Source organism: Bombyx mori, chromosome 9, assembly GCF_030269925.1.
Source record: "Bombyx mori chromosome 9, ASM3026992v2".
Taxonomy (NCBI): Eukaryota; Metazoa; Arthropoda; class Insecta; order Lepidoptera; family Bombycidae; genus Bombyx; species Bombyx mori.
In genome coordinates this window covers 6932321-7075702 of record NC_085115.1, presented here as the reverse complement: position 1 = coordinate 7075702, position 143382 = coordinate 6932321, and the positions used below count along the sequence as shown (strand labels likewise).

Genomic DNA, 143382 nt, shown 5'->3' with positions numbered 1-143382 from the left:
GCATCTTACGGTATTGCCAGCGTAAAATGGTGGGGATTTACTGAGACTTCAAGAAGAAGAAGAATCTAAAAAGTACGGCGATTTTGTTCCTTATTGTCACATTTGTGCACTTTTACAGATACTAACCGGGCGATAAGTGGCTCATTTAATACGCGTTTAAACCTGGAGAAATAGTAAATTAACAAAAAATAACAATTCATTCAACATACAACTTCACTCCAGACGTGCCCGCCAATACCAAGCAACAAAAACATAGAAAATCAATTTTTGTTTAATAGATATTTATCTATATATATGAAAATGAATTGCTGTTCGTTAGTCTTGCTAAAACTCGAGAACGGCTGGACCGATTTGACTAATTTTGGTCTTGAATTATTTGTGAAAGCCCAGAGAAGGTTTAAAAAGTAAATAAATATGAAAATGCTCGGAATTTAATAAAAATAACAATTTTGTTTTTCCTTTGATGTGTCCTCCGTCGGACGGACTCCATTTGTTTATTTTAAGTTTATTTTATACAAAGGTTTAGATCTTTATTTATCGATTGAGGCACTACGAAGTCTGCGGGGTCAACTAGTTTTTTAATAAAAATTGTTTCCGACATGAACATCACAACGTAAAGCATGTTTAAGTTAACGGTCTCAGTTCAATTGACTAGTACGACGGCTGTCCCACCATTCAATCCATGACTGCTTCGAAGCGGAAATAGGTAGCGTGGTGATAAATACCGGTCCAGGCCTACGATCCCAGTAATAATCTATAGGTTCCAGAAACACTCAAAAAGCAAGAACAAGGCAGCCAGACATCAAATATTCAGTTTCTTTCACAAAAATGCTGACCTAAACCGAAAATCGAATGCCAACAACGCTGTACAATATTCAGAGGTCGCTAATCACTCGATCTAAGAGATAATCAAATAACACCATTGTTTGTAAATCGAATGCGCGTATTTGTATATTAATAGTCACGTTTTATTTATTTCCCAAGTCACAGCTTGTTGACTCTGTAAAAGGCCTCGCGGGAAATATACTTTCTTGCTCTGAATTTTCTCTCTTGACCGGCCACGCCGTTTCGCACCTTTTATTATATTTCATAGATAATATTTTTATGGCCTACATTTGAAAGTGCTTTTCTCAGCTTTCCGAAAAGCCATAATCATGTATAATTAACTAACGTGCCTACCTTGTACGAGTATATTTTTTTAACCATATTTCTATATTTAATAAGTCGCGATTTCAGTATGATATATATTTGCAATACAAAGCCGCCGTCGTCCTAAAGATGTCTTATCGAATCCTCTCGACCTACTCTCGGTGCTTTTAAGCTCCTTAAGCAGCGGTCACTATTCTCTTCGAATACGACAAAGATTTAGACATGCAGCCTAGACCATAGATAGACACAACCCGCTGAGTTTCTCGACGGATCATCTCAGTGGATCGCGATTACGATCCAGCGCTACATTCAGAAATACTGCTCTTGCTATAACTAGTGTTAGCAGTTCCCTCAAGTTGAGTCCATGAACTCATCTACCCGTTCGAAGGTAGCTGGAATAGCCCCGTAGGCTACCAGAAACTAGGAAAAGAACAAAATCACTTTCACGGAAATAAAAAGTAAAACACTATCGCAATAAAATTTATAGGCATACGAGGGCGGCACTGAAAATTTCGGGAATTAACGAAGTGACACAACATTTCTATTTAAAAATGTATTTATTGCTTTTCGAAGTATTCTCCGCGAAATTTGACACATTTTTCCATACGATGGAACCAATCATTGAAGCAACCATTCCATTCGGAAGTTGGGGTCTCCAAAATGGCCGTTTTGTAGGCGTCCACAGCTTCTTCAGGTGATGAAAATCTCTGTCCACGCAATTTATTCTTTATTTTAGGGAAAGTGTAGAGATCATTAGGGCTTAGGTCGGGGCTGTACGGCGGATGGTCTAATAATTCTATGTTTTCTTGCTCTAAAAACTCTTTTGTTCTGTGCGCGGTGTGAGAACTCGCATTGTCGTGATGGAGGATGATGCGGCGGTTGCAGTTCTCTTTACGGAGTTCAGAAACGACCTGTGGCAAACAAATGCTAGCATACCATTCTGCATTAACCTTTCTTTGTCCCTCAAGAGGAATAGTCGTAACATGACCGGTTTTGGAGACAAACGTGGCCACCATTTTTTTTGCAACACTCCGTGAAAGAACAATTTTTGTTGGCTTTAACTCATTTTCGAACACCCAAACTCGTGACTGGTTTTTTGTTTCGGGTTCGTACGCGTATATCCAGGATTCGTCACCTGATACAATGTTGTATACAGCATTTGAGAATCCTGCGTGGAATCTTTCGAGAGTTCTGACGCACCAAGTAACGCGAGCCGCTTTTTGCTCTTCACAGAGCGAATGCGGTATCCATCGGGAAAACAACTTTTTTACACCTAATTGTTCATGCAAGATTATTTGTATTTGACTCATGCAATGACTAAAGTTGCCTGAATTTCGCGGTATGTCACATGTCGATCTTCCTCAATCAGCTTACGCACAGCATCAACGTTTTCTTGGGTGACTGCAGTTTTTGGACGACCTTGACGGGGATCATCACTGAGCTTGACACGTCCACGTTGAAACTCAGCAAACCAGCGATAAATTGTGGTTTTGGATGGGGCTTCATCACCAAATGCAGAAATCATCCGGTCAACACACTGTTTTTGTGTTAAACCACTTCGAAAGTCATAATAAATCATCGCTCTTGAATTTTCTCGAGTCAATTCCATTTTCTCAACGACTAAACAAGTTTGACAAAACCTCGTGACAAGACCGAGAATCTTTTTTTAAATAAATAAATGGTATTCGATTTTTAAAACAAAGGAGTTTTCATTTAAAAAGATTTTAATATGACAGGAACAGTGGAAATATTCCATTCCCGATACTTTTAGTGCAGCCTAGTATCGTAAGTCTTTTCCGAGTAGCAAATTGTTGAATTATTAAAAAATTATTTAGCCAATTTGTTAAAATCGCCAATAAAATATACTCTCAGAATGTCCTTATCTGTAGAAATTAGTATTTTGATTGTTAAATTGACGATGGTAGATGTACTGAACTGGTTTATTTGCAAAATATCTGATGGCATTATCATATTTGTACTTACAATTAATGCCTCGCTCAAAATTTGTTACAACAAAGGGACTTGCGGTGCTCGCATCTAGCAGGCCGACGGTTACATTGTCTTTCTAGGATTTTTTTGGAAATATTCTCGTATTCTACTAAATCGAGGAGGAAATCTCTATGTAAAACCCCTTCTTGGCTTTTGCGGTGGCTCTTTAACATTATCGACCATTACGTTTCCATAATATTAATCATCGTCAGCAGCACACACACACGGGTTCGTCCTCAGATATTGCAATGTTTTTGAAAGAAAGAAAGAAAGAAATCATTTATTCGCTAATCATAGTGAAAATGAGTAAATACATAAGTTAAAAGCAGCGTGTATGTTTTGTCATTATTTGACATGCTAATTTTAGTGCAGTGCAAGATATTATATTTTAATTTACCTTTCATTTATTTCGTTTGCGACCCATTTTCCCAGACCCTTTGAAAATACGTTCTAATGTAGAGATAATAAACGGTCTCCTATGAATTGGATAGTCATACCATACCTGCACACGTTTCAGCTATTTCTTGGCGACCTTCCAGTTGCAGGGCCCTCGTAATCGATGAAAGTTCATCGATTTGACAACTATAAATGCTTACATTACATAATTACAAAATTAGTAAAACTTTTGTAGAAAAACTGGATTTTGCAACTGGTACGCGTCCAGTGGTAGTTTATAGAGAACTTCTTCGTCACCACTGCACTCCTGGCAGAGTGGTCGTGGTCGTCATGGCCTCGGTAATGAGTTTTATCCGGTGCCACTCCTCCCTTTCGGCCATGCGTCAGGTATAGTAACCGGCAAACTTCGTGAGCAAATGACCTTGACTGCGCAGAACCGAATTTTAGATCACTTTGGTGGTGAGGGTGAGGCGCGACGGCAGGGGAAATCGTATCGAGCGCGTTATTGGTAGAATCTGGTAGATCAGTCGAACCTTTCGTCCCGCACCGCGCCTTCGTTCCGCTTGCTCCCAAAAGTACGCTTGCGTACAGTGAAAAGTCTATTAATATTAATCGTTGAAGTTATTTGTTATAATTATTATTGTTTGTTGATTTTGTTGTTATTGCTATTTGTTGAGTGTTTCTTGATTTTTTATAAAAAATATACTATGCCACGTCAAACTGGTGTAGTATTAAAAAGACAAGCTAGAAAAATGGTGTACGACGTATATTGCTTTCTTAAAAAGCAGGGAAATAATGATATGGAAACGGTAAAAGAGACTTCAGAGGCAACAAAAACATCAGTCAGTACTGTTAGGCGTATTATTAATGAAGCGAAGGGCTCTAACTTGCTCGCCGTGTTTCGTACTCCAGGTAAAAAAAGATCAGGGAAGAACAAAGTTACTGGAATTGATAGTTTCGACCAATCTGCAATAAAAAGATGTATTCATAATTATCACATAACAAACAGCGAACTTCCTACCGTCGAAAGACTTCGTAAAAAATTGAAAGAAGATATAAATTTTAATGGCTCGGAACGAAGTTTACGACGAATTATGAAAGAGTTAGGCTTCAGATGGAAAAGAACAGAAAATAATCGGAAGCTATTAATTGAAAAAAGTAATATTCGACTACTAAGGATCGAATATCTCCAAAAAATAATTAAATATAGGCAAGAAGGAAGACCGATAGTGTACACCGATGAGTCCTATGTCGACTTATCACATGCAAGTGGTATGTCGTGGTCAGATGGATCAACTGGGGGTTATTTCGAAAGGACAGCGTGCAGTAATAGTGCATGCTGGCTCCGAAGATGGATTTGTTCCCAATGCCCTTCTTTTGTTTAAAGCTGGCACAAAATCTGGTGACTACCACGATAACATGAACTATTTGAACTACGAAAAATGGCTGCGTTGTCAGTTGCTACCAAATCTGCCACCAAATTCCGTTGTAGTAGTCGACAATGCGTCATATCACAATAAACAGTCTGACCCCGCCCCAACTGCCAATGCCAAAAAAGTCTAAATGAAGAAATGGTTACAAGAAAAAGAAATTCCATACGATGAAAACATGTTGAAACCCCAGCTTTTTAGCTTGATTAAAGCACATAAGGGACAACACAAAACATACAGCATTGATAAAATTTTATCAAACCACAACCATTCAGTGCTTCGCTTACCTCCATACCATCCAGACCTCAACCCAATTGAAATGGCTTGGGCAGCTATTAAAGGGTATGTCAGTAGCAAAAATGTCAACTGGAACACTGGCAAAGTAATAGAGCTAGTGAAGGAAAAGGTCGCGGCGATGGGTGCTCCGGAATGGGGTAGATTATGTCAAAAGTTAAAAGAGATTGAGGCGGAGTATGTAAAAAGTGATCATGTGGTAGATTTAGTCACTGATGAGTTTGTAATTTTTGCTGACGATGATTGCGACACGGATGAAGAAAGTAGTGATGATGATGATGGTCATGATTATGATAGCGAAAAAACAATTACAAATACCAGCTCAGCTTCAGCTGATCCAAGACCTGGCACCAGCTCTAGTTTTGACCTAATGGAAGGAATATCTATTTTACCCCTAGATTAAATTACTACAATTATTAACCTGTATTTTTTGTTCATGTACTAATAAATATATAAATAAATACATATGTTGTTTTTAATAACTTAATAACATTTTTGTACGTAATTGTACGATGCGCGAACTTACCCCCACTACGTCAACTAATGCTCAAGAAGTTTGCCGAGTATTATACTTACGTGTAAAGGGCATCTGGCAACCTTGACTTGGTCTGGACTTGGTCTGACACTGGTTATGAACACATTACATAACTTAAATTTATTTATTTATTGCGTAGATGTATGATGAGGTCACGAAATCACAACGTGAATTCCGCCCCTACCTTGAGACGAAGACTTAATCGAAATCTGAACCATCAATCAGGTCACGGACGATATCTGCACATTTGTAACTGTGTGTATTATTTCCCCGTTCAATAGTTCACTACTACGTGTACTACCAAACAATAAAACACTTAGATAAAATGGCTTAAGCATCGGTATCGTGTGCCAAAAACATATGTGTATGTGACCGAGAACGGGAATTGGGATGCAACGTTTTCCGGAGAGCGCGACACAGTATATACACAAAAACTTTCCTGCCAAACTTCCCGTGCACTTGTTTATGGCCCTGGCAGCGGGACATATCATCCACATAAAATAATAAAAATTGTGGCCCAAGTTATTTCCAAATATGAAATGTTGAAATATAAATTGGGATAAAAAATAACATTTACATATTTCTCGTCATCGCAATTAAGAATTGACTACATGGAACATCAGTGAATTATTTTACATGATAAATTCGATCGGGCGGATAAACATATGCAACCCCGGGCAGCTTTAGTTACTGCTGCATGCCCTTAAGTCATGTATAGTAAACAGTATCTTCTGCTTACTTTCTCCCTAATACGTACTTAACAAATGTTCACGATTCACTTCAACGGTGAAGGAATAACATCGTGTTATAAAAATCAAACCCGCAAAATTATAATTTGCGTAATTATTGATGGTAGGACGTAGTGTGAGTCCGCACAGGTAGGTACCACCCTGCCTATTTCTACCTTGAAGAAGTAATGCGTTTCAGTTTGAAGGGTGGGGCATCCATTGTACTGTAAAAATTGAGACCTTAGAACTTATGTCTCAAAGTAGGTGGTGGCATTTACTTTGTAGATGTGTATGGGCTCCGGGAACCACCTAACATCAGGTAGGCCGTGAGCTCGTCCAGCCATATAAGCAATAAAAAAAAACAATATATTGTTTTAAGCGCTAACGGATGGGTACCAGTGTTCCGCTTTGCTGCCGTAAAGCATCTTTCGTTCTAAAATGTTTCAGCAAAATATGTATGTTTCATTCTAAAGGATGAAAAGTGGCAACTGCTTCTGTAATGCAATAAAAATTAAAGTCTTTATTAAATATGTAAACAAAATTGACATTATTTGTAGAGTAGGTGAAATTTGTACCAATAATAAATTACTTATTATAAAAACCAAAAAAATATTGTATTATCAAGTGGTATCCAAGCAGAACATACCAACTTAAACACAGTAATTTGATGTTTAGTATCATGTTTCGGTACAAAAACGTGCTTATTTGGGCATGAATAATAAAATAACGAGCTGAGCATTCAATACTTAACCCGTAATAACATCTAACAACGAACATAATGCAAAACCTTCGATATTGTTCACTTACCGACATTAAAGCTTATTATGTTATGTTTTTATAGCCAGTTATACATATGGTAGGACATTGGTTACTTCCAGCAAAACCACCAGTAAGTATGCAAAATTACTGCGGATACAAATTGAATTTATTACACATTGTTTTGTACCCGTTCAAATTTTGGTTTTTATTGCATAGATGGGTGAACAAACTCAAGACCCATCAGGTGTTAATTGGTTGCAGAAGCCCTTAGAGTTAACAATATGAATGTCGCCACACATGAGGTTTTTTGTTTTTGAATGACGGATTACTGGTGGCCCGAAGGCCTTTCCAGTTTGAGGACCAGAAAAGATGAGACATGAGAATAAAGTTTCAATTCTGTATACACCCTTACGGACCTTACCTACAATTCACCCTACGGTAAATATCTTACAGTAAATACGTTTTTTTTTTTTAAGTTTAATTTTTATTACACTACTAGCGACCCGCCCTCGCTTCGCTTCGGAAATATTAAAACACACATGAAACAAACAAAAAAAAAAATTAAAAAAGTAGCCTATGTTCATCAGGGACAATGTCGGCTTCTAATGGAAAAAGAATTTTTCAAATCGGTCCAGTAGTTTCGGAGCCTATTTGAAACAAACAAACAAACAAATCTTTCCTCTTTATAATATTAGTATAGATACGACCTTAATCGTGGGAGTCGTTCGTGAATACCATAGTTAAAACCGTGTAGTACATATTTCCTTAGAAAAATTGATAAGTCTGCAGAATCTGAAAACCGACACAGTCGCATCGCTTGATAGGGACACTAGGCGTCTAGCCTTCAGGCCATGACGACTTCATATACACATACACACAAAATACATTTCTGAAAAGGTGTATATGAGTTTTCTTTCAACAATCGAAAGTCAGAGAAAATTTGGATTTAGAAGGTGGAAAAGTAGCTAACAACACAGAATATATATACGTGAAGTAGTAACTAGTGAAAAAAATACATACTTATTTTGTATTGTAGTTGTAAACATTCAGATAGAGGTAACTATTATTATTTTTTATTTATTCTCTTACCGTAATATAGTATAATAAAAAACAATATATGCATTTTTCGTAAGCGTATTTGAAAACTTTTAAGTACTTTTAAGTAGTACATAAACACTATTATTAAAATCACATTGAAGCCTTTACTTTTGTACATTACATAGTGTGTTCGAACCGTGAAAACTAACGGGGCTTATACATAATATTATGTTTGAGAATCCCACACAGGGTGCACTTTTCAAAGAAGTTCACACGGCCCGGTGGAGCGTCGGAAACGGTACATTTACGCGTTTTTGCACTAAATTTGACAAACCGGAGCAAATCGCTATTCAGAAAGGGAACATGGATATAAAGTGTGTTTTCACCATCTTAAATATATTGCATTTGCGCTGTATTTACTAATAAAGCTGTATGAATGATTTTTATATAGCGATAAGAGTAACATTTTATTTAGAGAAAAACATTACGATTATTAGAATCAATCGGAAAATAGTTCCGTTTTTGCGTTTTCGTTCCCATTTGACTTTGAAATTCGAAACGTTAACAAGATTCCCAAGGGGTTTCTTTTGTTACTTCTCTGAAGTAACATGATTCAAAAGAAACCGTTATGTTACTTCAGAGAAGTAACACTTACTTCTCTGAAGTAACATAACGGTTTCTTTTGAATCGAACCCGTCGCTTGCGACGAAAAGCTCGACGAGGAAATTAACCCACAGACACAGCCCACTGAGTTTCTCGCCGGATCTTCTCAGTGGGTCGCGTTTCCGATCCGGTGGTAGACTCTGCGAAGCGCGGCTCTTGATAGGGTTCTTGTTAGCAACGTCGTCAGGTTAGGTAAGAAACATATTTTTCTCACGGCGAGAACCTCACATATAGCTCTGTATTTATCTATTTTTGCCGGAAATCAATCATGCTCTTCAGTTTGAAAATTAGGATAGCAATTAGTACAATTGACATTCGAAAACACGTTTTTCGTTTACTTTTAAGCTATTGCATAGATTTTATCGCGGGCCTTGAGCGCGGCTTGAGAGCGGAATCATGAAATTCCGTAACGAAAAAAACCTTCCACCCCTCACTACTAGGGATGTAAACCGGTTCGGAGAACACCGGAGAAAACCCGGTTTTTATGCATACCGATAAACACCGGTTTTTATTTAAGAATACCGGTTTTTTACGCTTTACATTCACAGTTCACACCAGTGCTACCAGATCAAATATACAAGCTACAAATATAAGAAAACCGTGTTTCAGAATCAAATTACCGTGCATTACATTTAAAAACTACAGTGCAATAACCACTATATAGTTGGTAGACTTTTAGCGTACGAAATGAGGACCGTGACCCAAATATTCACATATCGGCATCCAACACTCAGAAATGGCTTTCGCCAACCAGAGCACATGTTGTCTGCAAAAGAGATGCATCGTGAACTGGGGAATCTTCTTAAAGAATTTTCAATTCTCGCTTTATCATCGGAACAGCCAGAAAAAAACCACAAACAATTTTAAAAAGCCTGGTATTCTGGATTTTTTGCATTCGCGAAAACGGGATATTCCGAACGCCACGGCGGCCGCAGTGAATATATATAGAGACTGAAGCCACCACAGTAAACCACACCGAAATTGCTGGCACGTGCTAACATCCAGAAGGAGCAGGCTTCTGGATGACGCAGTGGACCAACTATTCCTCTTGCATCAAAATTTTGCTTTATATTATATATAAAAAGCTTTTTATTATTGGATAATAATATATAAAATATGATCATTAAAAGCCTATATAAAATATGCTCACCCAATTAATTGTATGAAGATAACTCTTCGTTTGCACGTAAATTTGTTTTATTTAGTGATTATTTAGCCTTTATAGAAAAAACCTAAATATACCTTAAAAAAACCGGTTTTTTAGAAAAAAACCGGTAATAAACCAGAGCCAGAAATTGTAATCGGTTCACATCGCTACTCAGTACTACTCACTACGCCTACTATGTAGCTCGCGTTCAATACATTCACACGTTGCGCTTGTGTAGTGTTTAAAGTAAGAAGTCTAAACACCGATTTATGTAACGGCCGTCTGGTGTAGTGGTAAGTCACTACAGTCACTACACAAGGGGGTCGCGGGTTCGAATTCCGCCAAGGGAAGATATTTGTATGATAAATATAAATGTATTTTCCGGGGTTATGGATGTATATTAAATATATGTATGTGTGTAATAAAAATCTTACATTTATTTCCGTTATCTGGTACTAGTAACACAAGTTCTTTACGAACTTATCACCGGACCAGTTAACGTGGCGTGATTGTTAATAAATATTTATTTATTATTATTATTATGTACTATCAAAATATGTGATATAATTTCGTGGGTAACACAACGATAGCGCGATTCTACTTTTGCGTCAAGCTCCATCTATCAGCGACAAACGGAATTGTAAAATAGAAAATTATATCACATTACAATGAGTTGGGCGTGCCATTTTCTATCGCTTAGTCTTAGGGATTGGAGTGGCATTAAAAATAAACTAGCTAAACCGTTGATTCTGGGCGAATGAGAGTTAGAACTAGCATCCAAAGGCGTGTCTCTATCCCATGTAGCGCCCTCTAGTGAGTGCGCGGTCAAAATGGAATACTCACAATGTAGCAGATTCATTGAAAGTTAGCCCACTGAGCTTCTCGCCGGATCTTATTTTATTGTTGTTTTAATATTAAATTATTATTGTCGATTTGTAATTGCATAAGTTGATAAAAAATGCTATGCAACTGCTTTACCGCGGCAGCAGCGTTGCCAACTCTACCAACTTTTCGGTAGATCTACCAACTTTTAGTGTCGTAATCAAACCTACCACTTTATCTACCAACTTTTGAAGTTTTCAAAAAGTTCAAATCAAACCTCCATGGAAATAATATTGAACTCTATATCTAACGCGATTCAATTAACAAATAACTGATTGTAATTTTTAAAACGTTTCAATTGAACACTATAAAAATGAGTGAAAGTGAAAGTGAAAACGAAGAAAATTCACCTCCTCGAAAATTAAAAAGATGCATTACAATCAAAAATATTCTCAACTATGGGAAAAAGAAGAATATTAGCGGCCCCGTAATTCTGTTTTATCATTAGATTTCTAATAAAAATAGTTCAAAATTCAAATATGTCTTATCCAATCGAAAAGTAAATTAAGGATGCCAGATTCTTATTGGAGGGTCTCTAAAAGACTTGAAAAGTATAACTACCTAACTAACTTTTCATAGTAGGGTTTGTTGGAAACTACCAACTTGTAGAACCCTGTCTCCCACCTTGACGAATTTCGAGTTGGCAACGCTGCGCGGCAGTCTCCGAGTGCCACACGTCTTTTTTTATTGCTTCGATGGGTCAAGAAGCTTCCTGTCTGAGGCTAAGCGGTTACCGGACCCAAAAACACTACAAAATAAATAAAACTGCCTCACTTGAGACATAGGACTAAATCCCAATTCCAACGCCCGTCTTGGATAAAGATAATATAAATTTAATAAAGGTCTAAAAAGATAAGGATAATAATAATGTCGGGGTCAATCGTTAAAGATTAAAAAATTAAAAGTGAAATTGTAAGCTTAGCTGACAGTTATTCAAAAAGTAAGTGAGAAAATGGGACATTGAATTAACGCTTTCTTTCTTTCTTTCTTTACTTGGCAACAAATTTAGCCGAAAGTTAACTGTAGAACTGATCATAGAAGCAAATAACTACATATCGAGAATACAATGGATTACATTGTTAAAAATCGTCCTGCAAAGGTGTACCATATTTTGTAATCGTTTAGTGTTATTTTACATTAGCATTGGAATTTTTTTTTTTTTTTACCTATGCTGATAGCCTTGAGAGGCTATTTCAGCTTCGCCCTAACGTTTGTAGGTGAGCTCGCGGGGCTCAACCGGAGAGTTGCTAAAACTGACCCTAGCAAGAGCAGTGCTTCGCAGAATCTACCACCGGATCGGAAACGCGACCCACTGAGAAGATCCGGCGAGAAACTCAGTGGGTTGTGTCTATGGGTTAGTTCGCTCGTCGAGCCCTTCGTCGCAAGCGACGGGTTCGACGAGGACGGTGACCGGAATTGGAATTCATATTTGGTATTTTTTCTCTCTTCAGTCCATACAATTTGTCAAAAAACTTAACACAGTTAGGTACTTTCGTATAATTCGGTATGATGTACTACACACTTAGTATAGGTACCTAATGGTCGATTTTAGGACGAGATGAATAATGCTTAAACAGTTTTTGAGATCAATATTGATCAAACCAGCGATCCGTATCATTAGCAGTCTCTTCAAACACGTCAATGTTGGATCTAATAACTATCAATCATAAATTCTTTCCTTCCCTATGGTATAAACCTACTGCGAATATTCTGTGAAGACAACAACGATTTTGTTGGAAATAATTTCTAATACTACGACTATTCCATCCAACACTTTTAGAATTATGTCTGGTGTAAAAAAATATAAGTTAATAATAATATTAAACTAAATTAAATAAAAACACGTGCACCACAAGAATGCAAGAAAAATTATATTACGAGGGCTGCACTCAAAGTATCGGGAATGGAATATTTCCACTGTTCCTGTCATATTAAAATCTTTTTAATTGAAAACTCCTTGGTTTTAAAAATCAAATACCATTTATTTATTTAAAAAAAGATTCTCGGTCTTGTCACGAGGTTTTGTCAAACTTGTTGAGTAGTTGAGAAAATGGAATTGACTCGAGAAAATTCAAGAGCGATGATTTATTATGACTTTCGAAGTGGTTTAACACAAAAACAGTGTGTTGACCGGATGATTTCTGCATTTGGTGATGAAGCCCCATCTAAAACCACAATTTATCGCTGGTTTGCTGAGTTTCAACGTGGACGTGTCAAGCTCAGTGACGATCCCCGTCAAGGTCGTCCAAAAACTGCAGTCGCCCAAGAAAACGTTGATGCTGTGCGTAAGCTGATTGAGGAAGATCGACATGTGACATACCGCGAAATTCAGGCAACTTTAGACATTGGCATGAGTCAAATACAAATAATCTTGCATGAACAATTGGGTGTAAAAAAGTTGTTTTCCCGATGGATACCGCATTCGCTCTGTGAAGAGCAAAAAGCGGCTCGTGTTACTTGGTGCGTCAAAACCCTCGAAAGATTCCACGCAGGATCCTCAAATGCTGTATACAACATTGTATCAGGTGACGAATCCTGGATATACGCGTACGAACCCGAAACAAAAAACCAGTCACGAGTTTGGGTGTTCGAAAATGAGTTAAAGCCAACAAAAATTGTTCGTTCACGGAGTGTTGAAAAAAAAATGGTGGCCACGTTTGTCTCCAAAACCGGCCATGTTACTACTATTCCTCTTGAGGGACAAAGAACGGTTAATGCAGAATGGTATGCTAGCATTTGTTTGCCACAGGTCGTTTCTGAACTCCGTAAAGAGAACTGCAACCGCCGCATCATCCTCCATCACGACAATGCGAGTTCTCACACCGCGCACAGAACAAAAGAGTTTTTAGAGCAAGAAAACATAGAATTATTAGACCATCCGCCGTACAGCCCCGACCTAAGCCCTAATGATTTCTATACTTTCCCTAGAATAAATTGCGTGGACAGAGATTTTCATCACCTGAAGAAGCTGTGGACGCCAACAAAACGGCCATTTTGGAGACCCCAACTTCCGAATGGAATGGTTGCTTCAATGATTGGCTCCATCGTATGGAAAAATGTGTCAAATTTCGCGGAGAATACTTCAAAAAGCAATAAATACATTTTTAAATAGTAATGTTGTGTCACTTCGTTAATTCCCGAAATTTTCAGTGCCGCCTAGGTATTAATTATTACTCCATAACAAATAAAATTTTCCTCGCCATAATATACGTATTTTTTAAAAGTCCTTTATTGGCGCGGTGTAGGTAACCCAGATTAGAGACACGATACTATGCTTAATGCCGGCCATGTACCGTACAATGTACGAATATTTGCGCGCATGTGAAGGGCGGTCAAACATTCGCAAACTTAGCAGCTGTGCAAATGGGTTCGGTACTCAATTTGCGAACCCGTTTGCGCTTCCTCCTACACTTGTTTACGAATGTCTCATGAATTTCTCCTCCTTTTTAATTCGTTAATAGAACATTGAAGAGAAAAAGAGTTTTGAATTCTTTCCCAGACATCATTTACAGCCATGCTGTTTTTATGGGATTTCTTTTGATAAAGATATTCTACACAGTAGACGTCAAGATCTATGAAAATAGCGAAACGTCCATTGCCTTCGCAATCCTGGGCGCAACTGGTCACACGAATGTGTGGGAGACTACGCGGAGGACCGCGGTTCGCGCGCTTTGATGTCTGTTAAAAAACCGACTCAGCTTGGAAAACCACGAATGCAGCGAAAACTTTGCATAATCATTCATTTGCAAATGTCGTCCTACACTTGCGGGTTTGCGTAGGTATTCGTGCGAATGTGAGTGACCGATATAACAGCTGAAACTCCGTGTGTGTAGTCTGAATTAGTAGCGATGTGATTTTGTACAATTGTACACCTGCTTTTGCAGTAGGAATATCCTTTGTTTACACAAACAAAATTATATCTCATATTTTTTCTATTGAATCAATGAGTTACGTAGCCCAAGTTAAGTATTTTAAATATATTTTAACAATTGTGACTGTTCTGTATTACTTCACAATTCTTACGTGAAATGTCTGTCCTCACAAATAAGAATAATAAAACTATTTTGTTATATGTTGAATTGAAATAATACAGATTGAAGATTCTATTGGATATTTTCAGATTAGATAGTTTATTAACAAGTTCTCGAGTACCTATTAATAATTATCTATCGTCTATCCATATAATGAAAGAGTAAAATATTATTTCTACATAAAAATAAACTGGAGCGTAAAAAAAGAATTACGGTATTTTTTGTTTGATATTTGGATTAGTTTGTTTGTGTATTATCAGTTTGTAGTGTACTCTTTGGATTTTTACCGTTCCAGTTTAAAAAATGGGACAACCATTATACAACATTATTAAGACTTCGACCACATGTGCAAAATAATTTGCGTATTTACTAGTGGTAGGGCGTGTCATATCGGGTTTGGTAACCACAGGTAGGCGTGAGCCACCACCCATCTAAGCAATAAAAGTGATTATTTTGTATGATTTTTGTACATATTAGATATCTAAATCAGTAATCATTAGTTCTTTTTCTATCTGGTCGTTCCCTCAATGCTGAGGATCGTGACTGTATGTCAATCTTCTCCACTCGGTCCGGTTCTGCGCCATATGTACCGCTCCCCATATCTGGCCTCCAGTCACCTCCTTGAGTTGGTCAACCCATCTAGCTGGCGCTATTCCTCTAGCGCGCTTCTCCTCCATTTGTCCGAGAATTGTGAGTTTCTCCAGGCTGTGCAATAAGGATCGCATTATGTGCCCAAAGAAACTCCTTTCCTGGCACATAGTCAGCAGGCGCTTGGTGACCTTCAGCTCTTCGAGGATGGAGACATTGGTTCTCACAGCTGTCCAAGGAATGCGTAGCAGCTTTCTCCAGCAATACATTTCAAACGCCTCAATCTTTTTGCGTTACAACAACAGATAGACACTGCATTTTACAAAGTTGCCATAGCTTTAGTCTCATAACAACATTTTTATGAACGTATACCATTCCGAGTCACTCGACGTGTGACCTCATTATCCCAAAGATATAAACACGACAATGTAAGACATTTAAGTATGCTAATTTAATATTTACGCAGAATTTCGCGTTGTTTAACTGTAACATAACTTTTGATGTTTAAATGCCTATATTTTAACTAACTACATTTACTTTCTTATACCTACCATTTTCAAATATATAAAAAAAAATACTATGTCCTTATTCATCTTACAGCACATATGATGTAAAGTTCATCGAGCTGATTGCAAATTACATAACCAAAAACCTAGATGTATTTTTGTCATAAGTGCCCATCATTCGTATTGCATCACTAAGGAGAAATCTCATACAAACAACAGGCCTATGCTCATTAATAACTTATTAATAACATTAATAACTTCACTATACAGTTAATAAAAAAATGTGCTGTATTGTCTCCAAAATCATTATAAAAGGGGCCTTCACTCAACTGAAGAAATAAAAAAGGTACACAAAAAGTGTTTTCATAAAAAAAAATAACCAATTACTTTAAATAAATTACTTATTAGAAACACTAGAGAGAACTTCATTTAATCATAAAAATTAAATACATTCACAGAGCCATATAATCTCCGCAAAAGTATGTATATTCCTGCTCTCTTCCCAACACTTCAGATCTTAGCGCTTCTGTCACTCCCTGTGTACTAATACATAAATTGCAAGACAAGCCAGCACAGCAAACTGAAAAATAATGAAATTGGAAGTCAAAATATTTTATATGAATTTTTATTGCCATTGAAGAAAGTGCCTGTCTGATGGTGAGTATTGGTCTCTTATCAAATTAAGCAATGCCAGGGTCACACCACAACTTAGCATGGAGGACTGCTCAAGCTACATTAGTAGAGAAGTATGAGAAGACATGGTACTTGGGAAACAGTGGAGGCAGTTGGTCCCAGCAATAGACTGCAATTTGGCTGGGCCATAACATAGTCTCTAAGTGGTTCCAGGTGATAGGGTGGATTCTGCTCCTCTACCATAACCTTATGTGGCATAATTTATAGGGATTTAAAGCATAACAGTCATGATGTACTCATATTTAAGAAATGTGATTGTGTGGATTTTCAAGTCTCGCTCTCAATTTTTCTAAAGAAATATCTACTAGTGGGAGTTAATTAATGACTTTCGTAATATACAGGTGATAATGTGTTATAAAAATCAAACATGCAAAATTTAAATGCAATTATTGGTATTGGTGTTATCATACATGCTGTTAATAGAACAATTCAAATTTAAACATGTTGATAATTAAACTATATTGTCCAACAATAGCTCTGTTATACAACTGAAGTCAATTTATGATTGGTGTTTGTGAAAAGTGCAGGAAAACATTTGCAGCTAAAAATTTGTTTCCATAACATCTTTAGAAACATACATTTATAGCATTGCTATTATTTGATTGACCTGTCAAGTAAATTTAATGATGATTAACAATGATTATTTTTGTTTACTAAAGATCAAAGTTTGCCTGGATCAGTGTTTATTTAATTAATGTTTCTTTGATTGATGATATTTCCACATACCTTAAACTTAGGATATTCATTCATATATATGGTGACCATTCCAACATATGGCAAAAATCCTCTTGCACGGCCAACCACATCTTTTTTAGTGAGCCACAGTTGGCCCTGGGCATACAAGCCTCTGTCATCAACGCTATTATTGTCACCTTTGGTTAAGAACTTTACTGTGCCATTGTTCCTGATGATTAAAATAAATTGTTACATATTTTTCAAGATTAAAATTTAAAAAAAAGTTACATTATCTAGTAATACTTGTTTGTGCCAAATTAAAAAACATAAACAAATAAGTATATGGCAAAGATATGGACTTGAATGTTGTAATCAGTTGTTATCACTGTCAACTTATTACAACTTATTTTTTATAGCAATTAGTTTTAGATTTGGATTCCCGTTTGTCCAATACTGTTTAGGCTTTGTTCTGTTAATGTGGGCAATGTGCAGATTGCAGTGCCTAAGAGCTATGGTAAACATTTACTACAAATTTACAATGTGAGCACATCAACAACCTTTTAAAGGTTGTTTCGGATAAATACTTAGTATTTCATTGGATAATTAATCATTCTTACTTTTCATGTAGTTTCAATACTCTGTGAACAATCGGGATATCCCGGCCCTCTACTTTGAAGACAACAATTTCTCCAACGCGGACAGGCTCCTCAGGGTAATTGGTTAAAAACAGCAAGTCTCCTCTGTGAAAAGCTGGCTCCATACTGCCTGACAGTACTACTACTATTGGGCTTTCACTTCCTGTTACTACCATCAAACCTTTCCATATCATCAAGGCAGAAGACACTATCATACCAAAGCTTAACACTTGGTACATGAACTGAAAATTATGAAAAAAACTCATGAACTGGTTGAATGTTAACGACATCCAAGTATGCGAAACCAATTTTTGTTACCTGCCGCTTGTTCATTCGCCGCACATCATCAAATAGACTTTCCAACATTGTTAATTTAATCAGTTATTTTTAAAGGAAATAATGCAGTGCAGTGTTTGGTTATTGAAGTTTTCCCTGTTGCCGACAGTTGCCGTCACCACAATCACCACGTCAGTCAGGCAAGGCAGGACAAATAGGGTTGGCAGCAGGTAGTGAGTAGTGACTAGCATCTACATACGTCGTTGCTTTGTTTTATCCAAAATATGAATAAGTAACATTACGATGCAAGTGATAAATGTCAATTATATAAACATTGGTTTTTAATCATATAACCAACATTTATTCACTATAATTTGTACTTAATCCAATGTACCCAACGTGTGTAAGGACGCAGATTTTAAATAGATAATTAACGAATCGATTATCTTGGCCAATAAGATCGATTCTCAATCGATATTTTAAGAATCAATCCTATAAAATTAATCTCAGACAGCAAAAAATCGAGATTAGACTATTTCTGTTTGGGATAGAATGCAAAAATAAATAAGTCACAATTCTTTGGGTTCAATTAATTTATCATAAAAATAATAATCTATGATTAGTTGAACACACTTGTTTTCCGCACCGTTCACCTAATTATTCACAAACTCAGTGAATTTAATTCCCATTGCATAATCTCAACAGATAAAAGAACCAAAGAGTTTCTATTTGTAGCTGAGAACATAAATTAAACACTTTTGAGAACAATCCGTGGTTGCTTAATGTTCCATTGACTGAAATTGTACCACTTGGATTCTGAGTATCTATCTAATTATTTATTGTTTTGTTAATTAATGACTATTATTGTTAGTTACACTCTGTATTCTTTTTCATAATGATATGCATATCAGCGTGATAAACTAATAGTTCTAGCGTTCAACAATAAATAACATTGTTTATTGTATTATTTTCACTTTAGCAAATTATTTATTGTTTAATTAAATATTGTTTAAATTTAGTAATATTTAAAAATTGGATATTTAAGCTAATTGCTGTTTATAGGAGGACACTATTTCAATTTGTCCCCTATAAAAGACGGTACTCCATAGTTGAAAGATTTAAATTCTTCAATTATTGTTTTCTACATAAATAATCTGTAATAAGAAAAATAGTAGGGAGCGGAATTCCATTTATTCAGATAAAATTAATGAAACGAAATTAGATGAAATGAAGTCTGAGTAAAGTGGTGGTTATTTGTTGGGACTTCAGTGGACTTTTAGAGAGAACCCGAGTAGCAACGTCCATCGACCGCAAGTGTAGGACGACATTTGCGAATGATTATGCAAAGTTTTCGCTGCATTCGTGGTTTTCCAAGCTGTGTCGGTTTTTTAATAGACATCAAAGCGCGCGAACCTGGAACCTTCGCGTAGTCTCCCACACATTCGCTTGCCCAGTTGCGCCGACGATTGCGAAGGTAACGGACGTATCGCCATTTTCATAGTTCATGACGTCTACTGTGTAGCGTATCTTCATCAAAAGAAATCCCATAAAAACAGCTTGGCTGTTAATGATGTCTGGGAAAGAATTCAAAACTCTTTTTCTTTTCAATGTTCTATTGACGAATTAAAAAGGAGGAGAAATTCGTGAGACATTCGTAAACAAGTGTAGGAGGAAGCGCAAACGGGGTCGCAAATTGAATATGCGAACCCATTTGCACAGCCGCTAGGTTTGCGAATGAATGTTTGACGGCCCTTCACATGCGCGCAGACATTCGTACAATGTACGAATATTTGCGCGCAGACATTCGTACAATGTACGAATATTTGCGCGCATGTCAGTGGCCGGCATTACACCCGTTATTGCACCTTTAAACTTGAAGAAATATCATTTAAAAAAATTGAACAATTAATAAAACTTCGCTTCTTGCGTTCACGCCAAAAAAAGGAGTGAAATTATGTGAAAATTGTGAAAACATTTATTTTGTCAATTCAGTTTCTTCTAGTCTAAAAATAGTGGCTTTTGGCTTTAGAGAGGCTTGATGAGAATAATTAGACAAAGGGGAATGCCCATTTCAGGCCCAAAGCGGACAATAGATTAGAGAAAAAATACTTAGTGCATTAATTTTGTCATAAATGAATATGCATTTACTTTCTTCCAAATAAGCGCCACTACAGTTTACAATAAGTAGTTTAAAAAAAGTAACTCTATTGAAAAAACAAGGTTTTTTATTTTTGCAGGAAAAATATTGCCAGCATCAAAACTTTTTACTTATTAAGTAAACATTTTAAGTATATAAATAAAACATATAAATAAATCATTTTAAGTATGTATTATCATTAATCAATCGTTTTTAATGGATTATAAGCACATAAAATAACATCAAAGACATACCCATTGGACTTTAACTTGTAACTATACTCGAGACCTTAAAACTTATATCTCAAGTTGGGTGGCGCATTTACGTTGTAGATGTCTGTGGGCTCCAGTAACCACTTAACACCAGGTGGGCTGTGAGCTCGTCCACCCATCTAAGCAATAAAAAAAACTACTAGTATTGTTATTTAAATATGTACAACTAAAACATAAAAAATAATGTGTACTCGTAAAAAAAAGATTAAGAAATAAATCTATTATCGGCTATTTAAAAAAAAAATCGATATATCAATTCATGTAATTATTTTTCTTTATACTGACAACACTGAATTTAATCTGACTGACTGACACTGACACTTCGTCTGCTGCTTGTGCTTGCGTTCAAAATGGATGTTTTGATTTTTCGTCGATTTATTTTACTTTTATCAATAACATTTCATACTAAGACTGAAAAACATTGTGTGAATTGTGGTTTTAACCTGACCGAGATTTAAAACCGTGTAGATGCTCTCCTGTGCTATTTTTAGATGATTTACTAATTGTGTATGAAGATGAAGAAAATATAGATATTTAAAAGAAGTATGTGTGTTTTTTTATACCCTAATAACTACAATTGGATAAAAATACCGTAGGAACATCTTAAACATAAAGAAAAGAAAAGTTCTTGAAGTATCTCACAATCCGACACTTATATAGAAAATTAGGCTCAAAACTAATTTTTATTTTTATTATATTATTTATAATAGTGGCGTCAATTTCATTAAAATTTTTAGATATCTAATACATTTAATATATTTACTTTATTTTATCTAATATATTTAATTTTGATGTCCATCTTGGGCCCAGCACACTATGGAGAGTGGGCATTCCCCTTTAATTTTCTTTCAAAATTTTTATTGAGAGGGTTCAATAACTCACAATTATTATGTACGATGTTACTTCATTTTTCTGATCCTACACTTGCTGTATTCTTATCTTACATTTAATTTCATTTAAATTAATTTCCATATTTTTGTTTCGGCTACGCCCTGACTACAAATAAGTCACTGAAGAGCTACGTTCCCTTTATGTATCCAATGTCCGAAACAAATAAAACAAAATAGGTAGGTAGGCATTGGCGGAGTAGTGAGTATTAAATTTTTACGCATTAAATTTGATGGATATTTGTTTATTAGTTTAATTTAATTTTTATTTAGTCATATCAACATCAAGAGTTTCGAATTTTAATTTTATGGTTATGGTGTTAGGAGTAGTCACATCTGCTACTAATATATCAGCACCATTAAACAAACCCAAATCTGTTAATTTCTTCTTTAAATTATCTTTTGTCCTTTCTTCAATGCTCTTAATAGATGACATGTATAATGTTTTATTGCATCCATTAATTACAGTGGTTATGCCTGAAAAATAAATTTTATTTTATTCATAAAATTGAATGAAATGTGAGCATCAAAAATTAGTGTTTACCTGGACTCTTCATCAAATAAGCTTGATCTTCGCAAAGTTTTGTATAAATATATTGTAATGTAGCATCAGGATCGATTTTCATAACCCTAGTAGAATTGCAACAAGCAACGCAATCAGGCCTTTTCTCTGCACTAAATGTATATGTATACACACCATCAGCCATATTCAGTACCATGTAGTTGTTCATATTCACACAACAAGATGAAGCTAGTTTAAATACCTGTGCCAATATTATTCACAGTATATAACAGATGAATCAACATTTTAAGGAATAGATAATAAACTAATACAGACTATTAAGTCTATCGAGATTTTAAATAAATTGGGCTTTCACCTCTGTAGCACAAGCAGCAGCTATAGCAGCATTAGTACTGGCAACAGCAGGTATAATGTTCTTTAAAACTCCTTGGGTCAACCTGTATGTAACATTAGCAATCCCATGCTTCATTGCCCTTTCTTGGGCCTTTTCATACACCCACACGACATGCTGTGGATCATCACCATCTAAAGTTGTTGAACTACCCCATGGATTCTCCTTTGCCCATTGAATTACTTTAACATATTCGATACAATGTTCTGGTAATCTGGAAATAATATATGAGTCATGAGAATATTGAACACTTTGTCATTTGTAAATTAACAATTGAATAGATATATAGTTATACTAATTACCTTGGAGTGTTAGCAATGGTGCACAAAGGGAAAGTTTTTTGTGGGGGATATAGATCTAAAGTACACTCAATACATGCACTCATGCCAGGTAATATAACTCTAGCATTGCCTTTAAATCCCTCAGTACCTCCATCCACCATTGGAATTACACTACTCTGGTCCAAACTTCCTGTCAAATTACAAATTAACAAAATTTAAAATGCAATAGGTAGATACTATTGAAAGTTAAAACAATAAAGATGGATATGTTGTTAACATTGTTTTTTTTTAGAATATTTTCAAAATATGAGCAATGAAAAATTCGTAATCATAATAAATTATTTATATAAATATTTAACAATTTTTGATTCAAGTTTAATTTTATTTATTCTGTCTGAAATTATCTCTTTAGGCACAAAGTATTTATATTAGTTTCTTACAAAATATTTTAACAAATTATATTTTTATAATAAAAGTGTAGAAAACTAGAACATGTTAATGCCTTGTGGCAGGAATAGGTAAATACCTTTTCCTAGGCTCAAGATACACACTCTGCCAGTAAATAAAACACTAGCTACTACCAAGAACTTTAAGAAAATAAACTATTACTGTCATCATTGTACTGCAACAAGGATACCAGCATTCCATTAAGCCATCTCCGAGCAATAATTGAGTCAAGCCCACAAACAACAATGTGAAATTGTCTATAAAAATCTTCATCAAGGTCCTGAATGGCACAGTGGTGAGCTACAGCTTCACACCCAGGAACTCTGTAATGAAAAGAAATACCAAAGTTCAAAACAACAAAATTTATTCAACAAAAATTACAACAACTGTCATTTTAAGTAAAATAAGAGTAACACTACATGACGATCACGACCACTCTGTCAAGAGTGACATGACTGAGAAGAAGAAGAAGAAGAAGTGTATGATGATTACAATTTAAGAAAAAAATATATTGGCAAATATATTTAATTTCATTTTAAATGATATCAAATACCAGATAAATTGTCTCAATAATGGAAAAAAAACCAGCTGAAGCACAGTGCCCACAGTGTGGTGTGGCTGGGGGTGTCTGTCTTAGCTTAAAAATGCATGTTCAAAAATGCCAAATAGGAATTGAAACCACAAACTTGGTTTGCTTAGGAGATAAATATTGTATAATGTTTGTGCCATCATCAATGCTTTACTGGAGATGTTAATAAAAATATATAACACAGATCCTACTAATATTACAAACGGAAAGTTTGTAAGAATGTATGTTTGTTACTCTTCCACCGAAAAACTACTTGATGGATTTTGATGAAACTTTACAATAATATAGTTGACATTGACTATAATAATTTATAAAGATATAGTGTGAATTACAAAAATATAATGATAAGTGTCAAGTAAGTAGGAAAGAAATCTGCCAACTTATTTTGATAATCAATAATAAATTACAGTTCTAGTATAGACTAGCGACCCGCCCTGGCCTTGCTTCGGGAAGCAACAACAATCAACATCAATCAATCAACAATTTAAATGTAACACTATCAAGAGCAATATAATAAAATTTACGTGTTTCAGAATATTAAAATCAAAGGTAAGATTTATGACATGGGAATAAAAGTACTAACACTGTTTTCACTACTTTGGATGCACTTCAGTCTAGTTTATGTAACCACTTATTTCGGAAAATGTTGAAAATCTACTTCCTGTCAGGGAATCCTTACTTTTGAATTCATACATCCATCGCCTCCTACATCGTGTATAGACTTCCCCCATTATTCATCCTTTTTATCAAGATTTCACAAAATGATGAACGTTCATATAGAAAACGTAACAATTATCATAATGGGATAATAGATAATTACTTCAGGGACCCCTACTATTTGCAAGTGTGTAACTTTATGTATTTATTTAATAATGTAAATAATAATTACTGTACATTGATAACATTCAATTAAACACTAACTCTACTCATCACAATTACATTTTTACCTTTTATTGACAAATTCCACAGCACATTTAGCTTTAGGTAGGCCAATATCATTTCTTCTGAACAAAAATTGCCGGTTTAAATTTGATAGTTCTATTGTATCCATATCTACAATATGTAACTTTTTGAAGCCCATTAAGGCTAAATCTTTCAATAATTCACAACCAAGACCACCTGCCCCAACAATGAGAACTTTACAACAGTTCATGATGAAATTTAGAATTTCTGCTGAAGCTTCAAAATCTGGATGGCAGAAAGGACCAGATCTTTCCAGCAGCTTCCTTATATGTTGCCATCTCCTATTTTGATAATCAGCCGTTTGAGATTCTGAAGTCATTATGACTGAAAAATAAATACATTACACTATTTAAATACATACACATTGAAAGAACTGAGATATTATTCTTTTAAACCACACTTGTGTGTACTTCAGTAATATGCAGCTAATCAAAACGAATATTCAATAATTAGCAATAAGAGATGTATTTATTACTTTCATTTTATTATTTTTATATAGATTTGTAATTAATGATTTAGTATTCTTTCAAAATACTATAATTATGTACGTACCTATTTCTATTTCCAATAAGTTTTAGTGCAATAAATAAATATAATTATGGCAATAAGTATGATACCTACCTAGAAGAGGTATGTATGTAGTAGGTAGGTAGGTGTACTTTTTCTGTTAATTTTTTTAACTTTGCGGTTAAATATTTATAAATCCTAATCGCCTTATTTTCATAGACCAAAGAGTATACCATGTAGTACAATAAGTAATAGTAGTAATAGTATTTCGCCAGTTAATACATATCTGTGCTACATGTGTTGAAGGTTTAAAGTTCATTGAAAACACTAATAATTTAATTGATTTGGCCAATTGGGCCGGTAAATAGATTTTAATCCATGAAGCTTCTCGTCAAATATCGAAACATAAAAAAAAACGATTAAAATTTTAAAACGTAATAAAGAAAAAGTTACTGCGGAAGTATTCCTTCATTTATAAATCGCAACTTAAGGCGAAAGGCATCGTGCCTATAATTTAGTCGATGAACATATGTCACATCGACTATTGCGAGTCACTGAAAATAACTATCGCGAGTAAATCACAGTGTAATGAATGAATCATGAATCAGAATTAAGTATTACTACTGACTTTTTAAATACCCAAATGTTGACATCCAAACTCAAAGGAGTTTTTAAATAGATTAATATTCTTTACCTCCAAGATAAATCACTGAACTATAATAACGTGATCAAATTTGGATTTATGCAGATATAATATTTAGATGGCCGGTGACAAGCGCTTTTTTTCTCATACTAAATAGAGAAGGGTATAGGGACCTCGAAGCTCACGCGTACTGTCTACTTATGGTAGCACTGTTTTTGTGGTAAAAGATCAGTCCACTCCAACAAATTCAAATGGTTAGGTAATATGTTGGTATTCAATAGAGGTATTAAACTTTACTTTTATTAATAAAGTAAAAGAAAATGCAAATATACTAGATTCCAGAATTAGGGCTTAAAATACTTTTAAACATAATTTAATACACATACACACGGGATTCACGATTTTATGCATTTAAAATAATGGGTTTTAATTAGTATGTAGTTAACTTCCTTGTTATATCGGATATACCTATACACATCCAAATAAACTATTACCAATCTTCGAAAGCCATAAATTAGTTATTTCAAGCGGTATACGCTCAATTCTGAATACCAATAAATTGCATACTCTGTCTGCAAAGAGCAACTAGAGACATTAATATCAGCTAATCAAAGAAAATAGACACAAAACCAATCAACAAAAATATTTAAAAAAAAAGCATGTTGATCAATTTTATTCTCTCATGAAAACTCCAAACTAGTTAGGTAATTACCTATGTAAAAATAAATCTACGTTCAAAAATTTACATTCTATAGTCGAATCATTCAAACCTGATTACGTTCTATTGGTGCCATTCATTTGTTGAAAATGGAGGCGTGATGGATGTGAATTTGTCGCAGGTCTTCAATTTTCAAGTTAGCGGTAGTGAGGTTTTTAGGGTAAGTTGAAACCTTTCAGCACTGGTTTCGGTATCTGCAGTATTTAGAATATTTATTGGAATAAGATTTGTGACCACAAACCGCGAAATATCCTCTAAAATTGAGGGAGAGACTGCGAACATTTTGAAGTCGAGTGTTGCTTGCAATATAACCATGCGGATATAAAGATGAAGGAAAAATATCTGTTGTCAAACATATCATTTTAAATTCAGTGAGTTCAGTGCATAATTGAAATAAATATCACATTGGTGATTTCCGTAAAACTGATCAGTATCACACGAAATATACTGTTGGTACCTACAGTATTTTATAACAGTTCATATTTATGTTGCTATCAAATCAAACTTACCTTTGTAAATGTCTTGTGATAAAGTCATTAAATTGTAATTGTTAGGTGTAACATGGCTGGTAACAAAGTGAATACAAAATCAAAGGGAAAAGAAGATAAAAGCAAATCAAACAATAGAGGCAATGGACAAACCAATGAAGAAAATGAACTCCCAGACTATGCCTTACTCAGAAAACCTATCTTGACCAGTATCACTAGTTTTGGTCAAGCAAGAAAAATATTTGACTTAGCTACTGAAGAGGTAAGAAAACCACTTACTGACTTATTTATGAAAAAGGTATAACAAATGTTAAAAACATTAATAACATCATTCTCTCATTCATCTCATCTCTTAATTAACCCAATTGCTTAGTAAATGCTGAAAGATAACATTGAAAAAGGTAAAATTGATCATTTTCTTTCAAAAATATATTCTCAAAATTACATATCTATATTCTATTATTTAAACAGAGTTTGGTGTTCTAATTACCCAATGGTTAAGTTGATTAGAGTTCAATTCTATTAAATGTACTAAGTTGTATCTGAATAAGTATTATGTAATGCAATGCTTTAAATAAAAAAATAATTTGTCAGTTGTATTATTTCAAGTTTCTCACTTTATGAACTCTATAGACTATACAGATAAATCTTTAATGGCTTATAAAATTTTCAGCTTAAAAATTTACTATCTAATGAGTGTGATATTTTGTATGAATGCAAAGTTTGCCGAAATATATTCAGAAGCCTAGCAAACTTTGTATCTCACAAACGTGTTTACTGTAAAGAAAAGTTCAGTACCACAATTCATGGACACTTTGTTAAGGCTACCTCAGCAGTGAGTATGTTTATTACTTAATATAGTATTTTAATCTCATATTGAATATAAAGTTTGTGTGGTTAAAAATTTATAAAAATATGGTTGAACAGAAGTAGTAATTGTTAATATATACTTTTAAGTCAGAGGCCTAAAGTTTATCTGATCATAAGTGGTCATTGTAGCTCAGCACATTGACAATGTCAAGAACACAGGTTAACAGCTGCACACTATCCATATACATTCAGATTATGTGTATTATTATTTTAGCTCAAAGAATTGATGAAAATAAAACATTTAGAGGAAGAATATCAAGAGTCCTTGAAAGAATCTGTAACAGAAGATGCTGAACAAAGTGATAGCGATGAAAGGATTCCACTTTCAAAAGATTTAACTGAAATTGTTGAAAAAATTGCACACAAGAACAAGTGCAAAAATAAATCGGAAGAAACTCAGGTTGTCTTACAAAAAATACCAAATAGCTCAGTTGCTGTTTTCCAAACAGTTGAAGAAGATGAGAGCAGTCAAAATGATAATATTCAAAAGCAGGTGTGTTGATAGAGATTTAATTTCTGTGACCTGCTTCTCTTAGTTTATTGTTATAATTGAGTAATTATGCTTTTTTACTTTAATATGTATTTTACAATTATTCCATTACAGCCCAGGCCATTTTATAAGAAATCTGAATCATTGAATTTATTCAAAATGAAAATTGAGCAGATACTGAAGTTCATTCACAACATGGACATCACCGCTCATCTTGACTAAAGTTCAAAGTTGCTTTTGTAAAAAATTATTGCTATTGTACTATTAAACAGGAACCTAATGATTCACAGTAGAAATAACTTTTTTATTGCCCTTGTAGGCAGACGAGCATACGGCCCACCTGATGGTGAGTGGTTACCGTTGCCCATGGACTTCAGCAATGCCAGGGGCAGAGCCAAGTCACTGCCTACCGCTTAATACTCTCCACAAGCCTCGTTTGAAGAAGGACATGTCATAGCGCTCGGGAAACACCGTGGAGGGGAGCTCATTCCATAGCCGGATGGTACGTGGCAAAAAAGGCCTCTGGAAACGCACTGTGGATGACCGCAGTGGCTCCAGGTAGTATGGATGAACTCTACTCCGGTGGCGGGCGGTGCGATGGTAAAAACGAGATGCCGGTATCATCTCAAACAATTCCTCAGAGCACTTCCCATGGAACATGCGGTACAAAATACAGAGGGAACCGAAGTCCCTCTGCAGACCCATAGGGCTTTGGCTTTAGTAGTAGCTTGTGCAGTCTCACTCCGTCAGCAACTAAGATAGAATAAAGAGGCACATGTTGAGGGAGTTAAGTACGAATATAACATTAAAACAATATCACCATGGACAGATTTGAATGGACATACCAGAACAGACAATATTCACTGGCCCAAAAAGTATTGTTTGTTTTAGATCTTTATTTATGTAAATAAACTCAATATAACCTGGTTAGGTTGTTACAGGGGCCCACAGATATCACAAGGTAAAAGCCACCATCCTTGGAGCTATGCAGTGGAAGTGATAATTGGATGATAATATAATAGTTGCTATACCCTTTAAGCCAAATAGACTTCTGCAGTGTAGCAGAAATGTAGTGGATATTGGCTCCCAATACCTCACTCCCAATAATTATTAATTTTGCAAGTTTCATTTTAATTACACATTATAATTTTTTCATCTAGGGAATTATTTATAAACATGAACTGGATAATGTGTGTTTTTACTTAGAAAACTTAGAATTTAACTCCTTAATTCAATTACTCAATATGTGTTTACCAGATCAGTTAGACCAAAGACGTTTGTTTCACTGAATCAATTCTTTTTTCGCTCAGGTTAAAGAAATTGAGAAAATAACATCGAGAGACGTAGCTGTACTTCAAAGTGATGGTAACTTTACAATACAAAGGTCCATGCCTCATAACACAGAGAATGTCATACAGATCAGTGATGATGAAAATGATGACACTGGAGTGCTTAAATGTAAAACATGTAAGTACCTTATATATTGAAATTAAATTATTTTTCCATCCTAATATTATTTACTGGTAGTGGGACCGCATGGAACCTTGCACAGGTAGGTATCACCACCCATTTCTAACTATAAAATTGTGACTTAGTCTTCATGTCCCATGGTGGGCAACTTACGTGCTCCAGTAAGCACAAAACAGCACATGGACCATGAACTAGTACATCCATCTAGGCGATAAAACCATATCGGTATGTAATATAATGAAGTATGAATTACCACAATTATTTCTTATTCTTGTTGCTGTTTTAGGGTACTTTTCCTTCTCAATATTTTTTTCTGATTTAAAAATGATGAATTATTCAATATAGTACCTATGAAAGAAGGTAATGTATTAGCTAGTAATTTAAAGAGTGGCCTGATTAAAAAAAAACACTGCCGCAAACCCAACAAATGGCAAACCCTTTTCATTGTGGACTTAGAATGCACAATACATATTCTTTAAGTTGTTGCAGAAGTAATGTTCAAGTACAAACAAATGTACAAAAGAGGAATTATTGATGTAAACATGGCAGCAAACATTTTAAAGGCCCATTTATGCAAATCTGAAATTATTGCCAGTTAGAAGTGCAATATATTTTACTGGTGGTAGGACCTCTTGTGAGTCCGCGCGGGTAGGTACCACCGCCCTGCCTATTTCTGCCGTGAAGTAGTAATGCGTTTCGGTCTGAAGGGTAGAGCAGCTGTTGTAACTATACTGAGATCTTAGAACTTATATCTCAAGGTGGGTGGCGCATTTACATTGTAGATGTCTATGGCCTCCAGTAACCACTTAACACCAGGTGGGCTGTGAACTCGTCCACCCATATAAGCTATAAAAAAAAAACATCATTTATGTTTGAAAAAAACTTTGTCTGTTATTCCAGGTGATCTACAATTTTCTACACTAAAAACACTTAAGTTTCACATGAAGTACAAACATTTAGAAAGTAGACTTGTATACCCATGTCCTGATTGTTTGGAAATCTTTTCTACTTCATGGAGTGTTTATAGACATCTGTTCAAAGTACACAGGTAGTTAGTTCAATTACTCCTAGTTAATTAATACTCCTAGTAAAGTACAGGACTTCGAAAATATAAGCAAAATATTTAATGAATTATCAGTATATTTTACATTAATTTTGGAGATTACTCTTCATGAATGTAATATGTAAATTTTATGAATACATGAGTGAAGTTATTTTTATTAAATTGATTTAACTAGTCATGATACACGCGAGGAACAAGCTACTAAGCTTATTTGGTTTTTTGTGCAGAAAAACTGCTGCTCAAATAAGAAGATTACGAGAGTCGATACAGTCCAAAGCTTTTAGAATGAATAATCCTCCTGCATCCTATGAGAGACGCAAGAATAACGCAAAAGCTGCTGCTGCTAATAAAATTAGTGAGGAGGAAAGAATAGACCAAGAGAATCAGGTTTGGCCTTGCCACTAACTTTATAATATTATCAGATTGTATTATCTTTGTTTTGTCGTCTTTCATTGTGTAAGTTTTCCAATTTAATACATCATATGTACTAAAAGGTAACTACCCACACCCTCTAATTACCGAATCGATTGTATACTGCATTCATGGATGAATCAAACGATTTGGCGATTCTACGAACCAAGGTAATCACCGGTTTGCTAATGGATCATTCACAACATTTAACGGCCGTCTGGTGTAGTGGTAAGTGACATGGTCACTACACAAGGGGGTCGCGGGTTCGAATCCCGCCAAGGGAAGATATTTGTATGATAAATATAAATGACTTTTCCAGGGTTATGGATGTTTATTAAATATATGTATGTGTATAATAAAAATCTTACATTTATATCCGTTATCTGGTACCTGTAACACAAGTTCTTTACGAACTTAGCACGAGACCAGTTAACGTGGCGTCATTGTTAGTAAATATTTATTTATAAAAAATAAAAAAAAAAAAAAAAAACAACCGCTACGTACAACTTATGACCAAGCTAATTTTGATTTCGAGCAGTAGGGCGTGAGGAGCGGGCACGCATCAATGCAACACTCTCAACCGATCATTCGGCATTCGACACTTTATATTTGTTTTTATTTTGTATGCACCAATGATCGCATTCGCAAATTTCGCCTAATGTTGTACAGCTACCACAGTCCACGAAAACCAGATAGACCTTACTTAAACCCTATGCACTGTTAACAAAACTTATGTATGCCATCCATAATCGTGATATGATGATAAACACTCCAATCCATTATTATTAAATCAGTCATGATCAGACGAATTAATTAGTAGATTATTTATGTACTCCATAATAACATTGTTTGATCGACTTAACATTATGAGCAGGCGTGGATGGACAACATGGAGGGCGACGGAGAGGTGCCGCGGTGTGGGGGCTGCGGGCGCGCGTTCGAACGTCGCGCCGCGCTCGCCGCGCACACGCACACTTGTCTCACTCGCACGCGCGCGCTCGCCGCCATCCGTCGCACCGACCGCGCAGACTCTAAACGCATCGAGATACAGATCCGCAAGGACTACAATAAGGGAGAGCCTTCGATCTTCCAACTGCCTCTCAAACCGGTCGACGCCGACGGTCAGTTTGCATTTTTATCTGTGGAATTAATAAATTAAACCTTAGAAAATAGATAGTCAATCACTTTCGATTTTCAGAAAACAAAGTCGTTGTCCGAGACGAAGCAAAAGAAGAAATAAACGGTTCCAAAAGTCCGCAAATCGAAGAACAAGAAAAGGAAGAAGAAGAAGAGGAGAAGGAAGCCGATGAATCTATGGAGGTCAGCGAAGAAGAACGCGAGCCCTCAGAGTCTCCGGAGAAAACAGAGGAGCGACCGCGGAATGTCACTCCGGAACCAATAATTCGGCTGCCTTTCGCCCAACATTTGGAAAAAAGTAATCTCATGGCACTAAAACAAAAGATAAAACCGCATATCGAAATGGACAGCTTACTTTGTAAAAAGTGCGAGACGAAATTCAATAATGCACATGAGCTTTTCGACCATGCCGCATCACATCATAATTGGATGAGATACGCTTGTAAATTATGTAACTTTAAACACTACTGCTTTGAAAACTTACCGGAACACGTAAAAGTGGTCCACAAGTTGAAAGGAGATAAAGATTTCGTTTATAGTACTGTAAAGGCTATAAACGGACCTGAAGCCTTGGAAATGTGTAGAATCGAGGAAGATTCAAATATTTCAAATGACACCAGCCCTGATTCTAGACGACCCAGTAGATGTTCCAGTGATTCGAGTCGATTATCTGATGACAGCTCTTCAAGTAGTACTCGTGTTGAAATAGGAACCAGGAAACGTAAATTACATCACAGTAAAATACAAAGGAGACGTGAACCTACAATAATTGGTAAGAGAGTACTAAGAATTCTTATTGAAACATCCATCCATCCAATTATCCATATTTTTAATAATTTTAACATGTTACAGATAATGACGAAACAAAAGAGAAAGAATCAAACACTGGAGAAAATGTTTCTCCTAGTAAAATAATTGAAGAAAATTCATCAGATATTGACGATGCTAGTGAAAACTTATCTAAAAAACAGAAGATTGTAACAACAACCGTAGCTTCACGAAGACCAGTCCGTAGAAGAACCAAACGCAAAAACGAAGATTTTGAATATGACTTATCAAATTTATTGAAAATGGAAGCACAAGGTTATCGAGATTCCCAGTCTGTAGTTACAACTAAGGCGAACCAAACGAAGAAAAAGATTCAAGAACCAGCTGTGAACTACGATAGTTTCAACAAAGAATGCTCCGGTGCATTTCTGTTGTTGTGTAAAAAATCTGTAGAAAAATCTGCAGCACACATGAAAATAACAAATTTTCCCGTTGTTGTGAATGTTCAAAAAGAAAGACGTCTATCAAACATTTTCGTGCGACCTTTATTACCGAAAAGCGTGCCTAAAAATGATAAAACATCACCCAAAAAAGACAAAGAGACTGATTCTAGTCCCACAATTGAATCTGTTTTCTACAAATCAAAAGACGATGGTGCTAAAGCTACTGAAAAAGGAAATTTAAACCAGAAAGAGTCTGTAGAAATCACAAGTTCAAATAAAGATCAACAAAATGTAACATCAGAATTATCCAAAAACAGTGTAAATGTACCTCCTCTTTTGCCGGTAAAATTTAGAAGACAGAGTTTAGAAGTAATAAATAACCCTTTAATTAATAAAAATATAAAAGATTTTACAAAAGCCGGAATGAAAACTAAAATACTAGTGATCAAACCAATTAAAAACCAAGACAGTGCAAAAGGAATTAACACACCTTTAAAGTTCCAAACAATTAAACTAAAGGATGCAAATAAACAGATCCCTGGTGAAGAAAAAATGTCTGATCAAGTAGTAGTAGTAAAAGTTCCTAAGGTTCCCGAGTGTGCCTTACCTAGACCAACGGCAGAATTAGCATCAGTTAATGAAATTGCGCCGGTTATTCCTAATTCAACTACTAATTCGGACAAGAGTGATGATAACAAAAATATTTCTCCTAATAATTTCGATAAAGATACAGTTTTGAAGATAGGTGAAAGCAACAATAAAATTAGTTCAATAGCAGAAACAAAGTGTGCTAAACAAAGTGATGATTGCAATATAGATAGTAGTAATACTAATAATACAATTAGTAAACAGAATGATCTTGTTAAAGTTGTGAGTGAGTCTTCTAAATTATAATAAATTGCTTTTGCACAAATTAGTGTTGATTTAGGTTCATTTCTTTCAGAAGTGATAAATGGCTCATTTTTGTTATATGTCATCCTCTTGTAAATATAAATAAATATGTACATGATTATGATTTATTTTATTGACATAGAAAGTCGGCTCCTCTGATCACAACACAATTTTTATGACTTGTCTTGTAAACGTATATGCTGCTAAAACACACAGGTAAAGGTTGCATTGCGGTCAAGACAAACCGAAATATTGTTCGTGACATTGTATTAAATGTTACGTACATAATGTATCATAACTAGTGGTAGTCTTTTAAGCCCACACAGGTAGGTACCACAACCTTGCCTATTTCGGCACTGAGACATTTTTTTTATTTTTTTTATTGACCCTGTAGGCAGGCGAGCTCACGGCCCACCTGATGGTGAGTGGTTACCGTCGGTCATGGACGTCAGCAACGCCAGGCGCAAAGCCAAACCGTTGCCTACCACTTAATACTCTCCACAAGCCTCGTTTGAAGAAGGGCATGTCATAGCGCTCGGGAAACACCGTGGAGGGGAGCTCATTTCAAAGCCGGATGGTACGTGGCAAAAAAGACCTCTGGAAACACAGTGTCGATGGGCGTAGCGTTTCTAGATAATATGGATGAACTTTGATTCGATGGCGGGAGGTGCGATGATAAAAAGGAGATGAGGGGATCATCTCAAACAATTCGTCAGAGCACTCCTCATGGAACATACGGTATAAAATACAGAAGGAACCGAAGTCCCTCTGTAGACCCAGAGGTTCCAAACGATCCGTGAGAATGGGATTATCGACAATTCGAACGGCCCTCTTCTGTATGGAGTCAAATGGAAGAAGCTGGTATCTGGCAGCCCCGGCCCAGTGATGGGAGCAGTACTCCATGCGAGGCCGGACTTGTGCTTTATAAAGCAAAAGTCTTTGTCCAGGCGTGAAGCACCGCTTCGCTCTGTTGAGGACTCCCAGCATTTTGGACTATAATTTGGCTTTGCCTTCCAAATGACTCCGAAATTGGACACCGCTCAAAATGTCGACCCCAAGTATTCCGATACTCTCAGAAGGTTGCAAGAATACTCCTTGGAATTGCGGCGCCATGACAAAGGAGTCCTTCTTCGCAGTGAAGGCGTAAACTTGTGTCTTTAACGGGTTGAACTGAACCAAGTTCAGTTCACCCCCATTCGGAAACTCGCCCCAGAGAGTTCTCTACTTCAGACACAAGTTTTGATAGTCTTTCTTGCACCACGCTCCGAGAGAAACTCTGGTGGCCGATATATCGCGCATCCCTCGTGCTGTCATCCTCATAGCAATGCATGCCATCAATATACAGCATGTCGTTGATATACAGGATGAACAGCATGGGGGAGAGTACCGAACCTTGTGGAACGCCAGCGTTAATGGTCATGGTATCAGAGCAGTCACCGTCTACAACGACGATGATGCTCCGCCCATCCAAAAAGATAGCGATCCACTTGCAGAGACCCTCGGGGTTTCCGTAAGATGGTAGCTTCAACAGAAGTGCCCTATGCCAGACCCTGTCGAAGGCCTTCGCGATATCAAGGCCTCGCCCTTGCTCTCCAAGGCTTCAGCCCACCTGTGAGTAAGGTATACAAGAAGATCGCCAGCTGAGCGACCGTGACGTGATTTATTATTCGCTCCATCACCTTGGAAAGCAAGGAAGATATCGCGATAGGCCTATAGATCGATGGGTCCGACCGGTCACCCTTCTTGGGGATAGGGTGGACGTGGGCGGTCTTCCGTGAAGACGGAACCCTGTTAGTGCAATAAGAGAGGCGATACAAACGCGTTAGCGGAGGCGTCAGCTCAGGGGCACATGTTTTCAGAACCACTACGGGGATTCCGTCTGTCCCACTCGACTTATGGACGTCCAGGAGTCGGAACACCCGCCTGACTACACTCTGTGCGATGCTTCGCAGCTATCACACCGTGGGATGTTCGGTGGTGTGGCATCCCCATCATCCACAGTCGAGTTCGAGGCGAAGAGTTTGACCAGAAGGTCAGCCTTCTCTTTCGCACTATGGGCCAGACTGTCATCGGACTTGCGCAGTGGTGGGAGACTAGACCTGCAAAAATTTCCTTCTGCAGCTTTGGTGAGCGACCAAAAAGCACGGCTCCCAGAAGGATATCTCTCTAGTCGCTCGCCAATTCTAGCAACGTGCTCCGACTTCGCCTTGGCAATAACAATAACCTTCTTGTGGGACCTGGAAGCGGCGTTATATTTCCGCCTTTCCTCTGAGACTATAGGGTCCTGATTAATCCGTTTCAGTTTGAAGGACGAGGGTATTATATTACACAATTGAGACCTAGACCTCATGACTCCCAATTATCTGGGTGCGTTATTCGCCTTGTGATGTCTGAACGAATTAAAACGTGGAGGGCTCGTTCACCCGTTTTTGCAATATTTATAAATCAATAAAAAACTTAACAGACTACTCCATTATTTGTAAGCAGAGTAAACTCCAATCGTCGGTGGTACTTATCTACTGGCAGTTGTTGGCACACATACCATTCCTATTATCTTAAGGCCTTTTTTTAGCAATGTTATTTTATTTTCATTCTGCAAAGCAACAATCTTTGTCCAACCGCGAAATACGGCTTTTAACATCTTTATCGGGTATGCTCATTTCTTTTTGCTTTCTAAGATATTTAGCATTCGTAAGAAGCGTTTCATATTCTACTAAACAGCTTGACCTGTGACTCACCTGGTGTTAAATGGTTACCGAAAGTCATTGACGTACCATAATGTAAATGCTGCAATCAAGCTTGAGACATAAGATCAAAGTCCCTATTGCATTATATAATGGCTATCTCACCCTTTAATGCATGACTACTTCGTAGGACAAATAAACAGGATAGTGACGCCTACCCATGCAAACTCATAAAACGCTTGCACTTCAATTAATCGCATTTCTCATCGTCATTCTAGCGACTGTGATCATCCAGGTTTGAGCCTCCAAAGCTTACCTACTCGTTAGAGTACGCTGGCATAGCCTATCAAGCCTATCAAGCTTATGGGGGAAAAAAAGTTTGACCATCTATGCTGTTTCCTTTATAATGTCCATGCGCCCTAGCACCAGTAATTAACTTTTTCTAATATTCTTCATACCCTTATTTGGTATAACCGTATATACCATTAACAATCAATCTTGCATAGATAAAATTTCTAAAATAACATGGTAATTGTTTTCTTAGCTATGAGGAATAGTTTTTGCAATAATCTGCACCCCTATTCAGCTAATACGTAATATATTTTGCAATAGGAAGATGTAACCAAGTACCACCATTAACTGCTTAGAACTGAAGCTCAACAGAAACTCAAATCATCAATCACCCATCTCAAGTGACAGTGATTAATTATTAAATAATAAATAAAAAATGCAGGTTGAAACAAAAAATGACTTTGTAATAATTAAATTTATTTGAAATACAAGTATTTTCTCATCAATTCACATGAAATGACTTTTTAAGCATTCTTAGCAAGAGTATCAGCTTTGGCCACAACCTCCTCAATAGGTCCAACCATGTAGAATGCTACTTCTGGCAAATGATCATAGTCCCCTGCTAGAATTTTGGAGAATCCTTTGATAGTTTCCTCAAGTGGTACTAGTTTACCCGCATGTCCAGTGAACACCTCAGCTACTTGGAAAGGTTGTGAGAGGAACCTCTGAATTTTACGTGCACGTGCCACTGTCAACTTGTCTTCTTCAGACAACTCGTCCATACCCAAAATAGCAATAATGTCCTGCAGGGATTTGTAGTCCTGAAGAATTTTCTGAACTCCACGTGCAACATTGTAGTGCTCAGCTCCAATAATATTGGGGTCCATGATACGGGAAGTTGAGTCAAGAGGATCCACAGCTGGGTAGATACCCAATTCAGCAATGGCTCTGGAGAGTACAGTGGTAGCATCCAAGTGAGCAAAAGTGGTAGCTGGAGCAGGATCTGTCAAGTCATCAGCTGGTACATAAATAGCCTGTACAGATGTGATGGAACCTTTCTTGGTGGTGGTAATTCTTTCCTGCATAGTACCCATGTCAGTAGCCAGAGTAGGCTGATATCCTACAGCAGATGGGATACGACCAAGCAGAGCAGACACTTCTGATCCAGCCTGAGTGAAACGGAAAATGTTGTCAATGAAGAGCAGTACATCCTGTCCTTCTTGATCACGGAAATATTCAGCAACAGTGAGACCAGTAAGGGCAACACGAGCACGGGCACCAGGAGGTTCGTTCATTTGACCATATACTAGAGCTACCTTGGATGTTTTGTCTTTTAGAGAAATCACACCAGATTCAATCATCTCGTGGTATAAATCATTTCCTTCACGAGTACGCTCTCCTACTCCAGCAAACACAGAGTAACCACCATGGGCTTTGGCAACATTGTTGATCAGTTCCATAATCAATACAGTTTTGCCCACACCAGCTCCGCCAAACAACCCAATCTTTCCTCCTTTGGCATAAGGAGCGAGCAGATCGACGACTTTTATACCAGTTACGAGAATCTCCTGCTGCACAGACATGTCGACAAACTCTGGAGCTTCAGCATGAATAGCAGCAGTCTTGTCGGTGGGGATGGGACCACGCTCGTCAATCGGTTCGCCGATTACATTGATGATGCGACCGAGGGTTTCAGCTCCCACCGGGATACGAATTGGTGAGCCAGAGTCTAGTACGGGTTGCCCACGGACTAAGCCTTCAGTACCGTCCATGGCAATGGTCCGAACTGTGTTCTCACCCAAATGTTGGGCTACCTCAAGTACGAGGCGGGGAGATCGATTTTGCACCTCAAGGGCATTTAGAATCGGAGGCAGGTTATCTTCGAATTGCACATCTACCACAGCACCGATAACGGCAACAACCTTACCTTGGCCTTTTCCTGCAGATTTAGCAGCATAGTCCCTCTTGTTAACGGCATTGACTGCAACGATTTTTCCACATTCTGAAAGGGATTTCTCAGCAACTGATTTAACGGCTAAAATGCCGCTTCCAACTCGACTTATTGCCCCCAACATTTTCAGAAATCAGCTGCTCAGTCTGGAAAATGGGCTAGCCGCAAAATAAATTATGTAACCTAAAAGTCATAGAGTATAGACTTTTTCGTCTTAATCATACACATGCAAAGGCACAGGAAATTATTCAACTAATTTCCCGTACACTATAAAAGTCAAGTTACAAATTACCGTACATTTTTGTCAAATTACAAATCTATAAAAATTGCTCAAAGCGTAAAGCCAAAGAACTTCAATTTCGGATTGAGTCCACCTTTTTTTTTCAGATTGCTAATCACCGTCGTCCTTAAAAAAATCTTCAATTCATATTTTAAACATATTTTGTTTTATTGTTATTGGAATGTAGCAGAATTAAGTGCATTTATCTGAAATTGTAGTCATTTATGATGAAATGGTTTAAAATGAGCGAAATGGTGAAGCTCCGGAAGATTTTGGCAGAATTCTAGACACATTGACTGCCTGTACTATACATATACACACAGCGACTTAGTTTTATTTTCTGACACTGGTGCACTTTCACTGACTTAAAAAGTTTAATGCGTTTCTATTATTAAATAGATATTGAAACCTAAATAATTTAACAAAATAAATCAACCTACGTCGGGCTTCCGTTAAAACATTCTGATTTAGTTTCACTGAAGCTCTGCAGCTTTTAAATGGATTACCACGCTGCCATTCAAAAATTATGCGGGAATGCCGGTATTTTATTAAAGTAGATACAATTTTAACTTGATTATTTTTATTTAATCGTACCATATATGCTTTTTTTTAGATATAATCAATTTTAAGTATTTAAGTTTAATCTTTACTATGATGATGATGATAATGATGATGATTAATAATGAAAAATCAAACAGTTCACTTTCAAGGTCCCAAGCCAAAGTAATTGAAACAGAATGCACTTTCTTTTTAATATGTACTATTTTTTTTGCCTAACCTAATCTGGTTTTACCTTGCATGGTGGACGAGCTCACGGGGCTCAGCCTAAAATAATTTGCTGACATCTACTCTGGAAAGAGAGTACTTAGCAGGATCTACCGCAAGATCGGAATCGCGACCCACTCAATTTTTTTTTGCTAGAAACGCAATGGGCCCAGTTTATACAAGTTCATTTTTTCCTTCCCTACAATTTTTTGTATATTGAACCATAAAATGAAAATAAAAATTTGGCTTAAAAGATGATAAACACACTGTGTTTAACACAGGCTATAAATTAAAAAATGAAACATAGAGATGTCATTTTGTACTATATAAAGTACTCTACACTCTACAGACAGAATTAAAAATAAAAAGAGAATTACAGAAAAAAGCGCGGGAAACTTTGAAGTAGGCGGTGATGTTTTTGGCGTCTTTTGTTTAAAATTCATTTTATTGTGTAAATAATAGGATTATTCTAGTGGTAGTATTATTAATTTAGTTTATTTATTAATATTTTGTGTTATTTGTATATATTTGGAGCCAGTAGGTAAGTTTTATGATTTTTTTTTCTTAGTCCCTGATGAATGTCATTGAAGATCCTGGGGGGACAACCCCACAGGTGTCTCATGTTGTCACGATTAATAATGATTGCTCGGAAATGGAATCTGAAAGCTCTTTATTAGACACAGATGCTTCAGAAACTAAAAGTAATACAAGTACTAAACGAAAAAGAGCCTTATCTCGTAAAATTTGTAGGCATTGTAATAAAAAGAGGAGACGTCATAAATTGCCTTCCGATGTTGTTTGCGAAAGTGACTGCCACTGTGAAAATGTTATGAAGAAAGAGTCGTCAACAGTTTTTAAGACACCTCAATTAGCACCCATCCCAACGCCACAGCCCAAGCAGATTGATGTTACTGATACCAGTCTAACTGAACCTCGCACACCAGTCGGTAGGAAATTATATGAATCATGTGATTCAGCTCCTTACACCATTCACATCCAAAAGGTACAATCATGTCCAAATGACAATGTTTCTATCAATCCAATTTCTTTTGGCCGTTTCTTAAAAAATAAATCCATTAAAAACATAGTTAATGGAAGCCTGAAAAAAATAGGTAGAAATAGATTAGTTTTAGCTTTCACTAACTATGCAGACGCAAACTCTTTCTTAGAGAATCAAGCAATAAAACAAATTAATTGTAAAGCCTTTATTCCTACCTCATCTGTAACACGTATGGGTGTAGTCAGAGGAGTACCAACAGAATGGTCCGAAGACGAAATCATAAAAAATATCACTGTGCCTTTTGGATGTGGAAATATATTAAAAGTACGCCGAATTAATAGGAAAAATGTGGTAGAAGGGAAGACAAATTATGTTCCAGTAGAGACAGTGGTTCTCACTTTTGATGGCCAGGTTTTACCCAAGAGAATATTCCTTTGTTATAACTCCCTTCCAGTTGATTTATACATATTCCCAACAGTTCAATGCTTCAACTGCTGCCGCTACGGTCATATTAAAGTCCAATGCAGATCTACTCCACGTTGCTTTAAGTGTGGTAACAATCATTCGGGTGATAGTTGCAACATTGATGAAGATGATGTAGTATGCTGTCTATGCTCAGGCTCACATTATGCAACCAACAGAAAATGTCCCGAATTTAGTAGACAAAAGTCTATAAAAGAATTGATGGCAAATAATTGCATTTCATATGCTGAAGCTTCCAAGCTACACCCACCTGTGACAAAATCCTATTCGGATGTTTTAACATCCATTGCAACCCCTTCATCCCCTTTAAAAAATACTTTTGATATATCTAAAGGTAATAGTAATAAAACAAGCACTTCTTATAAAAAAACAGTATTTATTCAGTCAAATAGTGTTCCTAAACAGTATAGTAAGGGCTATGACAAACAAGCTCATGCCGCACTAACCAAAGACTACGACATTCCTTTGCCCACAATTGGCTCACTCAATGAAAATAATATGCCTTTATCAAATATGTCAACTAGGGATCTTATCATTGTTTTAATTAAATCATTAACTCAATCCAAAAATATGGTTGAACCGTCCAACGCTGCTATGCTAAATGTAAGTAACCTTTTTAATAATAATATCAATAATGGATCCATCAACAACACTTCAGTGGAATTGCCGCAGTATTAACTCTAAAAAAAGTGATATTTATCACCTTATAAATTTGTATAAACCAGTTATCATTGCAATACAGGAAACTTGGCTAAAACCAGGTTATAACTTCAAAGTTTCCCAATATTTATGTGTAAGAGAGGATAGAACAGATGGCTATGCTGGTGTAGCTTTACTTGTTCATAATACAATACCTTTTGACCACATTCCTATTGCAAACCATAGCATTGATTTCTCTATAATAGCAGTAAGTATTAATAAAATATGTTTTGTTTCGGTGTATATTCCACATCCTACATCATCAATCTTTGACGAAATTGAAGTAATTATATCACAGCTCCCAAAACCAGTTTTAATATTAGGGGATTTTAATGCACAGCACCAAGCTTGGGGTAGCACCAATTCCAGTTACTATGGTGCAAGAATATTGGATATACTGGATTCTAATAACTTTTGCATCCTAAATACAGGAGTCGCAACACGGCGCACTCAGCCCCATGAAGGTATCAGTGCTCCAGATCTATCGTTAACCACCCCTGGCTTAGCTTCCTTACTGACTTGGAAAACACTTTCCTCTACATACGACAGTGATCACTACCCCATATTAATAACTTTGCCCAAAAAATTAGTTAGAACAAAATTTAGACGCCCACCAAGACTAAAATACAAAATATGCAATGATATTGACAGTGACAGATGGACAACGTTTCGTGAGCATGTTGCAAAGAAAGTGTCCTCGCTCCCTCATATTAAAAAAAATAATCATTCCGTTTGTGCTGATGCTTTGGCCTTGGCTATGATAGAGGCTGCAAACCAAACATTTCTCATTAAAAAATCAATTAATAATATACCTTCTCCTCCGTGGTGGGATAGTGAATGCTCAGCGGCAGTGAAAGAGAGGAAAAAAGCTGAAATAAAATATAATGAATGCAGCACTACAGAAAATTTTGATAGTCTAATCATGATAATTAATAATACCCGTAAATTATTTAAAAAAAAGAAATGGGATAGCTGGCGAGCTTTTTGCTCATCTTTAGCCCCTGATGTTCCTCCATCGACTATTTGGCAAAATATCCGTAGATTTAGGTCAGCATTTAAGGAAACCTTGCCACAGTTTCTTGATGAGTCTGTGGCAGATAAATTCTTAGACAAGTTAGCCCCTCCTTTTACTCCACAAATGCCCATTTTATCACCTCACCTTTCTTTTCTTTCACCATTAAGTAATTTTGCTGATCTCGCTTCTCCTTTTAGTGTTATAGAATTAAAGGGTGTGTTATCTTATGTAAAAGATTCTGCACCAGGTATTGATGGTATTCCATATTCTTTCATTGCACATTTGGGCGACTCAAGTTTGAATTATCTGCTACATCTTATCAATTCCACCATAACTTCCGGAGAAATCCCGGCTTCATGGAAAATTCACGAAATTATCCCTATTTTAAAACCAAACAGAGCTCCATCAGATCCTAACTCCTATAGACCTATAGCCCTTGCCTCAGTTCTCTGTAAACTAGCGGAACATTTAGTCAAAAATAGATTAGAATGGTATCTCGAAAGTCAAGGTCTATTGTCATCAAGTCAGTATGGATTTAGGAAAGGAAAAAGTACCATGGATAGCTTAGGTATTTTTTCTACAGATGTAAGATTAGCTTACTCAAATAATGAATCTGTTCTTGCAGTCTTTCTAGATATCTCTGCCGCATACGATAACGTTGACCTTCACATCTTAAATACAAAACTATGTAAATTAAAAGTGCCTCCAATTTTCTGTAATTTTATTCATAAACTTTTCTCTGAAAGACAAATACAAATAAATATTGATGAGTCTAATGTTATAACAAGGCTTACATGGAAAGGTTTGCCCCAAGGTTCGGTGCTGAGTCCACTTCTTTATAATGTATATACCTTTGACCTAGAATCTCATATTTCTAGTAAAGCCAATATTCTGCAGTATGCAGATGATTTAGTCTTATATGTTTCTGGTCGCTTTGTAAATAAATTGAGTTATTCTCTAAATTGTGCTCTGGAATTTTTGAAACTATGGCTGGATAACAACTCCCTAAGTCTTTGTGTAAACAAAAGTTGCTCAGTATTGTTCTCAAGGATGCGTTTACCGCCACCATTTACACTTTTGTACAATGAACAAATAATACCCGTAAAAAATTAAGTAAAATTTTTGGGTATCATATTAGATTCTAAACTGTCAGGATTATCTCACTGTTATTATGTCTCCACTAGATGTGAACGATTATTAAACATATTACGATGCCTCTCAGGTGTTTGGTGGGGATCCCATCCCTTCACATTAAAACTCTTATATAATGCAATTATAAGAAGCATATTAGATTACGGGACATGTTTTTTAGAACCATGTAGCGTTGTAGGCTTAAGTAAGCTAGACGCCATTCAATCTAAAGCGTTGCGTATTGTGACCGGAGCTATGAAGTCCAGCCCTGTTAATGCTTTGCAAGTAGAATGTTTAGACCCCCCATTAAAATTACGCAGACAGTTTTTATGTGACAAATTTTTATTTCGAGCTCTCCAATTTTCTAACCATCCTCTCTATCACAAACTAAAAAAATTGTCAGAAAAAGTTAAATGCTCTTCCTATTGGTCCCATAAATCTCCACCGTGCTTAGTTATTAGTTTCCATAAATTTATTTCATTACAAGCTCCCACTCATCGCTCACAGTTTCTACCTATATTTTCCGTCAGCTACGAAGCTCTTGTCAATCTTCCTAAAATAAATTTTAATTTTGAAATCCTGAAGAACCACAAAAACGCTAACACTGATATCAAATTTGTAATGGATAGAGATTGGGCAGACTGGCACTATATATACTGCGATGCGTCTAAACACGCACTCTCTGGCACAGTTGGAGTAGCTGTATATCATCAGCAGTATAATATTCACCAAAAAATAAAACTACCCCCCGAAACAACAGTGTTTTCTGGAGAATGTTTCGGTATTCTAAAATCTTTAGAATATATTCTACTTGCAAAACTTAACAAATCCATCATCTTCACAGACTCGAAAAGTGCTCTACAAGCTTTGCAGAAATTTCCTTTCAAATCTTGTTTAACCTGTGTTTATTTATTGGACTGTCGACAGCTACTTCTAAATTGTAAGCTCAAAGGTTATGATGTTCTTTTTGTGTGGATACCTGGCCATCACAAAATACTTGGGAATGAAATAGCTGATAAATTTGCGAGAGATGCGATAAATAGTGGTGATATGTCACCTTACAAAAATGTTGTGTCTGACCTTCTTTCCACTTCTAAAGACCATTTACTGAGGTCTTGGGAAAGTATTTGGAATAGCTCTAGCTGCCATAAAGGCCGTTATTATAAAAATATACAGCAACGAATTCCTCTAAAAATGTGGTTCTGTAAAATTAGTCTATGTAAGCTTGCAACCTCCTGTATTATAAGAATGCGATTGGGACATGTTTGTACAGCTTCTCACCTTGCTAAACTCGGTGTCATTAACAACAGTTTGTGTGCTTGTGGCGTTGGTGAGGAGGACTTGAATCACATTTTCTTTGGATGCCTCCTACGTGACTGTTCCTCATTCATAAATTCCCTGATAAACCTCCGGGTTCCTCTTCCCACATCAATCCCTACATTATTAAGTACTATAAATTCTGATTTGTATAACTTGATATCAAATTTTTTATTTAGTAATAATATTAAAATCTAAACAGTTTTAAAATATAATTAATATTCTTTTTATTTATACCCAATCACTATATATTATAAATTCTTAGGCATTATTATATATTATTATCCTATTACATACATATCCTTTCCAAATTTCGAACCTTCCAATTGATTCCTAAATAAAACTGGTTTCCCTACCTTTTCCACACTAGTAGTGGCAAATGCACAAACCGTGCGAGTCAAAATATAAAAAAAAAAAAAAAAAAAAGAGAATTACACATAACCCATATGTAATTATTCAGTATTATCACTATTATATATGTGTATAATCTAGAGTTAAGCCATCGAATACATAATACACTTAAATAGAATAGCTTGGGTACCAATCCTATTTAACGAAATTCAGTGAAATGAAACTTTTACGTTAAATAAGGTTAACTTCTTAAAGAGCAAGTTTATTAATCAATGGAAATTATCTCAAAGAAACAAAAATGCTGAACAGCCGAGTAATAGCCCAAGTATGTAACAAAAAATTTGTTCTAAAAATTATATTTTTATTTCGTAGTGATACTTAATAATGTTATAGGTATTGTTACAACAACGACACAAAATTCGAAATATTTGTAACCCTGGAATCATCAAGTGCAATAAGATTTATCGAGAACACAGCACAGTTGCTGCTGAAGATAGCTATGTAAAGAAGTTTATGAAAGCCGTCGGATGGATGGATCAGGACAGAACTGTAAGTGCTGTTTTAAACTAAAAAAACGAAGCTCCTAAGAGAATTCTCAACATCATTTGGAAGATACAAAAACTCTGTAGAGTCTGACCCTTTTAGAATAAGTGACATTCTTCTGTTTAGCGTTGGCTCCTGCATTGTGTATTTATTGACTTTTCACAGACATTTTTGTTTATTTGAAACATCTTTATGTTTGAAACTAGTATGCATTTTCGGTATGACATGGATTATAAAATATATTAGTTTTTTAGTATTTCTTAAAAATATGATTCATTAAGTCAACAATGAGCTCCTTTATTTATTTTTGAACATAATTTCTTTAAAGACATTATTAATTTTGTTTTAAATGTTTATTTCATTTTAGTTTACAATTGCTGTCCTTTAGATCCTAAAGGTGTTATTTTAAATTAAATGAAAGAAAATAGCTAGATATTTGTAACCTATGCATTGTTGTGCACTGATTGCTTAATTTTCTACATTGCTTCTATTTAATTTCCTCTTGAAAGTTATTTAAAAATATTAATAATTTGAAATTGACCAATTTTCTTCAGAAACTTCGATATTTATTTAAAATATTATTAAACAAATGTTTTCCATTCTGCTTTTATCTTAATCTGTACACTCATAAATATTTTTTTTCAGCGTTTAAAACTTACAGGTTATTTTCTATATGAAAGTATTCATGCTAATATTGTTTATGAAGAATGGTTTGAAAAGCTTGAACTTCCTGATACCCTTGCCTCCTGGTTTAGCATAACAGAACTACATGTGTGGTTGTTGATGGTCAGATACATGGCTGAGGACATAGCTCATACAGCCAAAGAGAAGAAAACATATGTTAAAGGAGATGGTCATTTTGTCAGGAATTGCATAGTAGAAGCACTGTGGGCTGATGTTTCTAGTAGGATTAAGCTATTAGAGGTGAAAATTTAATAAAAAAAGTATATAATATAAAAAAAAGGATTAAGTTTGTTTTGGCCTATGGAATAAGGATGCTTGGTGTACTCCTATTAGGGAATGACAGTATGCTGGTGACTAAATCCCATTGGCAGGTACCAATTTTTCTAGTGGAATATGTACTTGGCTCATGTTCTTGAATGACTTTCACAATGTAGGAATAACATTATGTAATTCAAAAATCTCACCCTCAAAAATTATAAACTGAAAAAATTATGACAATATTTGAAACCTCAAGTCACATATAATAGATAATTTTTATTTTCAAGCTGTTCTTCTACCTCTACCTTGCATGCCTTGCTATTTTCTTGAACAAACAAATTGTTTACATACTGAATTGAAAATAAAAACTAAAAAAAAGATTACAAAACAAAAAACTTTAATTATTAAATATTTCAGGGTGCAAATCCATCAATTGCAAAGAAACAAGTATCAGAGCTCTCTGAACAATTTCAAGCTGCCCTTGTAGCCTACGATGAAGGTCTTAGTGATGATAAAATTTTAGCAGCAGCAATATGGAGAAGATTTTATTCATTATCAGAAAATACAGATGTTGAAAATGTAGAGAAAATTGTCAGTTTTATCAGGCGTCAGGTTAGTCTTTTTTTAATAGTAAGTTCATATTGTACCGGATTACCAGTAATTAGGTATATATATTGTTAGGCGTAGGTTGTTTAATGAAAGATCTCATGGCCTACCTGGTGTAAAATAGTTAGTGGAGCCGTCAACAACATAAATAGCGCCACACAACTTGAGACATAAGCTCCAATACTACAACTAAGCTACAAGTTTCAGTACTACAGTCCAACAGCTACCCCACCCAACAAACTGGAACTGAAATTGCTAAATGCTGACACTTTAATAATCATAACTTTCAATGCATTTACTATATATACATATATAATATTTGAAGAGTCATAACAAGCACTCAGAATGTGAATTTTAGTCACATATTTTACACTTGAACACAGTTGGCATATCAACAAGGCTCTGTCTCCTATTGTTTAGTTGAAGATTGCCTTATTCTCGATACCCAAGAAGCTTGACCAATCTGTTTATTAATTATCAGACGTAAACAAATACTTATTCCGACCTAATATCTAAGGGGATGCAGCATTCATGTTGTGTCTATAGATTTCAGTATTAGCTTAATATCAGTGGAATGTGAGTTCTGATGATCTAAGCTAAAAAAAATAACATATATGTATTTCATTACATCTTAATGCAGTTACATTAATAATACAGTTTTAAAGCACTTATAAACACACAATAAACAAAGATGTCCTCTGATGTGCAAATTAGCCCGTAGACGCAACACACTGAATTTCTTGCCGGTTCTTCTCAACGGGTCGCGGTTCCGATCCGGTAGTAGATTCATTCGCGAAGCAGCTAGTCTTGAGTTGTTAGGTCTCTTTTGGAGACGCTCGGGTAGCTGTTAGCAAATCCTACCCTTTCTAGAAATAGGCAGGGTGGTGGTACCATCCCGTGCGGACTCACCTACCTACCTACCTACCACCAGTAATTACGCAAATTATAATTTTACGGATTTGAATTTTACTACACGATGTCATTCCTTCACTCTGGAAGTCAATCGTGAACATTTGTTAGGTACGTATTTCATTAGAAAAATTGGCACTTGCCAGCGGGATTCGAACACCGGTGCATCGCTAGGTACGAATGCACCGGACGTGTTATCCTTTAGGCCACGACTTAAATGGTGTCGGGAAATGAAGATACAACTATCTTATGGGTACTTATACTTAGCAGTCATTTGTTTTTGTTTGTTTCAGATATTAATATTAGATAAAATATCCAGTGAAGAACTAAAATGGAAACCTGAAATACCTTGGTTGAAAATTACTGATTAGTATTTGAAATAAAACAAGTTAAATTATTTTTGAAAATGTTGTTGCGAATAGAATAATATATAAGAACTGTTCAAAATGTTTCATTCATAATTCCAATACATAACTTTAAATTGATGTAGTTAAAGACATAATACTTCTGAAAATTTTATTATTTGCTAATTGGGTAAGTCAATTACAGTGTTGGGTAAGTTAAATACAATGTCAAAATTTTAAAACTAATTGTCATTGATTAAATGTCAAAATTCTTTTTTAAGAATTCTTCCTTCTTTTCTTAAGATACAGAATACAGTTGCCGAAGCTCTTCACATCTTTGCCTTTCCCATAAAACAGTTACAACAATTTTGCAAAGGTTGTCCAGCTTGCAGTTAATATTACAATTTGGCCAACGTGTGTCGCTTAATTTTGAATAAAAAGCTGCGTATTTTTCCAAATATTCTTTGTTTGTAGTTACCATTTTGTAAACTAAATCGTTCATTGACACTGCCGACAAATCTGTGAGACCGAACGTATTCTTCATATCGTATAGTTGGAACCAATGCGGCCTTCGGTTTGGAGTTAAATTAGCTTCCGTTAGATTGTAAGCATAGTTCACGATATTCAGAGGTTCCTAAAAATAAAATAAACAATATTTAGATTATTTTTTCTGATACCGAAATCTGTAGACACTAAGCGTAAACGCTTTTATTATGATTCAGTCAATACTACACCGTCTATTTCATTGTGCTCACGTTAAACTTATTTACTGGTGGTAGGACCTCTTGTGAGTCCGCACGGGTAGGTACCACCACCCTACCTATTTTTCTGTGAAGCAGTAATGCGTTTCGGTTTGAAGGGTGAGGCACCCGTTGTAACTACATATACTGAGACCTTAGAAGTTATATCTCAGGGTGGGTGGCGCATTTACGTTGTAGATGTCTATGGGCTCCAGTAATCACTTAACACCAGGTGGGCTGTGAGCTCGTCCACTCAACTAAGCAATAAAAAATATATATTTTATCATTCATTCATCATCAAAAAAATCATTTTTTTTAAATATAATTCTGGGACAGTTGGGCTAGCAAGGGCTCAGCAAGAGGGGTGGGATTTGCTAACAGCTACCCAAACGCCTCCAAAGGAAACCAACAACTCAAGAGCAGCTGCTTCGTGAATAAATCTACTACCAGATCTGAATCGCGACCCGCTGAGAACATCCAGCGAGAAACTCAGCGGTTAGGTTGAACGTCGAACCCTTTGTCGAGTTCAACGAACACGGTTACCAGGGTGCCTAAACCTGTTACTAGTGTTAAAGCTGAAGGCGTCTAATGTAAGAGTTATTCGATCTGGTGGATCCGTAGGGAAGTTTCTAGGGCGCCAATAGTGACTGGCTCTTGCGTGATCAGGATTCGGGGAGTAGTCAGTGGCAGGAACGATAAGGCGATTATCATGACGCATTGCCTTATCGAAGTAACGTTCCGACGCTGACTTCAAGCGTTTTCGTTCCGATTCGAGACCCGGGTCGTCGTGTAGGTCGACGTTTCTCACGAACCACGGAGCTCCGACGGCTAACTTGCAAAAACGGAGTTGGAGGGTGTCTATGTGTGTGCGGGCCGCGTGAGCGAACACCACACTCGCGTAAGTTATGACGGCCCATAAGCATGTTTTGTAAAGTGTAACCTTGTTCCTTAGTGACATTTTACTCCGCTTACAGACCATGGGGTAGAGTCGGAATAAACGCGGCACAGTCGCGGACTGATTTTATATATGCGAGCGGAATTTTATGGAGATCCAAAAATGTATTGAGTTCAGAAAGATCGTTAGAATACTTACGAATGTCCGAGTGTTTATAGTAGCAATCTTATAATTTAGATTGTAGAACGTGTAGCTGGTGGCACTACCTCCTCCCCACGCAACGTTAATTGGTGTACCTTGCTGATTGTAGAATACTTTGAACTCATCAGAATGAGTGTGCCCATTGAATTCAGCGGCTATTGTGTTGGTGAATCTAAAAATAGAATCATACTTTTGAATATGAAATGATTTATGAGCCTATAGATTCATATTGATTTTAATTTTAGTATTTTATTTATTTATTTAAAATTAGACAAAAGATAGCCAGCGTCGCTTTTTCCGCGCAAGGTTTTTTTTAATGTGTACCTCATGCGAGCGCTCGAGATATTGACCATTTTTTGTGAAATCAGACGCATAGACGATCACATGGCCCATATTATGGTGTTGAGTATTTAAGAGCCCAATCAAATAACGTATGCACATATTTTATAAAATTGGTAACCACTTCTACTGTCTATGAATACTATTTAAATTGTTGTTCAGGTTGTCAATTGTCATTGGCAGGTTGCGCCTAATGTTATTAATAGGTACTACAATTATTCACCTGTTAACTATTTTGTTATATTCTCTAGTCCAAGTGTATGTGAGGTCGTGAACTCCAGGAGGTATGTGTGCCAGTATGTGAACTTTCTCTCCGGCTATTTCTGCTTTGTATAATTCTTCAACTAACCAATCTAAATGTTTCTTTGCGTCCAAGGGGTCATAAACTAGCCACCTATAAGACGAAAACAGTATAAGATGTTGTTTGAAATGTCAAGTACTTTCTAAGATCATTCGCCGCTAAAACCGTGGATCGGAAAATGTAATGTGCCGCGCTTTACGGTCCGATTAAGCGACGACTAATGCAAAGCGGGCAAAGAGGGGATGAAAAGGGCCAAAAATTATTTTTTTTATTGCTTAGATGGGTGGACGGGCTCACAGCACAACCGGTGCTAAGTGGTTACTGAAGCCCATAGACATCCACAAGAGGTCCTACCATCAGTAAAATTCCTTGAATACGTCTTAGTTGACCAATGTTGATGATAATTCGGATCCACTACTGAAGTAGAGATGGGCGCGCTTATCCACAACGCTTATCCTTCTTATGAAATGTGTGACTGTGGTCACTTGATAACGATCTCTTGACAATATTATTCCCACGTACCATCAAACTTTGGAATGAATTGTTTCCTTCCGCTCTTTCAACAAGCGTTATAACAATTGAACTCCTCATCTCTTATCTTTTCACGAGCCCCGTGACAAGTGCTTCACATACCATGAGACATTAGATATGTCTATTTTAGAAACCCTACCTAACGTGAAAAATGCTTAAAAACTCACAATTTATCCACCATAATCAGGTCGCAATCAATAAGTTGCATTGGAATATTGGTTTTCTTCTTTGCATGGAAACGCATGCCTGCGTGGCGGTAACAATAGATAGGACTGCGTGAAGCCTTGGTGTATAATTATTATGTACATACATTAATAAGTGTTGATAACTATGAATATGAAATCGTCACACAAATCCGCATTCGTCATTTAAACTAATTAAATAAGCAAACCAATTATTATCCACTTATATCACAATCTAATTCAAATTTTGTTAATCAATGCGTGATTACTGATAAGAATCCGTTCCCAGTTACAAATGAATTCATTCTTGTTTAATTGGTACCTAATGACCGCTGTGTCCTCGAATACCTAGATAATTTTTTGATAAGAATAAGCTAACTATTGCTAGATTTCACCAACATCGAATTAATTAAAGAGCACCTAGGACGAATATTAACGATTATAAACGTGTTTTACAATTTATCTATATTTTTTATTGCATAGGTGGATGAAAGAGCTTAAGGCTCGTCGTGAATGTCGGTAGCCAATTTGACATGAGGACGAAGTCTCGTATTTTAAAACCGCTGTCCCACCTTTCAAACCGGAACTCATTAATACTGAACCCCAGAAATTAGCAGATGCTGGTGCATTGTTTTGTTGGTGCCGACTCACATTACGCCCTTACGGGGCGGAGTTCGCTCTTTGTTTTCTAGAATCGTAGACATAAAACTACTTATACTACAGACTACTTCATCCGTAAACACAAATCGTAAAGTATACGAACATCGTCTATAAATGAAAATAATAAACGCGATATAGGTTAACGATAAATAATTTAACAGATCCAAAAATTTAGTTTTTTAAAAAAATGTTGAATTTTATCCTGCCAATATATGCCGGTGAGTTCAGTACAAAAATAAATCGGGCCAGTAATTTTGCGGATGTATACTGGGGAATTAGAAGCAGTAGCAAAAGACAGCTGGCCGTTTAAAATAATACCGGATCTCTAGCTTTTCATTAAAATAAATACTTATACCTACTAAAATTATTACCATTTTTAAATTAAATTCAATTTACTTACCAGTTATATCTATAAGCGACATTATTGTTGAGTACGATAACCCTCAGACCGGGTCTCACCAACTGAGAGAATTCTCCGCGTTCAAGTAATGTCCTTTTAGAGTCTTCAGTCAAATAGAATCCCCATTTATCAACTAACCCTTCATAAAGCCAAGTAGTATTCAAATGATCTCCAATTACCCTTGAGGGAGCAAACCTATAAATTAGACAAAATTAATGAAGTAATCAATAAATAATTTTGTAAATTTAAAACAAAAAGTGATTTTAAAATTCAGATTCTTAATTAATATAATGAGGTCTTTGCTCATGTACCTACTCGTAGATGAATAAATTGATAATCATGATGTGAGGATGAAAATAGTTGTATTGCAATGAATGGAGAGCGTAAAGCTTTAGTAATATAAAAAATGAAATTACGTTATTTTAACTCACTGATTGGTAGGTTGAGATTCGTGGTTTCCTAGTACAGGTATAACCTGTACGTCATCTCCAAAGGTTTTCCTAATTTTTTCGATTAAATATCGGTTCATGTCATTAATTAGTTCATAAGACGTTTCCCAAACACCGTGATCAATAGTGTCACCGATGTAGTACAAAACATCTATGTTCTACATGTGAAAGATATTAAACAATTTAATATACAAAATCAAACCATAAGACTTATTGAAATCATTTCATAACTAACCTTATGTGTCTCTGCTATTCTATCAATAACATCATCGAAAGCCCAAATAGGGGAGTCACAGTTCCTGTAATCACCCCAATAACCAGCCGGTGCTGTGTGCCGATTCCAAAATCTGGTTTGTGACTTCTTCCTCAACTCTCTGATCTTTGGTGCAACGTTCAAATTCAATTTTATTTCTCCAGTAACATTAGTTAAGCTCTCTGCGACAACAGACTCGTCGATGTGCGATTTGTAAATGTAATTACTTGCAGGTCTTTGTCCTATTCTACAGCATACCGGTTCATCGCAATCAGCCACTCCGAAAGCTTCATAAAGAGGATCGAGATGAGCGTCGGTGATTATCGCAATCGTCAATGGTTTAGTTTCGAAAACTGGCACCTTAAATTTGATTAAGAGACCCTTTAATTTTTTTTATTTTTATTGCCTAGATGTGTGGACGAGCTCACAGCTCACCTGGTGTTAAGTGGTTACTGGAACCCATAGACATCTACAACGTTAATGCGCCACACACCTTGAGATATAAGTTCTAAGGTCTCAGTATAGTTACAACGGCTGCCCCACCCTTCAAACCGAAACGCATTATTGCTTCACGGCAGAAATAGGCGAGGCAGTGGTACCTACCCGTGCGGACTCACAAGAGGTCCTACCACCAGTAAAAAATAAAATTGTACATTTGGGACCGATTTAATGCTAAGCAACAATAAACTTACGGCTTCCACAGCAGGAGGCGCGGGGAGGGTTACCTCCCACTCAAATCGTTGATCGTCAAAGGGACAGTTATTCGGGTTTCCAACGTTTTGTAGCACTAAACCACAAAATGCTTCTGCTGTAGCTTGTGGTTCATTTTTGACAATGTAACGAATTATTGGCTGAAAGGTATTTAGCACTGAATGAAAACTCAAGAACATGTGAGAAGTGTAATTTGACAATCTATAAATCAATGCTGGAATTGTGTATAATTATTTAATAACTTTTGCATTTTTCGTCATTTAAAGTATTATTAATTATAAGTTATAATTTCCTTGGTCAACAATAATTATAGTTCTCTGTAAAAACTATACTCAACACAAAAAAACTTGCGATGACAATAGACAGCAGCTAAGTTGTCCCTCGGTGTTGTTGATGTCCATGAGCGACGGTGACCACTCCCTATCACCTGGGCCGTATGCTTATCTATCTACAATGGTAATAGCATTTCTACTACTACTACTAGGTACTACTACTAGTATAATGTATTTCTGCAAGCATTGTGTGAGACATTTTTACTAGAGCAACATCATCTTTTAGAGCTTAATTATAAGTTATAGTTTCAAACTTGCGATGACAATAGACGGCGGCTAACTTGTCCCTTGGTGTTGCTGATGTCTATGAGCAACGGTGACCACCCCCTATCATCGGTAATAAATAAAGATAAATAAAATGTTTTGTAAGTTTGTTAACTTATTTTTAACATACTATGTTAAGTGAAACAGCTCCTTTGCAAACGCCATAACCAGCAATTCCTAATGTTATACAAAGTGTAGATATAACATTCGACAATTCTTCTTCAGTTTGCCCAGCTTTGAGTCCCTGTATAGCAGTTCTGAAAGCACTCCGACAGATGACGCAGTCTAGGGTCTGTGAAAAATGATTTTATTGCTTTAAAATGTACTTACACCAAGTGACGACACTCACAACGGCTGTGTCCCGTTAACTGCTTAATACGCGTGGGTAAGGTAGTTGCGTGCTAGCATGACCCGCGTCCCTGTCTGAATCTTCGATTGCAATTGAAACCCAATAACCAAGAGAGGCGTTATTCACTATGAACTCCGATAACTTTTTGATATCAAAACCATGATGTTTATTATTTAAAAAAAGCTAAAGGTATTTATACCGTGATCAGTATCGTCTACTAATAAGGCATAATATTATGTAATTTTCTGGTCAGATTATTATCATGTAAAATCGACTAGCCTAATATAGATTATAATTCACATTATATAAATACACATAAAATGTCTGAATTAACGTCCGTTTTATCTTTCAAAAATATTATCAATGAATTTAATCAATTATTAAAGTTAAATTATCAGTGACAAGAGATCATAACTTTCCAAATTTTGGGTATTCCTATAGAAACAAAAAGCGCTGTATTCTTACGCATGCCGGGCAATGCAATGTTCGATGATGCTGGTATAACCCCTAGAGGTTACCAGCATAGGTAGGGGAAAAAATGGGCAATGCATACCGCACATTCCAACTCACGAAAAATTAAAAAAAAATGTGTAGAAAACTGTCGGATAAATATTAAATTTTAAAATTTTTATTCATCAAGAAACACACCTTAAATTTTAAAAACAAAAAATATTTTAATACACCTTTGCCTTGTAATATTAGGCACAATATCAAACCCTTATCTTTGCCACGAGCTTAATAGGGATCATGTTATCTTAATTCCGTGACTTTCACGAATTATATGAAAGACTTTTCGCGGATTTTCCAAAAAATCCTATGGCACAAAGTGTAGGCATTCCCAAACATAAAGAGAACTAAAGTAGCCAAGTCGATTTAACCGTATTAAGTGAAGATACGTGTGGTAACTGTGTTGTCGGTTTTTCCCTTTTCCTATTCGCTGGTAACCTAAGGGGCTATTCTAGCTACGCCCGGACCGGCAGCCGGTAGCTATCATAGAACACAAAATATTTGACAGATGCCTGAATCTCGCTAACATTTTAAATTTTAGCTTGCATATACGTATAAAAGCTCCGAACAATAAATCAGACTGTCAGTCGCCCGAACAATTACATCCGCTCGGCAGAACATCTTCCCTTTGTCGTTAACCCCTAAACTGGTGATCCCGACATAATTCAATAAATTCGTCGGGCACTGAAGGTCTACTTAAATCGTGCAGGTGTCTCAACAATGACAAGCTTGGAGAAGCTCCTCATACGTCAACAGTTGTTTAACTTTTTTTTCGTGGGATGCGAAAAGACCTTTTTTTCTCCATACCGAGCTCGGTGGAAGATCTTTCCTTTGTCTTTAGCGCCGAAAACCGATTATATTACTTAATTAACATCTTTCTTGTCGTCACTGACATTACGATTCAGGCAGGCTAAGCCCCTACGGATTAAGATTATTCCTACGGAATAAATTCATTAAATGTAAATATTTTCCACTCAAAGATAATATATTTTTTCGCACGATCAAATCATTACAAACTATTTTTTTCTATAGGCACTAAAGCAAAACTACAGCCTGACTTTCACACATCCTCTGATACGATCATTATTTCCGCCAAAGGAGTAAAGCCGTGGGCTGGAGGACTACGCCCGGCACCGACCCCTATATGAAGCAGCCTTCCCTGATGAGCATTCAGGGCAAACGGAGGGGTTGAGACTGCGTGCTACTAACACTCTAGCGCGCCGCTTTAATATCTATGAAGACCGACCGATTGGCGGTGTATCGCCTCCCGGTAGGCTTATTTTGGTTCAGTAGGGTATATCGGAGTATATGGAGTTTTTTAAATATTTGTTTCCTAAAATTAGAAACCCGTTGTTTTCGTCGTAAAAAATATTATGTTAGGTATACGAAAAATGAGAACTATACTACATACTTATAATAATATGCACTTACCGTTCTAGTTGGACTGGCGTATTGAATAGAATTTTCAGAAACGTATTCAGGTCTATGCAAGATTTCAATAATATCTTCTAGTAGGCTTTTGTCTTCTTCACTCAGATCATTAACCAGTATTTTCTTTAGAACATCTTCTACTGTTTCTATAATAAAAATGTCGTTTTGATTTTTATTGCATTAATGTTTTGGTTACTACTAAATCCCATCAAGCCCCACCACAACAATATTTATTAAAACTTAACTAACTTTATTAAATAGTAAAATTTATTTGTATATAGCACACCATATGACTTCGGTTAATGCCATGTTCATGAGATGCTCAAATGAAAAATATAAAAACTTTTGTCAATCACGTGCATTGTTCGAATTACATACGAATTGAGTTATAGCTATTTAATATAATATTAAGAGAGAAAACAACATTACTTTTGTTTGAAATACACATAAATTTACGTAGGTAAAGACTTGTTTTAAAAATTGCCAAATGACTTGTATATTGCTTAAGTAATTTTCGACACTAGACCAGTTACGTAGCTGTCTTTCTACGGTTCTAGAAAAAAAAAAATTGGTTACCTACCTAATGAAATAAGCCGGTTTGCAAAACTAGAGCTCACCAATACTAAAACTACCACAAGGAATTTCATTTTGGCCGGTCTTTCACCCGCCAATGAACGATAACGACGGCGCTCCAACCTTATATAGTCTTGACACGCTGTACTAAGTATTTTATCCAAGTTAATGAAATGTTTACCGGTACTCGTATTAGACCTTGTTACAGCCGTGATGCGGGTAAGTAGTCTATTAGATAAATCGTATTTTTTATCATATCTCGAGTATATTATTATCTCCTTTGAACCTTGCTCGAGAGTCGGACAATAATATTTCGACACAATGATATGGGACTGCATTGTCACACCTCTGAAAATCATTAACACGTAGGAAACATCGAAATATTACACCAAATAAATTAAAATCACCATGGGATTAATTGAAAAGCGTATTATCCCTCATAAATCATGTATAACCAGATAAAATATGTGTTTCTGGAAACTTTTAAATTATTTAAATACTAATAATGCAAGTAAAAAAAAAATCCCCCTTGATAAGTTGATTGTGATTACTGTGATTTGCATGTAAGTAATTCAAATTTATAACCATTTTAATTTTCTGCACCAATGTTATTCAATGTGGGTGGTGTAAGTGTATGACTGGTAATCGTTCTTAAATCTTTAACCGACAGAGCCCACTGAATTTCTCGACGGTACTTTGATAAGGCTGTAGGAGCAGCCGTAGTTAAACTGCTTCAACTAGCTAGATTGTCCTGGCACTGACTCGAAAATTAGGTAGCACAGAGAGAATGAATATTGTTATGTCGTTTACGTATACTGTTAATGTATACTGTTATTACTGTATCTAAGATTGGATTTAGGTATAATATAGGTTAATAAAGCAAAACAATCTTAGCCGATGTCAAATGAAGAGAAAAAAAAGATTAGTATGTACCTAAATATGCATTAAGATTGTTAATAAAGGCTTCTTTATCTTTATCTTTAATTAGCACAAGTAAATCAATATAAAGCCAAGTGAACAATAGCGAACATTGTGCTTAGTGCGAGTTTTTTAACGTTCTCGATAGCGTAAAAGTTATCTCGTATGGAGTTGGAACGTTTGTCTATGTTTGCCGCTAGAGGCGCTGTTCTAACTGCATACAACTTTGAGTTACCTTTTACGCTATCGAGAACGTTAAAAACTCGCACTAAGCACACGGCAAGGCAAGGCTATGCGTCGTGATTATCGCCTTATCATTGTCGCCGGTGACTGGCTCCTGCGTGGGCAGGACTCGGAACGTTACTTCGATAAGGCAATGCGTCATGATAATCGCCTTATCGTTGCTGCCACTGACTACTCCCCGAACCCTGATCACGCAGGAGTCAGCCACTAACACTAGGAGCATGCTTAGGGCCCCGGTAACCGTACTCGTCGAATTCGGCAACTCAATGCCTCAACTCAACCGATGCATCAGCCCTCTGAGTTTCACGCCGGGTCTTATCAGCAGGTCGCGATTCCAATCCGGTAGTAGATTGATTTGCGAAGTAGTTGCTCTTCAGCTGTTATCAAATCAAATCAAATCAAAGTCTCTTTTGGAGGCGCTCGGGCAGCTGTTAGCAAATTCCATCCCTTCTTGGCTGAACTTTTGCTCGCCCCTTTCCTGGTGAAACCGGAAAGGCCTTCGGGCCACAAATAATCATTCCTTAAAAAAAAGTTTGTCATCGGATCCTCAGTGGGAAAAAAAATGGTAATCATATTATTTAACAACAAGCGAAATATCAGCTCATTTGCCTTTATTTTTTTTATTTTAACTACAAGCAGTCGACTGCTGCCACATCTGTGCTAGCGCTGTGACCCCAGAGTATATCTTGGCCTCCAACAGTAACCACTAAGCCACTCCGATCCCGTTCCGTGTCAGTCCAGCGGTACTTGGGTCTTCCTACGAGACGACGTCCCTCCTGTACACCGGCTTCACAGCCGAAACTCGCTCCGTTCGTAGGTACTACAAGGCCGAAACTCGACGTAGTGGCCAGTCATATTTCCATGCATTATCCATAATATGCATCTCTACTTTGTTTTTCGTGGATACTGCAGTGAGTTGACACCGTCATTGATACCAGTTTTAATATTTACCATCAAACTTTTCACTACATAAAGAAAACTTCTTGTCAGTAAACTAAAGTTACTCGCGTCCAAACAAGAAAGGCGAGTTTTTTGCATGGATGGGCAAACGAGCTCACTGTCGTCGACATTACAAACTTATTGCCGGCACCCTTCTTGGTATCATACTCAGACTCAGTTGCTGCCCATTCTCCGTTGAATTGTTTAGTAGCCTTTTATGACACTAGCGGAAAGAGATGAGGTGGTGCAATTGTATGCCGCCATCAGAGTGGCAGAATGTGCTTATCGGAACACACGCTGCCTATACATGCTTTTCCACTAAGTTTAATAGACGAAACTAGGCAGCAGTTGTTCCTTGCCAAAACATGTCTTTCGTTCTTCTGATGTTCATCTTAAGGCCCACCCGTTTAGCTTAAGCTTTGACCTCTTTTTTTTTCTACCGAACCTACTTCCTTTTTCTCTATCTTGTCCCGGGTAGCCTAAAGAGCTATTCCAGCTACTCACGGTCTGGTAAATGAGTTCACGACCTCAACCTGAGAGTTTGCACACTCTTTAGCAAGAGCAGTTCTTCCCAGAATCTAACCCCAGCGCGGAACACGACTCGCAAAAGATCCAGCGAGAAACTCAGTGAGTTGTGCTATGGGTTAGTTCACACGTCGAACTCTTCGTCATAATAGACGAGTTCGATGAAGACGGTGACATAGCCTTAGACTTTAGCCTGGTGTTGTGTAGAGATTATTATGGTCCAGCAAGGATGATATAGTATTAAGACTTTACTACTATTATACTACAGGGTCCGGGTTCGATGTCAAACATTTTTATATACGGGACCTTAGTATACTTGTCACGTCTGTTTTCAGCGGCAGCAAGAAACAATCCTTATACTTCGGTCTGTATATCAATATAGCTAAAAACTGACAAATATTCACTTACGATTTGAGCAATTTAAAATATTTACCTGCCTATATTTAAATTTGTTTTCATATCACTATTTCGATATTTTTTCTGATAAAACAGTATATAAATGTAGATTTTTCAGGCACGAATATTACATTTTCACAAACATGATAAGCTGATACAAGTTAAACTCAATTAAGGACAAAGAAACAATTTCTTTATTATTTTTTTATAAATATAATTCCATAGAAAAAATTAGATTTTTAACAACAGAAAACAATAAAAGTCAGCATTCGTCAAACGTCGCTCATTTCCACATCTTCAATAGTTAAATCGTCGAGCATTTCGGCCAGTGTAATACGAGGAAGTGACGGATCGATCTCGTCTGTATCCACAGCAATTCTGCTAGTATCTTTAAAAATATTAACATTCTGTCTGAATGCAGGATCCTCTTCGAGATCATCAAGGAAGTCATTGTAGTCACTGAAAATGAAAGATGCACCATATAAATTTACAATACTGCTATACGTGAACTACAGTTTTTTTTTAAATATTATCTTGTAGGCAGACGACCATACGGTCCACTTGATGATGAGTGGTTACCGTCGCCCGTAGACTTCAGCAATGCCAGGGGCAGAGCCAAACCGCTGCCTACCGTTAATTACTCTCCACAAGCCTCGTTTGAAGAACATGTCATAGCGCTCAGGAAACACCGTGGAGGGAAGCTCATTCCAAAGCCGAATGGTACGTGGCAAAAAGGATCTCTGGATGACCGCAGTGTGGATGACCACAATGGCTCCAGGTAGTATGGATGAACTCTACTCCGGGCGGTGCGATGGTAAAAACGAGATGATGGTAAAAACGAGATGATGGAATCATCTCAAACAATTCTTCATATATGGGTGAATGAAATTACGGCCCTAAGTTGTTATCGAAACTCACAGATACAATAACGTGAATGTAACCAGAAATCTTGAGACATCAGGTTTAAGTCTCCATAGTAGTGTAACGTTTGTCCTACCCCTCATGCCAAAACCTGTTACTGCTTCGGGGCAGGGACGAGCAGTGTGGTTGTTCCTATCCACAACCATGTGGGCTCTCGAGACGCCATACAATGAGTAAAGTATTATCTAGAAAAGTTCTGTATCGCACTGATGATAATTTCACGATCATTTTGCGTACGTAAAAGCTTGTTCCAAACAACAAAATCTGGAGTCGGTCTACCGAGTCGTAAAATCTGCTCGGCGGAAGGTGGCCCCTTTTGGTGCTCTACAGGGCAATGGCAAACGCCCACATTACAAATTACTGAAGTAAACTTCCAGTTTTGGACATTTTAATCAAACCTACCACTACGTGCCGACGACGCATCTGATTATTAAACAAGATACTTACTCATTAGTGGAGCTGAGGCCTTCGTGAAACTCTTCGGCCATGTGTTTGAGTTTCCAAGCACGTGCTCTCCTCCGAGCCGACTTTTCACCATAGAACTTTTTCACCAAAAACACGTCGGGAATGTTACTTCGATCCAGTTTATCGAAATTTGTATCATTAACGTTTGATTCACTTAAATTATATCTAGAAAATGAAAACAAATATTTGCTGTGAATTATTAAGAATCTTTTGTTTTATAAGACTATTTTAAGAAACTACAAATAATAAATTATGACTTAAATCTGTGGCATTATTATAACAGCTGAATTCATGCCCCTCTCACTGCTTTATGCAAAGTTATACATCAAATTTCTAGTTTTCAACTAGCATCAACAGGTCGGCACAAGTTAACAGTCGTAGAAGTATATTATTATGCTGGAACCCCTAAACACCGTAAGTGGATACCGCTAATCACCTTGACACATGAGCTGTTTTGCCTTTGAGCCCGCAACACATGGCGTATTATAAATTAGCTGGTGACATATATTTTGCTATTAAAGAAAAAAAAATAGTTATATAATCACCCTAGAACGGTGTCGCCCGGTTTCAGGATGTGTCCTAGATGCGTCCTAGTGTGTACGGGACTAATGTCCATGCCTAATTCGCTGGCTTTAACGATCCAGACGTCAGCAATCACGTGTTTGTTAGACACCATACCCTGTCCCGGGAAAGATTTCTTTTCCTAAAACAAATTATTTTATTTTAAAAATCAGTAAATAGAATAGTAATATATTATAATTTATTACAATAACATTTGGGTTATATTATTTTTTTTGCACTTTTGTTTCTTTTGTGTAGACACTTTTTCTTTCGATTTCTTTTTTTATTATTACTACCTATTCACTGGTAGCTTAAGCTATTCCAGCTACGCCCGGACGGGTAGGTGAGGTCACAGGCTCAACCTGAGAGAATTTGATAACACTAGCACCACTACCACTTCTACCACCGAATCAGAATCACAAACTGCTGAGAAGATGCAGTGAGAAACTCAGTGTGCAAAGGACAAGGGCCACTCTTATCTCACCATTAAAATACCCTTAAATTTTATAATAAATATGTAAAAATGAAATGTTTAAGTTGGTAAATTATAGTTATACTATGAATTAGCTTACATGTTCTTTCAGTATATCAATATCCATAACAATATATTCCACCAACTGTTTAGGATTACATATGGGTGAAAAAGGATTTCTCCAGTAAACAGTGGATGATACATCGCAAACTGAAAACAAAAGAGTAATTTCAGAGTGTTATATATATTTCTTCACTTTAAAATTAACAGTAATTACTAGATTTTATTACTGTTAATTTGTACCTATTGTCGTCCTATTGTAATAGGGCCTAGCAAATGTGTGGTCTGTTATAAAGTATGTGTTGTGTTCACATTGTTTTTTAAAATATTTTATTTAGTTACAGCTCAACAATGCTATTGTTTTTTTGAAATCACTTTATGGTAAATTTTGTGACTTTTTAGAAATAAAACAGCATTTTTCTTCAATTTTACTCTTTAAATGTTTGGTTAACAGTACCCTTACGTGATCCTTATTGATCCGGTTCCGGTTGTCTTGTACGCTAGACGTTTGCTAAACACTCCCGATAAAGAAGTGAAAATCAGTGAGAAATAATAAGCCCACCTTTAAATAGTGCAACACCAAATATTTATGGAACGTGTGTTCATCGTTATGAATCATAGTGAACTTAAAAACACATTTAAAAAGTGATAAATCCTGTACTCAAAATCTAGTTAACATTGTTCGAGATCTGTCAAAGCGATAAATTGTGCTGCTACCCGCAACAGCGATACCAATTTAAGAAAAAGAAAAAAAAAAAAAAAAAAAAAAACAACATTACGTTCAGAAACTAGTTTCAAATTCCGCTCAACTTTACGTTTCGTTTCACATAAAAATGTCGTTGTCACCTGAGATGTCACTGCTTTTATCTAAAATGACGGAACAATTGAACTTGCAAACTGCTACAATTACGGAAAATATAACTGCAGCCATATTACACCAAGTCGACGAAAAAATAAAACCGATCATAGAGGAGAACGAAAAACTGAAGCAGGAAGTTGAGACATTAAACAAAAAGATTCTTACCCTCGCGTCTATTACCAGGAAAAACAATATATTAATTCATGGCTTACCTGAAGAAAATGATGAAAAATTCGAAGATCTAAGTAACCTTGTAAAATCAACATTGTGCGGAATCGAAGTGGAAATTAAAACAGAAGATATTAACATACTTCAGAGACTAGGGAAAAAAGGATCCAGAGATGGCAAAACTAGACCAATTTTGCTTGCTACCACGAGCCTACAGAAGAAAATCCAGATTTTGAAAAATAAAAAGAAATTGAAAGCTGACATATACATCACGCACGATCTACCAAAGGAAGTACTTCTAGCCAAGAAAGGAAATAAAAACAAAAATTCCGGCGACAGCAAAAAAGACACAGAAAAAAGGAAAAGATCTGAAACTCCAAGCCCTGGCAACCCAATTGCAACAAATACGAAGATGCACAAGATAGATGCTTTTCAATACTTACGACAGAGATCACACTCCTTTTCAGAAAAAAAACACAAACAAAAACTAATACTCCATCAAGAACCGGAGGATTACAACCGACAACAACAAACAATCCAAGTCAACATTTATTTGAACTACAACTAAATACGTCACAGCTAAAACAACAAAATCAAATACTCCCAAGACGGCTGGTCACCGAGGGAGGATTAGACCATCACCCTCTAACAATAAAACAAAAATTAGATACTGCAACCCCAAATATTAGATCTACCCCAAGCCGATTGGTGGGGGATAGGAACCACAACCCCCCAATAACACAAGAAATCAATTGCGAACACAGCTACACGAAATCAAAAATTTATATTGCAGCCCTCAATGTACTTACACTGAAAAACGATGAAAGCCTTACAGAACTAGTATATGCGTTGAAACAGATTAAATGGGACATTGTCGGCCTGAGTGAGGTAAGGCGAATGGGAGAAAGAATTATTTCCCATCCAGACTTCCTTCTATACCATATAGGAACGACCCCAGGTCAGTATGGAGTTGGTTTTATTATAAAAAAATACCTCACAAACTATGTTGAGAGCTTTATAGGAGTATCAGAACGCATAGCACTGATGAATCTTAAGCTACCTGGGTACAAAGATCCATGGACCATCATACAAGTATACTCACCCACGGAACAATCCGATACAGTATCAATAGAGTCATTCTACCTAGACCTAAATAAAACAATCCAAGACTATGCTTACAAAAACCTTGTTGTGATAGGAGACTTCAATGGCCAAATTGGAGAACGACAACCAGAAGAAGACACAGTCTTGGGACCATTTGTGTATGGAAAAAAGGCCAGAAGCAGAAACGGAGAAAGACTTGTAAACTTTGCACAGGAGAATGGCTTGAGAATCTTAAACACAGTGTTCAAGAAGAAAGAAAGTAAGATGTGGACCTGGTCATCACCAGACGGGAAAACAAAAAACCAAATAGATTTTATAATGTCTAATAAAAGTAGATACTTCTCTAACATGAAAGTTATAAGCAATTTCAACTTCAATACAAACCATCGAATTATTCGAGCAGAACTAACGACAACCCCGCCAAAAAACTCAAGACCAAGAAACAATATGATGAACACAAAACCTACCAAATACCAAATATCCCAAATAGCCAACTCTGTAATGACAAAACTTATAGATTACAAAAAAGAGACAACAAACATGGAGGTGCAAGAAAAATACGACTGGTTAGAAGGAGCAATCAAAGCAGCTATTCAACAAGGGACTAATAACAAAGACCTATCTAACAAGTGGATGACTACCAAAACAATCAACCTTCTCAAACAAAGAGCTAACTTAATTAAAGAAAAAAATAGTAATGATAATCGAAAGCAAATAGCAAAACTCAGCAAAGAAATTAAAGAAAGTATTAGAAAAGATAGAACTCAAAAAAGAATGGAAACAATAGAGAGACACATTTTACAAACAGGAGGTATAAAAAAGGCACATAAGGAATTATCAAACAAAAAGGACTGGATCGTACAGATGAAAGATAGTAATAGCTTGAAGGAAAATCGAAGGCAAGGAATATTAGGAATTGCTAGATCTTACTACAAGAAATTATATGAAAACAACATAGAGGAAAAAGAAATAGAGTTGTTGGAATTCTCATCCGTGCCCAGCATCATACAGGATGAAATAGAATTCGCTATAGAAACTCAAAGAGACAATAAAGCTCCAGGACCCGACAGAATAAGTAACGAAGTACTAAAACAAGCGAAACAAACAATAACACCTATTCTCAAAGAAATCTTCAACGATATCATCAACACAGAAACGATTCCCCAGCAATGGACTAAATCCAATATAATCCTTCTGTACAAAAAAGGTGATCAGTACGATATTGGAAACTACCGACCCATAAGTTTAATGTCCAACCTGTACAAAATATTTGCAAAGATCTTGCTCAAGCGAATGGAGGGCAAACTCGACGAGCAACAGCCAATAGAACAAGCAGGTTTTAGAAGAAACTACTCAGTACTTGATCATATCCATGCTGTTAGGCAAATCATTGAAAAATATACAGAATATCAACTCATATACTATCTAGCATTTGTCGATTACACCAAAGCATTTGACTCATTAATACATGCAAACATCTGGGAGGCGTTAAGAGAACAAGGAATAGAACAAAAATATATAAGATTGATTAGAAATGTTTACAAAAACAGCTCGGCGTGCATTCAGCTAGAAAAGAAAGGAGATTCGTTTAAGATACAAAAAGGAGTAAGACAAGGAGATCCTCTCTCTCCAAAACTTTTCTCCTCTGTTTTGGAAATGATCTTCAGGAGCCTTGATTGGGAGAATCTGGGTTTAAATATAGACGGCCGCACACTAACACACTTAAGATTTGCCGATGACATTGTGTTATTCGCAAAAACACCGGGAGACCTAAATAGAATGTTAAACGAACTAGCCTCGGAGAGTGAAAAAGTAGGACTAAAATTAAATCCCGAAAAAACAAAAGTAATGACCAACGGAACCAAAAGCAGCATAAATGTAGGCAAGTCAGAAATTACCTATGTCGAAGAATATATATACCTCGGACAGCTGATATCACCTAAAGATAATATAAACAAAGAGATCAAAAGAAGAATTGCAAACAGTTGGAAGAGGTATTGGGATCTGAGAGAAATAATGAAAGATAAAAACCTTCATATAGGAACAAAAGGCAAACTATTCAATGTTTGCATTCTACCAATTTTAATGTATGGAAGCCAAACATGGGCCTTAACAAAAAACATAACCAATAGAATTGCTATTTGCCAACGAGCAATGGAAAGAAGCATGATAGGAGTAAAAAGGAAGGATAAAATAAGAAACACTAACATTAGGAAAAATACTAAGACACAAGACGTAACTCTAAAAATAAAAAGACTAAAATGGAAGTGGGCGGGACACATGGTCAGAGGAAAAGAAAAATGGAGCAAAATAACTACACATTGGTACCCAAGGGAAGGCAAGAGGAAAAGAGGCAGGCAACAAAAAAGATGGGACGATGATATCAGGCAGGTTGCGGGCATAACATGGAGTAGAGTAGCCAGAGAGAGATCAGAATGGAGTAGGTTAGAGGAGGCCTTTGCCAACTGGCAAACGGACTTACAGAGAGTAAACAAGCACCAAATACACCAATTTTAATTTTCTAAAATACATATATATATACATATATCAGTATAAGTGCAGTAATATAAGAAACTTAATTTTATATCTGTTTTCCGAATAAAGGGCTCTATTATTACCCTTACGTATTGTTACTCTCATTGTATTTTATAACAAGTGTGTGACTCTATAGACCGGAACCCTACACACCTTCGTGGTAAAAATAGGCAGAGTGGTGACACCTAGGGTTGTGCGCTCCCCCTCGACCGGGTATCCGTTAATGGATTACACAGCGTTAAGAAAAAAGGGTTCTGCGCTCAGAGAGCTTTCCACCAGTAATTACGCAAATTAAATTTTTTGCGGGTACGATTTTATTACGCGGTGTTATGTCTACACTGCTGGTGTCAGCTATGTATTTGTGTTAAAAATATTATAGGACTACAGGAATTGGGCATCAGTATTGTCACATCGATATGAGTAGATTGGACGTCTGACTCTTTAGGCCACAACTTACCTTGTCCATTATTAGCGTCAATCAAATGAATTGTGCTAGTTACTCTGTGCACTAAACAAATTGGTGAAATGGATCCCAATTGTTGGGTAAGTTTCTTTGGAAGACACACAACACTGTCCTTAGATAGAGGTACAATTTCCACACTGAATGTAAATTTGTAGTTGTATATATTGCTATGTATGTCATGCGAAATTAGTTTCTTGGAATGTTGACATTTTATAGGCAGAACAGATTGAATAAAATCAACCATTTTGCGCGCATGATTCTCTGTTGAATAGAAGAAATCTAGTCCATCTGAAATTATTTAAAAATATGATAATTGACAATAAACATAATTAGATTTGCCGAGAAAACAGTGGTATCGGTTCTTTCATATCAATAATATCATTTATAGATTAAAATTATATATCAGTATTCACACTAGTGTTAGAGTTTGGTCTTTATTTTACCGCCATTAGAGTCTGAAGTGATCGCCCTCACCTATGATGAACAGCTATGACAATGACAATATCAAATCACTGGCTACCAGTGATGCTTTGTTTTATGAAATAATCTATTTCCCATGTTTTATAAGGAAAATCAGCTACAGTATTGATTCTACAAATCTGAAGAGTTCTAAAAATACCATAACAATATGCCAATCTATACTAATATTATAAAGCTGAAGAGTTTGTTTGTTTGAACGCACAAAACTCAGGAACTACTGGTCCGATTTGAAAAATTCTTTCAGTGTTAGATAAGTCATTCATTAAGGAAGGCTATAGGCTATTTAACGTCACGGTAAGGCCAATACAAGTGAAGCACCAATAAATAACATCCTATAATTCAAAAATATTTTCAATTTCTACGTAAATGAAGAGGCAGGTAAAATGTAGCATTATGCCAAAGTAATTATTCCACGCGGACTGAGTCGCGGGCAAAAGCTAATTAACAGATAAATCTTGTGCATTCTATTGTGATAAAAGGCAAGTTTTAGAAAACTTTACATACCATGCTTGGGCTTGATCCCTAGAGTATTTTCATGAGCCTTATGCTTCAATATCAATTGTTCAAGATAGTAAAATGTTTTCCTGTTATTAGCTCTTTGTCGTACTTGCACTAAAGCACGCCAGTAATCTTGAGCTTCTGAACGATGGCAAGCATCGCACATTTGATGTTGAATTGTAAATTCAACTATAAATGTCTGCTGGAGCACTGCTCCTCCGATAACTTCGCCTTGTACAGTTAGTTTTACCTAAAATTCAAAAGAGTTTAATAGCAACATCAAAATAGAAATAATTTAAAAAAAACCTTCAAAATATCTGATAACAATTACTGCATTTATAGTTTTAGCAAAAAAAGTTATATTTAATATTTTTGTTTGGTCACTGTTACATAATATCAATGTAAGCTGGTGACACAGCATTCATAAGTATATTAGTTGTATTCTTTTTAAGTCTTAGAATGAGAACCATTCTCAATACCAAATAAATGTTGCCCTGGACCATACACTAATGGCTAAGTATTATTGTTTGTATAAAGAAATGTATTTAATTTGGGAATGTTAATGGTAATCTATTTGGATACTTATTTATTTATATTCAATATTGCAAAATGTATGCGAAAATTTTTAATTATTGAACCAGTAATTTCAGACAACGTAGATTGAATGAGCAATATTGTCCTTATATTTAATAATTACATTTGTGAATATATTTGAGACTGACTGAAACATATTGATAATATCTGTTTAATATATTTTCCTTTTATTTTAACTTTTATTTTCTTATGAATTTTAATACTCATTTTGAACTCTTTATTCTCAATCAATACAATTAATGTTAATCATTACTTGAAACCTTTCTCACTTTAATTCTAAAACTGGATAGGAAGTATTCTCACTATTATTGGATACTTCTAGATATATGCAAACAACATATTTGACAGTTCAAGACAGTTAAATCATCAAAATACCTTTATTCTCTTCGAATGTGGCTCAGTCCAAGCAAAACCAGCATCAATTAACTTAACTCTGCTCAATCCTTTTAATCTCTTGAGACAGAGAGCTAAGAGTTCACGTGACTCTAATGCACACACAACCCACTCAGAGGGTGGTTGCAAATATCTAAAAAAAAATTTTGATGATATAACTTGAAAATTACATATATTTTCAATGATGATATGCAAAATTGTGAAGAGTTTCACGTTTATAAATAATCAACAAGTGTTTACTGACTTCATTAATATTTATTTTATAAAACATCAAAAGAAGAAAGAGAAAGTCTCTCGCTATTGCAATGGATTTGCTACTGGAGCTAAACCCAAACGAGGATTAACGTCAGGCAGACGGCCAGTGCAAATCTCTGGTGAAATTGATGCCCTATGCAGCATGATAAGAAGACATAGTGGGCTGCCGCATTGCACATGCCATTATAAGGGGTCATATAATGTGAAATAAGTGCAAGAAGCAAATTATTCACCATCTCCTTATAGATATAGAGAATCTGCCAGAAGATCTAAATTATAGTACTTAATAGTAAGTACAGCTGATTCTCAGAAAATATAACGACAGAACAAATTGTAAGACTGTTTACTGTCACAGTTTCAAATTCAGTGTAATTATCCACGTTTTTAACTTCTTTCTGTCTTAATCAGATAATATTACCTTTCACAACCCCTACAGAAGAATAATGTCGCTTGTTTGGGTATTCCATCTGTGATGTCTACATGAGCCCTTAAACAAGCTACACACATATTTGAGGGGTTTGCTTCTATAGGTACAGCACACTGACAGCACAATCTGTAATAGACATTTTATTTTCTAAGTGCTCTTGAAACTATTCGAAGTGTAATAGTGTTTAATAATCCTATATTTACATAAATCACTAAAACTCCTATTCATACATACATTCGTGTATTGTTGCTTAAAGAAGCGTTTTCTGGAGCAAAGTATTCCATCTTCATTTAGACTCAACACACGCGACACAAAATTTAGTTTCTAGTCACTGTTTAAAGAAAAATGCTTTTCACAGTAGACCAATAACAGCAGGTTTGTACGAACATAACCTCTTCATTTTTTCTTTTTTTTTAGGGATTTTATGACCTGATAACTAAGACTTTTAAGTCATGTTTTATTTTAATTTATATTCATATTTTTATGCAAAATGATATGGAGTGAAATGAAATGAAGATGATTAATTTAAGACATTAATCAACTGGAATGAAATGAAATTAAATGAGATGAGATGATATGGGATGAAATATAATCTTAGTAAAATGATGGTCAATATTTACTGGTGGTAGGAGCTCTTGGCCGTTTTCCAATTACAGCACAAGAGCGCATTATGCGGCATATTGCTCAACTAATCTTCAGCATAATTCGGCATTATGCGTCACTGAGTCGCATTATGCTCTGTAATTAACCATTACTTAATGGTAGTTTTCCAATCATAATGCGACTCAGTGACGCACAGTGCCGAATTATGCTGAAGCTTGGTTGAGCATTATGCCGCATAATGCGCTCTTGTGCTGTAATTGGAAAACGGCCCTAGTGAGTCCGCGCGGGTGGGTACCATCACTTGAAAGCTATAATGGTAAATATTAGAACAGACTGATCAATGACACGTTTGACATGCTCATGATGGTGCAATTCCAAGAATATTAGGATCTTAGGGTTAGAATATTAGGATCATTTTATGCATTTTGAAGCCTTAAAGCCAAGTTAGATTTTCTAGACCGTAATAGGCATCACATCACCTACTTGGTATTGGGTTCCACCCTTTTTATACGATTTGTAGAATTGTTGTTACTATAAATTTTGCCAAACTTTCAGACATATTAAATACCTTCTATGCCTTGGCTACATTTTTGCCTAGTCTTGTAAATAGTACGTTAGCTCCTCAGTCTTAATAAAATTCTAGTTAACGCAATTAATGGTTATAGTCCAAATAGCATCCATATATTTTATTGTAGCTTTAGGTGCATAATATTTTGAATCCAGAAAATTCTAGTTAACGCTATTAATGGTTATAGTCCAAATAGCACCCATATTTATTGTAGCTTCAGGTGCATAATATTTTGAATCCAGAAAATTCTAGTTAACGCTATTAATGGTTATAGTCCAAATAGCACCCATATTTATTGTAGCTTCAGGTGCATAATATTTTGAATCCAGACCAGTTCGATTTTTTTCTATGTATTTCGAAGCGAAATAAATAATTTTCAGATTCAATTTCATATCGAATGTGTCGAATCAAAGTGACTCAAACTGCTTTCGCGACTTTATCAGATCTAGACAAATTTTTACGTCTTCTTAGCTTTCATGGACCCATCAAAAAGTTTCAAGACTTAAAAATGTTTAAACCAAAATTCAAAATCACTTTTAATTCCTTTCGTAACTTTTAAAATTCTTATAAAACATGCATTGCAAACCCATAGATACTTTAAATACACGTTCATTATGTGCCTGTGCCTACTCTTGGTTTCCCTTTCCCCCCTCGTACCTCATACCGCTCGCATCCGCCCATCGGCACTGGACGGATCGTTACGTAAAGAATTTGTGATTTTCGTAACCAGTTCGATCCTACTTTGCTGCCTTTCTACTAAATTTTCAAAAATATTATCGAAATGTTTCCTACTGTCTGCAGAGTAGGCCGTTTGGCTACGAAGACAGTAGTAAACAATGCTACTGAAAAAGCATCACTGGTGACTGGAGCCGCTGTGAACAAACGTGACTATGCAGCCAAGGCTTCCGGCAAAGGGCAAGGTAAGGTAGTTGCCGTTATTGGTGCCGTAGTGGATGTTCAGTTTGAAGACAACTTGCCGCCGATCCTAAATGCCCTTGAGGTGCAAAATCGATCTCCCCGCTTGGTCTTGGAGGTGGCGCAGCACTTGGGAGAGAACACTGTACGTACCATTGCCATGGACGGTACTGAAGGCTTAGTCCGTGGGCAACCCGTACTCGACTCTGGCTCACCCATTCGTATCCCGGTGGGAGCTGAAACCCTCGGACGCATCATCAATGTAATCGGCGAACCGATTGACGAGCGCGGTCCCATCCCAACCGACAAGACTGCTGCTATCCATGCCGAAGCTCCAGAGTTTGTCGACATGTCTGTGCAGCAGGAGATTCTCGTAACTGGTATAAAAGTCGTCGATCTGCTCGCTCCTTATGCCAAAGGTGGAAAGATTGGGTTGTTTGGCGGAGCTGGTGTGGGCAAAACTGTATTGATTATGGAACTGATCAACAATGTTGCCAAAGCCCATGGTGGTTACTCTGTGTTTGCTGGAGTAGGAGAGCGTACTCGTGAAGGCAATGACTTATACCACGAGATGATTGAATCTGGTGTGATTTCTCTAAAAGACAAAACATCCAAGGTAGCTCTAGTATATGGTCAGATGAACGAACCTCCTGGTGCCCGTGCTCGTGTGGCCCTTACTGGTCTCACCGTTGCTGAATATTTCCGTGATCAAGAAGGACAGGATGTACTGCTCTTCATTGACAACATTTTCCGTTTCACTCAGGCTGGATCAGAAGTGTCTGCTCTGCTTGGTCGTATCCCATCTGCTGTAGGATATCAGCCTACTCTGGCTACTGACATGGGTACTATGCAGGAAAGAATTACCACCACCAAGAAAGGTTCCATCACATCTGTGCAGGCTATTTATGTACCAGCTGATGACTTGACTGATCCTGCTCCAGCCACCACTTTTGCTCACTTGGATGCTACCACTGTACTTTCTAGAGCCATTGCTGAATTGGGTATCTACCCAGCTGTGGATCCTCTTGACTCAACATCCCGTATCATGGACCCCAATATTATTGGAGCTGAGCACTACAATGTTGCACGTGGAGTTCAGAAAATTCTTCAGGACTACAAATCCCTGCAGGACATTATTGCTATTTTGGGTATGGACGAGTTATCTGAAGAAGACAAGTTGACAGTGGCACGTGCACGTAAAATTCAGAGGTTCCTCTCACAACCTTTCCAAGTAGCTGAGGTGTTCACTGGACATGCGGGTAAACTAGTACCACTTGAGGAAACCATCAAAGGATTCTCCAAAATTCTAGCAGGGGACTATGATCACCTACCTGAAGTTGCATTTTACATGGTTGGACCCATTGAAGAAGTTGTAGCTAAAGCAGAAACACTTGCCAAAAATGCATAAACAGGACAGTACTGTGTCATAATATTAAAATCGTGTAGAGTAATTTATTGAAAATTTGATGTATCACTAGTAATTATAATAATCAATACAAATTACACATCTGCTTCTGAAAATATATACATCAATAAATGTGTAAAAATAAAAGTGGTTTTTCTTTTTGTAATAGATTTTATTACTTTTTGTTTTATGAATATAAATTCTACTAATTTGACATATGTCTAAATTGTTTATTAATTTAATAGGTATGTATAGGTACATATAACCTACACACTAAATGGTAAAGACAAAACAGGTCAGCATACCTAAAGTAGATTATTGTACGTTAACAAAATAAAAATTATTAGTTTTTGACTAACTTTATTGTTTTCAATAAAAAAAATCCTTTATACCATCATTGAAAAAATATCAATAACCATAAAGGAAATGAATCTGATTCTTTCGGATCGGCGGTTATGGTCGAATTTCGACCACTGCCTCTTGGTACTGGTAATTTTATTAGAGTTGTGAAAATATATTTTTTATCCTTAAACCTAAATAGGTCATCAAAAATCTCTTCAATTTCGCTTTTCAAGCCTCCTACAGGATTCTTTTGATCTGTTCTGTTCTCAGAACGTGATCCGACCAACGATCGAAACGATTATGGTTTAAAATTTTATTTAAACTAAATAGTATACATTCTCCTGTCCTAAGTTTAGTAATAATAGACAGTAATATTGTTTTACATACCCTAAGGCTGTCCTTTACAAAGACCTACTACTAATTCTGACCCACTATACAATTATATTCCTTTATCAACAAAAAGTACCTATTTATTGTTTCCTGTATTATTTTCTTCGGTTTTAGCGAGTCGTAGGCAGAATTATACTATTACTATTACATACTGTTCTTGCGCTTAATTCCCAGAAAGGAGAACTTTCAAGTATTCGAAGCGTCGAAAATAGTAAAATGAAAAGAATTAGATTAAACTGCCTAAGAAGTTAATTACGCTATTAATATTTACCCCTCTGTAGATGGGCTGCGGATTGCCAGAAATGTAAGAACATGTCAAATCATAGCAGTCGTTTTAAGTTTACTTAGACCTAAACTTCAATATTTTTTACTGATGGTAGGGTCTCTGTGAATCCGCACCGGCAGGATTTTTTTATTTTATTGCTTAGGTGGGTGGACGAGCTCACGGCCCACCTGATGTTAAGTGGCTACCGGAGCCCATCGACACCTATCTATAATGTAAATGCTGCCACCCACCTTGAGATATGAGTTCCAAGGCCACAGTATAGTGAGGTACAACAGCTGCCCCCCCCTTTAAACCGAAACGTATTAATAATTTTGCGGGTTTGATTTTTATTACACGATGTCATTCCTTCACCGTGGAAGTCAATCGTGAACATTTGTTAAGTACTTATTTCATTAGAAAAATTGGTACCCGCCTGCGGGATTCGAACACCGGTGCATCGCAAGACACGAATGCACCGAACGTCTTATCCTTTAGGCCACGACAACTGTACCACTACCCGGCCTATTTCTGCCGCGAAGCAGTAATCGTTTCGATTTGAAGGGTGGGGCAGCTGTTGTTACTATAATGAGACCTTAGAACAAATATCTCAAGGAAGGTGGCGGCATTTACGTTATAGATGTCTTCGGTAACTTCACACCAGGTGGGCTGAGTTCGTCCACTCATCTATAGGTAACTCAAAAAAAAAACAACAGTTCAGTGATTTGCGATTCTATACCCCACCACTCCTTGGAAACATTTAATGTTCATTTTAGACAAATCTAGCTTAGGAAACTATCTCACTTACTTTACATTTTGTACTTTGTGAATCATGAATAGATCAAGTTAAATAGTAATCATGGTATGTAATTGTAATAATAAAAAAGGAATATGTAGGTAATGAAATTAAAAAAAGTCAGTTTTTAAAATTTATTTTTATCGCTTTCCACCAACTCTAGGTGCTGCTTTTTGACTGACTTTAGCAGCCTTTGCTTTAGGTTGTGATTTAGCCTTCGTAGGAGGAGCTGTAGTCTTCTTGGCAGCTTTAGTTGATTTCTTTTGTTCCTTTGCCGCCCTTGAAAATAATTTAAAATTGAATTCCCTGGTTATTTTTATTTATATCTTATCTCATCTAATTAAATAAACAATGATTATGAAATGGTGCTATCAGAATTAAAAACTGCATTTTTGCTGCCACTACTGCTTTTCAGCTAGAAAGGTAAGACTACTGTTTTACAATACTGAGACTTTAATGTACTCTAGTGAAAGTAAAACATTAATAACTATTTATTTTCAATTTTAATACTGACACCTAGCATTTAATTTCCTATATACACAAGACCTTTCATATTGTCATAGGAATACATTTTTGGATATGTGCTGACCTAAAATAGAACCGCCCCATGGCTTCTCATATGTTCCGTAAAAAGTCACTAAGGGATTAGCCAGAGAATCAGCAGAAAGAAGCATCCTTAGAGTATTTATTATATAACACCAGCATACTGCAATTGTTAATCAGCATTTGTCAGTAATGAGGTGTATTGTAAGCCTGTAAGTAGGTACACTTATTTCTGCCACCACACAGCAGTCATGCATTTCAGTTTGAATAATAAGATAGGCATTATACTATACAATTATTATTATTGACAGTTCAAATTCATATTTGAAGTTAGATTGCGGCATTCTTACTGTTATGTTTAAGCTCCTAGGAACCACTTCACACTAGGTGGCCAGTGAACTTATTTACCCATATGTATAATGAAAAAATAATGAAGTAAAACAAATAAATGGAGTGTTATTTCTTCAGAAATTTTCAGGCAAATTAACATTTTACTAAAATTACTCAGATATATGTACTTTTTCCTTAAGGTATCAATTTGTAGACTAACTTTTAGATCATAGTCATCATAATTTAAATTTCTACAGTACTTGTCTTTGTTACATGGATATCTGCCTATAAGGTGATTGCTTAAAATGAAGTTGACAGTAAGTTCACCTATCCATGTGCACCAACAATTAATAGTGCTGCTGTAAACATTTTCTGTTCCAAAACAACAATATGTGACAAAATAGTTTACATTGTTAAAAAAAATTTCAACATTCATATTTTTTTATTTCTTCTGTTTATTATTAAGATGAAATAAACGTTTTCTGACCTCCTGGTGTTTCACTTTTTTTTTTACATATTTTAACCAACTGCCTCAGCATATTTAGGCATTAGTTTTGGCTTTGATTGGAGGGTGGAGACCATTTTCAGAGAGCAAATAAATGGTGAAGTTATTTGGTCACTGGTTAAAAATGGTAATCAGATAGATTTAATAGGCTTATTGTAGATTCATCTTATTATAATAGTAGTTCTTATAATTAAATTGAGTATATTAATATTCTAAACCTACTTAATGGCCTGTTCTCTCTGCGCTTTACGTACTTCAGGCTTCATATTACGCTTAGCCATAATGTCACTAAGTGAAGCACCAACAATCGCACGTTGGAACTTTTGGGTCCTTCTAGTACGTTTCTTTGCTTGTTCTTCCTCTTGGCCCTTTTTGAACTTGCGCCTAAAAATTTCAATAATGAATGTTAATAGAAAGCTGTTTCAGTTTATCCATAATTAAAGTGGTATATTTAATCTTATATCAGTCGTATACCATTTATGCTACATGATACCACTGCGCTCATACGTTAGGGTATTTCCATATTTTTTTTGATGCAATGTTTTGTAATGACATATTTTTCAAACAAGATTTGAATTGATACCTAATAATTAAGCAGAAACTCATCTGTGCCACTAGCACTGTATGTCTACAAGTCAAACCACTAACCATCAAGTGGAAAGTAAGCTCTTCAGCCTACTGCATATCATTAGTATGTTAAATTGGTTCCTACATTACTGTTTACCCCCAGTAAGATGCCACCTCAAATTGATTGTAAAAGTAATTGTTAGAAAAATATTAACAATCACAAAGAAAACCCACAGTATCACTCACCAATCTCACTCCAAAGTATCATTCCTTGTACTATGGGTACATATACAGCAATAAACACCCCGATAAAGGGCAAACAAAAGGTTTCATCACATGAATAATTGCCTGATGTGCACGAAATCGAACCCACAGACCCCTGGACCCAGCAGAAAAACGTTAGATAAATGCATTACAAATTGTTGTTTAAACGGAACCTTTACCTGTACAGGACAGTCCATGTTACTTTACGAGGATTCCTCCTCATCAAATGGGCGGCTTCACATTTTGAATTCAGGAATGTGAAGGTCTGAAACCATAATGTTAATATAGCTTTTTTTATAGTACCCTTAACAAACTTGATGAAATGCATATATGAGGATGAGAACAGAGTCAAATTTAAAACTGCATTTAACTCGATAGAGAATCAGAATAGCAAAATAACTAATGTTTGGTTAATTGTTTATATTGTATTTTAAAGTAGTTAATTATACATTAATATTTTTAATGGATTGTTATTACATTTATTTAGTTCTATGTACTGGTAATTGTATTTAAGAATAAGAAACGATTGTATAAGCTTGTTTTCGCATTGAAAACATAACCTGTCCTCGGTTTTGTAGTCTTCAATATCTACAAGACATTTATGATACATGGCCCCAAGCAATATAATCCTAGTCTAGATCTAATAAATAATTCCAATAAAATCGAAACAAAACTCACTTTTCCATCCACTTTAACCATGGTCTTGCCATGGCCTGGATATATTTTGTATCCACTATAGGCGCAAAGTCCGATCCTGAAAATTGATCACAATAAACAAAATTAAACCACATCACTCAACAAATATGTCATTTGGTAGAAAAAAATTCATAGGATTAACCAGATATTTTAAAATTATTCAATTGAACGTACTTCATTTTGACCTGACAAAACGAAAAGATTTAAGTATCATAGACAATAAGCGATCAAAAGACTTCGTCTGTGTTGCCAAGTGTTAGACGGTTAAATTTGAGAGCATAGATTATACATTTAATTTGAGAGGACTGGGTTTTGTAGGTGAAAAAACACTCCCCTTCATGGTTAATATAATTATAGTGCAAATACTTTGTAAACTATTATACCATTACAATATTTTATTTTTATAAAACTCTGAGATGTTGCTCAGTCCGTGTCTAGATGAGAAGTCATTGTCTTCACTGACAAGAAGACAATTATCTATTTTAAACATTTAATTAGGCATTCCAATAATCGAAATCTGTAACCTTACATGTGTTAAGTGTTGCCTGCCATTGCTTACATATTCAAACTCCAACACCAAGACTTGTTATTACGTTGTAGACGTCTATGGGCTCCAGTAACCACTTAACACCAGATGGGCAATGAGCTCGTCCACCCATCTCAGCAATAAATAAAAAAGAAAAATGCAATGGCTGACCCTAGGTCAAACGCCGCAACAGTGTCCTAAAGCAAAGCTTACCAATAAAAAGGTAATGGTATTTGTTTGGTGGTCCCAGCATAGTGTTATTGACTATAGCTTTCTCTGATCTGGTTAAGCCTGATCGGCAGATGTCTACTGTGCCGACCTCCGAACAATGATAGCAAAACTTGCAGTGAAGCAGCCCCGACTCATGATCGATCTTCACTATTATTGCACCATAATAACGCGAGACCTCATACAGCACGAGGAATCGTTTTAACTCTACAGGAACTGCAATTAGAAACCATTCCGTATTCGCCAGACCTTGCTCTAACGGACTACCATTTTTTTCGTGATTTTTAAATACATACATAATACGTACTTACGTACATGGGAACATAAATGCTATAATAAACCTAATAAACTATTCGCGGCATTTAATCTATACATATAAATAAAAATGGAGAGTCTGTTTGTAATATTGAAATAGCCTCTTTTTACTACATGCATATGAATATATATATATAAGGTACATTCACCAAAAGATTGTATTTTCCAATTTTTGTCTGTCAGTCTGTTCGTTCCGGCTAATCTCTGGAACGGCTGGACCGATTTTGACGGGACTTTCACTGATAGGTAGCTGATGATTTAAGGAGTAACTTAGGCTACTTTTTTTAGACTAGCTCCGCCCCGCGGCGTCACCCGCAGACCGTAGTTATTGTCGTACTGCGCGCAACATGGCGGGACTCGCCTATCAATAATAAAATTTAATGTTTCCGAAGCGAAGCGAGGGCGGGTCGCTAGTTGTATATATATGTATTTAAACCTTTTATGAGTATTCATGAAGACTAATAGATAAATTAAAAGCGTGGATATTGTACAACATAAAGTTGCGCAAGCCTATTGGTTTTCTTTTAAAAAACTAGTGCGCATGAGTTTTCGAAAAATACCAGTTGACAACGCAAGTTAAAATCGATAGGGATGTAGCGACTATAGTCTTGTCCGTTTTGAAAAATGTAATAGATTAACATAGACATAACATAACTCTAGAAAATAACCTAAAAATCAAAAGTAAAATTTGGATGTGCAATAATATAATGAACTGTGGTTACTAAAAATTGTTGGGAAATAAATATTGATTAACAGAATCAAAATACATATTCGAATTCACATTAAAATACTTTGATTTCTATTTATATTTTCAACAATAAAATATCTAGATGATTTGTCCGGATTTTTTAGAATTTCAGGTTGGATAAAATTATAAAATTGTAAATCGTACTTCAAAATTTCTTGATAATACAAAGATGTCCATTACTTTGCAGGACATCCTGAAGAAGATGAGGATACTTGATGATAAAATAGTATATGCCTTAAATACGTCAATTCCGACAGAGTCATTTAAAGCTAAAATTGATGCTACTGCAGCTTGTCATGATCTTTACTCTCAGATACGAACAGGGCATTCTGAAAGGGAAAATGTAATAAAAAATTGTATACTGGCAACTGCAGAATCAGTAAAAAAGCTAAAAGCAGTCAAAGAAGAAAAACCTAATGATTTAGAAGTTTTGAGAAACTTGAAAGCGGAGCAAAAAAAGGTGACTTAACATTTTTTTATTAATTTAATTAGTTACCATTATAGAGAGAAGAAAAGAAGTGACTTCAGGTTTAGCCGACTTGCTAATTTTGATAAGATCATAAATTAATCAGTGTTGCTTCAGAAATATATTGAAAATGAATAATATGTGTTATTAGCCCTGGTCATTTGAAAAACAAACAGATTATTATTATTTAATTAATTTAACTTGAACCAATAGTTATACTTAATCAGTAATATGGTGCTTCAAAAAAAACTGCTACATACTCTTCTTGGAATCAAATATTATTTTTTTGTGAATTATTATCTTATATTTTTAAATATCTAAATATATTTCGTCTTATTAATAACAAGAATGATAATGTTAGATATAAAAAGGAATAATTAAATGATAATTGTAGTAGTTTAATAAAATTTTAGTTTTTAAAAGTTAATCATTAAACTTAAGCTTTAGTGTTAAGAGCAGACTGCATAAGTTGTATGTAAAGGTTATATGGTTATGGATTAGCAATGTTTATTTCAATTCAACAGTAGTATTTTTTCAGTTGAGACTTCTTCAAACTGAACTTAGTGTAGAAGAAGTTATTCAAGAAAAGACAACAAAACTCTTTACAGAAAAATGTAGAAGCTACTATAAGCCCTGATATTTATGAAGACTGAAACTTGTTTTACCTTTTCCTGAATTATTATTGTATACATTGAATCAATAGTTCTTAGATGTAAATGTTTGTTTTATTCAATCAATCAAGATAATTCCAAATCATACTTTATTAGAACATTGCATACATATATAATACATTTAACATTAAAAAACCAAAAATGATACTATAGTAAGATTTATTTCCAATTATATTTTCATAATTTTACTAAACCTTATTTTAGAAATTAGATTGAAAAGCAAATTAAATAATTTTTATCTAAAGAATTTTAGTATTAAATTCTTTATTAATTTACTTTGCACTACTTTTTTCTTTATGTTCTTCTTGATATTTTTTATGCCAGTCAAGATTCATCTGATGAACAGATTCCCCTCTCTTAGCAGCAGCTTTCCCAGACAATATTGCTCCAAAACTTGCCAAAGCAGTAAGAAGCATAAGCACATTTGAAATTTTGATTCTAGCTTCACTCTTAGATCTTTCAATAATTTCAGCTCTGAAACAATGTTAGTTTATATAATAAAGTTTATATAATAAAAAGTATAATATATCTTTGTAATGTAATCAATATTTATTGAAGTAAGTATCAAATGGTGTGATCTTACAGCAAGCATTCCATAATAAGATGTCAATGAATTAAAGTGAGCATTCATTTTGCCATTTTTCTTCAAGCCATTTTTGAAACAACATAAAGGCTTCATTACTTCATGTCCTATGAAAAAATGAGACCACGTCCACTGCCGCATTTCTTCGAATGAAATCTTTTTAATTTACAAAAAACAATGAATGATTAAGAAATTATTAGAATGCAAACTATAAACTACATAAAATTAATAGAAAATTTTTGTTTCTCTAAAAATATAAAAAAATACGAGTTAGTGTTCTCACCGAAGAAACTTTGTACTTCGTGCCCGCCTGCGAATGAACTGCTCGAATATAGATTGCTCACTACGTGTGAATGCTAGCGGTGAAGACGAAATTAGAGAAAATGTAAAAATATTGATACCCACGATACAAATGGAGGGACTTCAGATTTGTTCTTGTATTTTTTTGTCCACACAAGAATCGTTTTCTGAAATTCTGTCGGTCGAAATCTATGAGACATAGATGATGATGATGGACCTGTTGAACTGGGTCCTGTCGGTGAAGATGAACACATCTTCCTAATATGAAACGGGCGACATCGCGCAAAAAACATTTTGTACATTATTCAGAGTTTATATAAGCTTTAACCACAGATTAATTCGAGAATCGTGATATTACGTACGCCTTTTCTCTTGTAATAGGATACCACATAAGTTTTCCTTGTTTTTGTACAGTTTTCAATTCATAGATTTTTTTATTTACGTAATTTTCCTTAAGAGGCTGTGAAGATCTTAGCCATACAGCCAAGTTAGGCTTGTTCTAGATATCATTTAATAATCTTATTTTATACCTTTATACCGGTCACTCATATTCGCACGAATACGCAAACCCGCAAGTGTAGGACGACATTTGCAAATGATTATGCAAAGTTTTCGCTGCATTCGTGGTTTTCCAAGCTGTGTCGGTTTTTTAACAGACATCAAAGCGCGCGAACCGCGATCCTTCGCGTAGTCTCCCACACATTCGTGTGACCAGTTGCGGCCAGGATTGCGAAGGCAACGGACGTTTCGCTATTTTCATAGATCGTGAAGTCTACTGTGTAGCGTATCTTCATCAAAAGAAATCCCATAAAAACAGCACGGCTGTTAATTATGTCTGGGAAAGAATTCAAAACTCTTTTTCTCTTCAATGTTCTATTGACGAATTAAAAAGGAGGAGAAATTCGTGAGACATTCGTAAACAAGTGTAGGAGAAAGTGCAAACGGGTTGGGCAAATTGAGTACCAAACCCATTTGCACAGCCGCTAAGTTTGCGAATGAATGTTTGACGGCTGGCATTAGAAGGCAGATGAGCATACAGACCATATGGCGGCGAGTCTTAGGAAAACTGCCAAATCACTACCTACCTTTGGTAAAACGTATAATGATGATATGAAACCATCATAAAATGATCGAAGCACTTCTCACGTAATACGCAAAGCACTCCCTATGGTGTATACGGAGGAATCACCATAGAACATATGACGCAAAACCGGGTCTTAAGTGTTACTGGAGAACATAGACACCATAACGTGAATGTCTTCTTCCAGCTTGAGACATGAGGTCGAAGTGTCAATTGAATTTTATTAAGTGATTGTCTCACCCCACAAATTGGAACGATGGTTGCTTTGCGGTAGAAATGAGCAGGATGAGGGTATTTACCCGAGTGTTGGAAGGTCGTGATGCTGTCCACGTATAGTTGTCTATGATGCAGTATATTTGAATTTGTAATATGTTTCTTATACTTTTGATATGCGGTGTCATTCTTAATCATATTTTCTCTTATACAAGTCAACACAATGTTTTCAAGTATTTCATTTACGTTTTAATTTATTGCTATAGTCGCTAGTCCACCCTATCACCGAGCAGGCATATAGACGTAATATCGTCAGTAAAATTAAATATGCAAATTATAAGTTATGTGCTTTTGTATAGTTTTATTACCCGTTGAAATCCTTTCAGCGTGGAAGTATTTTGTGAACCGGTGTTAAGCGTAAGTCTTTGTTCAGTATCAATAACATAGACAGTATCTGTAATAATATTGTTACCCAAACTGCAACCACAATACCGTCGCGCGGTCAGCATCCTTTTTGCTTTGCTCCGTGTATTTAATTAGTTTTTTAGTGATTAATTACGATATTTTCGATTAGAACTTGTACAAAACCTGTGGCTTACTACCATAAACGCAGTGCAGTGTTCCAAATACTCTGGATTAAGTGTTTTCAAGCAGTAATTTCATTTAAAAATTTCAACATCGTACAATACAATACTGATACATCAAAACAAGCGCATAAACGCTGCTTTTTGTATGGTGCTTCCGACCTTTTAGACGAAACGGCGAAGGAAAAAGTTTACCAGTGATTGTGAGCTGTAGCTGCACTGGATTTGTGAGTCAACTGAGTTCTCAATTGAATGGACATTGAGCTTGTTTACTTGAGCAGCTGTTTGCAATGAATAAGTCAAAATGCGCAGGTTGTCCTAATATTTTGAAAGGAGTGTCGTTTATGCATTGTTCTCGCTGTGAGGACAAATACCACTATACCTGCATTAATTTTAGTAGGCAAGATTACACCGCCTTATCTAAAGAGTTGAGGGAAACGTGGGTGTGTCCATCATGTAAGTGCAAGGAGCCGAAGTCCGGTGATAATACAAACACACCGGTCCGCTGCACCGGAACCTCGACCCAAAGGCAGGACTCGGGAGTGGAGCATCAACCACAGCGCGACGCCCCGGGATTCGAGTTCGAGAACGTTACCTTACGCACGCGACCGCACAGCGGCTGCACCTGTGTCTCTGCTGAAAGTATTCGCGAAATAATAAGACAGGAACTCGATAGAAAGCTCAACTCTCGGTTGGATGCAATTCAGGCGAAACTTATAGGCTTCGAGGAATCTCTTGTCGCGAATCACACACAGAACGATTTACTCAGGAAAGAAAACGAGTCACACAGGGCTTTAATTACAGTGCTTCAAAAAGACAACGAGAAACTCCGAACTACGTCCCAAGATCTGTCTCTTCGCCTGCACGTGCTGGAAAATCTTTCGCGCTCTAACAATTTGGAAGTGCAGTGTGTACCGGAACACAAGGGTGAAAATTTACAGAACACCATTCAACAGTTGGGTAGAATTATCAGCTGCCCAGTGACCGATCCTGATATTCAGTACTGCTCTAGAATTGCCAAACTTAACAACAAAAGTCCTCGACCTAGGTCGATCATAGTGAAATTTGGTAGCAGGCGTCTGCGTGACAATTTTTTGGCGTCGGTAATCAAGTACAACCGTAACAGCCCTAAAGATAAGCTCAACACTAGCCATCTTGGTATCGGAGGCAATAAGAAGGATCCCATCTACGTAACTGAGCACCTCACGCCAGAAACTAAACGGCTTCATGCCGCGGCCCGGCGCGTGGCGCACCAACTGAATTATAAATTCGTCTGGGTCCGGGACGGGAAGGTCTTCCTTAGAAAGAGTGAAACTACGGGGTACGTGCATGCTCGCAGTGAGGAAACTTTGAAGTCGCTAACTTAATCATCAATCGCTTGGCTTCCAGCTCAGCTTTGTTTAATAGTTTTGTGTTTAATAATTTCTTAATTCCCAATTTATTTTATACTTTTTTATTTTGAGTTATATTGATTTGTCACTTATTTAATCCTTTTTTTTTCTTTTTTTTTGCATTCGAGTTTATTATACATACATATTATTATATTATATATTTTAATGATACAAATTTACTACCAAAATGTACGTGGATTGAGAACCAAAACTTCTGACTTTTTTAGCAGGGTTGCTTGTGATAATTACGACATTATCGTGATTACTGAGACATGGTGTGACGGCAGCGTCTTCGATTCTGAGTTGTTCGATGACAGATATGTAGTTTACAGACGCGATGGGGAGTCTAGCAATATTCATGGTAAGAGTGATGGGGGTGGGGTGGCTGTGGCTGTGTCCAAATGCTACATCTCCAGCCGGCTCCGAGAATTGGAATCGAACTGTGAAGACATCTGGCTACGAATCAAAAGCTTTAATGAGAGAGGTCAGCAAATGCACTTCTACCTATGCTCAGTTTACCTCCGCTCACCCCTTAGGCAGGATGTTCTTGAGGACTTTTTGGTTAATTCCAATAGAGTCTTGGAACAAAATAAAATTGAAAACGTCATATTTGTCGGTGACTTTAATCTCTCTTGCATAGCCTGGAATGTAACTAATAACATGCAGTCTCTTAACTTTAAGTCTAGTAATCACCTATTGCCTAATATGCTTCTTGATTTTTGCTCGATGAATAAATTACAGCAATATAACCACACGCTCAACAGTGACGGCAAGGTCTTGGATTTAGTGCTCAGTAACAGAACCAATATTATCAATTTATGTACAAGCAGCGATCCACTTTCGAAGGTTGACCGTTACCACCCACCTTTTGTTTTCAACATATCTGATGGTGGTAGGAAAAATTGTAACAACAATTTGATTCCGGACAACAATAACCGTCTCTATTTTTATAAAGCAGATTACGACAACGTCATCAGAGATTTAATAAACGTCGACTGGGACACCGAACTGGAAGTTTGTCCGTCTGTCGATGATATGCTTTTGGTATTCTATAAACATATTCGCATGGTTATCGAGAAACATGTGCCGAAGCGTTCACCAAGAAGCAAGAAGTACCCTCCGTGGTTTTCTTGCGACTTAATTAAACTTCTTAAGGAAAAACTGAAATATAGGAACAAGCTTAAAAAATTCAATAAAAACCCTTTGGATAAATTATCTTTCGAGTTGGCTAAAAAGCGAGCCCAACACCTTATGGTTACATGCTACAAAGACTACATTGCTCGTCTCGAATCAAGCTTACGATACAACCCCAAATTGTTTTGGTCTTTTATCAAGAACAAGAGAAGGAACGGTAGCCTCTTCCCTGCACGGATGACTCTGGAGGACAAGAGTGCCTTGAACGGCAATGATATTTGCAATCTCTTTGCCCATAGCTTCTCTTCTGTATACAACAGTAGTTCTTTACCCTCCTCGGCCCCTCACGTTGCAAAATTATTAAATAATTACTTGTCGGTTATCCAATTTGATGACGCACAGGTACTTAAAGCTTTAAAAAAACTAGATCTGAATAAGGGAGCTGGTTCAGATGGCCTTCCTGCAGTATTTGTTTCTAGATGCGCTACAGTACTTGCTCACCCGTTGCGTCTTATATACAACAAATCGTTAATAACCGGTGTTTTCCCAAGCGATTGGAAGCTGGCGTTGATTGTTCCTTTGCATAAGGACGGCCCGAAGGATCTTATCAGGAACTACCGACCTATTTCAATTCTTGCTGTATTTGCAAAGATTTTCGAGCAACTTCTCCACCCGATTTTGGCTTGGCATTTCAAAAATCTAATCAGCCCTCATCAGCACGGTTTCACGAAGTCTAGATCTACGTCAACAAACCTGACATCTTTCATTAACGAAATTGCCGTTGAGGTCGACAGGCGCTCGGCTGTTGATGCTGTGTACACCGATTTTAGCAAAGCGTTTGATCGCGTGAATCACAGAATCCTTTTGCAGAAGCTCTCTGATAACGGCATCGCTGAGCCATTGCTGAGCTGGTGTTCATCGTATCTCTCGGCCCGGCAATCAATGGTCGTAGCATCGGGTTTTTTTTCTGACCCTTTCTCGACACCCTCTGGCGTGCCACAGGGATCCCATCTCGGTCCTCTATTTTTTAATATATTTATAAATGACATTGGTGATTGCTTTCACCACTGCAGACATTATCTGTTTGCGGATGATTTGAAGATTTTCAGGGTTGTAAATTGTGCGTCGGATGTGATATTCCTGCAGAACGACATTGACCGCCTGGTTTCATGGTGTTCACGCAACAATATGGACCTCAATCCGGCCAAATGCTATTCAATTCATTTTTCCAGAAGAAAAACTAGATCTTACTACAACTACACTATAAACCATAGCATCATAAAAGAGGTCGATAGTATTAGGGATCTCGGCGTAGAAGTTGACCGAGAATTAAGATTTCACGTCCATATTGAGAAGATCTGCTCGAAGGCTTTCAAGTCCCTCGGCTTTGTTTTGCGGAACAGCAGGGACTTTACTAGACCGGAAACAAAAATATTACTATACAACTCTTACGTTCGTAGCACCCTGGAGTACTGCAGTGTCACTTGGAACCCTTTTTACGACGTGTACAAAAAGAAGTTAGAGAGGGTCCAGAAGCGTTTTCTGTGGCACCTTGCTTTCTCCTGCAATGTTGCTAGAACCATTCAGAGTTACCCGGCTAGGTTAAAGTATTTCCACATGAGCTCTCTTTCGGAGCGGAGACGCACTCTCGATCTATTGTTCCTGCATAAACTTGTTAACGGAGAATACGATGCCCCTGATCTCTTATCTCTTCTGAACTTTAACGTGCCGCTGACGTCGACAAGGGCCTCGAAGTTGATGGTGTTCAGGGTTCCCAGATTCTACACCAACCTAGGTAAGAACGCGCCTCTCAGCAGACTAGTTGGGGAATTAAATAATTTGCATAACAAGTATTCTCTGGACGTTTTTGCTGGCACTGTTGACAGTTTTAGACGAGAAGTCTACAGCCTTGCTCAATGAGTTTTTTTAAATTAAGTAATAGCGTATTTGGTAGTAAATGTGTATTAAGGTCTTCATGTAATGTTATATATAGTTTTTCTTTGTTTTTTATATAATGAACCGCTTTTTTAATGCATGCAGTCGGTACCTGTAATTGTGTTAGCATTTAGTGTGAAATCAATGTATATGATACCTGTAATGTTCTGTGCTGATGTATAACATGTTGGTACCCAATAAATAAAAAAAAAAAAAAAATAAAAAAAAAAAAAATAAAAAAAAAAAATTCGCCAAAGACACGTCTTTTAAGCCAAAATTAAAATGAAGTAAACTAGCTTCTCAAATGATAGGAATTTACTGAGACTTTAATGGAATTTGCGAAAGAATTTGTGAAGTCATTTCCATCGATTTTGCTCCAGATTTCTCCACCCATATTAGATTTCTCGATAACATCTTTATTTTATGGAGTAGTTTCAGAGACGCTGGAAGTATAGGCGTGAAATAGCTAAAATTTGACAATGAAGTAGTTGTTGACTTTGCCACTTTTAGCGTCAGATAGAACAGTTTATCTTCAATTAATTTTACTACTACACAGTACTACTCTTCAGCATTCTAAGTAAAAATGCTGAAGAGTAGTACGAATATTTTCAGTGTTAGATAGCTTTATGATATGATATAGTATATACATATACGTATTATATATATCGGCGCAACACTGCTATTTAGTTAATGGGTTAAAGTCAACTAAATAAAATTCATGAACAAACTACCCTCATTTTTCTACTTACGACTGGTTATTGTCGCTCGTGACATTCTGGCTTGAGAAGCCGAACGGGGTGGACCTCTCTGTTGTTATTGATGCATATTTGAAATTCAATAAAAGGGATTGCTTAATTAAAGTTCATGAACAAACTACCCTCATTTTTCTACTTACGACTGGTTATTGTCGCTCGTGACATTCTGTCTTGAGAAGCCGAACGGGGTGGGCCTCTGTGTTGTTATTGATGCATACCTGAAATTCAATAAAAGGGATTGTTTGGGAAAAGTTCGTTTTAATTACTGTCACTATTATCGGTAGATTAGTGTCACTATCATGTTAGTTTTAATTACTGTCACTATATTGAGAAGGCAATGATAATAATGAAGACAACAAAGATAACGATGATGTCATCATTTGTATACAACATGGCGCCAGTCACACTTTCATAAAAATATAATACAGTACATATTATAAATACATTATATTATCCTGGCGCAGCCTTTGCTATCCTGGTGAAACTGGAAAGGCCTCCGTGTTCCACCAGTATTCCTTCCTTTAAAAAAACATACAACAATCACTCTGCGTTGATTGTAGTCACTTTTCTTATGCATACTCAAAAGAAGCTGGTTCTGTTCATTGATTAAATAGAGATTCTATGTATGTTGTTAATTAATTGTATCTTTTTTCTGTTATCGCCATACAGCAGCACAATCAATTTGTGAATAGTGATTCCTAAAAATAAATACAGTGAAAATTATGGGTAACAATGTTCAGTCCAATTACTACAGTAGACAAATTTCATCAGGCCTAAGAAGATGGAAACGAATCTCCCTTTGAAAAAATATCATATTTCGTATTCCTCATTTACAAATTTAGGAGGATTTTTAATCATATTTGGTAATTTGATGGGTTTTAGACTTTTGCTTGGCGATATCCCTAGAAATCGAACTATTATATACTATAAAGCAGCCAGCTGCGGCACCTTTGCAACTGTTACACCCACTGTGCTCGGGTAGTAGGTGCCCTTTGAAAAAACACCGCGAACGATTCTCTTTAAAAAAAATTTGCAATGTTCGTTCATAATAAATCGTATTAATACGGAAATAAGCACTACAATGTACTTAGGAATATTTCTTCCTGTAATGTATTGACGAAACTTAATGCTGCTATGGTAGCTTGGGGTTGTCACTTTTTGTGATGATAGTACTGAAAGTTATTTATCTCTATGGTGCATAAATAGTATTTGTATGGATGGTAGAGGTAAGAAGAAGTATGGGGGAGAAGTTGAAAAACTGTCCAACAACACCGTAACGATGAAAATGAAGATCTGACGTAATTAATATCGGAATGCTACAAAATTTCTATATAGAGTGACTGACTACTACTAGCTGAAACATTTTTTAGCCATAGGTTTATTGTTGTGAAAGAAAAGGAAATTATACTAGACTGTTTTGCTTTTGGCTTTGGTATGCACAAAATAATTCATTTAATAATTTATATCCGTACTAATAATTTATATCAAACTTTGGATTAAACATATAAAACAGCTTAGACACATTTTATTTTTTTATTTTGTATGTTATTTATACAGTGTGTTTTACTAACTTAGACGGTAAAGTCTTGTAGCCCTTGGGATAAGTAATGGTAAGTAAATTTAAAAAAAAGTTTGAAGTTTGAATGTCACAATCTAATCGATGGTGGTTTGACTAACAAAAACCTTAAATATTTTTTCTTTAGTTTACATTGTTCTGTTTTCAAATACAGTAAGTATATAGGTACCTAGTGTGTTATTTTACCAACAGGCTAAATTTCGGATGTACTTAAATAACTCTAAGAATGAGTTGCATTGTACTAAAGCAGTACCTAAAAATTTTCTTTTTTTTTAACCAGAAATTATTCTTTGCTAATAAAACTTAATCCGAGCTCTATATGATAGCCCTACGAACCTTTTTAAGCATGTGATATCTATGCATTTACTAATACTACTTCTGGTTTAGTTTTTTTTTTCGAGACTAGAGAAGGACAGCTGTTGAAAGTAAACCATCCTTTATATTTGTTTTCATCTTTTCCATTAATTTTACTTTAGTTTGTGATGATTATATTTTAGTGGCGTCGTATTTGTATCTAAATGAAAATAATATAATAATGTTAAAACTACATTTCAGATGTCTGGAGGTCACAAACATCGCTACAAGAATGTTGGACTGAGTGCTGACGAACTTCGTCGGCGCCGAGAAGAAGAAGGAGTTCAACTTAGAAAACAAAAAAGGGAACAGCAGTTATTTAAAAGAAGAAATGTTAATCTACCTGGAACCAATGCTGCTGGAGCTGCTTCACAGGTTTCACAGCTTAATAAATAGCACCTTAAATTGAATATGCAATTTCGAAAAGGGCACATGTCGCATATTTTGTCAAATACGTTTTTTCATATACATGTAGTTTTGAGGCTTACCTACACCCATTTTATAATAATTCCAGTAATTTTCAATTGCTAATTAACACTAAAATATATCTCAAAAGTTAATATTTTAAATTTTACACTGCTTTAGAAAATAATCAGTTTTTTTCATTTCCTGAACATTTTACATTTTCAGAGATGTGCCCTTTTCGAAATTGCATATTCAATTGTTTTTAGATTATTGATGAGTCTAAGCAAATCACTTTACTGGCACCTCAATGATATAGTAGAATTATCACTAAAAGTGTTAAGTGCTAAGCATATTGTATAAATGGATTGGTATAGTTTATAAATTCAGCTGCAGTACTACTTAAATGTGGCCTGGATTCATTATTAATATAACAATAATTAAAGATATGAAAATAAATATACTTGTTTTGATTAACTTGAATTTGAGTATAATGTAAAACTTTATTATATTTATGGAGTAAAAGTAAGTCTGTTATTCTACAATCTGTAAGCTAACTGTAAAATTATTCTTTATTCTGTTGCTGTGTGAAAGGATAGACCAATTAAAACTTTTTTATACTTTGTAATATAATAATAACTGGGAACAATGTACATAATATGGTTACCTGATCCCAAACTGAAGCCGTTTTACTTACTGTGCAGCAGTGTTAGTGGAGCTTATCTTGGTACTTTCTTTGTTACTAGGATGTCCTATACTACTTATAAACATTTAAACATAAATGTACATAAATTGTAAATAAACACTCAGACAAAGAGCAACCAAACTTGTTCATCACATGAATGTTTCCCAGTGTGTGAATCAAACCCATGACCCTTGGTGCAACAGGCAGCAGTATTACTGCACTACACTACACTACTGCACTACTGAGTTAGTCTTGTTGTAACTTCAGTTTGTGGAATGCTCAAAAATTTACCATAATAAATGATACCTCCAAATTTATATTCTTTTAATATATTACATGTTCTTTTTGTTATCTTAATAAAATAAAATAAACTGTTATTGTATTTTCAATTTTCAGTAGTAAAGAGAATTAAGTAATTAAGAGGAATTTCATTTAGATATTTACTTATTCTTAGTACAACAAACATTGTTTATGATTAGATTCTCCATTAAAATTGTCCAATTAATCATGTTACCAAATAATTGTATTTTTTTATTTTCGACAGGAGGACATCAATATTTCACCATCAGATTGCATCACTCCAGATATGGTTTTAGCTGTCTACTTAGATAATCCTGAAGAACAAGTCATAGCAACACAAAAGTTCAGAAAGCTTCTAAGTAAGGAACCTAATCCTCCAATTGATGCAGTTATACAATCTGGAATTGTACCAAAATTTATTGAATTCCTGACAAACCATAAGAATCCAACCTTACAGGTAATATACACTACATTTACCAATGTATTGGCAAACTGTTGAAATTTCGATTGTATTATTGTTTACATAATTAAGTGCTTAATTAGATAAAGTATGGCTTTTTTTTCCTACCTATTTACTGGTAGCCTAAGGGGCTATTCAAGATACGAGCAGACAGGATAAAGTATGCAAATCATACTAAAATATTTTGTACAAGTAAGAATATTTTTCTACAAGTACTTTTTTAAACAGAAAGAATGCTTGAATTATTTTGTTCTCTTTGATGGACAGGCCAGGCCTACTTGCAGGTTTCAGTTTTGACAGGGCTTAGCTGTGCGTCTGGCATTGCTGATGTGCATGAGGGAATAATAAAAAGTGGGCCATTAATAAAAGAGTGGGCCAAATACTTGTTTGTTTATGAAGGCAATAAAAAGCTACATTGTTACATATATACTATATTCCTATTACTATCACCCACTTTGAGATTGTGAATGTTGAAATGAATGAAGATGCTCCTATATAAATTCCTCCCATCCAGCTATACATTTCATGATAGAGGATCTATATTGCTGAACAGCCCACAATGCAAAGCTCATGTCTGAATATTCTCACTTGAAACTCAGTTGTGTTACCAACATTTTTCAAAATGAGCATTGTAATGATTAACTAATTACATTGTATTTATGTTTTGTTAAATAGTTTGAGGCGGCATGGGCGCTGACAAACATCGCCTCGGGTTCGTCAGGACAAACTCGTATCGTAGTGGATTATGGCGCAGTAAATGTGCTGGTAGGACTATTGAGTGGCTCTACGGAGAACGTGTGCGAGCAGGCAGTTTGGGCCCTTGGAAACATCGCTGGAGACTCGCCCTACTGCCGAGATATCGTCCTCGCAGCTGGCGTTCTCCCACCCTTGCTTGAGTGAGAACTGAATGCTTCTTAAAACACTCATACAACAACACTATACAACAATATAGGATCTATAGAAGAATGCATTATTATCTCCATACTGCCATTCAATTCTATGTTTGCACAGCATTTACTTAATTATAATAGTACATTTTTGCTTCTCTTTATCAACAGTATCATTGATTTATGTATTTAAGTAAATGAAATTTTTTTTGTGTATATCCACTTCATGCGTAGCAGTCATTGCCTATCATGAACATATGCAATGCGAGAGGTAAAGCCATGTCACTCCCTTTTTTATTGCATAGATTAGTGAACTTTTACTTGGTGGTTCGCAGAGTCCATAAACAACATAATGCAAATGTCGTCACCATCTTGGGAGGTGAGATCGAAATCTTTATTGTATTGTACAACAGCTGTCCCTCCGTTTCCAATAGGAAGGCATTTTGGTCTTGGGGCTGATATTAGCAAAATGATGGTACCTACCTACACCCAGTGTAGGTCTAAATTACTCAGGGCTGTTTCACCCATCTAATATAAATAGTCGTCGCGCCGAAAGCCATTTCTATGTCATGTAAAAGAGGGTCTTTAGCATCCTCGCATGTCCATGAGTGAAGGTGATCACTAACCATTAAGGCGTCCGTATTCTTGTTAGTCTACACTGCCAATAAAAGAAAGGCAGTTGTATTTAATTCACACATACATATATTTATGATTGTAGAACCCTTCATATTATATTCTTGTATATGTAGCAGTTATTGCTTTTTTTGAAGTAAGGTTTAAGGAAACAAGCGAGCCTGACAATAGGTATGCTAATAGATGTACCTAATTTATAAGTTTACATTAAATTTATTGAAAAACAAGTTTAAACGATAATTGTGATTTTACAGTGGCTAAATTTGTAAAATGCTTCACTATAATGTTTTTATTCATTGTCATTGTTTTTCTTTACAGCATTTTAAATAAGTACACGAAATTGTCAATGACGAAAAATGCTGTTTGGACGTTGTCGAATTTGTGCAGAGGCAAAAATCCTCCCACAAATTTCGAAACAGTTGCACCAGGCAAGTATTCTAAATACATTTTTATATCAATCATATACAAATATTGTGTACTGGTTCATTTGTTTGTTGTTGTATAAATGAATTGCTGTTCGTTAGTCTCGCTAAAACTCGAGAACGGCTGGACCGATTTGGCTAATTTTGGTCTTGAATTACTTGTGGAAGTCCAGAGGAGGCTTAAAAGTAGATAAATATGAATATGCTTGGAATTAAATAAAAATAACAATTTTATTTTTCCTTTGATGCTCCCCCGTCGGACGCATTCTTTTTGTTTGTTTTAAGTTTATTTTATATAAAAGTTTAGGTCTTTTATTTATCTATTGAGGCACTACGAAGTCTGCCGGGTCAGCTAGCGTTAACTAAATAGTTAATCATTTATGTTTTAGCTATTCCAGTATTAGCGCGTCTTCTACATCATACAGATGCAGATGTTCTGAGCGACGCATGTTGGGCACTCTCATATTTATCAGATGGTCCGAACGAGAAAATTCAAGCTGTGATCGATGCCGGTGTTTGCAGAAGACTTGTTGAGCTACTGATGTAAGTAGATGTGTTTTTTTCCATACATGTTGGTATAGAATTGTTTGGAATTTACTCATTACACAGTATAGATAAAAAAAACTGGTATGGATTTGTTGCGAAATGGTTTTAGATATTATTTAAGCCAACTAAGGGGCTCGATGCGTGAAGATTCTTCCCGCTTCCCTGCTCAATATCGAGAATATTTTTATAGCTGTGCGCGTTGCCCTTTAAATTTCGTTGTTACTGTTTTTGAGTGCTTATATTACATTTTTGGCTAATATATTAAATATCAATTTACCTGTCAAACAATTGAACCAAAAATTTTAAAAAAGAAAACAGTTGAAAAACGTATTGACAATTGCTAGAAGCAATAAATGTTTATGAAGTAATTTTTTAATCAAATTGCTTTTAATTATTAAATGAAATAAGTGTGTTAAGAATTTAACATATAACCAATTCATTATAAGTAAATATAGCGGTGAACCTAAATAATATGCAATAAATAATTCCGTTAATATTGATCATAATTCTGACCTAATGAAAGTTAGTTTCCACCCGGGGGTGTCACGGCAATGTCATGCGTCCGCCAGCGCCTTCGTTTTACATTGCGCCTTCAACAAGACAATGTAAAAAACAAATATCGCCTCAGCGTATTATAATCAATCATTAATGTTATTTGTAGGCACAACAAATCGACGGTTGTCAGTGCGGCTTTGCGCGCGGTCGGGAACATCGTGACCGGCAACGACGCCCAGACTCAGACAGTGCTCAACTGCAACCCGCTGCCCAACCTATACGGCCTCTTGCAGTCCTTCACCGAGACTCTGCGTAAGGAGGCCTGTTGGACTCTCTCCAACATCACTGCCGGAAATGCCGCGCAAATACAGGTACATGCATCTCTTATTTACTTATTTATTGCACTTTATGTATTTATATACATTGGCGGGTTTAAAACATTTCCTGCCAGTCAACCAAAGGTGATATAATATAGGTAGATACAAAGGAAGTAATGGTAGGTGAATTTAATAATTGCACTTATGTACCATTAAATCTAATACTATATAAAATTCTCGTGTCACGGTGTGCGTGATTGAACTCCTCCGAAACGGCTCGACCGATTTTCGTGAATCTTAGTGTGCATATGGGCCAGGGTGGAGAATCGGACAACATCTATTTTTCATTCCCCTTAATGTTAAGGGTGGCCCTAACCCCTAAATTTTATTTATTATTTTTTAGACAAAAAAATTTGTTTTTATTTTTTTATGATACAGCATACAAAAATACATGCAACCCTAAATTTTCACCCCTCTACGATCAGCCCTTATTTTTTTTGTTAATTATAAACTTAAATTTTTTTGGCAAGATTTTCATTTTTATTTTTATTTTGTCATGAATTAAAATAAAAAATCTGATGTTACTCTCAATTTTTCATCCCTCATGATCAACCCCTATTTTTTATTTGTTAATTATAAACTTTATTTTTTTTGACCAGTTTTTATTTTTTTATTTTGTTATGACATAAAATAAAAAATAACATATTACTCTCAATTTTCACTCTTATACGATCAACCCCTATTTTTCCATCCCGATTTTTTTTTTTTATTCTATGCACAGATCCGCAATAAGGTTGCAAGATGGCAATCAAATATTATAATTGTAGTACGATAAATTCTTATTCAGAGTTTATAATTTCAAGTTCCTTTAATTATGATTTTTTTTAAATTCAATTTGATCTCCCGCCCTCGCCGGTCGACTACTGATCAACTATCAATCGATCAGTTATCCCCGCCAGGTGTCATCACTCATCCAGCAAACATCACGTAGTAGGGATGAGGACGAAGCCGGTCTCCTGTCTTACTCACTATACATACGGCTACTATCTATTTTCCATACCCCTAAGTGATAAGGGTTTTCCACCCTAAACATTTATTTCTTATTTTTATTTTTTGGATAATTTTTTTTTGGTTTTAATGTGGTATTATGTGGTTGGATGAGGTTTTTTTTTCTACACTAGAATTTCCCTAGAAATCTTATTTACGGCAACACAACGTTTGCCGGGTCAGCAAGTTACCTATAAATATTTACTTTTATGTAATATTTTTTATTTTTTACAAATTTTTTACAATATTTTTTACAATATTAAAATTTATATACGTAACAATAACATTATTGCCCTACGCTTTTTTATATTTCGAACACGAATGAACAAGCTTACCTGTTAAATGGGTGTTAAAACCCACAGACGTAACTATGCGAATGACGCTACCCACCTGTAGACATGAGATCTAAGTCTCAATGATCTCAAGTCTAGAGTCAACCCTTCAAGTCGGAAAGCGTGACTGCTTCGCGGTACAAATAGGTAGTATTGCTACCAATTCTATTGCGTACAGCTATCTAACCGTCATTAACAGGTCATTTTTAAAAAAAACATTTTGTAGCAATACCAATACCATAGAGGTATTTATTGCAGACGTAGACAATCTTATTTTATTTTTCTAATTTCATTTTTTTTTGTTCCACGTATATCTTTCTTTCATATATTTTATCGTGCTCGTCGCAAGTTTTATTGAAAAAGTTTCACTGTCGAATTTCGGATATACACCAAACTTCCACGTTAGTGAATATCTTTTTATTTGCAGGCGGTTATAGATGCTAATATCTTCCCATTTTTACTAGACATATTGAGACACGCTGAATTTAAAACTAGGAAAGAAGCAGCGTGGGCTATAACAAATGCGACGAGTGGCGGTACGAACACTCAAATAAGGTAGGTGAAAATATAATAGTTTTGGTGGTTTTCATGAAAATACATTAGATATACACACATACATTACATTAATGGTATTCAAACATACATACTCTTTAGTTCTGTTTATTTTTGTTTTAGGTATTTAGTAGAACAAGGTTGCATACCGGCTTTATGCGATCTGTTGACGCTCACGGATGCGAAAACCGTGCTGGTAGCACTAAATGGTATAGACAATATTTTAAAAGCTGGTCAACAAACAGACCTACGCGATAATCGTTATGCGGTGCTAGTTGAAGAATGTTTAGGTAAGTACTGTGCACCTGACGATATATAAAATTAATCTTAATTGATACAGTTAGTGAAATGCAACCTTTTACTGAAAACTTACTGTTGATTTTTTGGCTCCTGTGTCGCAATGTAGAAGCTCAAAATAGAAAAAGCTAAAATGTCGTTGTCCCAAAAAAACATTAATTTTTTTAAATATTATATTGAAATTAGTTTTTTTTTTATTAAGAACCTAGAAATAATAGTTTCTAAACTAAAATTAAACAAAATAAAAAAGTAAAAAATTATTTACATTATAATATGTACATTATAATCACATTAGATTCTTAATTTATCTTGTAATTTAAGCTTTTTGAGCATTTTTATCGGCGGCGGTTTATCCACGTGTTACGGGCACGTGCCGTCACATTAGGTACGACGAGCTAACCGTAGCCTAAAGGATAAGACGTCCGGTGCATTCGTATCTTGTGATGGAACGGTGTTCGAATCCCGCAGGCGGGTACTAATTTTTCTAATGAAATACGTACCTAACGATTGTTCACGATTGACTTCCGTGGTGAAGGCCGGTCATAGTTCTCGTCGGACCCGTCGCTTGCGACGAAGGGCTCGACGAGTAAATTAACCCTCAGACACAGCCCACTGAGTTTCTCGCCGGATCTTCTTAGTGGGTCGCGTTTCCGATCCGGTGGTAGATTCTCCGAAGCACGGCTCTTGCTAGGGTTCGTGTTAGCAACGTCGTCAGGTTTGAGCCCCGTGAGCTCACCTACTAGTTAAGGTTACGCTGATATAGCCTCTCAAGGCTATCAGCTTAGGTAGAAAAAAAAAACGCGATGAAGGAATAACATCGTGTAATAAAAATCAAACCCGCAAAATTATAATTTGGGTAATTACTTATGGTAGAACCTCATGTGATTCCGCACGGGTAGGTACCACCATCCTGCTTACTTGCTCTGCAGTGAAGCAGTAATGCGTTTCGGTTTGAAGGGTGGGGCAGGCGTTGTGTTGTGGGGAGCTCCAGTCCACCCATCTATGCAATAAATAAAATCTATGACAACTTACATAATATATCAAAGCACGGAATTCATTTACTCTCGAATTTTATTAGATTTTAAATAAATTTAAATGGTGCTTAATATTGTTTAAGGGTTATGTATAATATACATTTATAAAATAGCAATGTAAATTTGGGAGTCGTATAATTTTAAATTGACTTGTTTTTCATTTTAACCCTGGCAGTCAAGTAAATGTTCTTATGTACGCTTGACCGCTGTCTTTAGGCTTAAAAAATAAATATTGAATATTTTTGGCATATTTATGAAACATTGAATTTTTACAATTAAATCTTTGAAATATTGAATTTTTACAATTAAATCTTTGAAATATTTCAGGATTGAACAAAATCGAATTTCTACAATCCCACGAAAATCTCGACATTTATCAAAAATCATTTGAAATTATCGAAAATTACTTCGGGTCCGAGGAGGAAGATGGCAGATTGGCGCCAGCTGTGTCTTCCACTACCAATCAATTTCAGTTCAACACCGACCAATCGGTGCCCATGGGCGGCTTTCAGTTTTAACATACGCTTAACTTCGCTTTTTACGACGTCATTGTTAAGTAAGTTTAATGTTTAGTGATGCGAAAGCAGTGTGTGAATATTGTGTCTATTGATCTATGTACGAGATGAAAATATTAATTCATTCAGACAGAGGTCAAAATGCCTTGATTCGTGAGAAATTAGTTAAATTAATTATATATTTAGTTAATGAAAACCTGTCGCGCTACACTGCGATTATTGTTAGATGTACGAAATCATCCTTGATGAAGAATTTCCACGCCACCTCTCGTAACTTAATTTCGGTCACTATGGACAGAAACTTATGATATGAGACGTGCGAGCACATAGATATCTCCAAGTCTTACAAACAATCTAAATGCACAAACTCAATATAGCATTTTTTTAAATATCTCAAATTAATACAATACATACAAGGGTGTCTTAAAACGGTCCGACTTACTACAAATTAAGCGCTCGGGAAGGCGTCGTTCGCTAGGACATATTATATTTTTACCCACACTGGGGATAAAAACACGTATTCTGCGTTCGCATCATCATCGCAGAATCTGATAAGGCTTAACTGCAATAAATTCGGTCAGGAAACAATACAAAAACCAAGCGATATATTCTTGCAAGAGTCTCATGGAGTCTACTGGACGCAAGATAGCTGTAATTCATCATGGCCGTCCACGAGTATCACGAAACGTAGTTGTGAATCTTTAAAAGCCGCTACTTCGGTTCAACAGCAGGAATGTGGCCCTCAATTGAGCCAAGTATCTAAATGGACGATTTAGCGTAATATTGGTATTTAAGTTTTGGCCAAAAATCTCTTTAAGTTGTGCAATCTTTGAACTATGATGGTTTTGTTACGTGATTATGTTACGATGAAGAATTGCAACATTTCCTTCAGAGCGATAATGGCCGCTCCTAATTACCCAAGAACATCAATCGATATTAAATCTGCTTTTAGATAGTTATGAACGGCTTTACATCAATTTCTGTTGTATGGCCATAAATTTTTTTGGAGAGTCGGCACTGCATTAAATGCTACAGGGCATAGCAATCACGGTAATCTCATTGCCGTATGTCGCCGTAATGACATTTTTACTGGTGACAGAGCATTTAGTTATTCGTGCGGGTAGGTTCCGGTTTGCAGGGTGGGGCATCGCCTACATAATGCAATGGAGACTTTAAATCCTCGTCTCAAAGTAGATGGCATTTACGTTATGATGTGTATGCGGTCTGTGTGTCCTAGTGTTTTTAACAGCTCTGGATGGTGAGGTAATTCGCTCATCACAAGTAATGAAAAATCCGAGAACGTGAACATAATAATCGGTTGATATTGTTTCGGTAGGAGTCACGTTACCACAACATTGACTAATCGCAGCTATACTACGCGGATTGTTTTCTGGTTAGGTCATTTCACAATCGCTTCGAAACCCCTGATTTTAATATACCAAATATTTTCTTTTATGTCTAATAAACATTAAGGCAATAATCTTAGAAAATGAAGATACACAACGGAAGAAGAAGAAAAAACACAGATAAGTTGCTGGACGGACTACTTGTAAATTCGTTATTTTTATTTTCAAAAGTAATTTGGATTCGTATCTTCATATATGTATGTACTAATCAATAATAATGTCGCTTTTTTATTAATTAGATAGATAGCTGGGCAGTTCTGGGTCTCCCTGTATAACTAATAACTATGACAAAAATAATTTAGCAGTACTTACTTTGTTTCAGATTTCTGTCTAAAGAAGTCAGTAGAATCAGTATCTACTTCATGATTACTATAGATGTAGAACGTACAGTCTACTCATTTGTAAAATTAATTGCACTTATGTATAGATTGTTTTAAATTATATTAACAAAGTTGTCTTTTATAATGTTCATTTTGTAGATAACATTGTATGTAGGTCATTTGTATTGTAGTAAAACATTATGTAACTATACCTATGGTATTTTATTATTGGCTTCTGAGTCTGCCTTTTTTCTAAAACATGTATATTTTACATGAAACATATGAATATATTTTTTAAATGATCCTATTACGATATTCTTTATTTGTTACCGCTCCTTTGATTTTCATTTTAAAGGACCTGTTTAGTTTTGCTTTAGCATATAAAGGACTTGTTTTTTGTTGTAAATAATAAAATAGCTGTCCTAAAATAAGTTTTACTAGACTTTTACTGTCGCTTTTTGTTAATATCGATGTTTAAATTAATAAACTCTCTTTTCATTGGTTAATTTGAGGTGTTGATAATGAGATTAATTAAAAAAATGTTAAGTTTCAACAAAATAAAAGGTCTTATTTATTTTTTAACAATTGTATAATTTACTATTATGAAAATGAATTGTGATCATTGACAATAGCGGCAATGTTGTAGGAGCTTTAAATTTTTTAACCATCATACCTAAAGTTTGTTGTAGTTACCATGACACACCCAAATCGTTAAAATAAACTTGAGCTCTAAGGAATGTATGATTTTCGTATAATTGGTCCCAAAATTGCATTCTCTCTAGAAACGGGTTTCTTCCTTTTGTTAATTCTGACCCAATACTCAAATAGTTTAATTTTTCACTGCTCTGAACAGGGTCCCAAGTTATTTGAAGTAATGGATCATCGCTTGCTGGTGTAGGATTTCTGTTAATATTAATGTATAGAAAAATATGAATACAGTATATATTGTTAAATTAATTAAGCTGTAATAAAATATAAATAACCTACCCATATTTTGCAAAATTTGTCCACATTTTTACGACTCTACTTCTTGTTTTGATAGAATCACGACTTCCTTTGCACACTGCTTCATTGAGCTTTCCTGGTACTTTAATCCCAAATACAAATGGTATTTCAGCACAATGTCCAAGTGAATTGAAAAAATTCAAACTTTCCGGAACACACCATTCTCCAGCATAAGTAAGTAAATAGTAATATATTGGGTATTCATGCGAGTATTGACTGTGTAGTCTTACAGTTTTATTGACGTGATACAGAAAATAGTAGTCACTTATTAGTTGCAAATATTGGGCTCTTGTGTCTTCACGTAACAGCTCATCACCACCCAGATAAAACTTTAGTAACTTATTACCAATATTTTTTGACTGTGGATCTTCTCCAGCAAGTGACTTAGGTACAAGCAGAGAGACATTTTTGTTGTACTTCTCAAAATCATAGAAATCATCTTTTACAAATTGTATCACAGCTCCTTCTATATTGTTACTACCTATAATTATAGGTACTTTATTGTAATTACCTGATTTTATTAGAAAAATGGGCCTTTTAGAAAGAAATGCAGGTTGACCCTCAAATTCAACTTCAATACATGGTTTGAAGACTGCATCAATGATATTATTATCTTGAACGATACAGAATTCAACGTCCATTTTTCTACAGGCTATAACAATTTCATTGGCTGGTTTTAGTCTTAATTCATCAATTATTTCAATATAGCATGTTTTGTTTATGCCTAGTAATTTTGCTAATTCCTTAACAGGCTGTGTAGGTTGATTAGTCAAAGACCAATTATTTAAAACACAAGCACTTTGAATTATTGCTTTGTGAAATAAGCCAGTTGCCATTGGTGAAAACATCATAAAATGTACCATGACACCTCCAGAACTATTACCAAATATTGTTACATTGTTTGGGTCTCCTCCAAATGTATCAACGTTTCTTTGAACCCATTTTAATGCTAGGACCACATCTTTTAGTCCACAATTCCCTGGAGCTGTAAAATCATTGATAGAAAGAAATCCAAATGCTCCAAGCCTAAAGCCACATGTTACAAATACAACATCTTGATTATTAATTAGGGAAGTGTCATATAAGTAATCCATATTAAATGAAAAACCATAACTTCCAATCCAAAACATTACGGGCATAAGTTTCTTCGGCTTAAGAGTTGGGGTTGAAACTTCAATATATAGACAGTCTTCAGAGCCAATTATATGTTCATACTTAAATGACCAAGTCAAAGCCATTGGCGGATCTTGGGTGCAGTCTTTTTCATTAGTCCAAGGAGTGGCGGGGAGAGGAGGCTGAAATGGAAGGTTTCTTGAAATTATTTATTTTCAATGCGATGGTCAGTTAAATACCCATAGTTAACCAAAGGACTTAGAATTTGAAATAAAGAAATAATTTTCATTTTTCAACAGTTTCAAAGGGTTAACTAGCGTCACTGAATAAATACACAAAAGCTTCTAAATTTTCAGCAATGAGAAATGGTGTGAAGTGCTGGAATGAAAATAACAAAGCTTTCAGTAATTAGGAAAAATTAATTTGAACAAAAAGTATCTGAATATTTTTTTTCTACTATGCGTATTAAGCAGGCAACAAACAGTTGATGAAGATTTAAATTGGATGAATGAATGAAGAAATTGGTGAAGAATTTGTCAATAACAAAAAAGCGGCTGTTGTATCTATGTAGTGAGAAAATAATTTCCTTCGGAAAAACTGATCTTTGTCGGAATACGATGACACCCGAACTGTCAATGAATGATCGTAGAGTTCGTCTCACGAAAGAAGTCCCATGGCGATAAATGGAACTAATATGACAGGGCGGCCATGTTTGTCGTTATCAGTTACGATGCCTAAAGTTGTAAAAAGTGCTGGTCGAGAAATAATATTGAAGGTGAAGGAGTTTTGTGAAACAGAACAGAAGAACCAAGGGGTTTTAAAACCAATAAACAACGTTCGTAAGAGAGTAGCCGCCATGACAGGTATTTAGTTTGGGATACCAGCTATGTGATTTTGACCATGTGGCGTGTATATATTTTGTGTAGCTTTAAGTTTATTTTATTGTATAGTGTTATTGTATTTAGTCTAAAATATATTTTATGTTAAATTAAATAATATTATTTCCGGACAAGCAGTTAAATTTTATATATATATAGTGGTGGCTACGCATCCTCGGCGCCCGCGGCCCGATGGAGCGGCTCCGCTGCCGGCCGTGCAGTTCGATCAGTTGGCTCGCCACTACGGACACGCGCGACGTATATGTCTCTAAATAACACTGCTTCCGATTTGCTATAATTTCCTTGTAACTTCAGCTTTGTTGCTTTCTCGTTGTGCTTATACTCCTTCTTGTGGTGTTGACTATTATTGTGTTTAAAAATAACAAATAAACTGTATAAACCTGTGGGAACTATTATTCAGTTTTAACACCCTACGCTAACTAAAACCACATTGGTGACCCCGTCAGAACACGGAAATGAGTGTATCCAAAAAACAAGTTGTGTCTGCGGAACAAAATCGTGGTGATGTTCCAGAAACTTATCGTGTGGGCGTGCGGATACCCCCATTTTACGCCGAGAAACCCTCACTTTGGTTCTCCCAGATGGAAGCACAGTTTGCTTTAGCAAACATCAAGACGGACGAGACAAAGTTTTACTACGTCACAGGCAACCTGGATCCACAATTTGCAAGCGAGGTCGAAGATATAATTTGCTACCCACCCACGGAAGAAAAATATGAAAAATTGAAAACTGAACTCATAAAGAGGCTGTCAGCATCGCGTGAGAAAAAGGTGAAGCAGCTTCTTATGCATGAAGAGCTTGGGGACAGAAAACCGTCGCAGTTCTACCGCCACCTCCTTAATTTGGCTGGACCTGGGGTTCCGGAGGAGTTTCTGCGCACAATTTGGACAAGTCGCCTGCCCAACAGTACGCAAGCCATCATCGCGTCACAGACCAAGGCCGATATGGATGAACTTACGGAACTAGCCGACAGAGTTCACGACGTAGTCGGCTCGCAAATTGCATCGACATCCGTCGTCACAGCATCATCGGGGACTTCTAGTGACGGTATGGCCCTTCAGATTGCCGCGCTGACCAGGCAGGTGGAAAAGCTAACAGGAAGAATGGAACGAATGTCTCGACCCAGGCGACGCTTCGACAGCCGAACGCGTAATCGTTCGAGCTCCACAAGATCACAATGCAATTACCGACGGTACCCTCTATGTTGGTACCACCACAAATTCGGGGAGCAAGCTAAAAAATGCATCAGACCATGTGACCATCACACAGCGGGAAATGCAAGGGGCAATCAATAATGGCGACCGATGATTGCCCGAGCGCTGGTCGCTTGTTCGTTACCGATCGAACATCAAAGACGCAGTTTCTGGTCGATACAGGTAGCGACCTCTGCGTTTTTCCTCGGTCGGCATTGCCCGAACGCCGGCAGAAGACCAGCTACCAATTATGTGCAGCAAACGGAACGCCCATTTGTACATATGGTTACAAAAATTTAATTTTAAACTTAGGACTACGCCGTGACTTCACCTGGCAATTTATAGTCGCTGACGTCACAAAGGCAATAATAGGTGTAGATTTCTTGTCGTTTTACAATTTAATTGTTGATTGCAGGAACCACCGTCTTATGGACAATAATACAACACTCGCGGCCCCGGCTTCTCCTGCCTGCTCGTCTGATGTTGTTTCTTCGGTAAAGGTACTCATCGGTGACAGCACATACCATCACATACTTAGAGAGTATCCTGACATCACCCGTCCTTCAGGTATTCATCGCACACCAACACATAATACGTTACATTACATAAATACTACACCTGGGCCACCAGTTTCATGTACACCGCGTAGGCTGGCCCCCAACAAACTAAAAATTGCAAAAGAGGAGTTTGATGCGATGCTGCGTAATGGCACAGCCAGACCCTCAAAATCACCATGGTCATCTCCGTTGCACTTGGCCCCCAAGAAAGACAATGGATGGCGACCTTGTGGGGACTATCGGATGTTGAACGCCAGAACAGTGCCAGACAAATACCCAATCAGACACATTCACGATTTTTCACACAGTCTATCAGGGTGCTCTGTGTTTTCCACTATTGACCTTGAAAAAGCCTACAATCAAATTCCCGTAAACCCTGAGGACATTCCAAAAACGGCCATTACAACATGCTTTGGGCTATATGAATTTCCATATATGACCTTTGGACTCCGTAACGCTGGACAGACTTTTCAGCGTTTCGTTGACGAAATGCTGCGTGGTCTGGATTTCTGTTACGCTTATTTGGACGATTTTTTAATTTTTTCGAAAGACCAAAACGAACATGAGGACCACTTACGTCAAATTTTCACCCGTCTTCAAGAATACGGCATGGTCATCAACACTGCCAAATGTGTCTTCGGTGTAAGCGAGGTATCTTTCTTAGATTATAGTATATCAGCCAAAGGTACCAGACCGTTACCAGATAAAGTGGAGGCCATCAAGAGATACCCTGTTCCTAAGACCGTTCGGGAGCTCCGACGATTTTTAGGGATGATAAACTTTTATAGGCGGTTCATACCTAATGCTGTGCAGAGCCAGGCTCCTTTAAATGCCTTATTAACAGGATCTGCAAAAGGTTCTCACCCTGTACACTTCACGTCAGAAGAGACAACAGCATTCAACAATTGCAAAGAAAGCCTTTGCAAAGCTGCAATGCTGGCGCACCCAGACTGTGAGGCTAAGCTTGCAATTATGACCGACGCCTCTGACTCAGCTGTAGGTGCCGTGTTGCAGCAGTGCAGAGATGGAAAGCCATGGCAACCACTTGCATTTTACTCCCGTAAATTAAGTCCGTCACAGCAGAAATACTCGCCCTACGATAGGGAATTGCTTGCCATCTACGAAGCAATAAAACACTTCAGGCATATGGTCGAAGCACGGAATTTCATCATCTACACAGATCATAAGCCCATCTGTTTCGCATTCCATTCGCGAAAGGAAAACTGCTCACCAAGACAGTTCAGACATTTAGATTTCATCTCTCAATTTACGACTGACATAAGACACATCGCAGGTAAGGACAATGTTGTCGCTGACAGTCTCTCAAGGATCGAGGAAATCGTCCAACCGGTGGACTTGAACAAATTATCCGAGGCCCAGAAAGGCGATCGTGAGCTTGGACACTTATTGGACAGTGATACGTCATTACTCCTAACAAAAGTTAAACTGCCGGGATCGAATGTTGAGCTGTACTGTGACGAGAGTACCAAAATCATTCGACCGTACGTCACTAAAGAGTACCGACGTCAGGTATTCGAGAGCTTACACTCCTTAAGTCATCCTGGCGCTAACGCAACGACCAAATTAGTTACCGAGAGGTACGTTTGGCCAGGCATGAAAAAAGACTGTAAAGAATGGAGCCGCGCTTGCATCGCGTGTCAACGTGCCAAGGTTTCCCGTCACGTAGCTTCACCAATTGGAACCTTCAGGCTACCAAAGGCTAGGTTCATGTATATCCACATCGACCTTATAGGGCCTCTGCCGTTCTCACAAGGTTGCCGATATTGCCTCACTGCCATCGATAGGTTCACGCGTTGGCCTGAGGTGATACCGATACCAGACATCACGGCCGAAACGGTTGCCAAGGCCCTAGTGAGTGGATGGTTTTCACGATTCGGTTGCCCATCGGACATCGTGACAGATCGTGGCCGTCAATTCGAGTCTGCACTCTTCAAAAAGTTATCAGAAATTATCGGATTTAATCACAGACGTACTACAGCTTATCATCCAGCCTGTAACGGACTCATTGAACGATTCCACAGGCAGCTGAAAGCCGCCATCGTCTGTCACGCCAAAGACAATTGGATCGAATCTCTGCCCTTGGTGCTTTTGGGTATCCGGAATGCATACAAGGAGGACCTCAAGACAACATCTGCTGAACTTCTGTACGGTGAAACTCTCAGACTGCCAGGAGAGTTCTTTCAGGCAAAAGTTGATGACACAGAAGACATGAGCGAGTATGTGGTGCGTTTAAGAAACTTTGCCAAGAGACTTCAACCGTTACCAGCCTCCCGTCATGGTAGCAAACCAACGTTCGTTTTTAAAGACCTTTCTTCAACCAGCCACGTATTTCTAAGAGATGAAACATCGGGTTCCTTAAAAGCGGCTTACACCGGACCACATGAGGTAGTGCAACGAGGAGACAAGGTGTTCAACCTCCTTGTCAATGGCAAAAGAGTTACAGTTTCTATAGACCGACTTAAGCCAGCCTACACACTACACGACTCAATTACACATACTAATACAGCAACAACACATACTAACACGCACATACTAATACCCACCACCAATTCACCTACTGAGAGAAGCAACATCAGAACTACGAAGTCTGGTCGTAAAGTACGATTCCCAAATTATTATCGCCCGTAGGACGGTCTCTGGAGGGGGGTGATGTGGCGTGTATATATTTTGTGTAGCTTTAAGTTTATTTTATTGTATAGTGTTATTGTATTTAGTCTAAAATATATTTTATGTTAAATTAAATAATATTATTTCCGGACAAGCAGTTAAATTTTATATATATAACTAGTCAGGTCATAAGTATTGTCACACAGTAAAAACTTTTCTTTTAGAATGCTGGCCACAAAAAAGTTTATTGAATTCGAATTTCGAATTGTTCATGAAAATAAAAATGTATACTTTTAGAATTTTACTCATTTTTAAATATGGAGTGGACGCTTAAAGAAGACCGTGTTGCAGTTATTGCGTTGCATCGTTGCGGTTACGCGCCAATTCAAATTTTGAACATACTGAAAAATTTGAATATAACCAAAAAATTCGTGTATCGTACCATCAAACGATACAATGAAGACTCTAGTGTAGATGACAGGTCAAGAAGTGGTCGCCCTCGGTCTGTTAGGACTCCAGCAGTGATAAAAGCTGTGAAGGCGCGAATTCAAAGAAATCCCAAACGTAAGCAGAAACTGTTAGCTCTTCAGATGGGGTTAAGCAGAACCACGGTGAAAAGGGTGTTAAATGAAGACTTAGGGCTTCGGGCATATCGAAGAAAAACAGGACGTCGTTTGAATGCTCGTCTAATGGACCTGAGACTGAAGAGATGCCGCGCTTTGTTGAAGCGGTACGCGGGAAAAAAATATCGGGAAATTCTTTTTTCGGATGAAAAAATTTTTACCGTAGAAGAGAGCTACAACAAACAAAATGATAAGGTGTACGCACACAGTAGTGAAGAAGCGGACAACCGTATTCCGCGTGTCCAACGAGGTCATTTTCCATCCTCACTCATGGTATGGTTGGGAGTTTCTTATTGGGGCTTAACAGAGGTACATTTTTGTGAGAAAGGTGTAAAAACGAATGCAGTTGTGTATCAAAATACAGTCCTGACGAACCTTGTGGAACCTGTTTCTCATACCATGTTCAATAACAGGTACTGGGTATTCCAACAAGACTCGGCGCCAGCTCATAGAGCGAAGAGCACACAAGACTGGCTGGCGGCGCGTGAAATCGACCTCATCCGGCACGAAGACTGGCCCTCCACCAGTCCAGATTTGAATTCGTTAGATTATCAAATATGGCAACACTTGGAGGAAAAGGCGTGCTCAAAGCCTGATCCCAATTTGGAGTCACTCAAGACTTCCTTGATTAAGGCAGCCGCCGATATTGACATGGACCTCGTTCGTGCTGCGATAGACGACTGGCCGCAGATTGAAGGCCTGTATTCAAAATCACGGAGGTCATTTTGAATAAACTTTAGTGTTATAAGAATCTATATTTTGTTAAATTCATTTTGGTATATGAATGGTTACATAATGAATAAACTTGTTTCAATTATTTTACATTAAACATGTGACAGAATTTATGACCTGACTAGGTATAGTGGTGGCTACGCATCCTCGGCGCCCGCGGCCCGATGGAGCGGCTCCGCTGCCGGCCGTGCAGTTCGATCAGTTGGCTCGCCACTACGGACACGCGCGACGTATATGTCTCTAAATAACACTGCTTCCGATTTGCTATAATTTCCTTGTAACTTCAGCTTTGTTGCTTTCTCGTTGTGCTTATACTCCTTCTTGTGGTGTTGACTATTATTGTGTTTAAAAATAACAAATAAACTGTATAAACCTGTGGGAACTATTATTCAGTTTTAACACCCTACGCTAATTAAAACCACAACCATTTTATTTGGGACTTTTTTTTATGCTTTCATACATATTGTTAGATTAAAGTATTTTATTATTTGTTTAAGAAATAGACATTTCATTAAAGTTTATCAACACTATTGAAGATTCTGAAGTGCCTATTTGTTTTATATCTATTAAAAAAAAATCTGGTGCGTCTGAGAAAACAGTTTCGAGGATAACACAAGAAGGAAAAGTAGCGGCTAGTATAGGTCTACCAGAATCTGATGGCAAAAAAAAGCTAAAAAAATAGCGATTTTCATATGGCAACAAAAAAAAAGTCATCTGTCAAAACTGAAATTTCGAGGAATTGTTTTTGGTTTGGCTTCAAATTTCCTTTAAAAAGTGGTGAAAATGTCGAAGAAACCTCTTCGATCGCAAGCAAGAAATATTGTTTTCAATGTTTATCAAAGGATACTTGATGAACAAGGTGTAGAACAAACACAATCATCGATATTGAGCCATGTGCAAGCATTGACGGGTTAGTAGGAATGACACGTCTTTATACTTTGGTTTATTGCATTTTCGTGTGTATTATGTATACTAAACTTTGGTTTATTTCAGATGTTTCTAATACTACCATAAAACGAATTGTTGCTGAAGGCAGATCTAACAGAGGCGTATTTAGTACGCCCGGTAAAAAGAGGAAAGGTGGCAAAAATACTGCGTCTTTCTCGTCTTCCTCTTCCGATGAAGACTTTTTTATGGATGTTTAGTATTTGGAACCATTTTCAAGTTAATAAATTCATGAACAGAGTAATTGGAGTTTTCATCTAAATTTCGAACACCACTTTTTTTTTTATTGCTTATGTGAGTGGACGAGCTCACAGCCCACCTGATGTTAAGTGGTTACTGGAGCCCATAGACATCTACAACGCGCCACCCACCTTGAGATATAAGTTGTAAGGTCTCAAGTATAGTTACAACGGCTGCCCTACCCTTCAAACCGAAACGCATTACTTCTTCATGGTAGAAATAGGCAGGGTGGTGGTAACTACCCGTGCGGACTCACAAGAGGTCCTACCACCAGTAATTACGCAAATTATAATTTTGCGGGTTTGATTTTTATTACACGATGTTATTCCTTCACCGTGGAAGTCGATCGTGAACAATTATTGAGTACGTATTTCATTAGAAAAATTGGTACCCGCCTGAGATTCGAACATCGGTGCATCGCCTCAACACTTATGCACCAGACGTCTTATCCATTAGGCCACGACGACTACTAAACGACCACATTCGCCACAATAAGATTTTCAAAAAATATCTTTGACCATTGTATAAATTTTTATATTTGATGTATCACACAGAATCAGCCGCTATAAGGAAAAAAATATCAAAACGTTTTACTCCAATTTTCCCAGTATTGCTAGCGTCAATTTCTTTTTTCCCTTTTTGCCATCAGATCCTGGTAGACCTATTACATCGAAAATGATTGCCACACCAGGGAAGAGTCGCCCAAGTGCGAAAAAAATAGATTTGGATGAACTCGATCTATGTGCTATGCGCCATAACATTCACTAGTTTTACGCGGTAAAAAAAGGACTTCCTACTTTAAATAAATTACTCGCAGTGTTAAAAGAAGACATTTGGGTTTGAAGGAAGCCGCACCGCGTCAGGCTTCAGAGAATACTGCAAAGTATTGGTTTTAAATACAAACGATGCCAATCAAAAAGGAAGTTATTAATGGAACGGTACGATATGGCGCGCTAGATACATAGAAAATATGAGAAAAAAATCGAACCGTAGAGAAAAGACCCGTGGTGTTCCTGGATGAAACCTACATCCATAATACATATCTGAAAATGGTTTTGTTAGAATGTTCTATTAATTGTTAAATCCCAGTCAAAGTCACCAGATATCATGACTATATGAACTCCGGTAATTTTCTAAAGTGTATGACTGAAAAGGTAATCCCAAATTTGCCTGAAAAGTCACTTGTGGTTATGGACAATGCTCCATACCACTGTACACAGCTAAACAAAGCGCCAACAATGGCAAATTTAAAAAGTGAAATGAAACAGTGGTTGCATAAAAAAATATTAATTTTTGACTGACCTGGACGAAAGCCATATTGTTTGATCTAATTAAACAAAGTCAACCAACTTAACTTATATAACCGATGATTTTTTTAAAAGCTACAACCAATTCTGAGACTACCACCATATAAAATATGGAGTATTGCAAAAAGATGCGTGGCTGAGAAAAATGTTGACCCAGGACCCAATAAATTTTTAAAATTGACGGAAGATGCGTTTACGACCGTGACTCCAGAAGATTGGTTTGTTCACTGCAAGCATGTGGAGCATTTAGAAGATGAATATTTTAGGAATGACGGGCTGATGGATGAAGAAATGGACCGGATTATTATATCAACAGCAAGTGATAGTGAAACAGAGTCGGATGATGAAAGTAATATGGATGACTATGATTCAGACACTTACTGTTGTATGTGTGGAATAAACCCAATGGGTGACCATAATTATGTTGTTTGTGTGTTTTCTTTCTTTTATGTATACATAAAATAACGATTTGTTCAATTTTATTTACTACCTGCCACTAGCACTCCGCCCTTTAACTAGGGGGTTGCTGGGGAATTCAATAGTAAACGCTGGCAACATTTCGTCGCATGACTGCAGCGCCGCGTCTGTGGGATTTCTTTCGTGAGACGAACTTTATTATTGACATTTTCATATCCTTTAGTAAGGAACTTTATTGTTTAGTGTTAAATGTCAAAATGAATAATTTTATTGTATAATATAGAGTTACAACCATAACAATTATTACTTAAAACGGGATATTTACCAGTGTAATACTATACGAAATGAGTTCCCGATATTTTTAAGTAATAATTGTTATGTTCGTGACCATGTTAGTTTAAAATCATAATTATGTTACAACCATCTTCTGTAACTTTAAAAACACTCAGTTTCATTGTCATTAGTAAACAAAACATTATTTCAACTTTAAAACCTAATTAAAAGTATGTAAGCTTGAGGGTAGACATTATCTTGTTGAACACCAAGTAAAACGATGTCACTTTTTGGTTCCTGATTTAATCAACAATATGTTATCTTAACAATTCACTTTAACACTTGTCCAACTTTAACCAGTACGTACAACAGTCACTGAATCACACAACGTAACAAGAATATAGTAAGTGCACCAGGCAAGCGCAGTCCAACGAATGTTCATTTCAAGGCACGTTCCGCCTTTTTATACTAGCCGGCGCAGCTGGCTTATGAGTCACTTCTCTTGCAGCTGTTGTTTACGAGTGGAACGACACGGCCGGCGCGCCTGGCTTGTGTGAGTCACTCCTATTGCACGTGCTATATAACATAAATATCGTTAACGCCGTCAAGTACAAGAAAATAAAGCGTATTAAGAAATATTTACAATAATAAAACTCAATACCTGCCTAAATTTTATGTCATTGGCGTCCCTCTCGTATCTAAGTATATAACCTGCGTGTGAGAGGAATGCAATCGACATAAAGGCTTAAAATTTTATTAAAATTAAAATTTTGCCTACTGCATATTTAGATCGTTTTCAATATTTTCCATTTCACAATCTGATTAACAGTCAGACATATCATCGTCAGATTCGTCGGTGCTTTCATTGACGTCAACAATCCTATCAATCTGATCATTCATCGAGTGTTCCTATGAGAAATATTAATTTTTACATTTGATAGCATGATCGCAAACTTTCTTCCATTCATTCGGGCCAACCATATTCATTTTTTCTTCAATATTTTTTTTTACTGTACTCATATTCATGTCTATGTTCCTTTTTGATACGTAACATTTTATCTGTGACCATATTATGTTTTCAATAGAGTTGAAGTCTGGGCGGTATGGTGGTAACCTTAAAACTTCGTGTCAATGTTGGTGACAATTTTTTAAATGAAATATTCTACAGTCTTCTATACGTCGAAAAATAATTTCGTATACTTGTATTTTGGTTAATAGTGAATTATGGAGAATATTGTATTTTTGTAACCAGTTTATCATAAACGGCTTTGCGGTATTACAGTTGGGCGGATGTTCCACATCTTTATTGTGATAAGCAGCATTGTCTACTACTAAAACAGAATTTGAAGACAGGTTGGGAATAAGTTGATTCCGTAACCATTTTTCATAATTAACGTTATTCATGGCATCGTGGTAATCACCGGTTTTATCAGTAGACTTGTACATAAGTAGAGCACCCGGTACAAATCCTTTGGCACTACCTGCATGTACTATAATAAAACGTTGACCTTTTGAAATTAACTGCTTTACTCCTTTATCCGTAGAATCGACCCAGCACTTTCCTGTTAAAAGGGATGTGTGAACATAAGTTTCGTCAGTATCAGAGATATTGTATCTCTGCCTTCAGATCTGTACTTCCTTATTAAGTCAAGGTACGTTACTTTTTTAAGTCTAACGTCATCTCTTTCTTCAGTATTTTCCTATTATTAGTTATTTTCTTGAATAAAAAACCCATTTGGCGAAGTATTCTTCTTAGTGTAAAATCACATCCTTTGAAATTCATCGTTTCTATTAATTTGGACTTTAGTGCCTTTATTGTAGAAACTAGTTTATAAATGAGATGAAAGTTATAAACCATTCGTCGTATCACTGCATAATCAAAATCATCAAGATCTAGATAGAACTTCTTGCGTGGTGTACCCAGCTTAATTTTGTTTGTTGGTATTTTTATTATATTTATATTCTTCTTCCTGGTTCAAAAATTTTCTTATTTTTGGTAGATATGCCCGTTGCGTCCGAAATTCGCTGTAGAACTTTGCCAAAATACTCTGAGTTGTTGCTATTTTTGAATTTGCTGTTTTCCGATATGAAGTACAGGTAAATGTTAAATATAATTCCATGGCCTGGATTTTTTAACAGTTTTCGAGGTTTCCGCATGGCTATAGAACATTTTTATAAGTAATCTGAAAATATGATTAAAACTATAGCGAATATTTGAATTGTGTATTATCCACTCTCTATATATTTGTATGTCGGCGGCGGGGCCAGGGATGGCTAAGCGGTAGTTTCCGTCATCACTCGTATTCGATTGAACTCAGTTTAGTCAATAAAACTTTTCAATAATAACTATTGAAACTCAACACACACAACTTTCACAATGAAAGGATAAACCGACAGTTTCGTTGTACATACCGACAGACCGACTGACTGACTGACTGACTGACTGCCAGAGACTCACTGACTGAGACGGACGGAATGACTGTCTGACACGGAATGCTACGACTCTGTCCACGTACCGCCATTTTATACTGTGGCGTTACGGAGTCTACCCTTCATTTTGTGATATTTATCAAAACAACATTTCATCATTTAAAATGATAATCAAAACCACCGTCTTAATATTACTAAAAGTCGTTATCCACGACACGGTCATTCTGTCACTTTGACGTTTGTGTATCGTTGATATTCCGAACTATTGACCCGGATGCGACATATACATATATATACATTGGTCTGCTGATGCGACTTACCCCTACGGCTCAAAGATGGGTATTGAAGCTATTTGAGAGAGCACGATAAATACGAACTTTTCCGAAAAAATACGAAGGAAAATCTTTTCTCACTATATGTTTATCAAGTTTAAATTTTTACTCATTAAAATTCTGACGTTTCGGATCTTTATGTAACACATTAAAATTATTATTTTCCAAGGAATCTAATCAATAGCTTTTAATACAAAATTTTCAATTATTTTTTACCTATAACATTTAAGTATGTACGTATTTTACGCCTTTTTGTCATAGTGCCTTCTTCCCTTGTAGTCATATGATCTTGCCATGATCAATCATGTGAGTGGACGCATGCCTGGATGAATCATCGAATCTCTGAAGTGATCTATTAATATAATTTAGATCTTAACACAAGGATTAAAGTAAAATTTGAAAATTTTGTGTTTTGGCATATCCACTGTCACACTACCTACTCGGACAGTTTGTGTGAATAAATTCAGCTGTGATTTCGTGATACTTTTCTAATGTATTGCTCATCAATTACTTATTCCTAGCTTTAGGGGCCCATACATACTACGCGGTTACCCACAATGTAGTCAGCCGGCTGACTGCAAGTAGAAATTTTATCGTAAAATTTATATCTAGGCGCACTGTGATTGGGCTACCTGCTAACCACTTTTCGAAGAACTGTGGCCCGCATAGCATCCAACCGGACACTATTTGCACTGTGCGACTGCCCGAAAATTTATTGAATTTGTAACAAATGGTTTTGAAAATAATCAAAAATGTTTAAGGCACGATGCGCATTGGGAGTAAATTGGAAAATTGAAAATATCTTAAATTATTTTTAGTTCTCCTATGTTTCAAATTCTTGCTCTCATCTTGTGTTTACAAATGTTGATGCCCCAGTACTGCTATCTTTGTTTTCATAACATAACACGTGTTAATGTTTTTTTTTCTATCAATTCACTAGTAGCCTAAGGAGCTATTCCAGCTACGCTATGGCTGGTAGGTGAGCTCACGGGGCTCAACCTGAGAGCGTGTATGAAGGGTTTTGTCCTTTATTAAGTCAATTAATATCAATTTATTGTGTTACTTCTGTGCCATAGTAAGGGTCACATTGAAATTTAACTGGGTTGAGACTACAGACTGGCAATTTGTCGACAGTATCATTGGCTCGTCAATCATAAACTTTTTTTTTTATTGCTTAGATGGGTGGACGAGCTCACAGCCCACCTGGTGTTAAGTGGTTACTGAAGCCCATAGCCACCTACAACGTAAATGCGCCACCCACCTTGAGATATCAGTTCTAAGGTCTCAGTATAGTTACAACGGCTGCCCCACCCTTCAAACCGAAACGCATTACTGCTTCACGGCAGAAATAGGCAGGGTGGTGGTACCTACCCATGCAGACTCACAAGAGGTCCTACCACCAGTAATTACGCAAACTATAACTCTGAATAAGTATATTCGGCGAGATCTTCAATGCTGCAGTACCTATAAGGTGTTTCGAAATTGCCACCTTTATATACGGTATATACAGTAGTTGTTATTATAATTAGAAAGTATAACTTCAACGTACAAATGTTCGTAATAAAATACACATTCAATCTATGCTAATATTATAAAGATGAAGAGTTTGTTTGAACGTGCTAATCTCGAACTACTGGTCCGATTTGAAAAATTCTTTCAGTATCAAATAGATCATTTATTGAGGAAGGCTATATAGGATAGGCTATATGACATCACGTTAAGATCAATACAAGTGGAGCACCAATAAAGAATGTTTCAAAATCGTTGTATTTTGCGTGCGCTGCGGAAACGGTTAAAGTTTCGCTAAAATAATGTATGACAAAATTGTCGCCCTTTAAAAGTTCTATCAAAAATGTCCGCGACAACATGTCTATATTTTAAGGTTGGCCCACTATAACGTTTTTTATGCTAACTAAATTTGTTCTTAAATAAAGAATCATTTGTGACCATTCGGGAAGTCTACCCTTTCGAACAAAAAACAGAAAAGATAATTATCAGAATCGGTTCAAGCATACTCGACAAATCGGTGAACATACATAAATAAAAAATGGTGGTCGAATTGATAGCCTCCTCTTTTGAAGTCGGTTAAAAAGCGTGATTTTGCTACCTTAATAGCTCCTTAACATTCTATTATTCAAAAATATTTTGACTTAATACGTAAATGATACGTAAATGGTGGGTAAAATTTAGCTTTATGCCAAAGTAACTATTCCACGCGGACGAAGTCGCGAGCAAAAGCTAGTGATTAATAATCATGCATTAATGTAGCCACTCAAATAAAAACACTAATTAAATGCATAAGATATAAAACATACCTTACTTTTAATTATTAAATGAGTCTTACACATGTAGGAGTTCATTTTCTCTTTTCTTTTCCTACCAAGCTGATAGCCTTGAGAGGCTATTTCAGTTTCTCCTTGACGTGTAGGTGAGCTCACGGAGCTCAAACCGGGAGTGTTTATCGGGAGGGGCCTTAGCAAGAGCAGTGCTTCGCAGAATCTACCAACGGATCGGAAACGCGACCCACTGAGAAGATCCGGCGAGAAACTCAGTGGGCTGTGTCTATGGGTTAATTTACTCGTCGAGCCCTTCGTCGGTGACCGGTGCTTGAGGTAACTAAAAGCACCATTAATGGATCGGGAGGATCCGTAATGACGTGTTTAGGGCAAGGTCGACTGTTTACCATTCAGTCCACAGGATCAGGTATGTAATTACCGACGGCCACGACAAGAGGGTTTTCATGTCGTGCCGCCTTCTCAGAATGGCGCAATGATGCCGAATGTTACTTAGTGATTGAGTCAAGCTCTAGGTCGTCATTGAGATCTACGTTCTTTAGGAACCATGATGCTCCGACGGCTATCCTGCAAATACGGGATTGAATGACTTGAAGGGGTTTCAAGTTGATGCGAGCCGCGTGAGCGAACACTACGCTTGCATAGGTCATGGCGGGGCGTGTGTAAGTTTTGTAGAGCCTTTTGTCACCTTATTACGAAAGGACAATTTACTTCGCTTGCAAATCGTAGGATAGACGCGTCCTAATATGTAGGTGGCACGGTCGCGTACCGTTTTGATGTTGGGTCGAAATGTCATCCCTCTGTCGAGGGTGACGCCTAGATATTTGACCTTCGAGGCTTATTTTCTGTTTCTGGCCGCTTGTGACGCCTAATTAGAAACATTTTAAGCATCCATAGCTCGTTCTTTTTTTTAAATTAGAGAATAACATTTCTTTCTTGGCTTTTTCTAATATTTTGGCAGCAATTTAAAATTTAATCTGAATTTTATTTTGTTCAAAATGGACAAAAATAAAAGTATCTATCTGAAACCGGTGGTAACTTAGAGCGCATGCAGAGTAGAAGAACCATCTCACTAGAACACAAACCAATCGTAGTAAACAGGATCGTTTAACTAACTTGGTGCAACATAAAACTGGCACAAGGTCCCAGGTTACCCATGGTAAAAAATTACTATGGAGATAGAACGTTAAAAAAACGTGTTCCATTCTTACTCAATAGTTTACCCGAGGACATAAGACGTGAGCCTATACTTGCTAAACTTAAAAGCTTATTAAAAAAACATTTGTTAAATACGTTGTAACCATTTACGTAAATTAATTGTGTTATTATAGTATAAGCTAGTTGAATGGTTTATACGCTATGTTTGTATAAAGCGAGTTACCTGCAGTCAAACTGCGTAAGCAGTTTTGCGGGGCATGTTTTGAATGTAAGTGTAACTTTTTATGAATAAATATATTACATACATACATACAAAAATACAGTACGTGGAACAATGTATCTACTTAGGAAAGCAGATAACACTGGATAACAATAGCAATGAACTAGAGGTGGAGCGCGGAACAATAATTACGTGGAATAAGTTCTGGAGTTACAGAGAAGTAATGAAAAGTAACATTCCAACAGAAGTGAAAAAGAAAATTATGGACACTTGTATATTGCCGTGTCTTACATACGGTTGCCAGAGGTAGACATTTACGTGTAACATAAAAAATAAATTAATAATGTGCCAGAGGGGAATGGAACGCAGCATGCTCAACATAAGAAATACACAGAATTCGTCATAAAAAGATAAGAAGCATAACCAAAACAGTGGACGCTCTCAAATATGCTCAAAGATTGAAGTTTAAGTGGGCTGACCATGTAGCACGACTCGAGGATGGGAGATGGACATCTAAAGTAACTGCATGAGACGGTCCACAAGGCAAGCGGCGCGTCGGTAGACCGTACACGCGTTGGGAGGACGACATAAGAAAAGTTTCTGGACCCACTGGATTTATGTCGCCAAAGACAAAACAAAATGGAAATCTTTGGAGGAGGCCTTTACCTGAGAGGGGTCCATGCATATAATAAAAAAATATACTAAAAAAAAAAGTAATTGCATGGAATAAAGGGCTTTATTTATTTATTTATTATTTGTAGGCTGTGGATAGATTGTAGGTAGAAGGGAAAAGACCTGCAGCACAGTGGGTCGATACTGTGATTTTAGTGACTTAGGGACCAACTTTGTTTTTTTATAAATTTTTTTATGTAGATAGATAGAGCTCGTTAATCTCAATAATAATTGTTTTGGGCAAAAATTACAAAAACTTTATAGTTTGGTCAGAAAAATGTGTTTTGTGATTTTTTTGTATGGAGCGGGTCACATTAAATTAAATTCCTGCTAAGTACCGCGAGGTCCCGCTTTGAAACTTTATTTTCCTTATACCTTGTCTAGTCTACTATCATTTGATGCTATGAACATGTGCATAAAGTTGCAACTCTGCCAAATAAATGGATCGAAAAAAATTAATAAATACATAGAATAAAAACCTTTATTTTTTTTTTCGTAAGTGCTTTTAAGTTAAATTTGATATGGATTAGTAAGTAAAAGCACGTAATGATACCCATAATTACATAATACCTAACAACAATACATTTAGTAGGTCTCTAATTAAGCAATCTCTCTAATTATTAAGATAGTTAACATTATTTAATGAGGATAATTAGTTAAGTAGCCATTACTGGGTAGTAGAAAATATAGTAAACATTTGTTTGTCTCTGGAAGTATAAAGTGACCATGTTTATTATATACTAACTAGTGTTCGTTTATTCGTACTACTACTAACATCTCGTGATTGTCGTTGTGATCTTGCTGTTTCAGTTATAATTGATAATTTTGTTAACAATTTAGGATTATTTATGATTTTAAGAGAGCAACTACAGTGGCTGTCTGATAATAAAAAACTCTTTCAATTCCTACAAAATCAAATAAACGTGACCGAAGAGAAAAATGTTGAGCTCCAAAAATTCAGTACGCAATTTTGTTCAAATATAAGTGCAATATGGAAACGAAGTAGTCGCATGTTAGCACAGTTTGTAAGAAAAAAATGTGATTGGTTAGAATGTGCAATAAACTGGCCCGAAGGAATGATACCTGAAGCTATCAACACTGCACATGAAAGGCTCGAAATTTCTAATACTGAAGATGTTGAAAATGTACCACCCTCAAATGTACTACAGAAGCCTCGACATCTATTTTTGCACCTCGAAAACCTTTTGAAGAATTGGGATCCAGGCAAAAACGAAGACGCATTGAACAAATTTACCAATCGCTTTCGTTATCCCCGGATGAAATGAAAGCTACTACAATTACTAGTTTGAGAAACACTAGAAATGAAGATGTAGGAGAAATAATGAACCACTTGTCAAATCACCCCGAAGATCTAGAAAAAGTTAATGAGTATTTAATTACAAGTAAAGTGAAAAGTAGTACATATTCTCCCGATAAGGCAATATTAGTTTCACTTAAATTAAGTGGCAGTATATAAACCTAAGAGAAGCAGCAAGTGAAAATAGGTCTGATTTATACCCTTCCTAATATAAAATTAAGCAAGAAAATTATTACTGAAGAAGGAGCTGCTATTAAAATGCAAGCATTACTAAACTTGGCGCTATATAGGCTTTTAGATGTGATTACTTCGGATTTGGACTCTGCAAGAGAGCTACTGCTTATAAGCAAATAGGCTTTGATAGAGCCCCAGGTCAAAGTAATTATAAACAAAAAACTGAAACAGAGTTTGATGATTCATCTATTTTCATGGTCAGTCTAGTTCCTATAAGGCTTCAGAAATTTGATGGAACAGTTGTTTGGGAAAACGACCTCATCAACATTTTATTGCCGTCCAATAATGTTTAAATTTACAAAAGAAACGCAGTCAACAGTGACAATCATAAAAGCTAGCATAACAGAAGAAATAGAAAGACTTCAGCCATCAAAAATCAAACAAGTTGAAGTTAAGCATCAATTGCACATGATGATGATAGACGGCAAAATAACCTCATATTTTTCAGAAACATTTTCTGCTGTCTGTGATATTTGCAAAGCAAAACCGTCAGAGTTTTTTGGAGTGACTTGCTTATCAAAGAGAAAATAATGAAGAAATATTCCAGTATGGAATGCCATCTTTACATGCCTGGATAAGATGCATGGAGTGCTTACTTCATATCGGTAAATATAATTTTATTACTTCACAATTTTTTCATCGTATGTAGTTTCCTGTGAGATTATTTTTTATATGACACTTTTTTGTTTGCGTCTTATCGTTTGGACTTAGAAACGGGGTTGCAAGGGGGGATGACAAAGAAAAAATATCAATCAGAAAGAGCGCTATACAGCAAGCGTTTAAAAAGGAATGCGGTTTACTTATAGATGTTGTCAAGCAAGGAGTAGGAACAACCAATGATGGCAATACTGCCAGAAGATTTTTCAGGGTTGCAGAAGAAACAGCCCGCATAACAGGAATACATAAAGATTTAATAGAGAGGCTTCACGTGATTCTTCACTCTGTTGCATCTGGAGAGCGCGTTTCCAATTTTTCGGAATTTTTTAGATATACTGCAGAATTGTATGTTAATGTATATCCCTGGTATTATATATGCCTTCCAGTATCCATAAATTGTTGGCACATGGCAGTGATATATAATAATGAAGAACTTTGGTGCCATTCGTATAAGTAAACTCTCGGAAGAGGCAGCGGAAGCTCGCAATAAAGATTTTCGGAAATATACAGAGAGATGTTATTCAAGAATGAGAAGTAGAACGTCGACTAATGAGGATATTTTACAGAATCTTCTTTCGTCTTCTGACCCAAAGATCGAAAGGTGAAACAAAATATATAATATTTGGAGAGATTGCATAATTAGAGACCTATTAAATGTATTGTTGTTAGGTATTATGTAATTATGGGTATCATTACGTGCTTTTACTTACTAATCCATATCAAATTTAACTTAAAAGCACTTACGAAAAAAAATATAAAGGTTTTTATTCTATGTATTTATTAATTTTTTTCGATCCATTTATTTGGCAGAGTTGCAACTTTATGCACATGTTCATAGCATCAAATGATAGTAGACTAGACAAGGTATAAGGAAAATAAAGTTTCAAAGCGGGACCTCGCGGTACTTAGCAGGAATTTAATTTAATGTGACCCGCTCCATACAAAAAAATCACAAAACACATTTTTCTGACCAAACTATAAAGTTTTTGTAATTTTTGCTCAAAACAATTATTATTGAGATTAACGAGCTCTATCTATCTACATAAAAAAATTTATAAAAAAACAAAGTTGGTCCCTAAGTCACTAAAATCACAGAATCGACCCACTGTGTGCCGGCCGGTCACCAAACTGTTGGTCAGATGAGATAACTGCGCTCACTGGACTCTGTTGCGACAGACCTGAGAGAAGCCGAAAACAGAAGGAAATAGAAGTTGATGGTACAAAGAGCCACGAAGGGCTTCAGCAATATGCGTATGCGTATCAGAAGTATGCGATTAAGAAGAAGGATAGTTGCTATTTTGTAAATAATGATACTAATTACTAATATTTAATTAATATTGTTTTTTATACTTTTTTGTTGTTGTTTCTAATTAGTTGACCATTATTGTTCATTCCTTAAGACTGATTTAAATGTTTCTCCGTAATGAAATATTGAATTCATAACTTTTATAAGGCATAGCTTGTAAATTTCAAATATATAAATAGCATATAGTATGGTGGTGTTTTCAACCATATTATATTTCCTCTACAGCATAACATACCTGACCGAAATTCTCCCAGGTAAGCTTCAAGGCTATGATGAAGAGAAATACTCAAGAACAGTTCCTGAAAAATTACACAGCAATAGCTTGTAATTGCTACAGGGGCTGTTCTTTCAAATTCAAAATAATTTATTTCAACTTAGATGTCAGTATAACACACTTGTTGAATGTCAAAATATAAATAACAATATTAACTCTACCACCGGTTTCAAAAAAAGCCACAGTCCTGAGAAGAACCGAAGAAACAAACTCAGCTGGCTTTTTTTGTTTTTTGTTTTATCTCAAAAAAATTTTTTTTTTTAAATAAGTAAAAATGTTTACAATGAAAGAAAATACAAGTCAAGAAAAAAAATAAAAAAAATAATAATAATGAAAAATGAAAAGGCCAGGAAGCGAACGCCTCATTCCCACGTACTAGTAAATAATCATGTTAGGTATTGCCCTGTTTGCACAAATTTAATTACAGTCATGACATACCCCATGCATTTTTTTAATATAATTTTGTAAGTTGAGAATAAAGCATTACTACTGTTGATCTAACATATGACATAAAGGATCTGACGATAGTTAAAAACATTAATTGATGTAAATCAAACACACAAAAATGAATACCAGATCCTTTTACTTTTAATATCTTCATCTATCTTGCTAAGCACAGTATAATTTAATAAGATATATAATATAATTTAATAATTAAGACCAGTATAATTATGTTTATTTTGTTACTTCCTAGAAATTAATAGAAATCTAAATACATGACAAGTGGCCTCTAAGACGAACGAAACGAAAAATTAGGGTCTTTCATGGGCAGTAATAACTTCACAAAGACACTTTAGATATGGTATGTACTTAAATATGAGTGATATTAATGAAAAAGTTAGCTTCAATAGTGGGGAAATAAAACAAAAATAAACAGAAAAGTACAAGTCAGCTGTAGAATCTTAAAAAATATATTTTGTATTGTATTGAATACTGAGTTAGACACACATTGGCCAATAAAGCAACTTAAGGAACAATTCTTTTTTTACAGATTCATCAAACTCATTCAGCCTACTGACACATTGAATTTGATTAATCCTAATTTATGAAGTAAAACTTTGATAGCAATTATATAATTGCATTTTGCAGTCTATATGGCATACTCCTAAGTATGGTACTGGCAGTTTACCTTTATATGTTCATGATAACAGATTAAGAGATTTATAGTATTTTCTTATGTTTTTGGCAGTATTAGATATTATTGAAACTGCTTTTTAATAGTTTACTTGTATTTATATTAATTTGCTTACTATTTTAAATGCTTTCAATTTTCTTCATTATGGATCAATTGAAAATTAGTTTCAATTACAGAGTTAGAAGATAGTATTGTTTTGATACTACCTTTCATTCTATTTGTTAAAGTAGTTGGTTGCATTGTTTGATTAAGTTTTATATCTAATCATAATGATAGAATTAAGCAATAACTATGTACCAAAAGGATTAAATGGAAACAAAGAGGAATAGAACACAATATTTGTAATATGTAATTCAATTATTTTTTACAATATGAAGATTTCACTTTTTTGAATGAAGTTGAGCTAACTTACCAAGAATCGTAGATGTCCGACAGGTGGTTTTGCATATGGAATGCCTTTAAATTTACAGTATGTGCCTTCATTGGTAGTCTCTTTGTATCCACAAATAGGACCTTCTTTTGTTTCAACTCTTAATTTTGTTTTCTCACTTTTCGCAGTCATATTTACTGAATTTTATCGATCTAGAAATGTGCAATTAGCCACCAATTTTATAAATGTATTAAGCTGATCCCAACTACTAATCAGTTAGATAAATGTTATCTTCCTGAACTGATTCAGGACGTACATAAGATTTTTAATTAATTACCGGTAAAATGGGGCGATTAGGGATTGAAAGGCGAATCGGGAAAAAACCGGGAAAATCTTTCGACGCTCAATATAAGTTTTATATTCGTTGCAAAATCTTCCATTTTTTTGTAGTTTAATAGTAGAATGTTGAAAGTTCACAAAACAACTCTGAATATGCATGATAATAGCTGCTAACTTATAAAAAATCGCGTTTCAAATTAACTTCCTGTGGTGGTAATTATTTTAGTGCTAGAAACTTTGCTCTCTTTTATTTATTTGATAATGATAGAAGACGACTATGATTTATAAACGTTATTTAGTGTTTGAACCACCATATATATTAAAGGTAAGTCTCAGTTGTTATTGGTTTTAATGTATTTGATTAAATAAAAATACATGTAAAAATCTGTTGTTTTTGGGGATATTGGGGACGTCTTAGGTATAAATAACAACGAAAAAGGGGTCAATTGGGATGAGCATACGTGAAATGGAAACGACCTAAGTATAAATAGGTACAGGTTTGTAGGGATGTCTATGTAGTTATAACAATATTTTTTTAATTTGTTGGTAAAAATCTGGTTTATCGAAGCGAAATTGGGAATAAGTCTTTAGTTGAAATAGATAAGCAATTTAATATAAGTAAGTCGATTTTGCAGAGACATGTAACAAGATCAATGAAATCTCAAGGTGGACAAAAATGTCTAAGTAATACATAATAAAATATTTAATATTTGTTCAGAGTGGGGGTATTCATCTGATTAATCCATGGAATAACCGACACACCTAATCTCTTAACCCAGATAGAAATATGAGCCCCTAAGTACTTACCAAGAACGGAGAAATATAAACCGTTTCTAAGAAAGCCCACTATATATGTATAAATATATATATATATATATATGTACATATACTTATATATTTTGTTGTTACTGCACTATCGATTGCACCTATAATTGAGGTGATGTCTGCCATGTACTTTTGTCAGTTTTTCAATTTTTTTTGATGATGATCACTGATTGAATGATTGATTGATGATCACTTTGATGGTGCAACTAAATAAATAAATTAATTAAAACTATATATAAAAATAAAATTAGTGCCAACCCTAGCAAATTTCTCATTTCGTCCCAATTAACCGCATTTTCGGGTAAATAGGGATTACACCTATTTTTGCATTTTTTGCTTAAACTGGAATGCTTCTTGCATAATTTTAAATTAGACAACAAAGATGCCCCCAAGACTCAATCATTTTGATCCTGATATAGCATTATATACATCAACAACTACCTTAAAATTGCTCATAAAGTTGGAATTTGTCCCTAATCGCCCCATTTTACGGTACCTGTTTACTTACATTTTAAAAATGTAGGTACCTACATAACCTTTATTAATATTATTGTGATTTGCGTTTTGGTGGCCTGCCTAACTTTTAAATTTAAAAGAGATACGCATAGATAATACACATAATATGATTTGGAGATACATAAACTAGTTTATCTAAACTATAGACAGACCTCACTTAAAGTAGGGCTCTGTAAATTTGGCCCCCCTTTTTTTGATTTTCGGATTTTTGTTATTTTTAACTATTTGTTCGTCGTTTGTTCGTTAGTGTTCGAATACTGTTTGTTCGTCATTTATTTAATTATTATTAATTAAACAAATGATCACTGGTAGGTTTCCCCTCCTTACTAGATATCTTTATTTTTATCGCTGAGATTAATTAATTTTGATCAATTATCGTTTGTTTGACGACTATTGGTGATTGTTCGATTATAAAAACAATTAAATTCTCAATTATTAATTATTTTATAACTAGCAAACCATCACCTCACGCCTACATTGCGCATGCGCCGGTTTTGTCAGTCAGCTGGCAATGGCTATATTTACTAGCGTTTTGTTTATAAGTGCATTTATACTGTCTAATTATTTCATATGTAGATCAAAAAAATATTGAAACTTCCACAAATTTCAACAATGAGGAGTGAAGTTGTGTGATTTGTTTTATTTTGTCTATTTAGTGTTTCTTCGGGTCTAAATGTGTAATAATGGTGGTTTATTAACTGTTTAATATCTGTGAAAGTGCACAAATGTGGGAAAATGAAACAAAGCCGCTGGACGTAACTTCTCGGGATCCTCCAAAAAGTCCACTGAAAAAATCTCAGTAAATGACCACCATTTTTCTGAGATTATATTTCATTCATCAGACATGACTTAAAGGTCTTAGTTACCACGTTATAAAATACCTAAAAAAAAACAGACAATATACTAAAACGGTAGATATTTATATACTATATAGGTCTATGTATTTATGTATTTCGTTGTAGAGTCTGGCGAATGAAAGTACTGAAAAAGCGCGGCAAATTTAAAAAATATCAGTGTAGCAGCCCCAAAATTAGTATGACATACCTGGAAAAACCTAATTTGATACTTTATAATATAAAATAATTTGTTTTTGCTGAAAAATAGTATTATTTGTACACTACTAATTGACTGCATGTGGACAGGTCCAAGAATGGGAATAAGTCTACGAAATAAATCAATACTGCGGTAGTAGTAGTACTAACCTACCTAGGTAGCCTCTTATCAAAAGAACTTACCACTAAAATTTTGGTAATTACGATTGCTATAAATTCAAGTTCCCAGAAGGATTCAGGGGAAGCCTTTGCCCACCAGTGGTTTAGGTTAGGCTAAGTTAAAAATAATAATATTAAAATGGCTAGCGCCAATCGCGTAAAATCGAATTTTTAAATCACTACCTATATTCTTCCTATTCGTACACTCTTGACAGAGTGGTCGTGGTCATGCATCAGTCGGATCCTGCGATACCGATGCTCTCGCGATGCGACGCCATGTGGCACGATGTTTCGCAGAGTGAGAGCAAACATTTATATTGGAGTGAGTAACAGATTTTATGAGGTCGGTCCATCGTGTTGGAGATCGTCCGCGAGATCTTTTGCCCTCGATTTTCCCTTGCACCACCAACCGCTCAATGGAATCCTCATTACGAGTGATGTGCCCGAAGAACTTGAGGATTCGTAATTGGACTGTTGACGATAGTCTCTCCTTGATGTTGAGCTCTTTCAAGATCGAAATGTTGGTACGGTGCGCGGTCCACAGAATTCTGAGGAGACGTCTCCAACACCACATTTCCAGTGCGTTAATCTTACGACGGTCTTGCATCCTCAGCGTCCACGTCTCAGCCCCATACAGAAAGATTGGAAAGACCAGGCATCTCATTAAACGAACTTTTGTGTTTTTGGTTATTCTGCGGTCTCTCCAAATTTTTGTTAGCCTCTCAACTGAGGATCTTGTCACGGCGCAACGTCTTCGGATCTCATCTTCGCAGCCTCCAGCGTTGGTGATAGTGGAGCCTAGATATACTTAGCTATTAACTACCTCGCATCCCGCTATATGTTGGACTTCCGGTTGGTTGATGTTAGCACGATCTACGATCATCATTTTGGTCTTATCACGATTGATCGCAAGTTCAAAATCCAACGCTGTAGTCTCCAGCCGGCGAAGAAGCACCTCGATTTCGTCTCTGGTTGATGCCAAGAGGGTAGGGTAGACCTATATTAATCCAAATCAAAAAAACACGTGACATTTTGAAAAAAATGCTTACTACGTCTGAATCAAAAATAAGATTAAGTATTATGTAGCAATCTGATTTAAAAAAAAACTATATTCTATAATAATTTGGGTTCATTCACTTTCGTATTCAAAATCTGAACCTAAAACTTCCATGTGAAAAGATTTATTATTCACTGGAATCACTGTTTCCTACATTAATAATAATACTTTCTAAGTTATTTTCTGTAATTCTGTCCCTTTCTTTATATTTATTATCCACATGTATGACATGATCAGTAATTTTCTTCCACTCCTCGGGGGGTTATGGTTTCAAACGATTCTTTTATAGCCCCTTCTAACTCCACTTCCGCCTCGGCAATATTTTTATTTGCCACTTTACTTTTAGCCAAACTCCATACCAGCTCAATGGCGTTTAAATCTCAGTGGTAGGGGGAAGACGTAGTACCTCATGCCCATTCTGCTTCAGAAATTCATCAGCTTCATATACTGGTTCTGGTGTGTTTCGTTTTACAAAACACAGGAGCTCTGCTTTTGTGTGATATTCTTCACACGGAGTATCATTCAAAGTAAGCCATTCTCTTAAGTCATTTTTGCGATTTTGTGATGTAGGAGCTTTATTTACAATGATTGAATGGTGATTGGCGTTATCCATTTCTATTACACTCAGCTCATTTAAATTGGATATAAGCTTTTCTCTTAGCCATTTATTAAAGTTTACAGCATTCATGTCGTGGTGGTAGTCCACCAATTTCGATTTAGAGCTAAAGACAAAAGAATGAGTTTGGCACATGGCCTTTCTCTGATCCAGCATGTACAATTATGTACCTTTTCCCTGTCGAAACATTTTCAATTGCACCATTTGTAAATGGGCTTTGCCAAGACTTCTTGAGCTTGTAGTTTTTATGAACATAAGTCTCGTCTAAATAAATTATTGACTTTCCTTCTCTGCGTTTCAAAGCCATTGTTCTTAAAAACCGATGTCTCCAGGTCACTGAAGTAGGAAAACTATGCAAATGAAACGTCAACAAAAAATTCGTACCACTGTGACGTCATCTGACCACAAAACATGGCGGTTTTAGTGCTGTACAAAAGATTTCAATGTTATCAGGTTTTATCGATAAACGTTCTTGGCTCATTTTATTTTAAATATTGTTGAGTATTATTTATTTGTAGAATTTATACTTTAATGGGAAGTAAGTAAGTATATTGTTATGTGCAAATATGATATGATTTAGATGTATGAAATCTAAGACAAGTTCGTCCTTCGAATTTGCCAAGTAAACGATATGATGATTTTTAAAAGTTATTACGCTGATTTTATAAAGTTGTCGTTTGTCGCAAAACATAAAGATATGGCGTAGTACAGTGCCATCTGCCCATTTCTAGCGTGCTAAATGTTATCGTATTTTAGTACGTGTTTTTCTTAGACTATTACAATCTATTTTAATTGTTTTGCTGACTCCGTAACACACTACCGCAGCGCACCTCAAGGAAGGTGCGCCGCACCATTTGAATCACTTTCACTTGAGAGTGATTCAAATTGTAAACTTATCAAGGGACCGCGTGAAAAAAAAAACACCTACAGAACATTAATTCATTAATTACAAACGTCATTCCTTGTGACTTCCTCTCTAAAATCACTTAATTATTAAATATTTAACGAATTTACAATAGTGTTTTACTCACTGCGGAATAAAACTATTTTATTTAAATAGTTCCGAATTTTGTCGGTAGCCTTTTTCCCGAAATATCTAAACAGAATGTCTAAACATGTTTTGATGACATATTCTAAAGAGGTATTTATGATTAGTGTCATGATCAATAGATTCCGACCGAAAAATGGTGTCCGATTTTTCGGATGAGGGCTCCATAATGAATTTAAATATATATATAGATAAAAGTTTTGGGACATCGACTTTCTTGAGATCCTATAAAATACGTTTTAATTATTATTTTTGTATGTTTTAAGCATGATAAAATATGAAATTTTATATAATCAATCATATTAAATCGATATCAAAGTCAATAAATAATGTACAACCCAAAACAGACGGCCGAACTGACGTGACAATGACATTTGGTGCGCTCAACATGGCGGATTTTCGGCCTCATTAGACGGAGACGGAGACATTTACGTATATTCATGTTTCATTTTATGTACGCACTGAAATACTGTTATATTGTTTTCCTGCGAGTTAAAGTGCTGAGTAAGAACGAGATAGATATATGTTTATGTGTGTGCCTTCAAAATGGGTGCTATTTATATTGTACGTATGCAATTGTTTTATAGAACAATATGTCGTGTCCCTACTATATAGGTCTATGCTCCAGGTAGATATGTCATAACGTTCAATTAACAATGAACGCTCATTCTTATTTTTCTTAAATTCATAGCCATTGGACAATAAATAATAAGTGGCGAAGAGTTTCCCTGCATACATTAAATCCAATGCTTTCTCTTAAATCCACTAACAGAGTTCTCAACGTAGGAACTTGTTTTCTAATCTTGTAAAATTCGTCACCAGATTAATCATCTACATCGACCAGATTTTCTGTAAAGAAAACAAGTTGTGTTAAAATTACAATGTAACATTTATTAATCTATGTTAGATAACAATAATTCATTATTATGAAGCTATTTAACGTAATATAAAGTGAATGTCGATAAAAATAGAGAAATCGTTTTGTAAAAATATAAACAATAATTACGATTTTAAACAAAGTATCAACATCTTAGTGTCATAACCTAAGAAACTCAACACAACACGTAAGAAATCTTGTTTCAGTTTGAATACAGCGTCTTTCTCCTGTTGTTTTTCTTCAAACTTAGAAATCATGCGAAAGAACATCTCCCTCACTCCCCTTTTAATAGTTTTATTCATTTTTGAGTTAGAAAAATGCTCAACAAAGTCACAACAAATCACCAACAACACGCAATCTTGTTTTGACAAATTGAATTTGTCATTTTGTCTAACACTGCCATATGAAAAGTCTGCAAATAATTCGAATGTCTACTTTCGTTTGCCAGACTCCATACAGTATTACACGTACAGAAAGAAGTCGTTAATTCATCGGCGACTCCGACGTAACCACCGTTGCAACCACCAATGCAAATATTTAGGTTTCACCCTCGATAGAGGGAAGACATTCCGTCTTCAGATAATGCGTACATGACCGAGCCGCATTCGTACTCGGTTGTCTCTGTCCAATGATCTGCAAACAAAGTAAATTATCCCTTCGAAGGTGACTGTACCAAACTTGCATACGTCCAGTCCTCACCTATGCAAGAGCAATGTTCGCTAACACGAGCCGTACTTATACAGGGTGGGCCAGAAAGGCGTGCGAATTTCAAAATCACATTACTCGCGACAGGAAAGCGTTAGCGGGGTGTGGGTAGTGGGGATAGGTTCCTTGGTTCTCGGAAATTCAGTTGCCATGGAGCGTTTTACCGGTGAGCAGCGTGCTTTTTGTGTGAAAGCGTATTACAAAAATGGCGATTCGGGCACTATTGCGCGGCGTTTATTTCGTTCTAAGTTTAATTTACATGATTTAAACCAATGTCCGAGTGAAAGTGTGATCAGATCGTGGGTCAGAAAGTTTGAGTCTTCGGGTTCGACATTAAATGAAAAACCTGCGGGGCGTCCAAGGTCTATAAGAACGGAGGAGAATGTAAGCGAAGTCGCGATGTCTGTTCGGCGCGATCCCCAGCAGTCGTCCCGAAAGAGATCAGATGAGCTCGCCATATCAAGATCATCATTAAGGCGTATTTTGACCAAAGATCTTAAATTACACCCATATAAACTCCAATTAGTACAGGAATTGAAACCAAATGACCACCATTTACGTCGTGCATTTGCCGAAACAATGTTAGAGCGTTTTCAAAGTTTGAATAATATCCTCTTCTCGGATGAAGCTCATTTTCATTTAAGTGGATTTGTCAATAAGCGAAATTGTCGGTATTGGGCCGAAAAAAATCCCCAATTGAAACATCAAAGACCCCTTTGCATTCGCTTAAAGTTACGGTTTGGGCGGCCATGTCGGCTCATGGAATCATCGGACCCCATTTCTTCGAAAATGAGCGAGGCCAGGCAATAACAGTAAATTCTGATCGCTACACAGCAATGTTACGTAACTTTTTCTTTCCACAACTGCATAATTTTGAAGCCTATAACAGCAGGACCTGGTTTCAACAAGATGGCGCGACATCCCATACATCCAATGAGTCTTTAGCAGTTGTTAACGAAATGTTTAATGGAAAACTGATATCGCGTCGAGGGGACATTCCATGGCCTCCCCGGAGCCCAGATCTCACGCCACTGCGACAATATTCGCAAGGAAATGTCCGATATCCCACGAGCGATGTGCCAGCGAGTTTTCACGAATTTGAGGGCTAGATTGGAAGAGTGTGTACGTGTAGATGGCACACATCTCAGCGATGTTATTTTAAAAAAATAAAATTCCCATTTTTAATTTTTATTATAATTATATTTTTTCTTTCCTGAGCTTTGTAGTTTTTTTTTATATGATTTTTTATAATCCGCTCAACTTTATGGCCCACCCTGTATAAAACCCTAGAAATCATTCAATTCTGTTTTTGCAGGATTGTCGTCGGAGCACCGCAATACGTGAGGAACGTAGATCTTTGCGACGATCTTGAATTAGAACCGATACCTAAGTGAGTCGACTAAGTAAGTGAAGTCAACGTCGGAGCGCTACTTCGATAAAATGGCGCACAGCGAAAAACCCTTTATCGTGGCCTCCGGTAATTACATACCCGATTTAGAGGACCAAACGGTAAACAGTCACCGTCGCTCAGAACACGTCACTTGGGGTCCTCCCAATCCACTAACGGTTCTTTTAGGCATTCCAAACACCGGTCAGCGTTCCCGTCGAACACGTCGATTGCGACGAAGGTTGTGAAAATTAACCCACTGAATTTTTCGCCGGATCTTCTCAGCGGGTCGCAATTTCGATCAACGATCAGTAGATTCAGCAAAGCACTGCCCTTGTTAGGGCTAGTGTTAGCATATTCGCCAGGCTGAGCCCCATCAGCACGAAGCAGCTGTTCTTGAGTTGTTAGGTCTCCTTCGGAAGCACTCAGGCCGCTGTTGGCAAATCCTAACCCTCCTGGCTGAGCCTTGCTCACCCACCGGTCCTGGTGAAACTGGAAAGGACTGCGGGCCACTAGTAATCCTTCAATCATAAAAAAAAGAATCGAATATCGAATTAGCAGCAAATTCAGGGCAGGGCTCATTCAATACATAAGATTAGTAAGAAAACTTCACATAAAAATACGCAGTCTATTCAGTTATACGAGTAATATAGTATGAAAAGGGATCATTCTCGAAGCCAACCAAATAGGTAATAAGATTCGCTAAAGTTAACAATAAACATTATTCGATTAATAATTAAGGAAACTGGTTAGCGCAGGGCCATTATACAAAAGATTTCAATCATATGTCCTGAGGATTGGTGGAATTCACGTTGTCATTCCTCTGGTGACCACTTTGTAGAGAGTGGTCCGAAAAATGGCCCCCTCTTAAAAAAAAACATTATTTCTAATTTTACTTATTCATTAATTTATTACTAATGAAGTCTTTCTTATTAACAGTTTTTAACATTATTAAACTTGGAACTGATCAATATCTCGATCGTAATAGAACTTTAAGAATTCTTGGTCCATTACAGCAGCATCGCAGAACTTCAATTTTTCAACAAAATTATTCGTAATGTATTCCTCGTCTTTCGTTATCATTTCTTTGAAAGCTGTGTTACTAATCATATTTCCAAAAAACTTGCGGTTGCTTGTAAATCTTGGCGCGAACCCAACTGTGGTTTTGGATGGAAAGTTGATGAAACTTTGTAAATCAGTTTGAAATCTTAAAAATAAAACAATGATTATTTATCAACACAATATATTAGCCATTTCTACTCCATTTCTCTTTATGGACAATCATGATTTCTTAATTTGGTTCACATATCTGAATTTAGACACAAACTTAGTACGTCTTTATTATTATTGTATAGATGGATGAAAATAATAATATGATGTGAAGTCATAAATGTAAAACGCTACTTGTAAAAGCTTAACCCGACTCGTAAACAGGACATAAAGTTCAAAATAAACAAACAAAAGGCTGAGTTATTCTTAAAATTAAATTCTGAATTACAAATACGTGTTCCGAGACGTGGTGCTTCACAAAAGAACTTTTTAGGAAGCTGAGTGGCGCGCAGCGGCTTATTGTGCTTGGTATTTACGAGACCGAATCACAAATGAGATCCGTAGAAGAACCAAAGTTGCTGCCATAGTTCGTAGGATTAGCCAGCTGTAGTGGCAGTGTGTAGGCCAAAAAGCGTGAAGACCAGATGGCCGATGGGGCAGAAAGATCCTTGAATGGAGACTATGTACTGGTTCAGCAGTGGACAGTGGACAGGATGATGAGATCAATAAATAAATCGTGTTTCTAATAGTAAAAGTAATTAATCGGAATGAACAACCCTTCTCGGACCATCCTTTAGAAATCAATATCAAATATGCCATCTGCATACTTAAACTTTGCCTATATACCTCATTCTACACATAATTTATTGAAATCTTTACTTCCTTTGGTTTTCCTGGATCCTCATTCATATCAAATACGAGAAAAAATTATTTTACATTTTATTTCTCTTCTATTTTTGACTCTCACGTGGATGAGTTTACGGAGAGCCCATATACATCAAAACTTGACTTTAATGTTATAAAGTCTCAGTTATATTTCATTTGACCACACTACCCTTCAAACGCATGACTTCTTCACGGTAGAAATATGCAGTATGGTGGTATGTATGTCGCAGAAAGAGTGGTTAGTTTTAAATTTTTTTACAATGATACTTAAAGACTTCCTTTTGTTAAAATCTATTTATGCTTATCATGCTTTCATCTTAGTCTTTGCAATTCTCTTAAATGCATCAGCAGTCTTTTGAATGGGTTATAATTAATAAATAATAAAATAATTAAAACTCAGGCAGTCGCCAAATTTTAATTAATGTTATATCGTACAAATCCCGCAAACTATGAACGTCTAAAACTTACCGTTTGTTGTTCGGCATAGGAAATTGAACACATGTCCGAAACATTTCAAAAAAGTTCGAAGCAACGTTTTTGGCTATATCAATGCCGTATGCATACCTGAAAATATATTTTGGAAATCACTCATTACGACATCTTGAATGAAACCAATGAAGATAAAAAACGAAAACCGTACTTTTTACGTGAAATGTCAACGTTACATCCAGCAAATGCTGTCATTATAAAAATAATATGAAATCTGAACAATATTGGACACATAACTAAACATAACTTTTAACAAAAAAAAACTTTATGTCCACGAACTACATTTATTCAATTACTGGAGTAGAAAACCTTGAAAACATTTCAATTTATGACTGTAATGAAATTGAATTTTTTATACCAAATAAAATAGTTTTCAGCGTAAACAGCAATTTATTTAGTATTCACTAAAGAAATGTCCAGTAAAATTCGTTTTAATGTGTGTACAGAACCTACACGCTTTTTGTTACCTTCCAAACACCTCTTTCTAGCAGGAGATGATATAAAGTTAAATGTCGTATTAACAGGTGAAAGGGAGAGGAGGGTACGATCAGGAAATTATCATTTTTCTCGGAGCTCGAATGCGGTGTGGGAGGTTTGCATTTTGAAATGACATTTGAAATAAATTTCCGCAAGCGACTACATTCCCGCCGGAGGCGTTCTATTGGAATATTGGCCCGATAATAATTAATTCCTTCAAACCGCATCCCGTTTTAGGGTTTGTTTCTCCATTTTCGTACTTTTAACTTGTAATATTAGGTAAATGACATGTTTCTCGTAGCGTTTTTAATTTTTTGTGATACTGTTATTAATTAATTAATTAATACAAATATTTTGTATCATCAACATTTTGGAGTCGTTTCCTAACATAGTCGTTAATATTATTAGGTAATCTGAAGAGTTTGTTTGGTTGAACGAGTTCGAATTGAAAAATCTATACTATTATTGGGTGCGTTGCGTAAACGATTAAAGTTAGCCCACTGAGTTTCTCGCCGGATCTTCTCAGTGGGTCGCGATTACGGTCCTGTGATAGATTAAGCGAAGTACTGCTTTTAGACTAGCGAATCTTTCAGGCTGAGCCCGTGAACTCACCTATCGGAATAGCCCCTTATGCTACCAAAGATTAGGTAGGAAAAAAAGTTAAAGTTAAATGCAACCATCATGTACGACAGAATAAGCGATAGTATATTTCTATTTTTCAGGTTTACTCACTTTAACCTTTTTAATGGAAATCAAATTTGATTCTAAAATAATGCATGCGTTACGAAAGGGTTTTATTAACAAGTTATAAATCTATTTAAACTAATATTAAATTCTGAACAAAGTTGGTCCATCCATCAATTGATATCAATGATTTTTTTTACGAGATATAGCTGTTTTATAATATATTTTCAACAAATAAATGATTAAGCATCACGCGCAACGTTTTATTATACAGAATTATGTGCGCAGGCTGTGGGCGGTCATTTCACGGGCGGGATGAGAGTGCGGTAGTGAGGTCGGCCGCTAGGCTCGCATCCCAATGATTTGCCTTTTAATTTCAGACGAAGATAATTTCCTATTATGTTATCGTTTGCCGTAACAATCAATAAATCTCAGGAACATTTAAGTACGTAGGAACCGATTTACATACGTCAAGACTGCTTTTTCACACGGAGAGTTATATGTTTCGTTATCAAGATTAGGTTTCGGAAACTATTATTAAAACTAAAATAAAACTAAAACTATATTTATCTATAACTATAAAACTATAAATTAAAACTATTATACACACTATGTATTTCTTTTTTTCCCTACCTAAGTTGGTAGTCTTGAGAGGCCAGCGTAACCTAGCGAGTAAGTGAGCTCACGGGGCTCAAACCTAATGAACTTTGCTAACACTAACCCTAGCAAGAGCAAGCGCCTACGCCCCACTCTTTCTAACCCTGTTTCTCTCGTAAATGAGTGACGCAGATGAAGTTTTACGATTTAAATAAAAGTATTAAAACAATACAATTTTAATAAAATACTAGAATCTGTTTTAATAGTGTTGTTGCTGTAAATTGGCAGAATAAATAGCTCACTGTCTATCTAGGGTTCCCAAGTGGGCACTGAAGTGCCTGAATAAAGGAGCTCCTGATGGAAGCCTCTACGGTGGTGGCGTGGGCGCCCATGCGTACATACCCAGTCGAGGTCGAGGGCGAGGCAGGGTGGTTCCGGGACACGATGCGTCGCATCTGTGATGTGTCGATGCCCCGGATCGGCCCTCGACTTCCTAATCGCAAGGCGTACTGGTGGTCGCCCGAAATTGCGCAAAATTGCGAAAGGCGCGAGTGCGCCAGGCATCGCCGCCGCCGCCTGCCGCGGTGCAACGATCCGGCTGCGTTCGCGGCGGCAGAGGCCCGGCTGCACGGCGCATTTTACGTCGCGCAGAGGGCATTGCAGTTGGCCATCAGCAGAGCCAAGAACCAACACATGGAGGGTCTCTTGGAGACGCCGGATGAGGATCCGTGGGGGCGGCCCTATCATAAGGTGCGCAATAAAATGCGCCCATGGGCCCCCCCGATCACGGAGCGTCTCCAGCCTCAGCAGTTGCGGGACGTCGTCTCGGCGCTGTTCCCGCAGAAGCGGGAGGGATTTGTAGCTCCCGATATGGATACGCCGCCGGAATACGACGGCGAAGCTCCTGCTGAGGTGCCCCATATAACGGGGGCGGAGCTCCGTGTGGCCGTGCGCAAAATGTGCGCGAAGAACACTGCACCCGGCCCGGACGGCGTCCATGGCCAGGTTTGGGCCTTGGCTCTTGGTGCCCTGGGGGACCGACTCTTGAGGCTTTACAACTCCTGCCTCGCGTCGGGACGGTTTCTTTCATCGTGGAGGACGGGCAGACTCGTGCTGTTGAAAAAGGAGGGGCGCCCGGCGGATACTGCCGCCGGGTACCGTCCCATCGTGTTGCTGGATAAGGTGGGCAAGCTGCTGGAACGTATTCTGGCGGCCCGCATCATCCAGCATCTGGTCGGGGTGGGATCAGATCTGTCGGCGGAGCAGTATGGCTTCCGAGAGGGTCGCTCAACGGTAGACGCAATCCTTCGCGTGCGGACCCTCTCGGAGGAGGCCGTCTCCAGGGATGGGGTGGTTTTGGCGGTATCGCTCGATATCGCCAATGCATTTAACACCCTGCCCTGGTCCGTGATAGTGGGTGGAACGACATGGAGTGCTCCCCTACCTTCGCCGGCTGGTGGGTTCCTACTTGGAGGACAGATCAGTCACGTATACCGTGGGGGGGGGGGAGTTTTGCTGAGTATGTCCGTCTTGCTACCGCAGGAGTAGCGCATGTCGTCGGCAAAATCAGGAGATTGGGCCTCGACGTGGCACTCAGTAAATCCGAGGCTATGTAACCACATTGTGGAACCCCACAAGGCCCGGAGAGTGCCACCTGTCGATGTCCATATCGTGGTTGGAGGCGTCCGTATCGGGGTCGGGGTGCAGTTGAAGTACCTCGGCCACATTCTGGAAAGTCGTGCTCACTTTTAGAAACTGGTCCCTCGTTTGTTGGGGGTGGCCGGCCCGTTAAGCCGGCTTCTGCCCAACGTCGGGGGCCTGACCAGGTGACGCGCCGTCATTATACGGGGGTGGTGCAATCAATGGCCCTATACGGGGTACCCGTGTGGGGCCAATCCCTGGCCGTGGGGGTGGCGAAGCTGCTGCAGCGGCCGCAACGCACCATCGCGGTCAGGGTCATCCGTGGTTATCACACCATCTCCTTTGAGGCGGCGTGTGTACTGGGATGCCGCCTCGGGTCCTGGAAGCGGAGGCGCTCGCCGCTGACTATCAGTGGCGGGCTGACCTTCGTGCCCGGGGCGTG

The 143382-nt window shown here is 36.5% G+C and overlaps 14 protein-coding genes, 3 long non-coding RNA genes and 1 other non-coding gene across 24 annotated transcripts; 9 read left to right on the top strand and 9 right to left on the bottom strand.

Moving 5' to 3' along the window:
- Positions 1–5097: 5097 nt before the first annotated feature.
- Positions 5098–6127, top strand: LOC101744604 (uncharacterized). The gene is made up of 2 exons (XM_012689577.2): positions 5098–5539; positions 6075–6127. The coding sequence occupies exons 1-2, from the start codon at positions 5098–5100 to the stop codon at positions 6125–6127; spliced, it is 495 nt and encodes a 164-aa protein (XP_012545031.2).
- A 10422-nt stretch (positions 6128–16549) lies between these two features.
- On the bottom strand, positions 16550–18801 carry LOC692977 (signal peptidase 18 kDa subunit). The gene is given in 4 exon segments (NM_001046815.2): positions 16550–16715; positions 17555–17732; positions 18121–18380; positions 18457–18801. Coding segments are annotated over 4 exon segments (537 nt in total). The 5' UTR covers positions 18505–18801; the 3' UTR covers positions 16550–16664.
- On the top strand, positions 17307–17436 carry Mir3276 (microRNA mir-3276). The gene has a single exon (NR_107561.1). It is a non-coding gene; the product is annotated as a microRNA mir-3276 (primary transcript).
- A 3138-nt stretch (positions 18802–21939) lies between the features above and the next one.
- LOC101738474 (NEDD8-activating enzyme E1 catalytic subunit) lies at positions 21940–26249 on the bottom strand. Of its 3 annotated transcripts, none has more exons than XM_012689591.4 (7): positions 26106–26249; positions 24889–25228; positions 23515–23675; positions 22927–23095; positions 22589–22838; positions 22255–22474; positions 21940–22187 (listed from the first exon to the last, which is right to left on the bottom strand). In XM_012689591.4, the coding sequence occupies exons 2-7, from the start codon at positions 25221–25223 to the stop codon at positions 21976–21978; spliced, it is 1347 nt and encodes a 448-aa protein (XP_012545045.2). In that variant the 5' UTR covers positions 25224–25228; positions 26106–26249; the 3' UTR covers positions 21940–21975. The 3 variants fall into 3 exon arrangements, with proteins under 3 accessions (XP_012545045.2, XP_004925194.2, XP_004925193.2); XM_004925137.5 differs by lacking the exon at positions 26106–26249 and adding an exon at positions 25526–26018; XM_004925136.5 differs by lacking the exon at positions 26106–26249 and adding an exon at positions 25457–25912.
- Positions 26250–26271: 22 nt separating this feature from the next.
- On the top strand, positions 26272–34924 carry LOC101738796 (uncharacterized). Of its 2 annotated transcripts, none has more exons than XM_012689590.4 (10): positions 26272–26932; positions 27327–27522; positions 27934–28095; positions 28345–28623; positions 29931–30087; positions 30991–31138; positions 31381–31540; positions 32439–32685; positions 32763–33473; positions 33554–34924. In XM_012689590.4, the coding sequence occupies exons 2-10, from the start codon at positions 27334–27336 to the stop codon at positions 34804–34806; spliced, it is 3306 nt and encodes a 1101-aa protein (XP_012545044.2). In that variant the 5' UTR covers positions 26272–26932; positions 27327–27333; the 3' UTR covers positions 34807–34924. The 2 variants fall into 2 exon arrangements, with proteins under 2 accessions (XP_012545044.2, XP_037868756.1); XM_038012828.2 differs by having other exon boundaries at positions 26272–27143.
- A 3314-nt stretch (positions 34925–38238) lies between these two features.
- On the bottom strand, positions 38239–39949 carry Atpsyn-beta (H+ transporting ATP synthase beta subunit). The gene is given in 1 exon segment (NM_001046985.2): positions 38239–39949. A coding segment is annotated over 1 exon segment (1551 nt). The 5' UTR covers positions 39854–39949; the 3' UTR covers positions 38239–38302.
- Positions 39950–46780: 6831 nt separating this feature from the next.
- Positions 46781–50217, top strand: LOC101744747 (ubiquinol-cytochrome-c reductase complex assembly factor 1). The gene is made up of 5 exons (XM_038012990.2): positions 46781–47095; positions 47164–47319; positions 47959–48237; positions 48673–48867; positions 50064–50217. The coding sequence occupies exons 1-5, from the start codon at positions 47069–47071 to the stop codon at positions 50139–50141; spliced, it is 735 nt and encodes a 244-aa protein (XP_037868918.1). The 5' UTR covers positions 46781–47068; the 3' UTR covers positions 50142–50217.
- Positions 50218–50272: 55 nt separating this feature from the next.
- On the bottom strand, positions 50273–59471 carry LOC101744890 (sphingomyelin phosphodiesterase 1). Its single transcript, XM_004925178.4, has 10 exons — positions 59240–59471; positions 58660–58805; positions 56503–56664; positions 55758–55916; positions 55048–55425; positions 54795–54970; positions 54364–54558; positions 52513–52683; positions 51948–52122; positions 50273–50748 (listed from the first exon to the last, which is right to left on the bottom strand). Exons 1-10 carry the CDS (start codon positions 59304–59306, stop codon positions 50413–50415), a joined length of 1965 nt encoding a protein of 654 aa, XP_004925235.2. The 5' UTR covers positions 59307–59471; the 3' UTR covers positions 50273–50412.
- A 2958-nt stretch (positions 59472–62429) lies between these two features.
- On the bottom strand, positions 62430–72929 carry LOC101739071 (60S ribosomal export protein NMD3). The gene is made up of 9 exons (XM_004925141.5): positions 72743–72929; positions 72500–72634; positions 71809–71959; positions 70846–71089; positions 69856–70149; positions 64773–64882; positions 64185–64342; positions 63622–63804; positions 62430–62712 (listed from the first exon to the last, which is right to left on the bottom strand). Exons 1-9 carry the CDS (start codon positions 72796–72798, stop codon positions 62526–62528), a joined length of 1518 nt encoding a protein of 505 aa, XP_004925198.1. The 5' UTR covers positions 72799–72929; the 3' UTR covers positions 62430–62525.
- A 1179-nt stretch (positions 72930–74108) lies between these two features.
- LOC119628329 (ATP synthase subunit beta, mitochondrial) lies at positions 74109–76146 on the top strand. The gene has a single exon (XM_038012989.2). It carries the CDS (start codon positions 74461–74463, stop codon positions 76000–76002), a length of 1542 nt encoding a protein of 513 aa, XP_037868917.1. The 5' UTR covers positions 74109–74460; the 3' UTR covers positions 76003–76146.
- Positions 76147–77909: 1763 nt separating this feature from the next.
- Positions 77910–80879, bottom strand: LOC692701 (ribosomal protein L24). Its single transcript, NM_001043766.1, has 5 exons — positions 80869–80879; positions 80677–80752; positions 80178–80263; positions 79390–79551; positions 77910–78068 (listed from the first exon to the last, which is right to left on the bottom strand). Exons 1-5 carry the CDS (start codon positions 80871–80873, stop codon positions 77930–77932), a joined length of 468 nt encoding a protein of 155 aa, NP_001037231.1. The 5' UTR covers positions 80874–80879; the 3' UTR covers positions 77910–77929.
- Positions 80880–82005: 1126 nt separating this feature from the next.
- Positions 82006–83694, top strand: LOC119628908 (protein MIX23). The gene is made up of 3 exons (XM_038012986.2): positions 82006–82623; positions 82699–82971; positions 83516–83694. The coding sequence occupies exons 1-3, from the start codon at positions 82594–82596 to the stop codon at positions 83612–83614; spliced, it is 402 nt and encodes a 133-aa protein (XP_037868914.1). The 5' UTR covers positions 82006–82593; the 3' UTR covers positions 83615–83694.
- Positions 83695–83723: 29 nt separating this feature from the next.
- Positions 83724–84966, bottom strand: LOC101739586 (UPF0389 protein CG9231). The gene is made up of 2 exons (XM_004925145.5): positions 84637–84966; positions 83724–84122 (listed from the first exon to the last, which is right to left on the bottom strand). The coding sequence occupies exons 1-2, from the start codon at positions 84831–84833 to the stop codon at positions 83921–83923; spliced, it is 399 nt and encodes a 132-aa protein (XP_004925202.1). The 5' UTR covers positions 84834–84966; the 3' UTR covers positions 83724–83920.
- Positions 84967–86048: 1082 nt separating this feature from the next.
- LOC101739355 (importin subunit alpha-7) lies at positions 86049–104415 on the top strand. Of its 3 annotated transcripts, none has more exons than XM_062670083.1 (11): positions 86049–86242; positions 93756–93929; positions 95186–95398; positions 96077–96297; positions 97240–97349; positions 97733–97886; positions 98551–98755; positions 100508–100635; positions 100756–100922; positions 102291–102519; positions 104207–104415. In XM_062670083.1, exons 2-10 carry the CDS (start codon positions 93756–93758, stop codon positions 102479–102481), a joined length of 1563 nt encoding a protein of 520 aa, XP_062526067.1. In that variant the 5' UTR covers positions 86049–86242; the 3' UTR covers positions 102482–102519; positions 104207–104415. The 3 variants fall into 3 exon arrangements, with proteins under 3 accessions (XP_062526067.1, XP_004925200.1, XP_021203010.1); XM_004925143.5 differs by lacking the exon at positions 86049–86242 and adding an exon at positions 93247–93353; XM_021347335.3 differs by lacking the exons at positions 86049–86242; positions 104207–104415 and adding exons at positions 93257–93353; positions 103965–104172.
- A 336-nt stretch (positions 104416–104751) lies between these two features.
- On the bottom strand, positions 104752–135408 carry LOC101739216 (juvenile hormone esterase). 2 transcript variants are annotated; one of them, XM_062670082.1, is made up of 5 exons: positions 135192–135408; positions 134885–134997; positions 128579–128748; positions 105192–106504; positions 104752–105107 (listed from the first exon to the last, which is right to left on the bottom strand). In XM_062670082.1, exons 3-5 carry the CDS (start codon positions 128726–128728, stop codon positions 104894–104896), a joined length of 1677 nt encoding a protein of 558 aa, XP_062526066.1. In that variant the 5' UTR covers positions 128729–128748; positions 134885–134997; positions 135192–135408; the 3' UTR covers positions 104752–104893. The 2 variants fall into 2 exon arrangements, with proteins under 2 accessions (XP_062526066.1, XP_037868911.1); XM_038012983.2 differs by lacking the exons at positions 134885–134997; positions 135192–135408 and adding an exon at positions 128874–129122.
- LOC134199362 (uncharacterized) lies at positions 113426–114143 on the top strand. Its single transcript, XR_009973820.1, has 2 exons — positions 113426–113864; positions 113948–114143. It is a non-coding gene; the product is annotated as an uncharacterized LOC134199362 (long non-coding RNA).
- Positions 135409–137997: 2589 nt separating the features above from the next.
- On the bottom strand, positions 137998–139674 carry LOC134199360 (uncharacterized). The gene is made up of 2 exons (XR_009973818.1): positions 139521–139674; positions 137998–138324 (listed from the first exon to the last, which is right to left on the bottom strand). It is a non-coding gene; the product is annotated as an uncharacterized LOC134199360 (long non-coding RNA).
- LOC134199361 (uncharacterized) lies at positions 139533–140954 on the top strand. The gene is made up of 3 exons (XR_009973819.1): positions 139533–139977; positions 140066–140256; positions 140741–140954. It is a non-coding gene; the product is annotated as an uncharacterized LOC134199361 (long non-coding RNA).
- The last annotated feature ends 2428 nt before the right edge of the window (positions 140955–143382 follow it).

Coding starts and splice junctions, on each gene's coding strand:
- LOC101738474 (XM_012689591.4), bottom strand. CDS start 25,223: ATGACTTCAGAATCTCAAACGGCTGATTATCAAAATAGGAGATGGCAA. Junction 23,096..23,514: donor GTTGCAGTACAATGATGACA/GTAATAGTTTAT, acceptor GTAATTTGACAG/GAAGTTTGGACCAGAGTAGT. Junction 22,839..22,926: donor ACCATTGCTAACACTCCAAG/GTAATTAGTATA, acceptor TATTATTTCCAG/ATTACCAGAACATTGTATCG.
- LOC101739586 (XM_004925145.5), bottom strand. CDS start 84,833: ATGTACAAAATGTTTTTTGCGCGATGTCGCCCGTTTCATATTAGGAAG. Junction 84,123..84,636: donor GAAGTCCCTCCATTTGTATC/GTGGGTATCAAT, acceptor ACATTGTTTCAG/AGCTGAAATTATTGAAAGAT.
- LOC101744604 (XM_012689577.2), top strand. CDS start 5,098: ATGAAGAAATGGTTACAAGAAAAAGAAATTCCATACGATGAAAACATG. Junction 5,540..6,074: donor AAGTAGTGATGATGATGATG/GTCATGATTATG, acceptor CCCGTTCAATAG/TTCACTACTACGTGTACTAC.
- LOC119628908 (XM_038012986.2), top strand. CDS start 82,594: ATGATTTGTCCGGATTTTTTAGAATTTCAG. Junction 82,624..82,698: donor CGGATTTTTTAGAATTTCAG/GTTGGATAAAAT, acceptor ATTACTTTGCAG/GACATCCTGAAGAAGATGAG. Junction 82,972..83,515: donor TGAAAGCGGAGCAAAAAAAG/GTGACTTAACAT, acceptor GTATTTTTTCAG/TTGAGACTTCTTCAAACTGA.
- LOC101739216 (XM_062670082.1), bottom strand. CDS start 128,728: ATGACTGCGAAAAGTGAGAAAACAAAATTAAGAGTTGAAACAAAAGAA. Junction 106,505..128,578: donor TCGGACATCTACGATTCTTG/GTAAGTTAGCTC, acceptor CTTCCATTTCAG/CCTCCTCTCCCCGCCACTCC. Junction 105,108..105,191: donor ACAAATTTTGCAAAATATGG/GTAGGTTATTTA, acceptor TAATATTAACAG/AAATCCTACACCAGCAAGCG.
- LOC692701 (NM_001043766.1), bottom strand. Junction 79,552..80,177: donor ACATGGACTGTCCTGTACAG/GTAAAGGTTCCG, acceptor TGAAATTTTTAG/GCGCAAGTTCAAAAAGGGCC. Junction 78,069..79,389: donor CAGAGAGAACAGGCCATTAA/GTAGGTTTAGAA, acceptor ATTATTTTCAAG/GGCGGCAAAGGAACAAAAGA.
- LOC101744890 (XM_004925178.4), bottom strand. CDS start 59,306: ATGAAATTCCTTGTGGTAGTTTTAGTATTGGTGAGCTCTAGTTTTGCA. Junction 56,665..58,659: donor ACGCCAGTCCAACTAGAACG/GTAAGTGCATAT, acceptor CATTTTTCACAG/ACCCTAGACTGCGTCATCTG. Junction 50,749..51,947: donor CTATAAACACTCGGACATTC/GTAAGTATTCTA, acceptor TTTTATTTTTAG/GAACCTCTGAATATCGTGAA.
- LOC101739071 (XM_004925141.5), bottom strand. CDS start 72,798: ATGAAGATGGAATACTTTGCTCCAGAAAACGCTTCTTTAAGCAACAAT. Junction 71,090..71,808: donor CACATTCGAAGAGAATAAAG/GTATTTTGATGA, acceptor TTTGAATTTTAG/GTAAAACTAACTGTACAAGG. Junction 70,150..70,845: donor AGGGATCAAGCCCAAGCATG/GTATGTAAAGTT, acceptor AAATAATTTCAG/ATGGACTAGATTTCTTCTAT.
- LOC101738796 (XM_012689590.4), top strand. CDS start 27,334: ATGGCTGGTAACAAAGTGAATACAAAATCAAAGGGAAAAGAAGATAAA. Junction 31,139..31,380: donor CATCTGTTCAAAGTACACAG/GTAGTTAGTTCA, acceptor TTTTTTGTGCAG/AAAAACTGCTGCTCAAATAA. Junction 31,541..32,438: donor GAATAGACCAAGAGAATCAG/GTTTGGCCTTGC, acceptor CATTATGAGCAG/GCGTGGATGGACAACATGGA.
- LOC101744747 (XM_038012990.2), top strand. CDS start 47,069: ATGCTGAACAGCCGAGTAATAGCCCAA. Junction 47,096..47,163: donor ACAGCCGAGTAATAGCCCAA/GTATGTAACAAA, acceptor ATAATGTTATAG/GTATTGTTACAACAACGACA. Junction 48,868..50,063: donor TCAGTTTTATCAGGCGTCAG/GTTAGTCTTTTT, acceptor TGTTTGTTTCAG/ATATTAATATTAGATAAAAT.
- LOC101739355 (XM_062670083.1), top strand. CDS start 93,756: ATGTCTGGAGGTCACAAACATCGCTACAAGAATGTTGGACTGAGTGCT. Junction 95,399..96,076: donor ATAAGAATCCAACCTTACAG/GTAATATACACT, acceptor TTTGTTAAATAG/TTTGAGGCGGCATGGGCGCT. Junction 100,923..102,290: donor GCTAGTTGAAGAATGTTTAG/GTAAGTACTGTG, acceptor GAAATATTTCAG/GATTGAACAAAATCGAATTT.
- LOC119628329 (XM_038012989.2), top strand. CDS start 74,461: ATGTTTCCTACTGTCTGCAGAGTAGGCCGTTTGGCTACGAAGACAGTA.